Raw genomic sequence first — 109,023 nt, 5'->3', positions numbered from 1 at the left:
TACTTTCCTACCCTACCCCACCCCATCCCACCTAACCTAAAAGAAAGTAATTCAACTTGTCAAAATATATTGACTTTAAGAGGCTAGACATCTTTCAAGTCCATTCAATAATCAAGGCCATGTTTTGACAGTGACCCAACTCTTATTCAACCAAAATAAAATATAAAATATATAATTTATTTTATTAATTAAAAAATTATAAAAATAATCTTTATAAATCAATTAAAATTGATTATCTAAATTACAAAATTCTAATATATCTTTTTTCTTTTATTTTTTTAAACTTAGACACTTTGTTTATAGTAAGTTTAGCCTCCGAAGTGACAACAAATATCCTAATCCTACCATGCTCATGGTGAATTAGAAAACGCAAGCAAGACATTAGATTTTAAGGGTAAGATATGATTTAGAAATCAGCTAGACACATATTTGGATAGTATGTTATAAAGAAGTTGGCAATGGCAAACTAAATTCTTCACTGTAGAACTAATGGATCAAGAATTGCACAATAATCAAGACTTGCCACTAACTCAAAATTTAAACCAAAACATAAGACCACCCGAGTTGCCGAGCTGTTCCCCATAAGTGATGTGTACCTAAGTGTTGACTACGTTAAGGAGAAATTTAATAAGTATAAATTTTAAATAAATAAATATATAATTGACCCACTCAAAATATAAATATACAAGCAATAAATAATAATATAAAAAGATAAATAATTTTAAAAAAAAACTTAAAAGCATAAAAGACACACCACCTATCAATAGATTCCACCATTTAGTTCTAATTGAAAGAAAAATAATAATTAATTAAAAACACACACATGATTTAAAGGAGAATCACCGCCCAAAGAAAAATTAATCACCAATTTCTCATCAAGGAAGAAAAGATAAAGGAAACAAGTTACTCAATAAACAAACATCATGATTTTTATTAACCAATCTCTAGATATTATATAAAAAAGTTACATCCTTATATAAATCTCAAAATATTACTAAATTATTATATTTTCAAATTCAAAATTCACAACAAATAATAGTTTAAAAGATCTTCCAAAGAGATAAAGGACAAAAAACCACCCATGATATTATCCTTGTCTTTACCGTTTTGAGCAATTCTTAAGATGCCTATTTTTCTCATTGGGCACCACTATTTATTGTTTCATTTGACTTGATTTGAGTTTTTTTTTTTTTTATGTTGAACTAGTACAAAACTAACAATTTTACAAAACAAAGTATATGATTAATCTTTTACAAAATTAACTAAAACATAATTAAATAAACAAGTAACTTCATTAAGCTTCGATTGAGTTGGTAAAACTTGAATTGTTGGAGCTTAATTGTTGATCATGGGCCGAATCCACATTGTTCTCTCTAAGTTGAGAAGGATTTGTCCTCAAATCCGAGAGGTTCTCATCTTCTAAATACGATGACAAGAGTTCCACATTGAAGGTTGTCAAGACTCCTCCCAATTCATCCAACAACATACAAGTGAAACGAAGAAAATAACTCACCCTTGAGCAATCAAGGCTCTAATACCCATTGATGTGTAACCAAATACCAAGCGTTGATTAAGTTAAGGCTCAAATTTCAACAAAAAAATGTAATCAAGTTTGACCAACTCAAGATACAAACACACAAGTAATAAATGATAACATATGAAGATAAATGCCCAAAAAACAATCCAAAAGACACCACCAACCAAAGGATTCCACCACCAAACCAGCATCATCCATCTTGCGGTATAAGATGAAATGGGTTATCTTTGAAAACCTATCAACAACCACCACAATGGAGTCTCTCCCCCTTTTGAGTCCTCAGCAAAGCAACAATAAAACCAGTAAGGGATGCAAACCTATCAAAGCATAAGCCCATCGGAGTTGCCAAGCTGCTCCCAATAAGAGTGTAATTAATATTTGGGTCTCATGTAGCAAGGACTCTTGCAGAACTTCAGACAAGGTATTCTCAGGTTCTATCCATAATTAGAAGAGATATTACAGTCCTAAAAAATTAGCAAAGAACTCCTTTTTCTTTTTGTCAACCACAAAATGACAGCAAATTTGGAATACATGCAAAGATAAAAAATTTAAACGAGACCATGGTTACTCTAGAGATAAGTGAACCGCAGGCTAATCTGTCATGAAAAAGAATATGGTTTCATATTTAAACATCAAAAGATACAATTACCCAATAATAAATAGGAAATAAGTTCTAACAACAATGTTCAACTTAATAACTTGTACAGTGAGGGTATGTAAGTAACAGACATCAGCTAATCTAAGTACAGAATTAATTCATATATTTCTTACAACTGAGTGAAAATCAGCCAGACACAACATAGGTTTGATCCAGTCTCCTCAAGGACGTTAAACAATCGAAAAATATAAACGAATGGACCTGCATGATAGAAACAATGTTCTCAAAATATAGAGAAAATAAAAATTAAACCGATTAAAACCCAATGATAACTAGTAGCATATAAGGCGTCTGTAATAACTACAAATTACCATGAAGATTCCTGGAGCGGAGTGGAGTACATCAACTAGAGGGTAGAGGAGTAGATTTTACAACCTTTAGATGTATCATTGACTTTCAATGTATCCACTGCAAAACCACTAAACCTCAGATCATAGTATCTAACTTTGCATGCACACATGCAGTCAAACTTTCCTTACTGCTGTTTTAAGTGTCCTTTCTGACTTTCTTTTCTTTTGTGCCCACTCAGGTCCATATATTGCCAGATGTGTCCGACCAAACCTTCGATCTTTTATCTGGAATTTGTTTCACATAATCAATAATAACTCCATACAACATACTCATATCACTTCAGTCAAAAATTTATGAAATCACAATATTTGGCATGCTAAAACCATGTTTCCAATTAGGTAAATGAGAGCACATTGTCATCTCACCAAGAAAAATATTCAAGTAACATTCAGTTTTAAGATACATGAGCACTAGAAACTTCTCTAAGCTCCCAACTAAGCAGCTCACATGCCACCTTAATTAAACCTTCAGATAAGTATATAAGATCATATCATGCAATTTCAAAGTAACAAGGTGAGCAGATTTATATATATAATCTTTTTTTTCTTACTTTTGTGAGCCCACACACGTGGATAAACTAACTACTGACTGGGAAGTACCTTTACAAGACATCCACATGAATCCAGCATATCTGTTCTTAAAGGATACTCCACTACCTACACCATGAAAATTTAGAAAAAAAAGAAAGCTTGCCAAGAATATTAGATATAAAACATAAAAATAAATAATCAAGGTGCAAATAAGAAACAATTACTCACAATAAAGGTATCCTTTCCAACCAAGGCAGACTTTGAAATTTGATCCATAAGTACCCCATAATCCACTTCTGTATACGGAGGTGTAACACTAATGTAGTCAAATGCTCCGTCTTTACCTATGCTCATGCAAAATTTTATTTGTAACAAATATGAATATTAGAGGAAGTTAATTGTAATGAAAGAAGTAAGATATTATTATCAAATAAACTGTCATCCAATTTGTAATTTTTTACTTATATTTTTGAGAAATCATTACATTTATATGGCATTTTTTTAAGAAAGCAAAATGTGTGCTGTCATTCAATGGTTGCTTATATATTAGTTTGATAAGATAATAATCTAAGATCCAGTTGATTAGCTATAACATCTCTTATAATTTTGAAAGTTTGAGGTGGTTTTTGAGAATCTACAATGATTCATGTGTCTATTGAAGTTTTTGCCCTTCTCATAGTTTAGGGCCTTTTGAGCTACCATTCTTTAGGGATTACTAGCAAACTTTTACCTATTTCTCAGCTAGTGGTTATCAAATATGAAAATATACCAAGATAATAATATAAGAGACCAGAGATTCTCAATAAATATTTTCTAATCATATATTATTATGAAAAACTGCATATCGTGTAGATTCCCTGTATCATTTTGATCCTTCGAACATATTACAAGAGGTGAGAAAATTTCTAGCAATCAAAGTTCAAAGATGATTATGTTATGTTCGTCATAGTGTAAGGGTTTTCAGAAAATCAAGGCAGACCGGTGGGAACCAAACCCACTTACTAGTATTTGAACTAGACAATAAATTAAAAAGTAAATATACAGAACATGTAGCTTCAATGAGGAGATCTGATGCTTCCATATATCTCATTAGATTATTAAAGTGAAGAGAGAAAGAGAGAACCAAAAACCTATGAATTGCTTTGCTCGATCTAAGAAATCTTCAACACGAACAGTATGTATAGACGAAACATCAAGAAACCCAGTCCATTCCAAGTTTGGTTGCAGAACATTGGAAACAACCCAAGGGTCCATCTCGACAAAATGCACCTATGAATTTACAGATACAGAATACTAAAAAATAAGACAAAGAAAGTAATAATAGTAAAATATAAAGGACAGGAAATATACCAAAAATCTTGTTCTATAATACCCAAGCTCTGACTTCATATCATGTAAGAAAGCTGGCTCAACCTATTATGAGCTTATAAATTATTTTATTGGCTGGCCAAGCACCAAAGGGTGACACCAACAATAACTAAAGATTATATGTTAACAAATGAAGATACATTCATAAGTTCATAGAGGTACCTCAGAACATCCTCGGCTGATAGCTTCAATACCAACAGATCCAGTGCCACTATACAAGTCTAACCAGCGACCAGGCCTTAAGGATGCAGGAGAACCACTAGCTACCTAAACAAAGCAGGAAAAAATTATTCTTAATCCAATGTAATAGAACCCAAAACTTAAACTTCCAAAGCTAACTGGTAACTATTATCAGATAGTGTCACAGATGGGTACCTGCAGAATATCAAAGGCTGCACCTTTAACAACTTCCATCATTGGTCTCACATCCATGCCCTTTGGAGACAGCAATTTCTTTCTCCTAGCCTTTCCTCCAAGCACCTAGAATTGCCATAATAGGTATGTTCTAAATTTATAACAGAAAGGACTAGCAAAGATATCCTTTGTACCACAAAATAATACACAGCCAAAGATTTTCATTTCTAGATATATGGTTCAGTAACTTTAAAAAAAGTGTAAAAGAAAAACCACTAACATAATTATCAGTCAATGCAAACCATTGTAAAAGAAAAACTCAATCAAGTTGAGCCAGTGACCTACATTAACACAGTAAATTAGCTCAAATCCACAAAACTCTCAAACCCCATCTGAACAACACACTTTCATTACCATTCGTCGTACATGCTATGAGCTCAACCCAAAAATATTCCAAAGTGAATAATGATTCCAACTGAATTCATCTAGATACACCAACCCAAAGCCTCTAAAATACAGGGAAAGAAAAACTATGTACAGTAATCACATATCATAAATATAACTAATGTTTGATTGAAATAAACTAAAACCACCAAAAACCAAACCACATACTTGAAGGAGTTTATGAGTGGTTCTTGATTCCTGAGGTTCCTCCTCTGACACAAGCTTTGATCCTCTTCCTCTCTTTTGCTCTTCCTTTCTCCTTCTACTCTACAAAACCAATTCCCAAAAAAAAAAAAAAAACCTCTTTTAAACACCACAAGACAACAAATTCATCAAGTTTCAAACTTTAAAATCTTTTTCAAAAAACAACCTTCGAAGAGGGATCAGATAAAAACTCATCTGGGTCAAGCCCGTATTGTTTCAGCAACTCTTTCTTGTCGTCACTGGTCAACCCAGGCCCTGATTCTGACAAAACAATAACAAAGTCAAGTCATTGTATACGTGTAAAACAGAGAGGTGAAGTTGTTTGAGCTTACTGTAAGAGCAAACAAAAACGGGGAGTCGTTTTGGGGGAACGGGTTTGGAGAAAGTGGTGTTAAAAAGTGAAAGATTGTCTGTTGTCGAAGAGAAACTAAGGGGAGAGAGCATCGGAGAAGATGATGAGATTGCCATTCGTTGCTCCAAGTAGCTATCGGTGGGCAAGAGACTCACGATGCATATATGTTCAAGCCAAAGATTTCAAAAGTGTATTTCGAAACAATTTTGGAAAGCATATAAACTTTGCTTTGGGCTAAGCTGCATAAAGCCCAAAACCCATACAGAATATATATTCTTGAGCCCAAAATTCTCTGGCTAAGGCCCATATCGATGCTGATTGAAAGCCCGAATCAAAAGCCCATTTGATCTGCTGAATCTAATAAAAACTACATGATTAAATAATTTAATTATTTATTTATTTTTAATTTAAAATTATAGAATAAATATGTCAAATTATTGTACCGATTGCACATTAAAATAATAAATATATTTCAAATTATTTTAAATTTATATATGGCATTCTGTTTATTCTTTATTTCACATTATATATAATTTCAAATGATTTTAACATATCAATATGTGTAAATCAGTGCACGTTTTTTTTTTTTTTTTTAAATAATGTGATCTAAGTTCAGCCCTTCAATTTCCTCACGTGCGAAATCTGTTTGAACACGTGATGGGTTGCTAGGGCATTGCCAACTCTTAAGAAGACAACGGGTGGCATCCTAAATTCTGTGTCCAGGTGGCACATTTTGGGACCCACGATGGCCCACAATTTTCGTCAAAGTACGTTATTATCGTTAGTTCAGGGTTGAAAAGTCAAAGGCGGGCTCTCAAAAATAGACTGCTTTTAAAAACAAACGAGTGAGCCTGAACAGAGTTCAATCTCGACATTTTTTGGCGCTGGATCTTCCAGTTTTCGCGAATAAATAAATGAATAACACTAGAAGCTCTAAACTCAGCTCGGCTATTTGAGGTAATGGGAGGTTGTGGGTCAAAATATTTCGAGAAGAAGAACATGAAGCGAAAGAAAAACACAAAACACCATGCTTCTTCACGTAATTTTGAGGGAACGTTACCTCTTCCAGGTTCGTAAGGGCTAATCTCTGATGGGGTTTTTTTTTTTTTTGAAGCTTTTGGTTCTGGGTTTGATTTGCTTTGTTTCAATTTTTATTGGTAGACTCAGGTTTGCCTGATTCTCGTCCAGGTTTGGAGTCTGTGTTGGATGAAGAATTTTACAGTGTTCACGATGGTAGGTGGCTTGATATTCAAAATTTTAGGAGACTTTCTAAATCTTTTTGTTGAATGAAAATCATATTTTGATTTTGCAGATTTTGTGTCCGTTAATGGGGGAGTTTTGTCTCCAAAAGGAATGTCAAATTCAGGGACACCGAAATCAAAGAGGAAAGCACTTACAAAATTTTCCTCAATGTCAAAAGCTTCTCTTAAATCGAAGGAAGGACATGGCAATCCATCATTAGGTGAGATCACCCTTTTATTGATTTGTTCTATTTCGGGTTTTCTGTCTGATTATATTAAAATTTGCATGGCAATCTTATGTTTAGTTGGTCTCTTTTGTCACAGTTTCACCCAAGGGTCTTTCACAAAGACCACTTGCCGGTTCCTCGACTACATTTTGCCCCATAGATAAGAATATACCTGATTCTTGGTCACCTATTCCACCGGGTAGTTTTAAAGTCCGGGGACAGAACTATTTTAGGTGAGCATTTTCTGATTCTTTTGTTGTTTGTAATGTAGTTGTAATTACTATTAGCTGCCTGAGTTTTTAGTAATGAATTGTTGTTTAATTTGTTGATTACAGAGATAAGAAGAAAGATTTTGCTCCTAATTATGCTGCATTTAGTCCCTTTGGTGCTGATGTTTTCTTATCACCGCGAAAAATTAATCACATAGCTCGTTTTGTAGAACTTCCTCTTATGAGTTCACATGAAGAAATCCCTTCGATTCTTGTTGTCAATGTCCAGGTGCTTCTACCGCCAATTTTAATTTGCTCATAACCTCAATTTATCTATAGAAATTAAGTTCACTACTACTTAAAAGATGCTTTAAACTAAGTCGCTGATGAGTGCTTGTCATGACGTTCGTTATACTTGTTCTTTGTATCTGCAAATTAGGAAAGGAATATTGTTTTTCTTTCTTTTCAAACAGTTTTACAAAGTATTTTAGTAAATGACTCTCTCTTTAAACATGCAGCTGCCGTTATATCCTGCCGCAGTCTTTCAAAGTGAAAATGATGGAGAAGGAATGAGCTTGGTGTTGTACTTCAAGTTATCTGAAAGTTACTCAAAGGAGTTGCCACTTCACTTCCAAGAAAATTTCGTTGTAAGACGATTTCTCCTTCCCTGCTTTGAAGTTTTCCAGTAGGTTTAAATTTAGCTTGTATTTAGTTCTTTGTTTTAGAAAGTTACTGCATCATACAGTAGTTTATGACTTCTCTGATTTGTACATCTTTGTGGTTTAATTACTCATTAACCTTTTGTTGTCAATTTATTTTCTCATCACAGAGGATAATAAATGATGAAATGGAGAGGGTTAAAAGTTTCCCTCTAGATACAATTGCACCTTTTAGGGAAAGGCTGAAACTGTTGGGCCGCATTTCAAACACAGAAGATCTTCAATTAAGTGCAGCTGAAAGGAAGCTTCTGAATTCATATAATGAAAAACCTGTTTTATCACGTCCTGAGCATGAATTTTACTCGGTAATATTTCTTTGTAACTTTTTAGGCACCAATAGCTGTTATGGTTGTCAAGAAGATTGCATGGTGAATTGAAATCAGATTGATAGTTTAGGCTTTTACAGGATTGTGAAGGTCACGTTTGCTTATATTTGATTAATCAAAAGTTTCAGCAAAGTATAATACTGACAATTACCTGGATAAGGAAAACATGTTTGGTTCATGTGTGTTGCGACTTTGTGTGTCTCCTGTATAGCGAGAGTCACTTTCGATGTGTTTTTCATTTTTTATTCAATTAAGCTGAATAATAAAAAGCAGTCATTTGTCATTACCATGTCAAACTGAGATTACATTTTATGTATGTTCAATGACTAATATGATATCTCCTGTAGGGAGAAAACTACTTTGAGATTGATATCGACGTTCACAGATTCAGCTACATTGCTCGGAAAGGTTTTGACGCATTTCAAGACAGGTTTAAGCTGTGTATCTTCGATTTAGGCCTAACAATTCAGGTACCTTTTATTATCAAAACGGTTCATTCTACTCTCTCTCAAGATTCATACCAATGTATGTCTCACATAATCTTTTACGTTCGAACAGGAAAATAAGGCAGAAAACTTGCCAGAAAATATCTTATGTTGCATAAGATTGAATCAAATTGACCACACTAATTATCACCAACTTGGCCTATGAGCCGATGGGCTTTCAAATCCTGAGAATGACACAATGTACAGAATTCCCCCTGTATGAAGAACTGATTGTGTATGAAGGACTAATTTAGAGCTATGGCCATTATTTTCCCTTCCTATATTCTTCACCATGCCAATCTCTTGCAATTTTGTAACCTCTTAACTTGGTTTCCTTATCCTTTTTATGGAATTGTATGAGTGTACAGTCTGACGAAAAAGAAAAAAGAAAGAAACACGAATTGAAAGCACATCATATACAATGTAATTCTTTTATTTCTTTTGAAATGATGATTGGTCTATTGTATTCATATGTATTTGCTCTTGGCGCCCTCAATAAAACGTGTACTCCAGACATAACTTGGGATAAAAAAACCTGTGCTATTGTATAAATTTAGTAACTTTTTATATTAACAATTTCATTCTTTTTTTTTAATGCAATTTTGTATGTCTAGTATTATTTTATCTACAATAGAGATTACAAACTATATATAAATATATGCAGGATAAATAATGGCATATTTTCCACTCCTTTTTGAGTTTTTAACTTTATATTTGTATCTTCTAAGCAAAGTTTTTAGACTAGGATTACACATTGATCCAGTCAAAGGGTCGATCTAGATCGTGATTTGGGTTGGCGGACAATTGAATTGATGACAAATTAAATAAATATTAAAATAACATTCAACCAAACAAAATTATGACCTTATGGTATTTGTTACTTATTGCAAAATTTAGATGTTAATATCAATATGACAGTTTAAATGATTAATTTGATTTGGGTTTTATAACAATGTTTTTTATAAGATTTTAGAAAAATAGTATTACATATACTTACTGTTTGATTGCCACATTATTCAATGTAATTTATCTAATGCATATAAAGATCAATAAAAGAATTCTAATTGAGAACATTCTTTGAGGAAATTGAAGTCCCTGACATTAGCACAATGTAAGATTTGATAACACAAAATCATATTATAGTGGTGATAGTTTAGGAAAATGAAGTCCCTACAAATTAGCACTATTTAGCATTTGGTGCCTTTCAATCATAAGGCAAGTCCTAAACATTCTAACTTAATAATAATAAGCCCAAAAACAAATCAACAATTTTCATTTCTTTCTAGAATTACTTAAAACAAGCCATGAATTGTTGGTGAAATCAAATCCTGCCTTCTATAGAGGTCTATGAGAACTCCATTTTTATTTTTATCATTTTAAGGCCTGTGAGAAGCCATTGCAGCTGAAGGTACCCCATTCTCCTTCATTGTTTATACAAAATGCCGCTTTCTGTTATGTTGTTATTTACTTTTTTTCCGTTTTTCCAATCTAAACTCTCCAAGCTTTGCCTCTTTGATGCCAACCAAGAAGAAGAAAAGTGTTAAATCACTTTAAAGTTCAAGATTTCATTGGGAATGTATTGTTCATTATCACAAGTTTGTATATGTGGTAGATTTTTTTATTGTTATTATTATCTTTTTGTCACATTGTTTATACATTCTGGTGCATACATGTAGGTGATGAATCTAAATTTTTTTTATACTAAGATTGTTTGATTTGATAGATTAAAAGATAGGATGCGGAAAACTCACAGTGGAATTGATTGAGAAGGAGAAGGCTCATATGATAACCTATTAAAAAAGGTAGAAGGGTTCGAAAAAGAAGGCTCAAGAGTTTTCTACTCTATGTGGAGTCCCTTCTTGCCTGATAATCTATGGTCCAAAACTGCAGAATCACCCTGCAGAGTTAGATATTTGGCCCAAGGAGCGAAAAGATGTAATGGAAGTTATAAATTTATATAGGGAGAAGGCTTTTACAGCACATGGAATCTCACCTCAGAGATTGATTGATTTCTTTTCAAGTTGAAACTGAAAAGTTGATGACAAGATTATTGAACTGCACAAGGCAAATTTGGAAGCAAAATTCCCCAGATGGGATCATCGTTTAAACAGTTTTTCTGCTGATCATCTTAAGTGGCTTGTTGCTTTTGTGACACTAAGATTGAAGTTGCCAGAAGGTAATTTGAAGTGTTAGAAGTTGAACAAAATGTGATGGAAAGTTCTGAATCAGAGGTTCTGGCTGGATTCGGAAATTCTAATCAACACAGTCAAGTTCTGTTCCCATTGTCTTCTGTGAAGCCACTTGACATGACATTGGGTCCTTATCCATCCGAACTTCCCGTTTGATTGTAAGGTTTTCGATCATCCAATGGCAATAATGATGATGAACAGTGAAGATAATGCTGAATTTTGTGGCGCTTCTAGTGGCAGTGTGACAACATGCACTCAACTGCAGCACCCTATGCATTTTGATCCAATTCCAACATCTGCAATGCTAGACAATGTGATGTACAACAATCCCAGAGTTATGCGCATTTGTGGCCTAACTATGCAGCCATTGCCACTTTTTGATCAGTTTCCTGTTCTGCCAAGTCATTCTTCTCAATTGCTTGGTTCTCAATTCAGAATGAAATAAAAACTTTTTGTGCTGAAAGAACGTAAAAGAAAAGTACATCCAGAAGAATTTAAGTGCAGAAAAACCACAACCTTGAACCTTTTTATCAGAAACAGCCTCACTCTCTCAAGAAGATGGAGGGATTGTGCTTTAGGACTAATAGAAATCTTCTGGTGAGGATTCCCCCCTCTCTTTGTATCAAACTGTCAATGTTTGGGAGTTGCTTATAATCCCTTTCCCAGCAGTTGCTGTGGGAAGTGGAAGGCCTGTTTTATGATCAAGAAATAATTCCTCATTTTCCCAGAAGTTGCTTATAATCCCTCATTTTCTCAATTGTCATGTTGTCGTTGTCCTGTGATTTGGTGGCTGATCTTTAGAAATAATTTAGTGAAGAGCTTGGTCTTTTGGATATCTTTTAGGCTCACCAAATGGTGGATCTCATTCTAAAAAAGCTTTTTTTTAGCCCTTGGACTCAGGAAGACTTGAATCTGGATGCAGTTAAATACTATAATTAGGTCACAACTTATATGATTCGTTGTTATTGTAATTTCTGATAATACTGCTAGCTATTTTCTGAGATTTAATTAACTTGATAATGATTTAATTATCATTGGACTCAGTCTTGCTTCTTTGTAGAGGGAAATGATGTCATCAATGATAGATTTTGTCACCATTATTCAGATTTGACCCTCTCTTCCTATATTTGGTCTCTTTTTAAATACTTTAGTTTCTTTTACAATATGGTCTTTCAGAAATTGAGAACCATTTTGTCTATAAGACATTATCGATATAGATCCTATTTTACAATATTTTTTAGAAATAAAAATTTTAGTACAGTTTTGTTTAAAAATAACAATCATAATATAATTTGTTTTAAAGATAAAAATTCTGATATATAAATATATTATTCATTTATATGATTGATATAGTAATTCATTAGCAAATACATTCATTATAACGAGTGAGTTGATCGTTTTTTCTTTTTGTTATTCATATTGATTTGAGTGTGAATGATTGTTTTATTGGTTTTATACATTTCTTAGTTCAAGTCATATCACTTATTTGACTACCATGTATGAATTTGTTTTTTATATGTAAATTTATAATATTAAAATAATAACTTTTTTTCTCAACTAATGTGACAAAAGTTGATAATACTACATTGATTGGAGATAATACTATTGTTTATTAGATTGGAAAAAACAACTTAGTAAAACCATCAAAAGCTTTCTTAAATTCTAACTGCCCATTACATAACTAGAAGAATCACCCTTCATAAACCAAACACTTTGACTTGATCAATCAAAAGAGCCATCCAAAAGAGCAAAATATTGAGAATTCATCTCACTGTCTTTACTCAAAATAGCATCCACAAACGAACTTGTGGAGGATGAAGAAGCGTCAGCACATTTGTTGTATGCCCCAGAATTTTCTTGTTCATCTTGTGTCAAAGTTGAGTTGGTTGAAGACAACATCACCTGAGGCTCAAGCTCTAAATTTTGCTGAAGTTCCATAGACATATGAGGATCATAGATGAGAAATTCACTCCAACTAAAGGGAGAAGGAGGCTGCGCAGGGCATGCAGTTTGAGACAGAAAAGGGTGGCAAGAACTTGAATTTGAAGAGTTTAATTGCATGATAGTAGATGAAGAGGATGAAGAACAAGAAGAGGTGACTTCACTTGCGAAATAAGGCTGAATAGTCTCCTGGTTTGACACTTGAACCTGAGCCAAGAAATTCCATGATGGTTTGTTGTTAGCAAAACATAAATTATCTTGGACAAGTTCTGGCTTTGGCTTCAGGATCATCTTATTGAAATCCTGAAGCTCACTTATCACTAAAGATGATTCAGGTTTGGACATTAATGTGTTCATGTTTCTTCCGAAATTGTTTCCAACGTTTGTGAAACCGCTAATGTTTCCATAGTCAGAAAGCATCTGAGAAAAAGGCTTATGAGTAACAGGATCAATTCCCATCTTGGAAAGCTTCTTCTTGAGCTTAGTGTTCCAATAGTTTTTCACATCATTGTCTGTTCTTCCAGAAAGCTGTTTTGCAATTAGTGACCATCTACACCACAAAAGAAAAGAAGTTATTTTGGAAAGAGAGAGAGAAGTCATTCAACTTGCACCAGTAACAGAAAATAAAAATAATAATATAATAAAGCAAAGCTGTTAAGACAGTTGTACATTTTGATGGAAGTTAAGTTCTGTTATTATGAGACAGGATCTTCCAGAAGGTCAGTTACAATGAGTTAAAGTCTTAGACTTAACCTGCTACCAATAGCTTTGTGAAGATTGATTATGATCTCTTCTTCCTGAGGAGTGAAGGTGTCATGTTTAAGGTCAGGTCTCAAGTAATTTGTCCATCTGAGTCTGCAGCTCTTGCCACATCTGTTAAGTCCTGTGACATTAATACAAGACTCATAAAAACATAAAATGTGACTAAAAAGAGTAACTTTTCTTGCAAGAAAAGTAACAGTCTTCAGTTTAGACCTGCTTTCTTGGGAACTGAAGTCCAGTTACCAGTGCCATGGCTGGCTACGTAAGCAAGAATCTTTGCATCTTCTTCTTCAGTCCAGAGACCCCTCTTGACATTTGATTTATCACAACAAGGTGGCCGCCCCATGGAGAGAGGAGGTAAAGATGGTGAAATTTTGAGTGGGGGAATCTGTATAGGTAATGGTGATGCAATTAGAAACCCTTGTTTACAAGTACATTTTAATAGAGAAAAGGGAAAGAAATTAATTAGTGAAAAGGCAAGAAAAGCATGGAAATGGCTCCACATTAACAGTAATTGCATGATCATTTTCATCTTCTAAGAGAAACAGTTTAACATGACATCACAAAATAATGCTCCTCTTCTCTCTCTCTATTTCTTGTGCTTGCCTACATTAGCAGTTTATTCAGGTACATTTTGGGTGAGCTAATTCATAGTTTTTTTTTTTTTTTTCAATAACTTTATTTTGGAGGATTGTTCATGTTTCTTAAGCAATGCACCACTGTTCTGGGCACTTGGGAGTGACATCCCTTGCTTGCTTCAGCCTATAATTTGTCTGACAAGAATAAATTTTGGTACCATGAATCAACTTGAATTGATGATTGTTGTTTACTTACTAAAGATGGCAGATATTTGAATAGGTGCGTTAATTTCTGCCCAACCTCTTTGGAAAATTCTTGTATAATATGAGCCATTGGCCTCAAACATCATCTCCCACGACTGACTGGAGAAAATATGTTATTTAATTCGGTAAAAAGTTGATGAAATATTTTTTTCAATATTAATTTAGAGTCATCTAATGATCGAAACATAGTCAATTTTTGCCTTCAGCTATGGTTGAATTTGAATTCAGACCCATTTTTATAACATGAACCAAATTCGAACTAACTCAGATCAAATCCAAAATAAAATTATTTTTATACCAATCTTGAACTGACTCTTCTGAACTCGAGCTAGACACCCAAATCAAATCTAGCCCTATATAGCTTTTCATGATGTTCAACCATACTGAAAGGTTTGCAATTCTTACTGTGGCTTATCACAAGCCTAGGTTTTTCAGATGAAGCAATATTGGTTTTTCATAAGAAAGTGAATTTGCAATAATCATTTGTAATTGCAAACTTATGCTTGTTGTGACACTTTGTATCATAAGGTCGATGAGCTATAAAGTGTTTTATTATAGTATCTTAATTCTCACGATTCAATACTATATACCAACAACTATGATGAGATTAGCCTATCCCTGAAGTGTAAAGAGGACAGGAGCCAAAACTGGAGAGAGGGCTTCCTATGAGGATGCTGTTGATGATTTGCATGCATTGCAACTCTTCCGACAGTATCCAGGAGAGCTTTCTGTACCCACCATATAATCGGGGTTCTTTGTACACTCACCTGCCTTTGCCCACCTAGGGCAGTTCTTATCCTCGTCAGTGCAGCCAATTGGCACCTTCTCTGGTTTGTCAAAGGACCTGACATGGATCCACTTGGTTGCTGACCACTTCTCACCCTCTATGACTGGGCAACTTCCATGCAAGCTGCTTGTATCTGTAGTTGCATCCGGACGAAGACTGAAGAACAACAAGGCATCACCTTTCCTTGGTTTCACTGCAAATAGAGATGGGAAAATTTATCAGAAAATGGTATAAAGACAGTGTAAACCTGGATCACATATTATGACAACGATAGTAAGGATTCAATTGCTAAAGCCAATTCAATTAGAATATCCATGTTTTTTTCAGTCTTTTCACTGAGATAAACTTATTACAGAAAATTGAATGATCTGATTAAATTAGACTATATGGATATAGAAAATTTAAAAATATGAAGTCACAAAATTCCAGCAGAGTATATACTTCTGTGCGACTTTAACTAACCTGCATAGCCTTGTTTGGCACAATCAGACCAGCTATCATCCTTCGGCTGAGACAATTTTCCCTGGATAGCAGAAAAGTTGAGCAATGGATGTTAAAGAATTGAGACTGGAAAAATGGGGTATAGAAGTAGAAACCAAAGAGCATTAGAGAGCTATAGCAACTAGCAATCATGCACCTCTGCATCGGGAAAGACAGTTTCTCCACCCTTCTCAACATTAGACAAATACATCAACACCGTGGCAATTCGGTGGCCACCCAGCTCTTGATTAACCTTGTCATGAAAATAGTCAAAATGTGGTTCATACTTTTGGCCATTCTCATAGTGCAGTATTTGAATGGATTCCCCATTTTCTGAATACAAGACCAAGTTATATAAAGATTATACAAAACTCTTTTTAAAACTGTTTACAAAAGCAAGTGTCAGCGACAAGCATTTAAAAAATGTACCATGTGGAAGAAAAGTCCACAGGGCAATTCTGTCCTCAATATCAGCAACAACTTCATCCTTCAGAGATTAAACAAAGAACACCATATAAGTGTTAAAAGTTCAAAAGTAGAAAGTGCATTCATCATAAAACATTCCTGAAATAAGGAAAGATATATTCCAGTAATCTATTACTAGAATGGTCAGCATGGCACAATGACATTATCTTCACAAAATTATATGCATGATAGGAAAACTTAGCATTTTATGAAACCTATTTGAAAATGAGGAAGGTGGCTCTTAACTTGCAGTTCATCAACATTACCCCATATTCATAAAGCATGGATACATATTAAATCGTCTGCCAGAAAAAAAAATGCTTTGGCTGTGTAAAACTAGTAACTAGTTTGTGTTGTTATTCGTTCAAAAAGAAATTATGACACTAAGTGATGCAGAATCAGACAGGCTTGTATTAGGATAATAAAATAGTTTTAGGATTTATCTTTATTATTTATAATCTTATCTGATTAGATTATCTTAAGTAGAATTATCTATTTGAACACGGCTTATATAGGTTTATTTTAGGCTATAGATGAGCCTCAATGCATATAGGAGGTGAATATAAATAAAAATAATTGACTGATCTTTGTTACCTTCTTCTCTCTCAGTCCCTTGTTCTAACCTCTTCTGTCTTGTCTCCTTACTTCTATATTTCTTTTCTTCTCTCCTAGTCTTCTGGTTTTCTTAATTCTTTTCTGGCCCTCTTAATTCTTTTAAATTTCCTCCCTTTCATTTATCCCTAATGTAATATGTCTGTCTCTTATTCTCTGTATGTGGCAGGGCCAAATGAAATTAAAAAATTTCAAAGTAAATGGGGTCAGCTGAAGCCCCATGACCACCCCTCCCTTGGCCTTGTTCTCTCTATCTCTCTTTCTCTATTCTTCCTACATCAGTAAGAAAATCTCCTTCATCAAGCATCTCATAACATGCTAGAACTCCATAGTCTTTGTCAAGAAGATTCAATCTCAGACAAGGGTTGACTGTTCAATATATGTTGAAGTCAAAATTGTTAAGGATAAATCATAACCTTTCATAACTGGGCATAGGCAAGAAAAGGGATCCATAATAATACTACACATGAATATATTATGGTTTATGGAAGCAAGATGATAAACTGTCGCCATAGGATGAAAGTTTATCAATGTCAAGCAAGTGAATATTTAACAATGTCAGCAGAAATTGCAAAGAATAGCAATAAGAGGTACTTCACTATCAACCCTGAGATAATGTTTTAAACTCACTCCAGAAAAAGTAACCCAAAATGAAGCTCTTATATCAATATCCCAGCTGTTTGCTAAAGGTTCTGACAAATATTTATGTCATAATGATCTATTTGACACCATTAACAATCCACAATGCCAAAATCATATTAACAAAATCTAATAAACTCCACTGATTTTAACATGCACCAAGAACATTACTCAAGGCTTATAATATATCTTTCAATACATGCTAATAGAATCAAATCATCCAAATAACTCACCTGACGTTTGTTAAGAAACATGCCAGAACTTGTTCGAACTTCGCTCTCTATGCTCTTACCAGACTCATTATCTGCAACCATTGACTTCTCAAGCTTATCCTTTGCCTAATCCACCAAATTAACAAAAGCCCAGATAAGGAAAACGCATAGGCAAATCATTTCCAACCCACCAACCATTTTCACACCAAATTTACAAAATTTCCCACAAAATTCTATCATCCAACATAATTACACCATCAATTGAATATCAAAAACATAATTATCTCACCAGATCAATAAGATGATCACACTCTTCAGGCGTCAAAAACCCTTTGTATATAAAAGCCCTACAGAATCATAATCAACAAGCAACATTAAGAAATTTAAATAATCAGCAAACAACATGCAAATTCTATAAACATAAAAAGCCCAAAAAAAAAAAAATTGAGCGAGCACCTTGGAGACCATGAAAGCTGAGTAACATGTGCAGGATCAAATTGCGCCTTCCTCTGCAATCTAAGAATCGACCCTTCCCTGAAAAACAAAAAAAAACAAAATTTCACCACAAAATCAAATCTTTATCTAACAATACATATAAAAGAATGTATTTTCATACGATAAATAGGGAAAAAAATACCTTGCTTTGTCATTGAGCCAACTGGGAATCTTCACAGAAATGGAGGGATCAGGAAAGACAAGGAGGAAACAGAGAGAAAATGCAAGAAAATAAGACAGACCCATCTAGCTTTAAAAAAACTGCTTTTTTCTTCCAGAAAACACAAAAAAAGCCAAAGATGGAGAGATTTAGAATGAAAGTGTTTTGGGTGTTTTCGTTTCTGCTGTTTTCCAAATCAACGTGCGAGGCTTGGCTGGTTTTGCTTTGACAAATTTCCTTTCTTCGCACTCTGTGAGGACATTTTGATTTTGTTTCCATGTTTCCGCCTTTTTAAGGCCAAATCGCCGTTACCGCCGAAGTTTTGCCTCAATCTTAAACATACCTACAACGTATAAAAATTTTAAAAACTCACCCATAGGCTAATTACCTTTATAATTTTTAGTTATAAACAAGGGTAAAATTATTATTTCACTATTAAACCCTAGAGTTTTAAAATTTAATATCATTTTTCTTTCAGGTTTTAAAAACTATTATTTCCTCCTATTTTCAAAATTTGAAAAGTTCATATTTCACTTATGGAGTTTGTTTAACTTTTTTGACCACCATTATTCCAACCATTGATCAATGTTTTTTACCTATCTTTCAAACCCAATGATAAAGGGCAACCATCCAACCACCACGAAGGAGGAAGACCATCGTTATCTAGGCAAAGAAGCATCATCCTTCATCATCGAGTTTAGAAGATGCGAGAAAGCATTGTCCTTTGTTGCATCTTCTAGAAGCAACAACGACGGTTGTTGTCTTTCGTGATAGTTGGGTGACTATCATTCGTCGAAAGATGGGTGGAAAGCCCTAACCGATGGTCGAAATGGTAATGGTTGGAGAAACTAAACAAACTTTAAGGATAAAATCTAAACTTTTTAAATTTTAAAAATCGATTGAAATGTTTCCTTTTAAAACATAGGGAGAATGATTTAACTTTTAAAAATATAAGATTTAGTAGTGAAATAATGATTTTATCCTTACTTATCATTGAAAATTGTAATGGTAATTAGTTTAAGAGTGAGTGTTTGAATTTTTTATTTATCATAAGAATGATTTCGAGATTAAATTAAAATTTGGGTGGGTAATATTTTTGCCCTTTTTTTAATGCTCACATATAGGACAAGAGTAATTGTAGTTTGTAGCTTTGTATAAAAGGTCAATTGTCAAATGTTTATTTTGTTTGGCAACTGGTGGTCTTAATTTCTTAGAAGGTTCTTATAATTATAAATAAAAAATATTTTTATTCATAATAATAATATTTATAAAAAATAATAATTTATTTCGCAATATTACTATTATATAATAGTAATTTAGTAGTAATATGTATTAATGGTACGAGAAATTAATGCTTTCAATTCTAAATTAGACAAAGTTGATTTAGATTATGACCAGTACAATTGATAATTGGATTAGTACAAATTAAATAAATATTAAAACAAAATAAAATTGTGATTTAACGGTATATAATTCATATTTCTTTCAAGACGAATTCAGTTTAAATCCCATTATACATACATACATACATACATACATACATACATACATACATATATATATATACATATATATTATAAAATCATAATTGAAAATAGTAGAGATTGAGTAATTGTGTTAGCTATTACATAATAACAAATAAGTAATAATAAAGTAATTAATGTGTGAAACATAAGTCAATGATTTTGTTGATCGCTATATTTTCTTGTCAATATTGTATCAATACTTATTTTATTATTAAACTAAGAACCCTTGTGGTAAAACATCGGGAGCTTGCAGACATCTAGACCCACAACTACAAACTATTTAGACCCATAACTATAAACCAAATAAATCAGAGATAAACTTTAATATGATACATCACACTGAAATCATTTAAACTCTGGATGTTTGTAATTAACCATTAACCTTTCACCAATTAAGTCAATCCTTAAGATTGTATTAATACTTATTATTAGTACACTTAATCCTGTTATTAAATATCAATGTTTGAAACTAAGATTATCTCAAATACAAATTGGTCCAATAATCAGGTTTGATAATTGTGCTTCAACTAAAGATGTATAAAATTGAGTGATATATAGGTTAAAAAGGATCTTCAATCTATAAATCACAAGTCATATTGATTCGAGTGAGAATCTGCCTGCAATTCATTTGTCTTTTTCGTCTTGTTCATGAAATGTTGTGTCACCTTTAATTTCCTCTTATTTCCCTTTTTTTTTTTTTTTTTTGAGATTTATATAATTATGTTCTCTAATTGCAGATAATCAGCCTAATTAATTGCAACTTAATTAACTCTAGTAAGTTGAAATGCAAAACTTAATTTGATTATCTACATAATCATACACATAATCTCGATTATAATTTCTGCTAGCAGCCCATGACTTTGTTAGCATTAAGCTTAGGTTTTTCAACAACAGTGCCATCGTTTCCGGCGAGAGCTCTATACTTATCCTTTCTGCTGAAGCTGGTGCATTCATACGACAAGCTTGAAGCAATCATCCTCTGAATGTAATTTGCAACGTCGTGGCTTGATTTCCCTGCACCACAGGTTAGCTTATGCGGTAACTTGTTCAAAAAGGTTACTTCATATGCCGGGCTAGGGTTCATGAAGAAGTAAAAAGGGTCCATCCCTTTCCACCCTCTCGCTGTAGTTCCATGAAACATACTCATTCTATTCGCCATAGCCACTGGAACAAGCTCATCGGTTAGCTCTGCAAATAGCGCCGAGAATCGTAGCAAAAATGGCTCTCTACATGTTGTTCCTGTCAGATGTTCGTCGACATTTTTGTGTGAGAACTTTGTAAGTGTGTTAATATTCTGAACGCTTATGTAAATATTATTTATTATTGCAATATACCTTCAGGACAAATCACTAGGTCACCTTCCTGTAGAAGTTTTTTGATCATGTTTGCATCGGTGACACGGTCACGGCTGAGGCGAACAGTCTTGATAGGGGAAATGAACTCGGAGAGGCGCGAAAGGGAGTATGTGACGGCGGGAATAGGGCGGCCTAAGGCGGTGGATAAAAAGATAGGGTCAAGAAGGGTTCTGTGAGAACAAATAAAGAGAACACCTGTTTGGCCTGTGGATTTTTTGGCAGGTGGAGGTGGGGTGCCTTTGATGTAGACTCGTACACCGAGTGCCCAAAAGGCGTAATAGACTAGCTGCATAGGGAGGAGGGCACCGGCGGAGATGCGGAGACAGGCGAGGAGAAAGCCCACAGGAATCCAGAGAATAGTTAAAAGTGCCATCAACGGTGTTGGTTTTTGGACTAGGCGGCCGTCGTGGAAGACTATTGGTTTTGGAAGCTTGTCGTGGCTTACAGGCTCCACCTCTGGCTTGGGTGGCACTATGAAGCTCTCCTGCATCAACATAAAAGTTGGTAAGAGAATAAAATCGATAACCAAGTCTTCACACTTTAAAATAAATAATAGATTATACAAATATTTTTTTATTATATGAGTTAATGTTATTTTATTTTTAATTTATAATTATTTAATTATATTATAATATATTATTTATGTATCTATTAAAAATTTAACGGGTACCTTGCATAATTTCATAAACATATGATCAGTTTTCCTGTCACCGAGTCCAATGTGGGGCATTTGATCATCTCTAAAGGCCTTCTTCAATGCATCAGCTTTATTCTTTCCTGCAAGAACGCCCGGGCTCTTTAGTAAACCGGTAGCTCTACCTTTATAAACATCAATCTCAGTTCCAATCACCATGTCAGCACCCAAATAATCCTTCAAAAACGCCTCCACCATAATCCTAGGGTTCGCAGTCAACACGCATCGCTTCCCACACGACGAGAACACCCGCCAAGTCTCAGGGTGCAAGTCCCCAGAGTAAAACTTGGGCAACACGGCACGGGCGACCGACTCTATACTAGAGACTTTCATCCCCGCAAACGTGGCGAAGATGAGAACGCGAATGCCAGCGGATTCAGAGACGTGGTAGTAAAGAATCCACGCGAGAGGAGAAGCTAAAAGCAAGAAGAGAAGCCGCAAAATTCCCCCTACCTCAAAGGCAACTAGAGCAAAGTAAGGAAAAGAACTTCGTCCTCGAATTAAGGTCCCATCCATGTCTGCAACTACTGTATCCTTTTCACGCCCAATGGACTTACATCGGTCGATTGTGGGGAAGAAACTAGAGCTAGAAGAATTCATTTCTTCTGGTTTTTTAGCCAATTTTTTTGGTGGGTTAGAAATTTGTTTGGTTTCTTTAGATATATGTAGACAAGCATGAGTGTGGACAAATAACGTAGAGGTTTATGAGATCAATGCATGAGATTTCCAAAAGATTAATTTCAGCTATATTTTAATACATTTAGAGCTTTGTAATGCATGTAAATGTAATGCTGAGGACTCTGAAGACTTTGGAAATACCGAGGATTGTATTTGTTTTCAAATGCATGAAGATTCTAACTTTCTAAGGTTCCAAGAAGTGGAAAAAGAATTAGAAACTTTTACATTGTTTTTTCATGTAAATTATAATTAATTAACTTTGATAAACTCGTCATTCTTTGCCTTGTTTTCCCTTTTTCATTCTTTAATTCCATCTTTCTTCCCTTTCCCATTCAAAAACACCATAAAAAACTCGGCTTAATGTTGTTTTCGATGACCTAAATGCCAAAATTTTGGCCTTTTTAAATCATAACATATAGTTTATTTTTTAGCCCTTTTGTATGTGCAAGGAGAAAGCTTGACTGTATTATAATAAGATGTGCGATTCTTACAATTAATCAATAATTAGACATTGAATTAGCTTGGAAGTCTCTGTTATTTGGGCGATATGCACCATGGAGAAAATGATCCCAGTAGTTTCTTCTAATTATGATGTGTAATTTTTTTACACATTTGATAGATCTATTTGGAGAAATTTTCAATGCTCTTCACATAAATTTTGTTGATATCAATGGTACCAAAAGAAGAGAATATGCTTTCTTTCAAGTGAAATTGTGATAGGACATTTGCTTTATTCCGATAGGAAATTTGTTTTATTCTGATTAGGGATAAATTTAAACCAAACTAAATCTAAACAAGTATTGTATCAATATCAACTCACTTAAATCACTAAAAAAAATGATTTATCAGAAAAAAAAAACGATAAAGAAAAAATTCATCATTTAAATAATTAGAGTAAAAATATGACCCAACCTCTAATTCTAACAAAAATCTTTTACTACTCATAGGAATATAACATATCTACTTGTCCAATCATTTGTTGAAATTTGAAACAATGCAATACAATAATATTAATTATTTATCATTCACAAAAGCCTATAGTATAAACATAACTGTGGTTAATACTTAATTCAGGAAAGGATTCTTATGTAAAATTGAAAACTCTCTGCAATGGATGCCTAGTATTAACTAACTAGAGGATTCTTTGCCACCTAAAATACATCTTTACAATAAAAAAGTTTATGAATTATTTAATTAATTTTTTTATTCTTATGTGATGTAAGATATTAAATAAAAGGGATATTATATTAAATGTTCAAAATTAAACAGTGTTAAGCGAAATGACCCAAAATTCTAAGGTTTAAGCAAAATTGCTCTCAATTTGAGAAATGATCAAACTGCCCTTATATATAAACTCTATATTTCCCACGGTTTTACTGTTCAAAATCAAAGAAAATTTTGAATCTCCCACGGGTCAACGGATTTCACCTTTTTCGTCGACTTTTTGTGTTTTCCAACAACTTAAAATGACAAATAAAGGTAGTATATCATCTCACTTCTTGTTTGAATCAATTTATTGTTAGGATTATTGAGATTTAAGAGAGATTTTGAGGTTTGAATGTTTAGGATTTCGATTTTGAACAATGCATAAAATGTTTTGATTCTTGGTTGTTTTGCTTGAATTTCTTAAAGGTTTTGTGTTATTGGATGTGTAGATTTGATTTGTGTTGAAATTAGAGGCTGAAATAACGATTTTTTGCTGGAAAATGGGCTAAATATGTCGATGTTGCGTAATCTCCCACAGGCGCCCATGGGATTGGGGGGAAATGTAATGTTTTCAAAATTTTAGGGGGAGGGCGAACAATGGGAGATCCACGGGGGTCCGTAAAAAATTTAACACTGAACCGTGGGATAGTATGTGAAAACCGTGGGTTGGGTGGAAATTAAATTTTTTAAAACTATAGGATTTATATGAGACAAACTTTGAACGATCATAACTTTTGATCCAGAAGGAGTTACGGGACCTATAATATATCAACGTGAAGCTCGTTTCGAGCTTTGTAACATATCAACGTGAAGCTCATTTTGAACTCTATAACGACAACCAGCTTTGCCGGTTGTGCAGAATTTAGAGACCAAAATAAAACTGTTTTAATGTGTATTATATAGTTTTTTTGTTTTATCAAATTTAGGATTTTCGGTTTTTATGATTTTAAGTTTGTTTGTGATCGGGTTAGACTTTTTTTATATGTAATTTTTAAATTTGATATTTGTAATTACGATATAATTACGAAATTTTTAATCGATTTTTCGGTTTTCTCATTTATAAGCTATTTGAATGTGTAGTTTTCAAAATTCAGATATGGTTTTTTAGATTTTCACGTAATTTTTTTATTATTAACATTTTAGGGTATTTCAATATATCTATTTATTCATAACATGCTATTTTCAATATAGTTTTCACGAATTGATTTTTTTCAATTCGAATTCAGAAATACGAATTTTTTCTTTCTGAATGAACTCGTAGTAATTGATATTAAGTAAAAATGAGAATGAAAGTGAGTATTTAAGTGATATAACAAATGTATATAGTGAGAGTGAGAGAGAGAGAGTTTATATAATTGTGATGAAGGGTAATTTTACTATTTAAAAAAAATTAGGGCGTTTTTGCTTAGAAAAATGAAATTTGAGTATTTTTGTTTAAAAATAGTGAAATTGAGCATTTTTACTTAATAGAGGGATGATTTGGCCATTTATTATAATTTTCCTAAATAAAATTTTATTTAAATTGAATCGTTATATTAAATTAAAATTAATTATATTAAATAAAATAAATTTTAAATCTCATAATCAATCTCATAATTATCAAATCAAATAAATCAAAAATTTTAATTTTAATATTTGAACTTATGAATACCCTCTTATATATTCAGTTTTTTCTTTTATCGGTGCTAAAAATATTTCTACTTAATCTGTTAAAATATGTTTTTTAAAGCATCCTATAAGTGAAACCTCGTGCATCTTGGGATTGAGAAAAGACTTGTCCTGGTATGGGCTCCTTGTTCCATTAATTACGGTTTTACGCAGAATCACCACCTGTTCATGGAGGACTGATATTCATGAACATGTACCACTGCACAACGCATTAAATAAACCGACAGCAAGGTTTAAGAGCTTCAATGGCAGATCAATAATTAGGATCTTTGAGCATTGATTGATTTAAGCTTTTAAAACTCTGTAGCCATATTTATAATGAAGTTCAGGCTTCAGTCTGTAATGTTTCAGATTTATGCCAACTCCCTGTTCCTGATACAGCTAGCTTGAAGTTCCAAAAAAATTTGCAAAATTTTGAAAGGTGTCAGCGTTTCAATTTTAATAGGATGCCTGATATGGGAGAACATTCAAAAAATACAGTAAAAATGTTAAAAAGAGAAAGTTACAGGGATAAATATGGTGGTTTCTAGCCAATCCTGAAACTTTAAAAAAAGGGAAAACAATGGCCTTTGACCTTATAGGTGCTTAGGACTAAGGGGGTTCAAACCCAAGAGTACAGTTTTTTTTTTTTTTTTTTTTTTTTTTTTGTGGGTGAAAACATGGGCATACTTCTTCCACGCTTCAATCAAATTTAAAAAAATGCATACATCAAGAATTAACACTTATTCATTCAAATGGTTGGGTGACCTTATTGTTCAATTTTTTTTTTTCGTTCAATTCAAAACCATTGAACCATAGGATTGAACTCGAGTCAAACTAGTTTTAGTTTGAGCTTGATTGTTAGTTTGACTTAATTGAGTTTGAAATGAGCAACTCCTAAATGAGTTTAGACTCTGAGTTTGAAGTACAATACATCAAAATTAAGTTTAGAAGTGTTTAATTTGTCAAACTTATAAGCTTGAGCGAATTCGATTTAAAACGGTTAAAACAAAACCATTTTGATTAATATGCATAAAAGGTAATACTATTTTGATGTGAGTCGAGATAAGCTTCAGCTTGATTTGGTATCATAGACAAACTCCCCTCCTGCTAAGCCGAATTCAAACTTTATTTAAAAGGAGTTCGTTAATTCAAGCTTAGACTTGAGCTAAATTCCTTTAAATTGAGGCAAACTCAATTAAGCCCAAACTTAAGTTTAATTTGAATTTAATCCAATCTAATTTGATAATATCACTTTAATTTATATAAATAAGTTAATAAAATATACTTTTAGGTGTAGTTTAACTCAAGTAATGCAGAATTATTTTGTGATCCGTTTGTGGGCATCAGCCAAGAAAGAAACACTACAAAAAAAAGTGAAAGTACTTAGTAAATAAAGACTGTTGACTGGCAACTGCAAAAGAATAAAGCAACTCTGTATCTTCGTTTCCTGGTTAAAAGCAATGTAAGGGAGAGTTGGAGCTAGCAGAATCCTACAACATGAAAACCAGAATAAAGAAAAGAAAAGATCAACAGAAAGTAACAATTCAATCTCGATGGCCAGAGGTATCACACAGTTTTACACCATTCCAAAAACTTTAGTATGACTTGTCTTGTGTCAAATTTCTTTTTCAAAAGCTAATTTGGGGATAAAGTGTGAGAGAATAATAACTGGGTCAATCAGATTTTGGACAAAGAGCGATTATACAAAAAGAAACATATGAAAAGGGCTCAAGTGTCCCACCATTTAAGGACCACTGTGGAGAAAGACAAAATCACAACAAAAGTGGCTTCAATTTTTGCTCTTCTTTTATAAGAATGTATCTTTCATGTGAAAATAAGAATCTCAATAATCACAACTTAATGTCGATTCCAAAAAGGGTATAATCTTGTAAAGGAGAAAAGATTTCATTCAGCAAATAAATAAACAGCAACAATGTCAATATAACACCTCAAGAATAACCATTACATCATTGCTGCAAAACTCATTAGAAAAATTCGAAATCTAGATAAGGACCTGAAGAACTATCTGAGTCTGTGGTTCCCTTGTCATTTTGAGGCAAGGATGACCTTGATGTTTGATTTAAGAATGAGAGATCAACAGGTTTTGGGATTTCTGGAGGATGAGTGCTGCGAATCAATGCCCAATTGACACTTTCAAAGAAGGGATGCTGTTTAATCTCTGTGGCACCTCTTTTGAATCCTAATCTCTTTTGTGGATCCTTAACAAGTAGACCCCGGATCAAATCCTTAGCAGCAAAACTGATGGAAGATCCATCTGGAAATTTGAGGGGCTGACCTACAACATTGAATAATGTCTCCCGGTTTCCACTACCCTTAAATGGTGTCCTACCAAGCAGTAATTCATACAAGAAAATACCAAACGTCCACCAATCAACAGCACTACCATGTCCATCTCCTCTTATTATCTCAGGAGCTAGATATTCATGGGTCCCAACAAATGACATCGATCGTGCACCAGTTGGTTCAGCAATCAGTACAGGAAGTGAATCCGAATTTATCAAATTTGGTTTTACACTTTTTGCCTTTGCTGTCTTGGAGTTGAGAAAACGAGGCTTAAAGCATGATGGTTGTAAGCAAGAAGGCTCCACACAAACAGGTAATTTGCAGGCTGGATCAATGCACGATGGCTGAATACAGTAAGCGGATATTCTGCATGAGGGTTCATCACTGGACTGTACAAGAGTGGGACTAACAAAACACCTCAATGACAAATCAAAATCAGAGAGCATGATATGACCATCCTCTCTTACCAATACATTTTCTGGCTTTAAGTCCCTATAAACCACACCCATCATGTGCAGATATTCAAGCGCAAGAAGCACTTCAGAAGCATAAAACCTGCAAGAAAATATAATCTTATCAGAAATTATATCTTAAATTCTAAAAGTATTACAGAATAAAATCAGATTAACCAGCATTCCTACATGATTAGCAACCTTTTCACTTTCCCACAACCATAAATTACTACAATAAGTTGTCAAATAAGAAATTAACGACTGTGAGTAAATTTCAAAGAGCTCAACTTAAAGAGATCCACTAATTGGGCTAAATATGGTTGTTAAACTGTCTCCCAATCCTTACTGAGATACCCTAACCAAGGTGGAAAGTAGATATGGTTTTATCTTGTAACAACAAAATATGAAAGGTCATATCATCAAGGTCGAGTGACATAACTTCTTAATAAAATGAAACTTCATACTCTCTATGTTAACAGCCAAAACTAAACTGATAATAGAAGATGACAAGGTAAAATAAAAATGGAAAATTCAAACTTGGCTATAACTAACCTTGTAGCTTGTTCCGAAAAATGCTTGCCGGGCTGGCGTTGACGGAGCATATGAAGGTCTCCACCATTACAAAACTCCATCAATAAACAAGAAAACTTGTCAGTCTCAAAATGTGAATAAAGTGTTGGCAAAAATGGATGATCCAACAAGCCTAGAATTTCCCTCTCAGTTTGGGCTCTCATCAACTTCTTCCTCCCTGCTAACATACCTTTATCCATCACTTTCATTGCAAACAAACACCGCATCTCTCTCAACTCAGCCAAATAAACACTCCCTATATCCCCACAACCAAGCTTCTTCAACAGCCTAAAATGCCCCAACCCCAAGTCACCATCCTTAACCTTTACACATTGCACAGCATCCCACTTCATGTCATTGCCTTTGTGAGGCTTTGAAAGGGAAGAACCTCTAAAACTACCCTCATTTCCATCAACACTACTCAGAAAACTAATCTTTTCACTTTCATTCTTACTTGCTTCAACAGTGGCATTGCTTAAGTTGCTACTAAAACTATTCTCAGACATAGAAATTGTGCTACTACTACAAAAACTAACGCTATGAAGACTGGTACTAGTGGCTGATTCACTGTCACAATTTGCAGGGCTATGGTGAGGCTTATTCATGCTTGTGAGAGTGTTGTTGTGAAAGAGTTTGATGAAATGTGTCAAAGGAAGGATTTTTAGTTAGAGATTCAGATGGTCAAGGGTGTGATGACCGAGGTGGTCAAAGAGAGCGAGAGAGACGCGGGCTCACTAGCTATTAACAAGATCAAAAGGAGGGTTAAAACGGTATTCAAATTTGAAATGTGAGTTGGGTTCTGAATTTTTTTCTATTTCTCTCTCAGGTTTTACAGTGTCCAAGTATGTGTTACAGCTTGGAGACAAAACAAAGCACAGGACAGAGAAAGAGAGATTAAACAAAACATAAAAAATTTCACGAGGACAAAAGCCATTCAGATTTTCTAACTAAACAAACAAACACATATTAAAAATACCCAATTCACGAGGAGGACAAAAGCCATTCAGATTTTCTAAGCAAACAAACATATTTTTAAAACATCACTAACCAATACCGTTACTCTGGATTCCATAGAAAAAGATGATGTGGTTGCAATAGAATATCCAGAATAATCAATGTTTTAGACTTGACCCGATTAAAGGGCCGATCAATAATTACTTCAATCTTGCATAATTAAAATTTTGATACGGATTCTAAGTATATTTAACAAAAAATGTTTCTAATCATGGTGCATATGCCCGGTCATAATCCTTACACCAAAGTTTGATCATTGTCTTCTACAATTAAAAAAAAGCACTAATACTCTGGTAAGCACCTCACCAACATGACTGCAATAATCAAGAAACAAGGTTTGGTTTCCTTCATCTTCAAAAAAGAATTTTATTAAGTAAATAAATGATGTTGATATCAGTATGACACCCATAATTAAAATTCTGATCCAAATTTTAAAACAATCTTTTACATGTCTAAGAAGAGAATATACGATATAAATAGTATTTTCTACATGTATACTTGTGTATTTGTTTAATCATAATGTGATATAAGAAGTCTTAGTTGGTAAGTTTTTTATTCCGTTGAGTGTTTTAGTGATGCTTTAGTGATAAAATCAATCATCTTTCAAAATCTAGATCAAAACCATTGATAATCACGCATTATCTAATGGTATACATCTAGCTTTGAGTGGCTTTGAGTGTTGATTTCCCTCTACAAAAGGCAATTCCCATTATACCATCCTTAAACATTTGTTGGGTTGAGTCTTTTATATACACAAGCAGGATTGAGTCCAAACCAAGTTAGCTAGACTTACCTCTGTGTTTGGTTTGATTTGTGTTGATTTTTAGTTAGAGCTTTAGCTCGGTATCTAGGTTTAAATTTCCCTCTGACAACATTGTTCAACTTATCTATAATACTATTTATTCCCTTGTTGACACTATTAATCTTGTTAATGATACTATTTATTTTATTGGTAATTTTTTGATAATACCTCTAGCTAGTTTAAATGAGCTCCAGTTAGTCATTATAAATTTAAGTCGAGCTTGAGTTAACTCATATTCGAGTTCAACTCAACTTTTATTCAACTCTACATATAAGTATAGATGTTCAAAATCAGTTAATTAAACTAGTTTAACTTTTTTTAATCAAATTAAATTTTCAATTTGAAAAAAAATTCTAAACCCAAATTGAACTGACTTTGTGATTAATGAACAATATAATATAAAACAATGAATACTAATTATATAAATAAACTAATGTGACATCATAGATTAGATAATCTAATTAATTTATTTTTTTATTAATTCAAAATTACTTTATCACATGATAACAATAAATTAGTTTGTTTAAACCGTTACTACTATTACTTAATAGCTTGTACATGAAGTTTGTATATATAATATTCAGTTTCTTTTCTCCAAAGACTTGCTCGCATCAAATCTTGAAGTGTAATCAAAGAAGAAGCAACCACATGCTATATATTTCAACCATATAAATCCTTTCTATGCCTTCACTCTTTCACCCAGTTGCACTCATAATATACAATGAAGCTGTCTACTGCTTTTTACTTCTTCCAGCTTTGGCTTTTTATGTTTTCTGGTAAAAGTTATCTCATGAGGTTTTCTTAATGCTTATTACTTTTTCTAAATGCCTTTTTTTTTTTTTTTTTTAAATTTCATATTTAACATAAACTTCTTAAGTTATGATATATTTTTCAGGGCAAGCACTAGCTCACACTGTCACATTTTATGTGCATAACAAATGCCCCTTTCCAGTATGGCCTGCAACTGCCCCTAACAATGGCCAGCCGGTTATTGAAGATGGTGGTTTCTACCTCCCCTCTGGTGAAACTCGAATTATTGAAGCCCCATGGTCATGGAGCGGTCGAATTTGGGGCAGAACGGGCTGCAATTTTGCATCTAATTGGAAGTCTGCCTGTGAAACTGGTGACTGTGATGGAAGACTTCAATGCAATGGCCTAATAGGCAGACCACCAGCCACATTAGTTGAGATTTCACTACAAGCCTATAAAGGCCAGCCAAATTACTATGACGTGAGTTTAGTTGACGGCTATAACCTCCCTGTAACGGTGGCACCAAGGCAAGTATCACGAAATTGTACAATTTCTGGCTGCAAGAAGAATCTCAACACTGGCTGCCCACAAGAGCTCCAAGTTGTGAACAAAAATGGGCAAGTGGTGGCTTGCAAAAGTGCTTGTTTGGCTTTCAATCTTGACTCATTTTGTTGCAGGAATGAATATGGAACCCCAGAAAAGTGCAAGCCTAACTTATACTCGAAGATTTTCAAGGATGCTTGTCCTGCTTATTATAGTTATGCATTTGACATGCCACCACCATTGATAAATTGTGCTTCCAAAGAATATGTGGTAACATTTTGCCCTTCTAGTTGGGGCAAAATTGATGCCAATATATCTTCGATATAGATCACTTTTTATGTATCATTTGTTCAATTATGGTCGTTTTCTGAATTGAGTTCCAATTGTTTGGTGATGTTTGATGCTTAAAACTTACATGAAAAAATGTATTAGTTGGTTCATTTAGATTCAAGATTGTATTTCACATCAATGTTAACGTTGGCCGGTGGTTTTTCTTGTATTAAATTTTTCATGTAAACATTTGTGTTCCTGTATTGAGTGTTTGTGTATTTTTGTCTTTTTACTTTGGGTTTCCTGACATCAACGTATTAGAAACCCCGGATTTCGCAAAATTTAGTCCATTCAAAGCTGTCTATTATTTGTGGAAATAATGGAGTCAAAAGAGAAAGCTGCACATGTTTTTAATTTCTTTCACGTTGTTAGAAAATAATACTATTGGAAACTTGGCTTTGAAATTTCCAATATATAGACTCCAGTTAACTTGTTGCAGGATGAATGAGACAAGTCTCACATAAGACACAAATACATATAAAGGACGATGAACCTGGAACTGACTCAGACGTCCGAAGATTAGGTATTTCCACAATGCAGGCCCCTCAGAAGCTCATGAGGGCCAATGGTGGGTGGCTTAATGACTTGATCAGCAATTCACAGGACTCTATATAAGCCTTTCCATCTTGAGAGTCTAAAGAAGAGAAAAAATTATATTAGAAAGAAAAAGAAACAGAGCAAAATGTTGACTATGGGAGAGTTATGGGCCACTCTAGGCTCTGTTATAGCAAGTGTTATGTTTGCATCAGCTATTTTCAGGCAACACTTCCCTCATCAACTTTGGGGCTATGTTGAAAAATATAGTTTCAAGTTGGTTCGATTCTTTTATCCTTATATTGAGATTCGGTTTGATGAATTCTCCGGTGACCGCATGAAGCGTAGTGAAGCCTTCTCTGCCATTCAGAATTATCTCAGTACCAAAGCCTCGTTGCTTGCTACTCGGTTCAAGGCTGATTTTGTGAAAGACAGCCAATCTCTAATTCTTAGCATGGAGGATAAAGAGGAGGTGACAGATGAGTTTGAAGGGGTCAAGGTTTGGTGGGTCTTGGTTAAGACCGCCCCCAGAACACAACAATTTTCTTTCTATCCAGCTGCGGATGAGAAGAGGTTTTACAAGCTCACATTCCATGAGAGTCACAGAGAAATCATCACAGCTTATGTTAAGCATGTGCTTGATGAAGGAAAGGCCATTGCTGTGAAGGACCGGCAGCGCAAGCTATTCAGCAACAATTCTAGCGAGAGTTGGCATGGCTGGAGACAAAGAAAGTGGAGCCATGTACAATTTGAGCATCCTGCCACACTTGATACGTTAGCAATGGAGACAACAAAGAAGGAAGAAATCAAGAAAGACCTTTTGAAGTTCAGAGAGGGGAAAGAGTACTATAAGAAGATTGGGAAAGCTTGGAAGCGAGGGTATCTTCTTTATGGCCCTCCAGGAACTGGTAAATCAACCATGATTGCTGCAATGGCAAATTTTTTGAACTATGATCTGTATGATCTTGAACTTACCACAGTTCAGAGAGGGGAAAGAGTACTATAAGAAGATTGGGAAAGCTTGGAAGCGAGGGTATCTTCTTTATGGCCCTCCAGGAACTGGTAAATCAACCATGATTGCTGCAATGGCAAATTTTTTGAACTATGATGTGTATGATCTTGAACTTACCACAGTCAAGGACAACTCACAGTTGAGGAGTCTTTTGATTGAGACAACAAATAAGTCGATCATTGTTATAGAGGACATTGATTGCTTGCTTGATCTAACTGGTCAGTGGGAGAAGAAAAAGGAGAAAGATGAGGATAAAGAAGAGAAAAATCCCGTTGAAAAGAAGATGAAAGAAGAAGGTGAAAACAAAGCAAGCAAGGTCACTTTATCTGGGCTTCTGAATTTCATTGATGGCCTTTGGTCAGCTTGTGGGGGAGAAAGACTTATTGTGTTCACTACAAATTATTTAGACAAGCTTGATCCAGCACTTATCAGGAGAGGCAGAATGGACAAGCACATAGAAATGTCTTATTGTGGCTTTGAGGCATTTAAAGTGTTAGCCAAGAATTATTTAGATATTGTCTCACATGAGTTATTTGCAGAAGTTGGCAGTCAGTTGGCAGAAACCAATATGACTCCAGCTGATGTTGCCGAGAACTTGATGCCAAAGTCTGATGACGATGACACAGAGACATGTTTGAAGAATTTGATTGAAGCCCTCAAGGTGGCCAAGGAGGAAGCTATAAAGAAGGCTGAGGAAGAAGCTCGACTAAAGGCAGAGAAAGAAGAGGAGGAGGAGGGCAAGAAGAAGTGTGCTGATTTTACTGAAGAGAACAAGAAAGGCAATGAAAGTTCAGCTAATTCAGTGAAAAAGAATGGTTCCCCAGATAAGGAAGTTAAACAATGAAGAGCTGATCTTGAATGCTACCGAGAATTCAAGCAACAGGAATGTCAGGGATGATGAAGATAATGCTATGATCATGAAAATTTGAAGCTGAGTAGCTCTTTTTGTATTTTTTTTGTTGTAGAATAAGAAACTGTTGCATTGCAGTTATTATTAGAAGTGCAGGCTGGAGCAGATTGGCAGTTAGCCATTTCATTTAACTTGAAATCTATTCAGGAATATAGTGCACAAAGTTCTGTTGTAGGAATGTTGGCATTCAAAGTTTGATTTGTTAGCAACCGCCCCAAGGATATTGGGACAATAGCTCTTCGAGCTGAGCTACAAACTGGAACTTCAATTTAAAATCAACTCATTTAAGCCGAACCATGAAATCATTTTGGGCTCAAAAGGATCCACCCTTAGTCATGAAACTTCAAGGATTCAGCTAAAAAGTAAATTTGCAAGGAACTTTTAACTCTCCTGTAAGTAAAAACGTATTCATATTTATATCTTAAACTGAATCTACATTTTGATTCACTAGTAAATGTCCAGCAAACCCATTCAACATAGGCAAGTGCCTTCGGCCTTTGGCTTAAACCAAAATGCCATTGTCCTTCAAGATTGTATTTCACATTAATGTTATTGTTTGCCAGTGGGTTTTCTCGTATTAAATTTTTTACATAAATACTTGTATTCCTAGATTGAGTATCAGTATATTTTATTGATTGTTTTACTTCGGGTTTCCAAGCATCAACATATTAGAAACCGCCAAAGTAGGCACAATTTGGTGTCCGGTCAAGCCTGTGTATTCTTTGTGGAAATACTAGAGTCAAAAGAGAAAGCTTGGCATGTTTTTAATTTGTCTACGTTGTGAGGAAATGATGCTATTGGAAATTTCTCTTCGAAGTTTCCATGCGCTCTTTCTCTAGTATTGTCCACATAATGATAGACTGAACCTGTTGACTCTAGTTAACTTGTTGGAAAGATAAATGAGGCAAGTTACAAATAAGACATAAATGCAAATAAAAAACCAGGACCTTGGAAGTGTAGGATTGTGAACTTAGTTGGCAACTCAATTAATATTACTAAAGAAATATCATACCATATATATTGTTATAATAAAATCTAAAATAGACTCTAATTCTTAAAAATGGTAAAATTAATATATAACAAATCAAATTTATATCGAATTAGAATCAAATTAAATCAGAATCATACTGAATTAGAATTGTATTGAATCAAATCGAATCATAGTCAAATCGAATGAGATATAAAATATATATTTTATTTAACAAGAAGTGACCCAATCATTTAAGGTGTTTCCACAATGGAAGCTTAGAAGGGCCAATGGTGGGTGGCTTATGACTTGATCCGCAAGTCACAGGACTCCATATAATCCTTTCCATCTTGGGAGTCTGAAGGAGAAAATAATTATACTAGAAATAAAAAGAGAGTTGAGCAAAATGGTGAGTATGGGAGAGTTATGGGCCACTCTAGGCCCAGTTATGTTTGCACTAGCAATTTTCAAGCAATTCTTCCCTTATCAACTTTGGCGCTATGTTGAAAACTATGGTTACAAGTTGGTTCGGTTCTTTCATCCTTACATAGAAATTCGGTTTGATGAATTCTCCAGTAATCGTATGAAGCGTAGTGAAGCCTTCTCTGCCATTCCGAATTATCTCAGTACCAAAACCTCGTTGCACGCTATTCGGTTCAAGGCTGATGTTGGGAAAGACGGCCAATCTTTAGTTCTTAGCATGGGGGATAAAGAGGAGGTGATAGATGAGTTTGATGGGGTCAAGGTTTGGTGGGTATTGGTTGATGAGATGAGGTTTTACAAGCTCACATTCCACAGAAGTCACAGAGAAATCATCACAGGATCTTATGTTAAGCATGTGCTTGATGGAGGTAAAGCCATTGCTGTGAAGGACCGGCAGCGCAAGCTATTCAGTATAGATCCTAGCAAGCGTTGGTATGGCTGGAAACAAAGAAAGTGGAGCCATGTACATTTTGAGCATCCTGCCACATTTGATACTTTAGCAACGGAGACAAAAAACAGGGAAGATATCAAGAAAGACCTCATGAAGTTCACAGAGGAAAAGAGTACTACAAGAAGATTGGGAAGGCTTGGAAGAGAGGGTATCTCCTTTATGGCCCTCCAGGAACTGGTAAATTGACCATGATTGCTGCAATGGCGAATTTTTTGAACTATGATGTGTATGATCTTGAACTTACCACAGTCAAGGACAACCTACAGTTGAGGAGTCTTTTGATTGAGACAACAAACAACTCGATCATGTTATAAAGGACATTGATTGCTCGCTTGATCTAACCAGTCAGCGGGAGAAGGAAAAGAAGAAAGATGAGGAAGAAGAGAAAAATCCCATTGAAGAGAAGATGAAAGAAGAAGGTGAAAACAAAGCAAGCAAGGTCACTCTATCTGGGCTTCTGAATTCATTGATGGCCTTTGGTCAGCTTGTGGGGGAGAAAGAATCATTGTGTTCACAACAAATTATGTGGACAAGCTTGATCCAGCACTTATCAGGAGAGGAAGAATGGACAAGCACATAGAAATGTACTATTGTGGCTTTGGGGCTTTCATGGTGCTAGCCAAGAATTATTTAGATATTGATTCACGTGAGTTATTTGCAGAAGGTGGCAATCAATTGGCAGAAACCAATATGACTCCAGCTGATGTTGCCGAGAATTTGATGCCAAAGTCTGATGAGGATGACGCAGAGACATGTTTGAAGAATTTGATAGAAGCTCTTAAGGTGGCAAAGGAGGAAGCTATAAAGAAGGCTGAGGAAGAAGCTCGGCAAAAGGCAGAAAAAGAAGAGAACGAGAAGGAGGAGGAAAAGCAGAATTGTGATGATTTTACTGAAGAGAACAAGAAAGGCCATGAAAATTCAGCTAATTCAGTGAAAGAGAATGGTTAGCCAGATAAGGAAATCAAAGAATGAAGAACTGATATTGAATGCTACTGAGAATTCAAGCAAAAGGAATGTCAGGGCTATGATCATGAAAATTTGAATCTGAGTTGTTCTCAATGTATGGTTTTTTTCTTTTCTTTTGTTTAGAATAAGCAACATGTTGCATTTAGTTGTTATTAAAGTGAAGGCTGGAGTTGATTAGCAGCTAGCTATTTCATTTAACTTGCATTCTATCCAGGAAAATATTTAGAACATATTGACTGTGTGCACAAGTTCTGCTGTAGAAATGTTGGCATTCAAAGTTTGATTTGTATGCAACCTCCCAAGGATTGTCCCATTGAAATGTTGCCGATTGCTACTGAGATAAATAATATTATCAAATGAATAAACAAATTAATCTAGAGCCCAATTACCAAATTAAAATCCTAACATGAAATTCACTCATTGGAACTTAGCTATAGATTCAATCTAAGCTCTAGTTGTGAAGCTTCAAGGATCCTAGAAGTCAAAAAGTATCCAAATTCATATCTTTTGACTGAATCTACATGTTGATTAACTAGGAAATGTCCAGCAAACACATTTAACATAGGCAAGTGCCTCGGCTTAAACCAAAATGCCATTGTTGCTCAACTAGTGATGAATACAAAGAAAACCCTCTTGAATCTGCTCAAGTTTTGAAAGATTGGATATTGACTAAGAAAATTGAGAAATTTCGTCCCTTTTTGGCACCAACATGCTCGAATTTCAATTTACAAACCAGTGAAACACATAAAACCAAAATAAACCAAAATAAGCCAGGGAGAGTAGATATGTAAGGCTCAGATTCAGCTTTGAAAGTGAAACCTTGAGAAGTTTAATGGCTGCAACATGGAGCTGTATCCGGTTTGCCTCGCCAAGAAACGGGTCTCAACGAGTCATACTCAAAGCCCGAAACCTTCATCACAGCCTCATTACATTGAAGTTCCGAAGAAGAGAGAGAAAGAGAAAGACTTTGAGTCAATCTCAGAAACGTCAGTCCAGAGGGGAATTATTTGATTTAGACGCCAGAAAAAAAAAATATAATTAAACCACAAAGGAGGCTCAGATTCGCCTTTTATCAGACAAAGGTTGAAACTTTACCACCATGGCAGCAACAAAAAACCACATTTCAAGCATACCCAGAAGCCGCCATGCCATGATGAGCAAATATTTTCAACCGTTTGATCATTTGAGTTAGTTTCACAATCAACCATCACAGCCCCCTCGGAATGATCGAGATTGAGAGAGCCGAAAATGGAGTAATCACTGGCTTCAATAAGCATCAGAGAGAAAGAGACAAAGCTTTTTTGGCTTAACCCCCATTGTTTGGAAAACTTTGAAGGGATTTCTCTAAAACCCCCAATATGTTTCCTGATTATCCATAAACCCCGCACATATGGGGAAGCAACCTTAACGGACAAATGGAAAACATTTGACTGACTGTCTCCTGTATTCACCATCAATTTATCCTATATCTGTCTATGAAATTGATGGATTCAAGTTCCATAATAGTGGCAACAAAACTTGAGCCAAAATCATTTCTTATAACACTGCTATTGGAACTTATCGGCCTATTCCCTCCATTATTGCCACAGGTCTCCTTAAAAATTCATATTTTGAATCCGCGTTTCTTGAATTCGTATAACATATAAGAGGATTTGGGTTACCACTGTACAAGATAGTGGTCAAAGCTGGCAGGCTAATGAGATAATTGGCCACCTGAGTAGCGACAAGATAAGTGGACCAAAAGAAATGATAGTTAAAACAGAGGAAAAAGAATATGAACCTACTGTTTGTGTTAGCTTCCGTTGTCCTTTTCATTCCACCTAATACTTGTTTAATTTCACGTTGGAAGCCGACTTAGAAAGAACCAGGAGATGGCGACGTCTTTTTTTGACTTCGCCAGCAACCAACAAGACTATATAATAGTAAGCATGCAAATTCTGAAAGAGCAACAAACTAGAGCAAAACGGTGTCAATGGGAGAGTTCTGGGTTACTTTAACCTCAATTGTAGCTAGTGCAACTGTTGCGTCAGCCATGTTTAGAACTTTCTTTCCTTCTCACTTTTGGCTCTATTTTGAAAGAATTATTCGCAATTTTTTTCGCTTTTTGAGTCCTTACATTGAAATTACGTTTGATGAATACACTGGTAAATATCTAAAGCCAAATGAAGTCTTCTCTGCCATCCAAAACTATCTCAGTGCTAACGCCTCTTTGCAGGCTAAAAGATTTAAGGCTAATGTTTTGGAGGATAGCAAATCTGCAATCCTTAGCATGCACGAAGGAGAGGAGGTATCAGATGAGTTTAACGGGGTCAAAGTTCGGTGGGTATTGATTCATAAGAGTCCCCCCACAACACAGTCAATTTCTATTTTTGGAGGTCCGGATGATAAGAGGTATTACAAGCTCAAATTCCATAAAAGTCATCGAGAACTCATCACAGGGTCTTATGTTAAGCATGTGTTTGAGGGAGGAAAGGCTGTTGCACTGAAGAACCGCCAGCGAAAGCTATATAGTAATTGCAAGAGTTCGAGTGGTGGGAGAGAAATAAAGTGGAGCCATGTACCTTTTGAGAATCCAGCAACATTTGATTCATTGGCAATGGAGACAAAGAAGAAGGAAGAGATCAAGAAGGACCTCAAGAGGTTCAGTGAAGCCAAAGAGTACTACGCGAAAATTGGGAAAGCCTGGAAGCGAGGGTATCTCCTTTATGGACCTCCAGGAACTGGAAAATCAACCATGATTGCTGCCATGGCCAATTTTTTGGACTGTGATGTCTATGATCTTGAACTTACCACAGTCAAAGATAACTCAGAGCTGAGAAGTCTTTTGATTGAGACAACAAATAAATCTATCTTAGTTATAGAGGACATTGATTGTTCGCTTGATCTTACTGGTCAGCGTGAGAAGAAAAAGAAGAAAGTAGCAGATGAAGAGGAGAGTCTTACCATTGAAAAGAAGTTGAAAGCAAAGAAAGTAAGGTTACTTTATCAGGGCTTTTAAATTTCATTGATGGCCTCTGGTCAGCTTGCGGGGAGAAAGAATCATTGTGTTCACTACTAATTTTGTGGAAAAGCTTGATCCAGCACTTATCCGGAGAGGAAGGATGGACAAACATATTGAGATGTCCTATTGTGGATATGAAGCCTTCAAGGTGCTTGCCAAGAATTATTTAGATATTGACTCACATGAGCTGTTTGCAGAAGTTGGCAATCAGTTGGCAGAAACAAATATGATTCCTGCAGATGTTGCAGAGCATTTGATGCTAAAGTCTGATGAGGATGATGCTGAGACTTGTTTAAAGAATCTGATTAAAGCTCTTAAGGAGGCAAAGGAGGAAGCCGTAAAGAACGCTGAGGAAGAAGTGCACTTGAAGGCAGAGAAAGAGGAGGAAAAGTGTACTGATTCTACTGATGAGAATGTGAACGGGGCTGAGATTTCAGCTAAGTCTGCGACAGAGAATGGTTTTATCAAGGAGGAAGATAAATCAGGGGACAATAGATATTGAATACTACTCAGAATTCAATCAGCATTGGTTTCACAACTTCTTGCAGAATAAGCAGAAGTCTTGTATATAATCTTGTAAATTTGGTGCATGGTGTGGCTATCTTTATTTGTGTAAATGTATTTTATGTCTTGCAGAATAAGCAACTGTGCATAGTGATTGTTTGTAGTGAATGATAGCTGCAGCTGATTAGCAGCATACTGATGCAATCACTATGTATTGGATTCATAATCTATGGTTTAGGAATAAATTTTGACGCCTTGGATTCGAGTCACCAACAGAACAGGAAAATCAATACAACCGATAACAAGGATTTTACTCATAATTTAACTGCAAAAGGACCCTTACATCAGTGCTATGATAGTATAGTGCATGCCACCAATCAGATCCAATTTCCAGGACATCTGATGAATATTATAATCAAACTCAACAAGAAGCAAAATAGCTTGGGACAGTCAGTCAACAATTAGGAGTAACTTGAGCCAAAATCGCCATTATAAGGATGCTATTGGAAACTTTTCTGGAGTTTTCATACTCCCTTTCTTTAATCATTCTTGGAAAATCATCCGTTCTGGCTTTTTTTTATTGTATAAAAAAATTCATCCCCTTCTGTAGTCTTTGCATTTATGTGCAGGACTTCCTGTAAATATTTTGACACAATGAAGGGCTTAGATAATCCATAGAAAAAGAATGGTTTTTGTAACACATATAAGAAATTCCTATATTGACACGAGAAAGATTCTGGGTATGTATGCACATCCACATTGCTTGATGATGATAAGAGATGATTGGTTAATTAGCCACTCTGTGTGTCCTCTGTCCTCTTGAATGATGGACACCCCAAGGCCTGTGAGCTTCCAAACTGGGTTACCAAACCACAACAGACTATAACAAGGCCACAGGGGGAATATTGATCTTAAATGCTTTCGTGAATTCAAGTGATGAAGGATTTCAGAAGTAGTGTAAGCATTAGCTATGCTCGTTTAAGCAAGCTTCTTCAGTTGTGGATTTTCTGCTGGTTAAACAGACCTTCAGGCTACCATTTCTGTTAAGATTGACGCAACAAAACTAATGAGGTAGTCCAAATAAATCAAACCAAAGGGATTCTATCAGTGTCTTTGAATCTATGACATTAATTCAGAAGAAAGTAACTAATTGATACAAGCCTTTAAGCAGCAGATTCCTATAGTATAGTTGTTTTCTTGCTCATGGTCCTTTTTGTTGTTCGTGGCAAAGAAGAATTTGCCAAGAAGTGGATACTGCTTAGTATGAAACACTTAATATAAGATTTTAGCTCCAATTCTCTTCTAGGGAACCCAACAGAACTCAAATAAATAATGAGGGGCAAAGATGCATGATTCTGATATTGTGTCAGCTAGCTATCCAACAATGTCAGGTTAAATGCTCTAGGCAAATTTCTGTATTTAATAGCTGATTTTTAAGGGTTGAAATGCAAACACCTGTCACAAACCTATTCGATTTCAAGATGAAAATTGAAGAAGAAATTTTATGTGTGATTTACCTTTGATTCCCTATTTCATACATGATCAAACATTATTTTTTCTTGGTCCTTGGATTATAAAAAGTGCAACTTGCATTAGAATAAGATATTATTCCAAGATGGCAGGCTGAAAACATATTTACATACTTGAGCTAGTGACAGGATGAATGCACAACAAAAGTAAAGACAGAAAAACAAAGGAAAAAGAATGCCCATGAATCTGGTCTTTCTGGTTTTTTCTGTTCTATGTAGTGAATGCTAGCTGGAGCTGAACTATAAGATTTGATTGGTATCCTATTAGAGAAGTGACCATTTCAAATCATATAGATTCTCTTCTTATGGGAAGATCAATGAAGTTGTTGACACAATATAAATTATCATCTCTTAATTAATAAACTAAGGACCGTTAATGCAGTGCTATGATATCATGGTACATGCGCCAATATGAAAAATCCCAATTATATACCACTATTGCTTATCTCTGAAAGCAAGTAACTAAACTGATGATAGCTTTGAGCAATAGATTCCTGTTATTTAGTTGTTGGACAGAGGATAAGAGAGGAGATAATTGATCAAATAGCTTGGAGCTTTTAATATGTCAAGAGACATTTTGAGTTAAAAAATCAAAAATCAAAACCGTTAATATTTGTATATCCAAAATTAATAATATCTTAATAATGGATCAGACTATTGAATAAAAAATGTTAAATTTTCTTGTTCAGGTCCTTTTTCTTGGTTTAGTGGACAAGAATTTCCCAAGAAATATGGATAGTGCTTAGCATGAAACAGTTGCATAAGAATTTTAGTTTCAATTCTCTTCTATGAAACCCAACAAAACAAATAAACAAATACAATGGTGCTGATTCCCTTTCTGCCAGATATCCAACAGCGACAGGATCTTTGCTCTCAGAAACTTTGAATATTCAATAGGTTTTATTGAAAAGCAAGCACCTTTTAAAAAAGTGCTTGTGGTTTCGAGATGAACTCAAGAAGAAATTTTATGAGTAATTAACTTCTGGATTGTCCTCTTCACGCAAGATCAACTTAGTTTTACTTGGTCTGTTGAATATAAATAGTGCCACTTGCATAAGAATGGGATATTATTCAAACACGGCAGGCTGAAATATATTTGTAGACTTGAGTTAGTGACAGGTTGAATGGACAACAAAAGAAAAGACTAGTCTTTGTAGTATCTTGTACAGTGTTTATTTGAATTTTGTAGGGGCTTATCCGAATTTATGAAGTGTGAATTCAAAAGGTTAACTTTCAAATATATCTGTAGGCCAGAGCAACCTATTAATGGAAATGAGACAAAAATGTATACTCTGTCAATTATCAGTCAGTTATAGTTTGTAAATGAAAGTTGTATTAGAGCGTGTGTAAAGAATAGAGTGTACCCACAAAATACAAGTTTCTTCACCTTGTAATCTTTTTCATTCATAATGAAATTTTACTCATATTGGATTTTTCATGTAAATACTTGTTTTCCTGTGTTTAGTATTTGTCTATTACCGTTTGTTTTTCTTCGGGGTTTTACATAAGTTGTTTGCAGAGGATGATAGCTGCACTTGATTTGAGCTATTGCTTTTCATTCTTATTTTATTAGAGATGTGATGAATCGTAATTTACAGATTCTCTTCTTGATGGACAACTAAAGTCTTACATTTATTTAATGTACAGGACTTTTTGTTATTATGCTTGAAAGATAACACCCGCAGCGTTCTACAGTGAAGTTTCCATATAATTAGCAGATAAAAAAATGGTTTCATCTATAAGCAGGGCTACAGGGGGGCTTATTGATCTTGAATGCCATCAACAATCAAGCAACAATGATTTCTGAGGTACTGTAAACATTAGCTATAAGCATTAAAAGCAATTTTCGGTTGTGGTTTTTCTGCAGATTATGCGTACCAGGCTAGAATTTACGTTAAGACCGATCCAATCAAACTGATGAGATAGGCCAAAAGTATATATTTATTGTTAGATGTGAAAAATCCCACATTGAATAAGAGTCGAACCCTTGGGTCAAACTGCTGATTATGCACGAGACGTGTTTTATGTTCAATTTAAAGCAGACTGAAAACATACCTTACTGAATTTTGAATATGCAAGATTTCAGCAAATTTCCAGAAAACTGGGCAGCAAGGTTACAGCAAGATTCAAAAAACAGGGGAGCAAGTTTTTAACTTAAAGATGAAAGAAAGAGAGCTGAAGAAAGATAAAATTTTCGGAAGTGTTTTTTCTTCATTAATTAAGGATACTTATACAAGAAGACAAGTACAAAAAAGCCATACCAATGACCATACTTTATATGCAAAAGTTCCTTAGTTTAAGGTAAGCCACACATATTTACTTACTCCAACTAAAGTGACTTAATCAAATACAAAATGCTTAACCAAAAACAGTAAATGAACTACAACTTCAATATTATAGTTTGCTAACACTCCTCTTTAGAAATTGAAGTTGTTACACCAAGCAAGTGTCTCAATTTTTCAAATTGAGATTTAGCAAGAGGCTTGGTTAGAATATCAGCAACTTGATCAGTGGAGTTGCAGTGCTTTAAAGTCATTTCTCCTGACTTTTCAGCCTCCTGGATTGCATGAAACTTTACACTTATATGCTTGGTTCTTCCATGTTGAATGGGATTCTTAGCTATTGAGATGGCTAATTTATTGTCAACATAAATAGTAACACTCTTGGAGAAATGGCAGTCCAAATCTGTGAGCAGTTTCTTCAACCAAACAGCTTGGTTTGCAGCATTAGCAGCAGCTATATACTCTGATTCAGCTGTGGATTGAGCAACAACCTCCTGTTTTCTTGAATTCCAGTAAAACATAGCTCCTCCAAAGCAGAAGCAATATCTAGAGGTACTTTTATAGTCATCTTGACATCCTGCCCAGTCACTATCTGAGAACCCTATCAGCTCATCCTTTTGTTGACAAGAGAACCACAAGCCATAGTCATAGGTGCCTTTGACATACCTTAAAATTCTTTTGGCAATTGACCAGTGGAAGATGCTTGGTTCTTGCATAAATCTGGAAAGTAAAGAGGTGACAAACATTAAATCAGGTCTGCTAGAGCACAAGTAAAGCAAACATCCCACTAATCTTTTATATTGAGTGACATCTACTTTTTTAGCTTCATCATTTTTCATAAGCTTTATATTGACAGCAAGTGGAGTGGAAGCTGACTTGCAATTTGTCATATGGAACTTGCTTAATAAGTCTTTGGCATATCTTTCTTGCGAAATGAAAATTCCATCAGGAAGTTGGAGAATTTCCAGGCCAAGAAAGTACTTCATCAGGCCAAGATCAGACATCTCAAATTCCTTTTCTATGCTGAGTTTAAATTCCAACAATTGAGCAACATCTCCTCCTGTCACCAATAAGTCATCAACATACAAGGATACGATGAGTTTAACTTCATCATTTTGTCTCTTGATGTACAAAGTAGGTTCACTTTGATTGCATACAAATCCTAGGCTTTGTAAGTGACTATGTATTCTACTATACCAAGCCTTAGGAGCTTGCTTAAGCCTATAAAGAGCCTTGTGTAACCTATAAACACATTCTTCTTTTCCTGGAATTACAAAGCCTTCAGGTTGATGAACATAAATTTTCTCATCCAGAATTCCATTCAAGAAGGCTGATTTGAAATCAAAATGATGTATCTTCCAGCCAGCTTTAGCAGATAAGGCTATTAAAAGCCTAATTGTGTCATACCTTGCTACAGGAGCAAAGGTTTCAGAGAAATCAGTCCCAGGTTGCTGCATATACCCTTTAACCACCAATCTGGCCTTGAGTTTGTTGACTGAACCATCAGGTTTCAGGTTTGTTCTGAAAATCCATTTAACTCCTATTGGTTTGTGGCCTACAGGTTTTTCCATTAAGCTCCAGGTTCCATTTTTTGTGATCATATTCAATTCCTCTTTCATGGCATTTAACCATTCATTATTTGAGGATGCTTCTTCAAAGTTCTCTGGTTCTTTCAGAGCTAAATTACACCTTCTATAAATGTCATCAAGTGACCTCATTCTTGAAGCAGGAACTATCTCATCATTGTTGCTTTCATGCAATAAACTTTCAGCCTTGGAAATTGATTCTGAAGAAGTTATGGGCTGAGAATGGTCATCTAAATTATTTTCCCAGTTCCAAGACTTTGCCTCATCAAATTTAACATTTCTACTAACCACAACACTTGAAGTTTGAGGAAGGAATATTCTGTACCCTTTTGAGACTGAACTATAGCCAATAAAAATACCAATGTCAGCCTTGGAATCCATCTTTGATCTTTTCTCTTGTGGAACAAGGACATAGCAGATACAACCAAAGGTTTTTAGATGATCCACTGATGCTTTTCTTCCATGCCATTTTTCAAAAGGAGTAGCATTATCTAATGCTTTGGAAGGCAGCATATTCAGTAGGTATATGGCAGTATTGGCAGCTTCTGCCCAAAACCTTTTTGGCAACCTTTTTTCAAATAACAAGCATCTTGCCATTTCCATTATTGATCTATTCTTCCTTTCACTAACCCTATTTTGTTGAGGGGTATAAGGAGTGGTAAGTTGATGGATAATTCCTTCATTTTTACAATAATCAGCAAATGCATGAGAGGTGTACTCACCTCCATTGTCAGTTCTCAAAATTTTAATTTTTGTTGCTGATTGTTTTTCCATTTCTAATTTGAATCTTTTGAAAGTGTCTAGGACTTCACTTTTTAGCTTGAGAAAGTAACCCCAACAATATCTAGTTAGGTCATCAATGAAGATTAGCATGTATTTGCTTTCATTCAATGATAAGTGTAACACCCCAGGTCCAATAACCCGACCCACTGTTAAGATATTGTCCACTTTGGACACACAGTCCATCATGGGTTTGCTTCTGGGCTTTGCAACCCAAAACGCGTCTTAACAGTTAAGGAGCTCACAGGCTATTTAACCAATTCAATTCTCCCACCACTAACCAATGTGGGATCCATAGACAGAGCACACACAGACCCAGCATCTCTCCCGTGCTTTGTCGATGTGAGATTCGCCTAAGGGTATCACATACACCCCCCCTTACGGGACTCAGCGTCCTCACTGAGGTTTGCCCCACCATCGTTCAAGAAGACACGCGGAGCTGCTCTGATACCATTTGTAACATCCCTGGTCCAATAACCTGACCCACTGTCAAGATATTGTCCACTTTAGACACACAGTCCATATGGGTTTGCTTCTGGGCTTTGCAACCCAAAACGCGTCTTAACAGTTAAGGAGCTCACAGGCTATTTAACCAACCAAATTCTCCCACCACTAACCAATGTGAGATACAGACCCAGCATCTCTCCCGTGCTTTGTCGATGTGGGATTCGCCTAAGGGTATCACATACACCCCCCTTTATGGGACTCAGCGTCCTCGCTGAGGTTTGCCCCACCATCGTTCAAGAAGACACGCAGAGCTACTCTGATACCATTTGTAACATCCCTAGTCCAATAACCCAACCCACTGTCAAGATATTGTCCACTTTGGACACACAGTCTATCATGGGTTTGCTTCTGGGCTTTGTAACCCAAAACGCGTCTTAACAGTTAAGGAGCTCACAGGCTATTTAACCAACCAAATTCTCCTACCACTAACCAATGTGGGATACAGACCCAACATCTCTTCCGTGTTTTGTCGATGTAGGATTCGCCTAGGGGTATCACATACACCCCCCCCTTACGGGACTCAGCGTCCTCGCTGAGGTTTGCCCCACCATTATTCAAGAGGACACGCGGAGTTGCTTTGATACCAATTGTAACATCCCTGGTCCAATAACTCTGCCCACTGTCAAGATATTGTCCACTTTGGACACACAGTCCATCATGGGTTTGCTTTTGGGCTTTGCAACCCAAAACGCGTCTTAACAGTTAAAGAGCTCACAGGCTATTTAACCAACCAAATTCTCCCACCACTAACCAATGTGGGATACAGACCTAGCATCTCTCCCGTGTTTTGTCAATGTGGGATTTGCCTAAGGGTATCACATACACCCCCCCTTACGGGACTTAGCGTCCTCGCTGAGGTTTGCCCCACCATCATTTAAGAGGACACGCAGAGTTGCTCTGATACCAATTGTAACATCCCTGGTCCAATAACCCGGCTCACTGTCAAGATATTGTCCACTTTGGACACACAGTCCATCATGGGTTTGCTTCTGGGTTTTGCAACCCAAAATGCGTCTTAACAGTTAAGGAGCTCACAGGCTATTTAACCAACCAAATTCTCCCATCACTAACCAATGTGGGATACAGACTCAGCATCTCTCCCGTGCTTTGTCGATGTGGGATTCACCTAGGGGTATCACATACACCCCCCTTTACGGAACTCAGCGTCCTCACTAAGGTTTGCCCCACCATCATTCAAGAGGACACGTGGAGTTGCTCTGATACCATTTATAACACCCCAGGTCCAATAACCCGGCCCACTGTTAAGATATTGTCCACTTTGGACACACAGTCCATCATGGGTTTGCTTCTGGGCTTTGCAACCCAAAACGCGTCTTAACAGTTTAAGGAGCTCACAAACTATTTAACCAATTCAATTCTCCCACCACTAACCAATGTGGGATCCATAGACAGAGCACACACAGACTCAACATCTCTCCCGTGCTTTGTCAATGTGGGATTCGCCTAAGGGTATCACATACACCCCCCCTTACGGGACTCAGCGTCCTCGCTGAGGTTTGCCCCACCATCGTTCAAGAGGACACGCGGAGCTGCTCTGATACCATTTGTAACATCCCTGGTCCAATAACCTGGCCCACTGTCAAGATATTGTCCACTTTGGACACACAGTCCATCATGAGTTTGCTTTTGGGCTTTGCAACCCAAAACGCGTCTTAACAGTTTAAGAAGCTCACAGACTATTTAACCAATTCAATTCTCCCACCACTAACCAATGTGGGATCCATAGACAGAGCACACACAGACTCAGCATCTCTCCCGTGCTTTGTCAATGTGGGATTCGCCTAAGGGTATCACATACACCCCTCCTACGGGACTCAGCGTCCTCGCTGAGGTTTGCCCCACCATCGTTCAAGAGGACACGCGGAGCTGCTCTGATACCATTTGTAACATCCCTAGTCCAATAACCCGACCCACTGTCAAGATATTGTCCACTTTGGACACACAGTCCATCATGAGTTTGCTTTTGGGCTTTGCAACCCAAAATTCATCTTAACAGTTAAGGAGCTCACAGGCTATTTAACCAACCCAATTCTCCCACCACTAACCAATGTGGGATCCATAGACAGAGCACACACAGACCCAACATCTCTCCCGTGCTTTGTCGATGTGGGATTCGCCTAAGGGTATCACAATAAGGTATCCATAGGACCACACAAATCAAAATGTAGCAGCTGAAGTTTTTCATTTGCTCTCCAATTACTTTTTGTAAAAGGCAGCCTAGCTTGCTTCTTAAATTGACATACTTCACACAACTTTTGGGGTCAATTATGGTAGGTAAATTCAGAACTAGTTCATCATCATGCATACTTTTCAAAGCAGAAAAATTGAAGTGTCCTAGTCTACTATGCCACAATTTTGATTCATCAACAACTGTGTTTGCTGAATTAGCTTCTGAAAATTGCCATTTGATAGCAAAATTATTGTCTTTCATACCCACTGACATGACCTCAAGACCATTCTTATAAAAAATAAAGCATGTATGATTCTCAAAGTTGAGAGAATATCCATTTTGCATCATTTGACCAACACTCAGCAAATTGTAACTTATGTTTGGAACATAAAGTACATCATGTATGAGTTTGGTACCTTTTGGTGTCTTGACTAGGACTGATCCTTTGCCTTTGACCTCCAGCAAATCTCCATTTCCTATTCTGACTTTGGAGCAGAAAGCAAAGTCAAGATTGGTGAAAAGTGAATCATCATGTGTCATATGGCTTGAACAGCCACTGTCAATCAACCAGGCTGTAGGTACTTGATTTTTCTGTAAAACATGACATGAAGCCACAAACAAACTTTCATTTGAGACTTCTTGATTTTCAGCAATTTGAGCTTGCTGAGTATTCTAACCTTGGCTTGATGGCTTGTTTCTACACACTTTATCAATGTGTCCTTGCTGATTACACAGCCTGCATCTTACATTTGGCCTAAACCAGCAATTGTTAGGAGAATGACCTTTTCTTTTATAGTAAGGACACAAAGTAAGTTTTGCTTTCTTGTCAATTTGTGACTTGTTCTTATCTTTTTTTTCATCTCTTCTGCCAAAAGATTGTTTCTTGCTACCATAATCACTCCAGCTTTTATCTTGAACTCTCATACTCAAGGCTTGCTCAGTTGAATCTTCCTGCCTTAATGCCCTTCTTTGGTCTTGAGCTTTCAAGGCATTCAACACCTCAGATAAGGTGAGTTCAGAGAAGTCTTTGGAGTCTTTCAGTGAAGAGATCTTAGCTTCATATCTCTCTGGAGCAGTGATAAGTATTTTTTCCACAACCCTTTGATCAGAAAGGGTCTCTCCCATTAGCCTAATTTGATTCACCACTTTGAGCACTCGGTCTGCATATTCTTTAACTGTTTCAGCTTCTTCATCTTCAGCACTTCAAACTCTCTCCTTAGGTTCAAGACATTCATTTGTCTTGACCTCTCATTTCCTAAAGAGTCTTCCTTCAACTTGTCCCAAGCTTCTTTGGCTGTTTCACATGAGACAATTTTTGTGAAAACAGCATCAGTTACTGCTTGATGGATCATAGACAAGGTTCTAGGACTCTTGGTCATCTCTTCTTCATGCATTCTAATTTGGTTCAAAGTTGGATTTGGCCCCAAAGAAGAAGGTTGTTTCTCCTCCTCGACATACTGCCACAATCCTAAACCCCTCAAGAATGCCTTCATTTTTACTGCCCATATGTGATAGTTCTCACCATTGTATATTGGTGGTGACATAGAAGAAGACAAGAATGCCATGGAGTAATAACTGAGTAAATGGTTTTTTAAGACTGATTTATTATTTTTTTGGTCAAGTTTATACACCCTTTCAGATCTCAAAGCTCTGATACCATGTTCAATTTAAAGCAGACTGAAAACATAACTTACTGAATTTTGAATATGCAAGATTTCAGCAAATTTCCAGAAAACTAGGCAGCAAGGTTACAGCAAGATTCAGGAAACAGGGGAGCAAGTTTTTAGCTTAAAGGTGAAAGAAAGAGAGTTGAAGAAAGATAAAATTTTCGGAAGTGTTTTTTCTTCATTAATTAAGGATACTTATACAAGAAGACAAGTACAAAGAAGCCATACCAATGACCATACTTTATATGCAAAAGTTCCTTAGTTTAAGGTAAGCCACACATATTTACTTACTCCAACTAAAGTGACTTAATCAAATACAAAATGCTTAACCAAAAACAGTAAATGAACTACAACTTCAATATTCTAGTTTGCCAACATTTTAAGGGTAAAACCGTGAGATGAACCAAGACTAGCTCAGAGGAGTGACAGGGTGAATGAACAGCAAAAGGAAAATCCAGAATCTAGGAAAATGAATCACCATAAATTTAGTCTTTTGGTTTCTATTTTGTTCTTTCCACCTATTCCTCATTTGATTTCACATTGAAAGATCACCTAAAAAAAAAGGGTAATGGTGGCAACCTTTCCTAACTTAACCAACATTTACACTCTTCAATGAGGGACAGGATGAATGGACAGCAAAAAAGAGCCAGCAAATAGGAAAAAGAATCTCCATAAATCTAGTCTTTGTGGTTTCTTTGTTGTTCTTTCCACCTAATACTTATTTAATTTCACTTTGAAAGGTCACTTACACTAAAAGAAATGGCTATAGCGGCGACTTTTCCCTACTTATACAGATCAACAAGGCTCCATATAACAGGAGACGTGCAGGTTCTGAAAGAGCATTAGGCCATAGCAAAATTTTGTCAATGGGTGAGTTGTGGGTTGCTCTAAGCTCAGTTATAGCTGGTGCAAATATTGCACCAGCTTCTTTTGGGAACTACTTCCCTTCACCCCTTTTGCCTTATGTTGAAAGATATCGTTACAAATTGTTTGGCTTTCTGAATCCTTACATTGAAATTAAGTTTTATGAATACTCTGGTATAAATCTGAAGCCTAGTGAAGCCTTCTCTGTCATACAAAACTATCTCAGTGCAACTGCCTCATTGCATGCTACAAGATTTGACGCTGATGTTATGGAAGATAGCCAGTCTTTAATTCTTCGCATGGAGGTAAAACAAGAGGTACAAGATGAGTTTAAAGGGGTCAAAGTTCGGTGGGTACTGAATCATAATGGCCCTCTCGCAATGCAATCAGTTTCTCATTATGCATGGTTGGATTGGATGTAAAGAGGTATTACATGCTTAAATTCCATAAAAGACATTGAGAACTCATCACAGGGTCTTATGTTAAGCATGTGTTTGATGAAGGAAAGGCTGTTTCACTGAAGAAACGCCTGCGAAAAGCTATATAATTGCAAGAGTACAAGTGGAGCCATGTACCTTTTGATCATCCTGCAACTTTCGATTCATTGGCAATGGAAAGAAAGAAGAAGGAAGAGATCAAGAAAGACCTCAAGAAGTACAGTGAGGGGAAAGAGTACTATGCAAAAATCGGAAAGCCTTGGAAGAGAGGGTATCTTCTTTATGACCAACTCAGAGTTGAAAAATCTTTTGATTGAGACAACAAATAAATTCGTCATAGTTATAGAGGACATTGATCGCTCTATTAGTCTTACTGGTCAGTGCGAGAAGAGAAAGAAGAAAGCGGCTGATGAAGAGGAATTGATTCCTTTTGAAGAAGTGTTGAAAGAAGAGAAAGAAAGCACAGAAAGTAAGGTTACTTTATCAGGGCTTTTGAATTTCATTGATGGCCTCTGGTCAGATTGTGGGGCGGAAAGAATCATTGTGTTCAAAACTAGTTATGTGGACAAGCTTCATCCAGCACTTATCAGGAGAGGAAGGATGGACAACTATATTGAAATGTCCTATTGTGGTTTTGAAGCATTTAAGGTATTGGCTAAAAATAACTTAGATATTGACTCACATGAGGTGTTTGCAGAAGTTAGTAGTCTGTTGTCTGAAATCAATATGACTCCAGCTGATGTTGCTGGGAATTTGATGTCAAAGTCTGATGACGATGATGCAGAGACTTGTTTGAAGAATCTGATTGAAGCTCTTAAGGCAGTGAAGGAGGAAGCCATAAAGAAGTCTGAGGAAGAAACACGCTCAAAGACAGAGAAAGAGAAGCAGGACAAGTTTGCTGACTCTGCTAAGGAGATTGGGGAGCTTGATGAAACTCCAGCTAAGTCTGTGAAATGGAATGGTATCATCATCAAGGAAAATAAAGTAGGGGAGATATAATCTTTACTGCTACCCATATTTCAAGCAACAATGGTTTTGAAACTTGTGAAGACTGGGATATGATCTTGTAAATTCTGTGCATAGTGTGGCAATGAAAAATGATGTAAATGTATTGTATATCTCGCAGAATAAGCACCTGAGTTGCATAGTGATTGTTGCTACTGAATGCTAGCTCCAGCTGATTAGCAGCTAGGTAGCTATTAGATTTTATTTGTATATAATTTGGGTGAAATTATGATGATTAGCAGTGATTGTTCGTTGTCAATATGCCAGAGCTGATTAGCAGCAAGGCAATATTGGTTTGAGTTTGTATTGTGAGTAAATCATGATGTTGTTTGTCTATAAGTCAATAAAATGTTGAGGTTTTGATTATACTGTATTCATTCTGACTTTATCTTAAATCTATCTATGCATGTGATAGTTTCTAGTTGCAAATTACTGACAGGATGGAAAAGGGGAAGTTAACAGATTCACAATGAGATTAAGTGATGAAGTATACTACAATGATTTCTTTCTTAGTGTTCAGCTTTTAGGTTATTTTTATGTTGTGGACTTTCTGCTGATTGTATATGCATACTGGGCTGCAATTTATGTTAAGATTGATCCAACCAACCTGATAAGGTGTTAGGGCCAACGTGTGTGTAAGGAAGAACAATAGAAGACGAAGAGCAGGGAAATTAGCAGGGGAGACAAGTGTTAGCATCCTGGAAGCGACAAGTGTACAACAGCAAACAATTGAGGAGAATGCAGCCATTAATGAACAGCCGGGGGAGCATGCAGCCTGCCGGAGACAAATCATGGGAACTACAGAGGCCCCCAGTGCTGAAGACTGGAAGATTTGGTGCAGGGGAAAAGGAAGCATAAGAAGCAAGGGAAAGGAGGAAAAAGGCGAAAACATATTGGAAGTATCGGATTCTGGGGAGAGTAACAGCCTCTCAAATGCTGGCAGGGAAACTGGAGTTTAGTTATTTTTCAATTGTAGCTCTCTTTTGTTTTATTACCATTTTAGTGTAAATATAGCAAGCTACAGTGCTTTTGCATGAACAATGTTATCCTTATTTCTAGAAATTAGTGAATACAACTTCAGTTCATTACATTTACAGTGTAAAATATTATCAGTTTACAATTTCTATAATCTTGAAACTGTCTTCTGTCTTCTCGGTGGGTTGACTGTTGTGGCTGGAATCTGGAGATTGTGAGAACTGGGCACAAGCATCAGGCAACAGCTTCGCTTCCAGGTGACCATATTTCCAGGAACCTATCATAAGGAAGTCCAAGCGAATCAAACCAAAAGGATTTTTGTAACATCCTGATCCAATAGTTTTACTTATTGTTAAGATATTGTTTATTTTAAACAAAATTTGTTTTGCTTTTGGTGTTTACATTCCAAAATGGGTTTTGACAACTTAAGTACTCATAGGTTATTTAAACAATATTGTCTTAGCTTTCCTACCAAATGTGAAATACTCATACATGTCCAATACCTCTCGTGTTCTGTCAATGTGGATTTATATAGGGGTGTTACAATTTTATCCATATCTTTGATCGGTGACATACGTAAACAAGTAACAAATCGATAATTACCTTTAAGTTTAAGCAGTAGATTCCTATGATGAGTTGTTTTCTTGTGCATATTAGAATATCCATTATTTAATTGTTATTATTATTATGATTATCATTATTGTCATTAGTATTATTTAAATAAGATAGATGTTATTATAAGAAAAGATTTAAATTTTTAGGGGATAACGTAAGTTCAAATTTGGAAAACATTTTATTAGTTAAAAGCAAGGATAAGCGTCAAGTTTGCCACGAAGAAAGAAGATATTTTATTTGTCATTAAATTGAAGATAAATGTGATTTTATTTTAAAGTTTACGTTGAAAAGAAAAAGGAGAGAGAAAATATTTTCTTTTAAAACAAAAAGACAAATTTTGAGTATTAATTTTAGAAAGAGAAGAATTGTTGAGAAAGAGATTAAAATAGTGAAGCAGTGTTGTTCATATAATTTCTTTCATTAAGGAATCTGAGTAGATTTTGCATGGTAGCTTGAAACATATAAGAGTTGTGTAAATTTTTTCTCTTAATCAGAGAGATATCTGATTTTGAAATTCTAGTTGGGTCACCAAGATTACACGTGATATTTGATTTTGAAATTTTGACTAGGTCACCAGGAGTACAAGTAACATTACGTGACATGAGTCTGAAAAATATTTTTGACTTGAGATTTTTATATGTTGTTTCTTTACTTAAGATTGATATATAATTTTTTTTATTCAAGATTTATATATGATATTTTTTACTTGAGATTGATACATGAAAAATTTAGATATATTTTGGTATTTATATATTGTTTTATATATTTAAATATCTTATTTCATTTGACCTTTTTTGTCAGTATTTGCGTGCATATTTTCATTTAGTTTTTACTTATCGAGTTGACAACTTATTTTCTCATTATCCAACTTTTTGTAGAGTAAATTTTGACATGGAGTGTAAGTGACTATTTAACAATTGAGAAATGAGTAAAAAGTGGGCAGTTAAGGAGATTGAAAAAAAAGTTGTATCTATTTGAGTGTATGTTTTTTATTGAGGATAATTATTTTTGTTATAATGTTTTGAGGTTTAAGAAAAAAAACTATGTATTTAAGACTATTTGGTTAAGAAATTTATAAATTATGTTGTGTTATAAATATGACGAAATAAATAACAAAATGAGTGAATTGCAAAAGGATAATTATTATCTCATTAAGCCAAAGCTACGAAAGAAGAAGAAAGAGGCAAGAGTGAAGAGACAAGAAGCAAATCGCAGATGCAGAAGTGTGTATATTCATGAGGAGAGGAGGGGGGTATTGATAGGGAATTTGTCACCCCTCCAGTCAACAAAAGTGGCTTTCTTCCAAGCCAAGTTTCTGAGGCATTTAATGCCTTTACATTACTATTTGGCTAAATTCAAAAACATGTGGTGGAAAAATCCACCATGCATAACATGTATGTTTATGTAGTTTTCGGGTGTTACACATGTGCCCTTGATCTGATCCTATTTTCTGCTAGATATTTAACAGCAACAGGTTCCTAGTCAACTTTCTGTCACGCGTGGCCAACCGTAGATTTTCATGCTCGGTGGAATAAAAGTAACAGGGCTCTATATAACAGTAGACATGCAAGTTCTGAAAGAGAGAAAATAGAGCAAAATGGTAACCATGGGGGAGTTCTGGGTTACTCTAACCTCAGTTGTAGCTGCAACAGCTATGTTTAGAACCTACTTCCCTTATGAAATTTGGCTCTATGGTGAAAGATTTATCCACAAATTGATTCGCTTTTTTAATCCTTACATTGAAATTACATTTCATGAATACTCTGGTAAATTTCTCAAGCGTAATGAAGCCTTCACTGACATAAGAAACTATCTCAGTACCAGAGCCACTTTGTGTGCAAAAAGATTTAAGGCTGATGTTGTGCAAGATAGCAAGTCTTTAATTCTCAGCATGGAGGAAAGAGAAGAGGTAACAGATATGTTTAAAGGGGTCAAAGTCTGGTGGGAATTGCGTCATAAGGCCCCTTCCAAAACACAATCAATTTCTTGGTATGGAAGCGACGACGATAAGAGGTATTTCAAGCTCAGATTCCATAAACGTCATCAAGAACTCATCACAGGGACTTATGTTCAGCATGTGCTTGCCGGTGGAAAGGATGTTGCAGTGAGGAACCGCATTCGAAAGCTATTCAGTAATAATCCTAGCAAGAATTGGTATGGCTGGAGACAATCAAAGTGGAGTCATGTACCTTTTGAGCATCCTGCAACATTTGATTCATTGGCAATGGAGAGAAAGAAGAAGGAAGAGATCAAGAATGACCTCAAGAAGTACAGTGATGGGAAAGAGTACTACACAAAAATCGGGAAGCCTTGGAAGAGAGGGTATCTTCTTTATGGTCCTCCAGGAACTGGCAAATCCACCATGATTTCTGCGATCGCTAATTTTTTAAACTATGATGTCTATGATCTTGAGCTTACCACAGTCATGGACAACTCAGAGTTGAAAAATCTTTTGATCGAGACAACAAATAAATCTGTCATAGTTATAGAGGACATTGATTGCTCGCTTGATCTTACTGGTCAGCGCGAGAAGAAAAAGGGGAAAGATGAGGATAAAGAAGAGCAAAGTCCCATTGAAAAGAAGATGAAAGAGGAAGGTGAGAACAAAGTAAGCAAGGTCACTTTATCTGGGCTTCTGAATTGCATTGATGGCCTTTGGTCAGCTTGTGGGGGAGAAAGAATCATTGTGTTCACTACTAATTATGTGGACAAGCTTGATCCAGCACTTATCAGGAGAGGAAGGATGGACAGGCATATTGAAATGTCCTACTGTTGCTTCGATGCATTCAAGGTTCTAGCTAAGAATTATTTAGATATTGACTCACATGAATTGTTTGCAGAAGTTAGCAGTCGGTTGGCAGAAACCAATATGATACCTGCAGATGTAGCAGAGCATTTGATGCCGAAGTCTGATGAAGATGATGCTGAGACTTGTCTGAAGAATCTGATTAAAGCTCTCAAGTTGGCGAAGAAGGAAGCGATAAAAAAGGCTGAGGAAGAGGTGCGCTCAAAGGCCGAGAAAGAGAAGGAGGGGGACAAGTGTACTTGCTCTGCTAAGAAGGATATGAGGGGTGACGAAACATCAACTAAGTCTGTGAAAGAGAATGGTTTCATCAACCAGGAAGATAAAGGCGTGGAGAACTGATCTTGAATTCTACCCAGAATTCAAGCAACGATGGTTTCACAACTTGTGAAGAATTGAATATAATCTTGCATATTTGGTATACAGTGTGTGTATCTTGCAGAATAAGCAGCTGAATTGCATAGTGATTGTTTATTGCAAATATGCTGGAGCTAACTAGCAGCAAGGCAATATTGGTTTTAGTTTGTTTTGTGTGTAGATCATGATACTGTTTGTATACAAGTCAATAAAATGTTGTTTCATCTCAATTTATCTTATATCTTTATATCTATCCATCCAAGTTATGGTGTCAAGCTGCAAATAACTGTGGAATGAGAACTGGGAGGACTGGTGCCTTGAACTGCCGGCGTCTACTTGTATCAATCCAAATTCATGTAATAAGAATATTGTATTCATTCATTGAGTGTGATTACATTACTACTACATTCATATACATTGTTCTTTGCAACTGAACCACACTATATACAAATCTGCAACCCTTGCCTAGTTTCTTTCCTGAATTCTTGATTTGATCGAATCTGTCTTGGCTGGAACCTATCAATTACTTGCTAGCAATAAAGGGAAAGTCACAAACTTACACGTTATTTACTCTCCTGGTGTGACTTCTCTGCTGATAATGCAGACAAGGCTACAACTCATATTAAGATTGATCCAACCAAATTGGTGAATAGTCTTTAAAGTTCTGAAATTTGTCATCCATAAAGATTTGATGTTTCAAGACGTTAGAGGTACTGTTAAGTATGTTTCTAAACATTGCATCCTTCAAGTAACCGACTGATACATTCCCATTATGTTGTATTCCTTCAATTCTATATATTTTATTTAATCACAAAGATTGATTTCTCAATCAAATCACATGTTCAGAAATCATCAAACCCAGGGCAAGGAGGTGATAAATCTATTCCAAAGGGCCAAAGATAAATTGAGAAATTTAGTTTAAAAGGGGTTAAGATGTCAAAGTGGCTCCAATTCGATCTCAAATATGCTTATGATGTGGGTTTATATGACACTTTGGGATTTGATACCAAATGGTGCATCCCTTGGGGAACAATATCCTAAAGCTAGTAATTGATATCGAGAAAGACAAGCCATCTAAATTCTATCAAAAACCTATATTTTACAATGTAAGATATAAGTCTCATATTTCACATTAAAATCGTAGTAGAAGTTTTTCAACTCGTTAAATTTTAATAATGTTGAGGTATTAAATAAGTATGAGGAGTCACAAATAATTCTTTATTTGAAAATTTGAAGTTTTAGATATAAATTATTGAAACTTCTTTTGACTCAACCATCCCTAGAGCGACGTGAAGAATCCATGGTGTTACAAGTTTTCTTCCTAATTCATAGGAAGATTTACAGAGTAGTTACGAGAAAATTTTTTTTACTGTACCAAGAGTGATATCACGGCAGACAAAACTACAAGTCAATTTCAGTATCTCTTTCTACAATGTGTTCACACACAGGGTAACCCAACTAAGCTTCTTTAAGCCACTCAAATTTACCCTTCCAGCCCATTAAGCTAAGAATGGATGATTATGAAGAGGTTTTCTGACAACTTCTTCGGCAAACTCATTGTTAATCGATCGTACCAAGCTCACTCTCTAGCTGGTTGTTCAAAATTCAAGCTGAGTTAGAACAGATTCTTGTTCTGAGTCGGTTCAACTCGCATCCACCCCTATTGCTCAATGTCACTTTCTTTTTCAAAGATGGAAGTTATGAATTCCTAGAAGGAAATACACTCTCAACTTCACTGGTTAAGCTGGATAAGGACTAAATTCATAATTTTTTAATTTATTTACAGATTTTAACGTGAATGAAAGCCATTTTTCACCGTATACCTCTTTGAATGAAAGTCAATATCTCTCACAAAGATGAACAAATTTAATTTCTTTCGTTATGGAATATATTAAATACAGCGATTGCATAAAATTGAAGCAGAGTCAAAGATGGCAGGCTCAGGCTGAATATGTTTTCTTCAGTAAAAGACAAGGTGACTGAGGCAACAAAACACAGAAAGAACCGAGGAAATTTAATGGCAATGAATCTAGTCATTATGGTTCCTTCTCTTCTTCTTTCCAACCAAAACTTGTTTATCTTGCAATACATTCATCCTCATCTTATCTTAACATGCCTATGATAATGGGAAAACTCTATTCATATGTAGTGCATGAATATATTTATTTCTAGCCTGAAAACAAACTCAATCCTTACTTGTTTGATTTGACCTTGAATTCTAACTCAAACTACTTAGAATCGAATCCTACCCACTTGAGATATGAGAACAGATTCCAAGTATATATCTATTCTAATCTAGGAAGGATGGAAACTCACAATGGGGCATGTTTCCACGTTTCGGAAATGTTTCCATTTTCGAAACTTTCCAAAACTTGTACGAAACGTTTATTTTATATTTTAAAAAAATTGTGAAATCGATTAAATACACATCTATTATATTTTCAAACTTGAAATATTTCTAAATCTTATATTGAATTTATCACCTCTCCACCCTCCGATGTATTACTCATCTCCTCTCCGTCATGTTATATAAATTGGTGTGTATTATTGCTTTCTTCTTAAATATCTATATATGTGTACACAAAAATAATTTACAATAGGTTTTATGATTCAATTTTATAGTAGTCTTTTTCTTTATTTTTTAATTATTTATTTTTATATTATACAAGTTTATATATTTTTGTTATAAAAAATTTGGTATTTATTAAAAAAAAAACTTTATATTTTTCATATTTATAAGTTTTCTTATGTTTCCATTTCCCATATTTTCAAGAAAATGCATTTTCATGTTTCCTTTTTTGCGTTTCTGTTTATGTGTTACGTAGATTCTAATATCTCAAGTGGTAGGATTAGATTCAAGTAGTTTTAGAAATTTTAAAGTTTTAGGAATAAACTATTGAAACTTCTTTGACTGGAGTCATCGAAACAGAGTCGTGAAGAATCTGTAGTGTGACATGTTTTCTTCCTAATTGATAGAAAGAAAGAAATATTTTACTCTTAAATTACCGACTAATGAACCCTTACATCATAGCCACTATATCATATTAGATGTCACCCATGTATCAGAATCCGATTTCATTGAAAGCTCTGCTGAATATTTTACTCACTTTTCAACTAAAGGTCTAGGGATGTTAACAACTTTGCTTCGCCTGAAAGATATGTAGAGTTGCAGACAAAACTACAATCCAATTTCAGTCTGTCTTCCTGCAATGTGTTCACACACAAGATAACCAGACTAAGCTTATTTAATCCACTCAAAATTACCCTTCCACAAACCCCATTAAGCTCAAGAATGGAAGCCACTAAAGACTTGTTTCCTCATGTGGGTTCTGTTCTTGCCAGTATAATGTTTGTTTGAGCTATGTTTCGGCAGTATTCTTCTTATGAATTTAGGATGTTCTTTGAGAAATATTCCAAAAGATTGGTCATTTTCGTCTATGTAACACTCATCTCTAAAAACATAGCTCTAAGTGAAATATAGACCCAAAGAGACATACTAAAAATTCTACTTCACCACAGCGAATAATTAATCATGATATTTAAACTTATATTGTAAGTGTGCAAAAAGATGTAAAACATTCAACTGAATAACTTCACAACCCATATCATAAAGAAAATCTTAATAATATTATTCAACATATCCAAAGTGTTTGATATCAACTCCCAAACGAAAATAGTGCATAAATAAAAACATAGTCTCCAAAAACAAATACATAAAACTCAAATAACATAATGATATAAGTGCCCTCTTCATGCAACATTCTAAACTAGACAGTTGACTCTCCCATAAGTTTTACTACTCACCTCGTCTACTTACAAAACCACAACAAAGACACACAATATCTCAACTATAGTGTTCCATTATAACTTATAACGTGATTACTCTCAAATGTTTTCCAATATCCCAAATGCCCATGCAACTTACTATGACATACTCAAGCCCTAAACCATAAGCGGCGTTATCTCGGATAACTAATGTCTAAGTTGATCTAGACATCCCCGATACTTAAGCTAATGAATTTGGATGAATAAAGAAAATCTTTCATTCCCATTCAAGGTCACTTATATACATCAAAGTACAAATTCACATGTCAAGAGTTAAGCTGGTTGTACTTATATCAGCAAAAGCACAAAAAATAGAGCTCATCATCCATTTTAAATAAAATATCAACTAACAAAATAGTTGTGCTAACTTGGATTATATTAAAGGATACAAATAACCTCAAGTTACTAATAGTTTTCATCTACATGTACCTTTTTCTTGTTTATACAAAAAAAAAAAAAATCTGAAGAAATAGATACTGCTTAGTGTTAACACTTTCATAAGACTTTGAATATGTTAAATTATCTTCGGAACTATTATTGAAAAGAATTTAAAAACTGTCATGATGTAGAATTACTCTTATTTAGAATGAAAATTAGTAGCATTCCAATTCAAATGAGTTTTGAATTTAGGGTATCACAGTTTGACTTCTAACTCAGCTTCCAGCTCACATCAATTGAGAATAATAATAATCAGTCACTTGTTCTAAGCATGGACGATCATGAAGTAGTTTTCCAACAACTTTTCTGATGACTTCTCCAGCAAAGTCATTGTCAATCGAGCGAACCAAGCTCAATCTCTAACTGGTTATTCAAAATTTAGGCTGAGTTTGAATAGATTCTTGTTTAGGGTCGGTTCAACTCGAATCTACCCCTATTGCTCACTGTCAATCTTGCATCCAATGGTGAAGTTATGAATTCCATAAAGCTAAATACACTCTCAACTTCGCTATATAAGCAGAATAAGGAATAAATTCATATTTTTTAAAATTTCTTTACAGATTTTTGCTTGAATTAAAGCCATTTTTCACCATATACCTCAATGAATGAAAGTCATTATCTCTTACAAAGATGAACAACTTTAATTTCTTTGGTTATGGAATATAAAGATTGCAGCAAGTGCATAAAATTGAAGCAGATTCAAAGATGGTAGGCTCAGGCCGAATATATTTTCTTCGGTAAATGACAGAATGAATGAGGCAACAACACACAGAAGAAACTAAGGAAATTGAATGGCAATGAATCTAGTCTTTGCGGTTCCTTCTAACCAATATTTATTTATTTTATTATTATTATTATTTTTTTAAGGAGGAACCCTTATATAAGTTGGAGAATCTAACCACAGCAAAGAGGTAAAAACTTATATTGAATGACCAGTTTCACAATCATTGTATCAAATAAATCACTGCTAATATGTTTCAAACTGATATCCTCTTTGTTGCTTGGAGCCCTACTTTTATCACACAAATTAACCCTTGCAATCCTTTACTTAAACTTTACTTGTTTGATCTGACCTCGAATTTGAGTTTGAATAATATAGATAGATTACAACCCTAATTGACATTCCTGGTAAGTATGAGGATTGAGGAGTGTCAAACATATATATATATATTCTGGTGTGGCTTCTCTGCTGATAAGACAGACCAGGCTATAACTCATGTTAAGATTGATCCAACCAAACTGTTGAACAGTCTTCAATGTTCTGAAATTTGTCATCTATACAGATTTAATCTTTCAAGACGAGAGATGTACTATTAAGTATGTTTTATGTTGTGTAGACATGGATTCCTTCAATTTTATATATTTTATTTAATCACATAGATTGATTCCTTAATCGAAACACATGTTTAGAATTCCTCAAACCCAGGGCGAGGAGTGATAAATTTATTCCAGAGGGCCAAAAATAAATTGAGAAAGTTTGTTTAAAAGGGGTTAAAACGTCAAAGTGGTTCCCATACGATCTCAAATGTCTTTTGACTTGGGTTTATATGAAACTTTGGATTTGATACCAAATGACACATCCTTTGGAGAGCAATATCCTAAACTAGCTATTGAGATGGTAAAATCCAAAGTTATATAAATTTCATATCAAAAACTCATACTTTGTAATACGAGATGCAAGTCTCATACTGCACATTGAAAGCGGAAAAGAAGCTTTTCAACCTTTCAAAATTTTCATTATGTTGAGACACTAGATGAGCATAAGGAGCCACAAATAATTCTTTATTTGAATATTTTAAGTTTTAGACAAAAAATAGGCTAATGGACCATTGCCCACCCAAGTTTTAGCTCAATCTCAAAAGCATACCCACTTCTCTTCAAAAACTCAAACACTCACCCATAAACCAACTTCTATTAGAATTTTCCGTTAAGGTTAAGAGTAAAATCATCATTTTACTAATAATAATGAAAAATATATAATTTATTTCATTTCCCCCCTAGATATTAAAAACTCGCATTTCACTTCCCAACCTCAACTTTGAAAAGTTAACTCCCCCCCCCCCCCCCAAATCTTTAGGGTTTTCTCCCCTCTCTAGTCTCTGTCAACGGTGGTCATCATTGTCTCCACTTTTAGCCCTGCAATCCCCCTCCTCGGTAGAGAACATCAATGGAGATTAAGAACTTTGGCTCCATCGACAAAGACAAGTCTTATCGTCTCTTCCTTGACAGAGACAAAAGACAACGAATCTTTTGCCTTCATCATCTTTTGGCTCCATCGACGAAGAGACAAAGATGAATCCTCAATAAAGAGATGAGACGACTTTGTCTATAGAAACGAAGTTCCTCATCTCTGTCAACATCCTCTTTCGAGGAGGGGGACGACCAGGCTAAAGGTGGAGACGATGGCAGCACCATTGACGGAGACCAAAGAAGGGAGAAAACCCTAGGGATTTTTTTGATGAAGGGGGAAGTTACTTTCCAAAGTTAGGGGTGGGGGTTGAAATGCAAGTTTTTAAAATCTATGGGAAAAATTAAATAAAATTATATATTTTTTACTATTATTGATAAAATAAAAATTTTACTTTTATACCTAATAAAAAATTCTAATGGCAATTGGCCCATGAGTGGGTGTTTGGGTTTTGAAAAGATGTGAGCATGTTTTTGAGATTGAATTAAAACTTGGGTGGGGAAAAGTCCTCTGGCCCTAAAAATTATATAAACTTTTTTGACTCAGTCATCCCTAGAGAGATGTGAAGAATCTATGGCATTGAAAATTTTCTTCCTAATTCAGAGGAAGATCAATTCACTAACAGAAAATTAGTAGTTGACGATTGGAAGATTGGAATTAATCTTTGTGACAATAAACCGATCACAGGAGAGAAAGTAACGGAGAATATCCATCGTCTGATGAGTGGAAAATCAAGTGAAGAATGGAGGAAGAATGTAAGTGGGATGGGAAATATATTAGAGAAAGCATTGTCCAAAGATGGATCATCAGAAAAAAATTTCAACCATTCATCAACGATATGAAGGTCAAAATTCTAAAGAAACGCATAGCTTAAGTTAACATTATTGTGCTTCATCTTATAATTTATGCATCATGGGGAGTTTATTAGTGTTCTTACTATTTTCTTTTTTTTTTTAATTTATAATAAGAGTAATATTACGTGTGTTTATAGTATTTAGATAATATTTTACTATTATTCAAATATTGTTACCTATATTTCATTACTAGTGAATCATGTAGGGTCTCAATTATTTGAATTCTCAATTATTGTTATTGGCATGAAGACAAAGTAGATAACAGTCCCAAGAACCCGATATTAAATAATAATACTTTTTAATCTAAAATTAATGCATCTTCCAGCTTTGGCTTTTTATGTTTTCTGGTAAAAGTCATCTCATGAGGTTTTCTTAATGCTTATTACTTTTTCTAAATGCCTTTTTTTTTAATTTCATATTTAACATAAACTTCTTAAGTTATGATATATTTTTCAGGGCAAGCACAAGCTCACACTGTCACATTTTATGTGCATAACAAATGCCCCTTTCCAGTATGGCCTGCAACTGCCCCTAACAATGGCCAGCTGGTTATTGAAGATGGTGGTTTCTGCCTGTGAAACTGGTGACTGTGATGGAAGACTTCAATGCAATGGCCTAATAGGCAGACCACCAGCCACATTAGTTAAGATTTCACTACAAGCCTATAAAGGCAAGCCAAATTACTATGATGTGAGCTGAGTTGACGGCTATAACCTCCCTGTAACGGTGGCACCAAGGCAAGTATCACCAAATTGTACAATTTCTGGCTGCAAGAAGAATCTCAACACTGGCTGCCCACAATAATGAAGCTAAGTAAAATATGCAGTGCTGCTGAAATTTATTTTTGATATATTGAATATGTTGACAAACTTTCTTATCCATTTTGAATTGTTTTAGTTTGAATTTAGTTGGAATGTAACCAATGCAGCTTGGAGTTGTTAGAGCAGGTAAGTTTTTGGTTTGCTTTGTAAGAAATTGGATGGTTTAGCTTAATTTGAGCTGCTGTGTACTTGTATTTAGTAAGATAGGATGTATATCAATGTATTATTAAAGTAATGAAAAAAGCAGTGACTTTTGACAGCCAAAAAGACTTCCTCCGTTCCAACTCTGATTTTTCTTCTTTTCTCCTCTGTTTTTTGCGTTTTTTCATGCTTTCTTTGCATACAAATCTCCATTAAAAACCAACAATTGGTATCAGAGCCTTCTGTCTTTGTAAAGGCCTGTGTCAAGGAAGATTTGTAGAAGTGTTAGAAAGAAGGAACTCAGCAGTAACCATGGCTTCCAGCAACTTTACAGGAGTGACTGCACCAGTTTTTTCTGGTGAAAACTATGCAGCCTGGGCAGTAAAAATGAAAGCCTATTTGAGAGCTTTCGATTTGTGGGATGTAGTTGAAGTGGATAAGCAGCCAAATCCACTGCCTGAGAATCCAACACTGAACCAGATTAAACATCACTCTGAGGAGACAGCAAAGAGGTACAAAGCTTTGTCTTGTATCCATTCTGCTGTTTCAGAAATTATGTTTGCAAAAATCATGGCTTGTGAAACAGCAAAGGAGGCATGGGATAAGTTAAAACTAGTTTCCATGGCAGTGAAAAATCAAAGCAAATGCAGATTTTCAACTTAAAGAGAGAGTTTGCTTTACTTAGAATGAAAGATGGAGAATCAGTCAAAAGTTTCATTGATAGATTGATGAAGATAGTGAACCAGCTCACTCTTCTTGGAGAAATCACTTCTGAAAGTAAGGTTGTGGAGCAAGTGTTAGTAAGTTTACCAGAAAAATTTGAAGCAAAGATTTCCTCCTTGGAAGATTCAAAGGATATGAGCACTATGACCATTTCAGAATTGTCCAATTCATTGCAAGCTGTGGAATTGAGACAAGCCTTTAGAGATAATGTTACAATCTCTGAAGGAGCATTTACAGCAGCCCAATCATCAAAAACACAACCTGGTTTCAGTTCAAACAAGCAGTATGTTAACAAGAAAGGAAAGGAGAAGAAGGATGGATATGATAAAAGGCAAAGAGGAAAGAAAGGCAGGTTCCCACCTTGTCTGCATTGCAAAAAAAACTAGCCATACAGAAAAATATTGCTGGTATAGGCCTGAGATTAAGTGTAGAGGATGTAAGGAGTTTGGTCATATGGAAAAGGTGTGCAAGAACAAAGGAAAAACAACTCAGCAGCAAGCTCAAGTTGCTGAAAATTTGCAAGAGAAGGAGGAGCATTCTGAAGAGCAGTTGTTTACTGTGGACTGCCATAATGCTCAATTTCATTCTCGAAATTGGCTACTAGACAGCGGATGCACTAATCATATGACCTTTGATAAAAGCCTTTTTATCAACCTTAGAAAGAGCAAAATTTCCAATGTCAAAATTGGAAATGGAGAGCTATTGCAAGTGCAAGGAGTGGGCACAGTGGCTGTCAAAACAATTTTAGGTACAAGATTGATCAATGATGTGTTACTTGTTCCTGGTATTGCTCTTTATCTTCTGAGTATTGGTCAAATGTTAGAAAATAATTATTCTCTAAAATTTGACAATAAAAAATGCCATGTGTATGACTCAAAAGGAGTAGAAGTAATGATGGTAGATATGATGCATAGAAGTTTTTGTTTAGAGCTAAATGATGTGAATGCTCAAGCACTTGTTAGTAGTGGTGATGAATCAATTAAATGGCATAAAAGATTAGGCCATTTTCATGAACATGGACTCAAATTGATGACTGAGAAAGAACTTGCTGTTGGAATGCCAAAGGTGGCAATGATGAGGAAAATTTGTGAAGCTTGTCAATTGGGAAAGCAAACAAGGCTTGCTTTTCCAAAGAGTGAAGCATGGAGGGCCAAGGAGAAGTTGCAGTTAGTGCACACTGATGTGTGTGGCCCTATGTCAGAAAATTCCTTAAATGGCAGCAAGTATTTTGTATTGTTCATAGATGATTTTAGTAGGATGTGTTGGGTGTATTTCATCAAACAAAAATCTGAAGTTATTGATGTGTTTGTGAACTTCAAGAAGTTTGTAGAGAATGAATGTGGATGCAAACTAAGAATGATAAGAAGTGACAATGGAGGAGAGTATACTAATGAAAAATTTGAGAAATTTTGCAAGGAAAATGGCATCAAACACCAGCTCACTGTCCCATATACTCCTCAACAAAATGGGGTGAGTGAGAGGAAAAATAGGACTGTTATGGAGATGGAAAGATGTCTTTTGTTTGAAAGCAATCTACCAAAGAAATTTTGGGCAGAAGCAGTAAATACTGCAGTCCATTTGCTCAATAGGCTGCCAACAAGAGCATTAAAAGATAAAACACCTTATGAAGCTTGGTTTGGTTCAAAGCCAAATGTAAGTTATGTGAGAATATTTGGTTGTGTTTGTTGGACTTTTATTCCAGAAATGAAGAGAGAAAAATTGAGCAAGAAGGCTGAGTTAGGTGTATTAGTGGGCTATAGTGACAAGTCCAAGGCATATAGAGTATATCATCCTTCAAATGGTAAAATTGGCATTCACAGAGACTTAAAGTTTGATGAAGAATCAGTGTGGAATTGGGAAATAAATGCAGCCCAAAGGAAGATAAAGGAGGAGCCAATTGTGCACAATGAAAGAAAAACAGAAAGTGAGCAGCAAAATAATAGTGATGATGAAGATAAAACAGTCAAGATGAAATCACTTGCTGATATTTATAGCAGGTGTAATTTGGCAATGATTGAACCTACCAATTATGAAGAAGCTTCAAAGTTTTCTGGTTGGAGGGCAGCCATGCAGGAGGAGATAAAAATGATACAGAAAAATGAAACCTGGAAATTGGTTGATAGGCCACTTGATAAACATGTTTTAGGTGTCAAGTGGATTTACAGGACAAAACTAAATGCTGATGGTTCTGTAAACAAGTTAAAGGCAAGGCTTGTAGTGAAAGGCTATGCACAAAAGAAGGGTGAAGATTATTCTGAAACCTTTGCACCAGTTGCAAGGTTTGATACTATTAAACTTCTAATTGCATTGGTTGCTCAAAAGGGCTGGTTTCTTCATCAATTAGATGTCAAGTCAGCTTTTCTGAATGGTGACTTGAATGAAGAAGTGTACATAGAGCAGGCTCCTGGGTTTGTGAGAAAAGGAGATGAAAGAAAAGTGTGTTTGCTGAAGAAAGCCTTATATGGCTTGAAACAGGCTCCAAGAGCCTGGTATAGTAGAGTAAACACTTATTTGGTGAAGCTTGGTTTTGTGAAAAGCTTGAATGAAGCTACATTATATGTGAAGTCAAAAAATGATGATGTGTTAATAGTATCCATTTATGTGGATGATCTTCTGATTACAGGGAGCAATGCAAATTTGATCACTTGGCTGAAACTAGAAATGCAAAATACATTTGAAATGACTGACTTAGGAAGACTCAATTTCTTCCTTGGCATTGAAGTTTTGCAATCAGAATCTAGTATTTTCATTAGCCAACAGAAATATGCTAAAGAATTAGTGAAAAGGTTTGGTATGGAGAATGCAAAAGGGGTTGACAATCCTCTTGTAGTAAGTCAGAAACTAAAAAAGAATGATGGATTTCCAGAAATTGAATCTGCTGTCTTCAGAAGTTTGATAGGATGTTTGCTTTATCTAACAGCTACTAGACCTTATATAATGTATGCAACAAGTTTGCTTTCAAGGTTTATGCAAAGACCAAGCCAAGAGCACTTTAAAGCAGCAAAAAGGGTCCTCAGGTATGTTAAGAACTCTGCTGATCTTGGAATATTATACAACAGAAATTTGGAGGTCAATCTACATGGTTTTGTTGATAGTGACTGGGGTGGCTCAATGGATGATTTAAAGAGCACCTCTGGTTACATTTTCTCTCTTGGATCAGGATCAATTTGCTGGAATTCAAGAAAACAAAGTGTTGTTGCTCAGTCTACTGCAGAAGCAGAATATATAGCTGCTGCTTCTGCAGTAAATCAAACCATTTGGTTGAGAAAGATATTAGGTGATTTACATGAAAAACAAATGAATGCAACACCTATTTATTGTGACAACAAGTTTGCTGTGGCTATAACTAAAAATCCAGTTTTTCATGGCAAAACAAAGCATATAAAGATCAAGTATCATGCAATAAGGCAAGCAGAAGAAGAATCTGAAATCCAGCTAATTCACTGCAGTTCAGAAGAGCAACTGGCTGACCTGTTGACAAAGGCTGTTAGCACAAATAAATTTGTTCAACTAAGGAACAAATTGGGAATGGTAAGTAAGTTTGTCAAGGAGGAGTAATGAAGCTAAGTAAAGTATGCAGTGCTGCTGAAATTTATTTTTGATATATTGAATATGTTGACAAACTTTTTTATCCATTTTGAATTGTTTTAGTTTGAATTTAGTTGGAATGTAACCAATGCAGCTTGGAGTTGTTAGAGCAGGTAAGTTTTTGGTTTGCTTTGTAAGAAATTGGATGGTTTAGCTTAATTTGAGCTGCTGTGTACTTGTATTTAGTAAGATAGGATGTATATCAATGTATTATTAAAGTAATGAAAAAAGCAGTGACTTTTGACAGCCAAAAAGACTTCCTCCGTTCCAGCTCTGATTTTTCTTCTTTTCTCCTCTGTTTTTTGCGTTTTTTCATGCTTTCTTTGCATACAAATCTCCATTAAAAACCAACACACAAGAGCTCCAAGTTGTGAACAAAAATGGGCAAGTAGTGGCTTGCAAAAGTGCTTGTTTGGCATTCAATCTTGACTCATTTTGTTGCAGGAATGAATATGGAACCCCAGAGAAGTGCAAGCCTAACTTATACTCGAAGATTTTCAAGGATGCTTGTCCTGCTTATTATAGTTATGCATTTGACATGCCACCACCATTGATAAATTGTGCTTCCAAAGAATATGTGGTAACATTTTGCCATTCTAGTTGGGGCAAAATTGATGCCAATATATCTTCTATATAGAGCACTTTTTATGTATCATTTGTTCAATTATGGTCGTTTTCTGAATTGAGTTCCAATTGTTTGGTGATGTTTGATGCTTAAAGCTTACATGAATAAATGTATTAGTTGGTTCATTTAGATTCAAGATTGTATTTCACATCAATGTTAACGTTGGCCGGTGGTTTTTCTTGTATTAAATTTTTCATATAAACATTTGTGTTCCTGTATTGAGTGTTTGCGTATTTTTGTCTTCTTACTTTGGGTTTCCTGACATCAACTTATTAGAAACCCCGGATTACGCAAAATTTAGTCCATTCAAAGCTGTGTATTATTTGCGGAAATAATGGAGTCAAAAGAGAAAGCTGCACATGTTTTTAATTTCTTTCACGTTGTGAGAAAATAACACTATTGGAAACTTGGCTTTGAAATTTCCAATATATAGACTCCAGTTAACTTGTTGGCAGGATGAATGAGACAAGTCTCACATAAGACACAAATACATATAAAGGACGATGAACCTGAAACTGACTCAGACGTCCGAAGTTTAAGTATTTCCACAATGGGGGCCCCTCAGAAGCTCATGAGGGCCAATGGTGAGTAGCTTAATGACTTGATCAGCAATTCACAGGACTCTATATAATCCTTTCCATCTTGAGAGTCTAAAGAAGAGAAAAAATTATATCAGAAAGAAAAAGAAACAGAGCAAAATGTTGACTATGGGAGAGTTATGGGCCACTAACAAGGATAAGCTTCAAATTTGCCACGAAGAAAGAGGATATTTTATTTGTTATTAAATTGAAGATAAATGTGATTTTATTTAAAAGTTTACGTTGAAAAGAAAAAAGAGAGAGAAGATATTTTCCTTTAAAGCCAAAAGGCAGATTTTGAGTATTGATTTTAGAAAGAGAAGAGTTATTGAGAATACGACTATAATAGTAAAGTAGTGTTGTTCATATAATTTCTTTTATTAAAGAATTTGAGTAGGTTTTGTATGAGAGCTTAAAACATATAAGAGTTGTGTAGATCTTTACTCTTAACCAGAGGGACATCTGATTCTGAAATTTTGATATAAAGTGTGAGTGATTTTTCACATATTAAATTTTGATATAAAGTGCGAGAGACTGTTTAACAATTGAAGAATGAATAAAAAGTGATCAATTAAGGAAATTGAAAAAAAAAATTTGTATCTATTTAAGTGTATGTTTTCTATTGAGGACAATTATTTTTGTTATAATATTTTGAAATTTGAGAAAAAAAAAACTATGTATTTAAGAGTTTATTCGGTTAAGAAATTTATAAATTATGTTGTACGTTTTTGTAGTTTTGGGGTGTTACACATATGCCCTTGATGTGGTCCTATTTTCTGCTAGATATTTGACAGCAACAGGTTCCTTGGCAACTTTCTGTCACTCGTGGCCTACCGTAGATTTTCATGGTCGGTGGAATAAAAGTAATGCCACGTGCATAAGAATAACATATTATTCAAAGATGGCGGGCTGGAAATAAGTATATATACTTGAGTTAGTTACGGGATGAAAAGACAACAAAAACAGTGACAGAAAAACAAATGAAAAAGAATGGCCATCCTTTTTCATTTGTAACTCTTGTTTAATACTAAAGGACCCTTACATTAGTGCAATGATATCATGCTAAACGTCATCAATGTATCATAATACAATTTCCAGACATCTGCTAAGTGTTCTAATCAGAATTCAGCTAAAGTCCAAAGTTTTAAGTTAAATAGCCTTATAACAACGGTATTAGGAACTTTTGTGAAGTTTCCATGTTCCCTTTGTTACAGTTGTAACTTCAAATGATCCTACTTTTATTAATTGTATACTGTTTTATCCCATTTTGTAGTTTGTATATTAATGTGCAGGACTTTTTGTGAATGTTGACAGAAAACAACTGAAGTATTTTACAGGAAAAAGCTTACAAAATTATTTGAAGATAATGGTTTCATCCCTAAGGAAGGCCACAGAAGGATTTCAGGAAAGTTTCTTTCAGTTGTGGTTTTCTGCTGGTTATACATACCAGGCTACAATTTGTGTTAGAAGCTAGGGTTTTTAGTGAACTTTGTCCCAATTTAGAGGGTAAGGCCGTGCATATAAAGGGTAGAAAGAGTTGTAAAAGAGGGGAAAATTAGAGTAATGGGCAGCTTAGATGTAGTAAGCGTTTTAGGCCAATTTGAGAGGTTTTCAATACCTTAAATTGTTGGAACTGAAGGCCCCGCATCCTCGAATTGCTGATTTGTTGTGTTATTAGCTGTTTTTGGTTAAATTGATTAGGGATCCTATCATTATGTTATGATTGATCCAACCAAATTGATGAGGTAATTAAGATGAAACAAACAAAGGGATTCTATCTGTATCAAAGATTGAAAACTGCTATGGAATCTGACTCCCTGCCACAGATTCAGATCCAAAAGCAATTGCTAATGGAAGATCAAATTTATTATCTTTGAATCAGAGATTTCAGAAGCAAGTAACTATAGATTATAGCCTTCGAGAAGTAAATTCCCATTAAGTTGTTTTCATCTGCATGTCTATTTTTCTTGTTTATACAAATAAGAATTTCTCAAGAAATGGGTACTGCTTAGTGTTAAACACTCGCAGAAGAATTTTAGTTTCAAATATCTTCTAGGGAACCCAAGAAAACAAATAAACAAGTAACTAGGGTGAACGTGCATGATTCTGATTATTTCTATTCCTGGTAGAAATAGAACAATGACAATTTCTATGCTCTTGCTCTAGACAACTTGTTTGCATTAAATATATATATATAATTTTAAAGAATTCTTCCAAGTACCTGAGAAAGTACCTGATATGTGTGTTTCTGCAAACCTACTCGGTCATGAGATGAAAATTAAGAAGAAACATCGTATGTAATTAACTTCTGATTGTGTCTCTTTCACGCATGATCAACTTCAGTTTTCATTTGTATTAGAGCGGTATAATAGTCAAAGCTGGCAGGCTGATACATCGTATTTATATGGTCAAATTTTGTTGTTTCTTCTGTTGTTATATCCACCTAATACTAATTTTTAATTTCAAGCTGGAAACAACCTAGGAAAAACAGGCTTTTTCTTGCTTGAACAGCAAGCAACAGGGATCTATATAACAGTAGACACGCAAGTTCTGAAAGAGCAAGAAAATAGAGCAAAATGGTAACCATGGGGGAGTTCTGGGTTACTCTAACCTCAGTTGTAGCTGCAACAGCTATGTTTAGAACTTACTTCCCTTATGAAATTTGGCTCTATGTTGAAAGATTTATCCACAAATTGATTCGCTTTTTTAATCCTTACATTGAAATTACATTTCATGAATACTCTGGTAAATATCTCAAGCGTAATGAAGCCTTCACCGACATAAGAAACTATCTCAGTACTAGAGCCACTTTGTGTGCAAAAAGATTTAAGGCTGATGTTGTGAAAGATAGCAAGTCTTTAATTCTCAGCATGGAGGAAAGAGAAGAGGTAACAGATATGTTTAAAGGGGTCAAAGTCTGGTGGGAATTGCGTCATAAGGCCCCTCCCAAAACACAATCATTTTCTTGGTATGGAAGCGACGACGATAAGAGGTATTTCAAGCTCATATTCCATAAACGTCATCAAGAACTCATCACAGGGACTTATGTTCAGCATGTGCTTGCTGGTGGAAAGGATGTTGCAGTGAGGAACCGCATTCGAAAGCTATTCAATAATAATCCTAGCAAGAATTGGTATGGCTGGAGACAATCAAAGTGGAGTCATGTACATTTTGAGCATCCTGCAACATTTGATTCATTGGCAATGGAGAGAAAGAAGAAGGAAGAGATCAAGAATGACCTCAAGAAGTACAGTGAGGGGAAAGAGTACTACACAAAAATCGGGAAGCCTTGGAAGAGAGGGTATCTTCTTTATGGTCCTCCAGGAACTGGCAAATCCACCATGATTGCTGCGATCGCTAATTTTTTAAACTATGATATCTATGATCTTGAACTTACCACAGTCATGGACAACTCAGAGTTGAAAAATCTTTTGATCGAGACAACAAATAAATCTGTCATAGTTATAGAGGACATTGATTGCTCGCTTGATCTTACTGGTCAGCGCGAGAAGAGAAAGGGGAAAGATGAGGATAAAGAAGAGCAAAGTCCCATTGAAAAGAAGATGAAAGAGGAAGGTGAGAACAAAGTAAGCAAGGTCACTTTATCTGGGCTTCTGAATTGCATTGATGGCCTTTGGTCAGCTTGTGGGGGAGAAAGAATCATTGTGTTCACTACTAATTATGTGGACAAGCTTGATCCAGCACTTATCAGGAGAGGAAGGATGGACAGGCATATTGAAATGTCCTACTGTTGCTTTGATGCATTCAAGGTTCTAGCTAAGAATTATTTACATATTGACTCACATGAATTGTTTGCAGAAGTTAGCAGTCGGTTGGCAGAAACCAATATGATACCTGCAGATGTAGCAGAGCATTTGATGCCGAAGTCTGATGAAGATGATGCTGAGACTTGTCTGAAGAATCTGATTAAAGCTCTCAAGGTGGCGAAGAAGGAAGCGATAAAAAAAGCTGAGGAAGAGGCGCGCTCAAAGGCCGAGAAAGAGAAGGAGGGGGACAAGTGTACTTGCTCTGCTAAGAAGGATATGAAGGGTGATGAAACATCAACTAAATCTGTGAAAGAGAATGGTTTCATCAACCAGGAAGATAAAGGCATGGAGAACTGATCTTGAATTCTACCCAGAATTCAAGCAACGATGGTTTCACAACTTGTGAAGAATTGGATATAATCTTGCATATTTGGTGTACAGTGTGTGTATCTTGCAGAATAAGCAGCTGAATTGCATAGTGATTGCTTATTGTAAATATGCTGGAGCTAACTAGCAGCAAGGCAATATTGGTTTTAGTTTGTATTGTGTGTAGATCATGATACTGTTTGTATATAAGTCAACAAAATGTTGTTTCACTCAATTTATCTTATATGTTTATATCTATCTATCCAAGTTGTGGTGTCAAGCTGCAAATAACTGTGGAACGAGAATTGGGAGGACTGGTGCCTTGAACTGCCGGTGTCTACTTGTATCAATCCAAATTCATGTAATGAGAATATTGTATTCATTCATTGAGTGTGATTACATTACTACTACATTCATATACATTGTTCTTTGTTATAGATTTATATTACCGAACCCAAAGATAATCCGATCCGAACAATATAAACGCTGAAAACAGGAAAAAATATAGCAACACGATTTACTTGGTTCGGATCTCGTAAACGAAATCCTACATCCAAGGTAGAGGTGTTCCTCTAGTCAAATCCATTAATATTAAGTTCGATTACAATATACACACACGGATCTCTCACTGTACATCAAAACAATATACAAGCAAATACACGACAATACAAAGTCAAAGAGAACCTGACTTCACCATAGAGACACCGCCGATCGAACTCAGAGAGCAAACTCAGCCACATAGCAGCCACAAGACGCACAAAACAGAGAAGGAAATATACAACAGCCTCACGCCTCCCTTTCTCTCTATATCTCCAGTAGTCGGCCAAATATAATGCTTATATACTTAGGTCAACACAAGTGAACACCCAGCAGAATTACCACACTACCCTCACTTACTAAATGAAATGACCCATGCATCCTTAAGCTCTAATTACGTTACTGCCCTTATAGTTTTTAAACAAATATTACAAACTCCACCTTGTTTGAAAACTACAAGACTCAAACATGAATTTAAACTAGCCAAAACACCTCTGTAAGACAGACTCACAACTTTCCAATTTGCAATAAGTCTAAGGCATCCTTAAACTTATTTATTGGAACTACCTTTGTCAAAATATCAACAGGATTTACCTCTGAAGCAATTTTCTCCAAAATTACCTGACCTCTAGACAAAATTTCCCTTATAAAATGCAACCTAACATCTATATGCTTTGTTCTCTCATGAAAAGCACTATTTTTAGACAGATGTATTGCACTTTGTGAGTCACAATAGATCACAGGAATACCACAATGCAGCCCCAACTCTTTTGTTATACCTTTCAGCCACAAAGCTTCTTTTGTAGCCTCTGTCAATGTAACATATTCAGCTTCTGTTGTAGACAAAGCAACAATATGTTGAAGACAACTCTTCCAGCTTATCACATTATCTCCAAATGTGAAAATTTAGCCATTCAGAGACCTCCTCTTGTCTAAATCTGCAGCATAATCTGAATCACAGTATCCTTTAACATATAAACTGTTAGTATCAGATGCAATATATACAATACCAAAATCACAAGAACCTTTCAAGTATCTCAACACCCATTTCACAGTATTCCAGTATGCTTTACAAGGTTTTCCCATAAACCTACTCACCAAACTAATTGCATAAGCAATATCAGGCCTGGATCCTATCATAACATACATTAAACTACCTACCACATTTGCATAAGGAACCTTTTTCATATATTTAGATTCATCAGTAGGTAAATCATGCAAAACAGACATCAATTTGAAATGAGCACCTATAGGAGTATTAACAGATTTAACATCATGCAAACCATACAATTCAAAAACCTTTTTAACATATTCAGATTGAGACAGAGTTAAAATACCTTTAATTCTATCTCTATTAATATCTATTCCTAAGATTCTTTTTGCATGTCCTAAATCTTTCGTTTCAAATTCATCTTTTAACAATTTTTTCAACCTATTCAAATCACTTATTTTCTTTGAAACAATAAGCATATCATCCACATATATCAACAAGTAAACATAGTTGCATGTTTCAATTTTACAAAAATAAACACAATTATCAAAGTTACTTCTAGAAAAGCCAATGGAGAGCATATAGTCATCAAACATTTTATACCATTGTCTTGGTGACTGTTTTAGGCCATATAATGACCTTTTTAGTAAGCAAACCATATCTTCAGATCCAGATTTTTCAAAACCTTCTGGTTGCTCCATATAAATCTACTCTTTTAGATTACCATGAAGGAAGGCAGTAGTAACATCTAGCTGTTCAAGTTTTAAATCAAATAACACCACAATAGATAAAATAAGCCTTATTGATATATGTTTAACAACAGGTGAAAAAATCTCATGATAGTCAATTCCTTCTACTTGGGAAAAACCTTTTACAACAACTCTAGCCTTAAACCTTCCATTTTCAAAGCCTGGAGTAGCAGGTTTTCTTTTAAAAACCCATTTACAACCTATAATCCTTTTATTTTTAGGTCTTTTAACAAGAATCCATGTGTTATTTTTATGCAGAGAATCAATTTCAGCTTGCATGGCATTTAACCATTCCTTTTTGTGTTTACTCATATAGGCTTGTTTGAAATTTAAAGGGTCATTCAATTCAATGCAATCACCTATATTAAATGCATATGATATAAGATCTACATGAGCATATTTAGATGACAGTTTAATAGCTCTTCTAGTCCTATCTCTAGCCAATTGATAATCAGAAAAATCACTGTCTAAACTACTTTGACTCTGACTCTGTGATGGTTGCTGGTTCAAACCCCTATCTTCATACTTTGAAGTATGAATTGGATCTGAGCCTAAACCAGGTCCATCACTTGACTCAATACTAGCTGAATTTCTCAAGTCAGAATTCTCCACCTCAATATAAACCTGTTTAGACTAAAATTGGTTAGAGATAAACAGATCTTTATAAAAAGAAAATTCATTAAACACAACATCCCTGCTAACCACACATTTTAATTCATCAATTAACCAAACTTTATAACCCTTAGTCCCTGTAGGGTATCCTAAGAAGGCAGCCTTTAAGGCTCTAGGGTTCAGTTTACCTTGTTTCACATGGATATAGGCAAGGCATCCAAAAGATCTCTAGTGATTTAAATTTGGTGGTTTACCAAACCACAATTCAATAGGAGTCTTAAAATTAATAGCAGAAGAGGGTGATTTATTAATCAAATAACAAGTAGTAGCAACTGCTTCAGCCCAAAATTTCTTACTCAATCTTGAGTCAGCTAACTTGCATCTTACTTTGTTCAGAATGGTCTTATTCATTCTCTCTACAAGACCAATTTGCTAAGGAGTGTCTGCACAGGTTCTATGTCTCAAGATTCCAAATTGTTTACAAAAATCAGTAAACTGTTTATTTCAAAATTCGAGACCATTGTCTGTTCTTAAAACCTTTAGTTTCTTATTTGTTTGATTTTCAACAAGAGTTTTCCATTCTTTAAAAAATTCAAAAGCTTGATCTTTAGTTTTTAAGAAATAAACCCAAACTCTTCTTGAAAAATCATCCACAAAGGTTAGAAAATAATGAGCATTAGATAGAGAACTAGGTACCTGAGGAGAACCCCACAGATCTGAATGCACATAATCAAGAATGTTCTTTGATCTATGAGTAGCAGCTGCAAACCTCAACCTTTGTGACTTCCTTAAAACACAATTCTCACAAAACTCTAATGTAGAAATTCTGTTAGAATTAATCAAGTTTTGTTTACCAAGTTCTTGTAAACCTAAGAAACTAATGTGTCCTAGCCTTTTATGCCACAAAACAGTTTCATCCATCTTATCAGGTTTAGAAGACATTGAATCACTAACAGTTGTTCCTTCTAAAATGTATAACCCATTTATCAATTTTGCTCTCATTATTTTAAGCACACCTTTTTCAGATTTATAAGAATAACCATTGGAATCTAACCAACCTAAGGATATTAGGTTTCTTCTCAATTTAGGAACTAATCTAACATCATTGAGAATTTTAATAGAACCATTAGCAAGTTTCAGTTTAATAGCACCTATACCAGTTACCTCACATACATTATCATTACCCATTAAGACTTTTTCTCCATTTATCTGTTTTAAATCTAAAAACCAGTCTTTTCTAGGTGTCATGTAAAAGGTGCATCCTGAATCTAAAACCCATTCTTCCCTAGATAACCCCTCAGTTAAAACCAAAACTTCAGCACTGTCATAGCCATCAAGTAGATTTACAGACTCATGTTTCTCATTATTTGTAGGAAAATTCATTTTCTTTCTTTCAGGGCAGTTTCTTTTCATATGACCTTCTTTATGACAATTCCAACAAACTCTTTTTAGCCTAGATTTAGATCTATTATTTCTTTTATCTTTTTGTTGAAATTTCTTTTTTGTTCTGCCTCTTACTTGCAAGCCTTCACCTATGGTTTTCTTTTCTATCTTCATTTCTAAATCTTTTGACTTAAAAGCCCCTAAGACATCTTCTAAAGAAAGAGACTCTCTCCCATATTTGATAGCAGCTTTGACATCTTTAAAAGTTTCAGGCAGTGAGTTCAAAATAATAATGGCTTGATTTTCATCAGAAATTTTCTCTTCTATATTAGCCAAATTAATAGTAATTTTATTGAACTCATCTAAATTTTCTTCTAAAGACTTTCCTGGATCCATTTTAAAACCAAACAGTTGCTCTTTCAAATATATTTTATTAGTCAAAAATTTAGTCATATAAAGAGATTCAAGCTTCAACCATAATTTTGCAGCAGTATTAATATCATCAACTTATCTTAAAACATTATCAGATAGATGTAAAATAAGCAAGCTATAAGCAATTTCAAGTACCTCAGCCTTCTGAGATTCAGTCATATCAGAAGGTAAAACATTTATACCCTCCAAGGCTTTTGCACACCTTTGATGCACCAAAACAACCCTCATCTTTTTCCTCTAAATATTAAAATCATTTTTTTCCATTAAACAGTTCTATTTCCAGTCTTGTTGACCCCATTATGTTCTTTTTCTTTTTCTTTTAGTTTCTTTAATCCTACAAGTACTAAAAGAAAATACAGCAGTACCAAGAAAGTAGAGTACTCACAACAAGAACACAATCTTTCCGAAATATATTCAAATATATCACAAGACACAGCACATATATTTCATCAGAATATATTGCAAAACATGAAGACCAAACACGCTTCAAGATATACACAAGCAGCCAAATATAAACGAAAAAGAAACGAAAATAGATCACAAGATCACAGATCGAAAAAAATCTTTTGTGGCTCTGATACCACTTGTTATAGATTTATATTACCGAACCCAAAGATAATCCGATCCGAACAATATAAACGCGGAAAACAGGAAAAAATATAGCAACACGATATACTTGATTCGGATCTCGTAAACGAAATCCTACATCCAAGGCAGAGGTGTTCCGCTAGTCAAATCCACTAATATCAAGTTCGATTACAATATACACACACACGGATCTCTCACTGTACATCAAAACAATATACAAGTAAATACACGGCAATACAAAGTCAAACAGAACCTGACTTCATCGTAGAGACACCGCCGATCAAACTCAGAGAGCAAACTCAGCCACATAGCAGCCACAAGATGCACAAAACAGAGAAAGAAATATACAGCAGCCTCACGTCTCCCTTTCTCTCTATATCTCCAGTAGTCGGCCAAATATAATGCTTATATACTTAGGTCAACACAAGTGAACACCCAATAGAATTACCACACTGCCCTCCCTTACTAAATGAAATGACTCATGCATCCTTAAGCTCTAATTACGCTACTGCCCTTATAGTTTTTAAACAAATATTACATTCTTTGCAATTGAACCACACTATATACAATTCTGCAACCCTTGCTTGGTTTATTGAACCACACTATATACAATTCTGCAACCCTTGCTTGGTTTCTTTCCTGCTGTTACAGAATCTGTAAATATGTGCATTAGTAGATATAGAGATTAATTATAGGAATTAATTATGGTAGACGCAGATTTTAGGATCTCAATTATAGGAATCAAATATTTTGTTTCCTACTCTAGAATACCTAATATGTATATACAAACATATCTCTGTAATAGTATGTATATGAATAAAATATACTCTGAATTTCAGTTTCTTCATGGTATCAGAGCCTGGTTTGCCCAAGTGTACAAATTCAGAAATTTCCTAGCCCTAGAGAGCAATTTCGTAGTTCACCGGTGTAGAGTGGCCATTAGTTCTCACCGCCACACTAGAAAGAAGTGTCTTCGCCGATCGTCAGGTTCCCAGAATCCGGCCATCGGAAGCTCAGCGCGTGATCCACACGCGCCGCCTGTTCCTTCTGAAAACGAACACTCAGATCTCCTTTTCTGTGGCGCGTTGATTCTCACCGCCGACATAGTCAGACTCAGAAGACGCCGATCGTTCAGATCCCCAATCTTCCGTCGCATTTTGACATCGCACGCACCGTTGCCGTCGCCGGAACAGTCGCTGTCGATGAATCCCTCTTTCTGACCAGGGTATTTTCGCTATTTATTTTATTCAGCTATTTTGAGTACTATTATGACTGATATTAAACCGATAACCATGGCTGAGATGGTTCCTGTAATGTCAAAAATCACTGAACACAAGCTTAATGGTTCTAATTATCTGGATTGGAGTAAAACAGTTCGATTGTACTTGTTGAGTCTGGAGAAAGATGATCACCTTACACAAGCTCCTCCTACAGATGGTACTAGACAAGCATGGCTACGAGATGATGCTCGATTATTTTTGCAGATCCGAAATTCTATTGAAAGTGAGGTAGTCAGTTTAATTAATCACTGTGAATTTGTTAAGGAGCTAATGGAATATTTAGATTTTTTGTATTCTGGAAGAGGTAATCTTTCTCGCATATATGAGGTGTGCAAAGCTTTTTATCGTGCAGAAAAACAGGACAGAACCATCACATCTTATTTTATGGATTTCAAAAGAACTTATGAAGAACTTAATATGTTGTTACCTTTTAGTCCTGATGTGAAGGTTCAGCAAACTCAACGAGAACAAATGGCCATCATGAGCTTTCTAGCTGGTCTTCCATCTGAGTTTGAAACTGCCAAATCTCAGATACTTGCTAGTCCTGAAATTTCATCTCTGCATGACACATTTACTAGGGTACTTCGTACAGAAAACACCCCATCATTTCAGAGTAACAGTGCTCTTATTAGTCGAAGTGGTGCATTTGAAACTGGACGCTCATATAATAAAAATAGAGGAGGGAGCAGCAGCAACCGTGACAAAGTTATTGATCGTAATCATGAGTCAGGAGGGATTGTGTGCTATTACTGTCACGAGCCAGGCCATACAAAGCGTACTTGTAGGAAGTTGCAGAATCGGGCTTCAAAATCCCAATCAGCACATGTTGTAGCAACCAATATTGCTACCAATTCATTATCTGAAGAGACTATTATGATTTCTGCAGATGAGTATGCCAAGTTCTCCCAGTACCAAGAATCACTAAAGTCTTCATCAACTCCTATCACTGCCAGTGTTGAGTCAGGTAATCCAAATACATGTCTTGTTTCCTCCTCATCCAAGTGGGTCATTGATTCTGGTGCTACAGATCATATGACAGGTAATCCTAACCTTTTTTCAACCTTTCAGTCATTTGCATCCCCTTCTAATGTTACGTTAGCAGATGGATCAACATCATCTGTTCTTGGTTCTGGAACTGTTAATCTAACCCCATCAATTTCATTGTCATCTGTTTTGAGTTTACCACAGTTTTCCTTTAATTTAATTTCAGTAAGCAAACTCACTCGTGCGCTTAACTGTTATGTCTCATTCTTTCCTGATCATTGTTTATTTCAGGATCTTATGACGAAGCAGATTATTGGTAAAGGACATGAATCTGGGGGTCTCTATGTACTAGATATGCAAATGCCAAGGTCCATTGCTTGTTCCAGTGCCTTAACTCTATTTGAAGCTCACTGTCAGTTGGGGCATCCTTCTCTACCTATGTTGAAGACCCTATGTCCACAATTTCGTCATGTATCTTCGTTAGATTGTGAGTCATGTCAATTTGCCAAACATCATCGTCTGTCTTCAGGTTCTAGAGTCAATAAACGAGCTAACTCTCCTTTTGAGTTAGTTCATTCAGATGTTTGGGGTCCTTGTCCTAGTGTGTCCAAAACTGGGTTTAAATATTTTGTTACTTTCGTTGATGATTATTCTCGTATGACTTGGCTTTATTTAATGAAAAATCGTTCTGAAGTATTTTCTCATTTCTGTGCCTTTCATGCTGAAATAAAAACACAATTCCATGTTTCTATTCGTACCTTACGTAGTGATAATGCCAAAGAATATTTCTCTGAATCTTTTCAGTCATATTTGATTCAAAATGGCATTCTTCATCAGTCCTCTTGTGCTGCCACACCATCTCAAAATGGAGTAGCTGAGCGGAAAAATAGACACTTGCTTGAAACAGCTCGAGCACTCTTATTTCAAACGCAAGTTCCCAAACATTTTTGGGCTGATGCAGTGTCCACATCCTGTTTTTTAATTAACCGCATGCCATCATCAATTCTCCAAGGTCAGATCCCTTACACTGTTCTTTTTCCAGATAAACCTTTATTTTCTATTAAACCCAAAATATTTGGTAGTACATGTTTTGTTCGTGATATTCGTCCTAGTGTCACAAAGTTAGACCCTAAGTCTTTGAAATGTGTGTTTCTTGGCTACTCTCGTCTTCAAAAAGGATATAGGTGTTTTTGTGTCACCCTAAACAAATATCTGGTGTCATCTGATGTTACATTTTTGGAAAACATTCCTTTCTTTTCTGCTTCTCCCACTTACAACATTCAGGGGGAGGATGATGATTTGTTGGTGTACACTGTTACCTCATCTCACCCTTTAGAGGATGCTGCTACATCTGTTAGTTCTTCAAAAATTTCTCTACCTGAAGAGTCTACTCCTACCAGACCACCTATTACGCAAGTGTATTCTAGACGACAACAACCTCCGGATACATGTCCTGAACCATTCTCTTCGTCGTCTGATCCAGTTCCTAATGATATTGATCTACCAATTGCTCTTCAAAAAGGTAAAAGGCAGTGTACTTATCCTATCTCTTCTTTTGTTTCTTATGGTCACTTATCCCCTATTTCTTGTTCCTTTATTGCATCACTTGATTCTATTTCTATTCCTAACACCACTCATGAAACTCTATCTCATCCTGGTTGGCGTGAGGCTATGATAGAGGAAATGAATGCCTTAGCTGATAATGGTACTTGGGACTTGGTCAATCTACCTGCAGGAAAGAAAGCCATTGGATGTAAATGGGTGTTCACAGTTAAAGTTAATCCGGATGGATCAGTGGCTCGCCTTAAAGCTCGGTTGGTTGCTAAAGGATATGCACAGACTTATGGGGTGGATTATTCTGACACTTTCTCTCCTGTTGCTAAGTTGACCTCTGTTCATTTATTTATTTCTATGGCAGCTACCTATAATTGGCCTTTACACCAGCTGGATATCAAGAATGCATTTTTACATGGTGACCTTCAAGAGGAAGTTTACATGGAGCAACCACCTGGTTTTGTTGCTCAGGGGGAGTATGGAAAGGTGTGTTGGCTTCGCAAATCTTTGTATGGTTTGAAACAAAGTCCTCGTGCTTGGTTTGGAAAATTTAGTCAGGCAATTCAAAAGTTCGGCATGATAAAGAGCAAATGTGATCATTCAGTTTTCTATAAACAGTCTGAAGCTGGTAGTATTCTTTTGGTTGTATATGTTGATGATATTATTATTACTGGAAGCGATAATGTGGGAATTTCCTCTCTTAAATCATTTCTTCACACGCAGTTTCAAACAAAAGATTTAGGGGGGTTGAAGTATTTCTTGGGCATTGAAGTAACAAGAAGCAAGAAAGGTATCTTCCTATCTCAGAGGAAATATGTGCTTGACTTATTGACTGAGACAGAAAAATTGGGAGCCAGACCATGTAGCACTCCGATGGTTCCTAATCTACAGCTTACAAAAGATGGTGACTTGTTTGAAGAACCCGAGAAGTATAGAAGATTAGTGGGAAAGTTGAATTATCTTACAGTGACTCGTCCTGACATTGCATATTCTGTCAGTGTTGTAAGTCAATTCATGTCATCTCCAACAGTCGATCATTGGGCAGCGTTGGAGCAAATTTTGTGTTACTTGAAAGGTGCTCCTGGACGTGGTATATTGTATGAAAATCATGGTCACACTGGTATTGAATGTTTTTCAGATGCAGATTGGGCAGGTTCCAAGGTAGATAGAAGATCCACCACTGGTTATTGTGTTTTTGTTGGAGGAAATTTGGTATCATGGAAGAGCAAGAAGCAGAGTGTTGTGTCCCGATCTAGTGCAGAATCAGAATATAGGGCTATGGCTCAGTCCGTGTGTGAGATAATATGGGTATATCAACTCTTGACTGAAGTAGGTTTCCAGATGTCCTTACCAGCGCAATTATGGTGTGATAATCAAGCTGCTCTTCATATTGCCTCTAATCCTGTGTTTCATGAACGAACTAAACATATTGAGATTGATTGTCATTTCGTTCGAGAGAAGATTCAGCAGAACTTTATTTCTACAAGATATGTGAAGACTGGAGAACAGTTAGGGGATATTTTCACTAAGGCTGTAAATGGGGTTCGGATTGATTATATTTGTAACAAGTTGGGCATGATTAACATTTATGCTCCAACTTGAGGGGGAGTGTTACAGAATCTGTAAATATGTGCATTAGTAGATATAGAGATTAATTATAGGAATTAATTATGGTAGACGCAGATTTTAGGATCTCAATTATAGGAATCAAATATTTTGTTTCCTACTCTAGAATACCTAATATGTATATATAAACATATCTCTGTAATAGTATGTATATGAATAAAATATACTCTGAATTTCAGTTTCTTCACCTGCAATTCTTGATTTGATCGAATCTGTCTCGGCTGGAACCAATCAATTACTTGCTAGCAATAAAGGGAAAGTCACAAACTTACATGTTATTTACTCTTCTGGTGTGACTTCTCTACTGATAATGCAGACCAGGCTACAACTCATGATAAGACTGATCCAACCAAATTGGTGAATAGTCTTTAAAGTTCTGAAATTTGTCATCTATAAAGATTTGATGTTTCAAGACGTTAGATGTACTGTTAAGTATGTTTCCAAACATTGCATTCTTCAAGTAACTGATTGATACATTCCCATTATGTTGTATTCCTTCAATTCTATATATTTTATTTAATCACAAAGATTGATTTCTCAATCAAATCACATGTTAAGAAATCATGAAACCCAGTGCAAGGAGGTGATAAATTTATTTCAAAGGGCCAAAGATAAATTGAGAAATTTAGGTTAAAAGGGGTTAAGATGTCAAAGTGGCTCCAATTCGATCTCAAATATGCTTATGATGCGGGTTTATATGACACTTTGGGATTTGATACCAAATGGTGCATCCCTTGGAGAACAATATCCTAAAGCTAGTAATTGATATTGAGAAACACAAACCATATAAATTTTATCAAAAACCTATATTTTAAAATGTAAGATATAAGTCTCATACTTCACACTAAAATCGTAATAGAAGTTTTTCAACTAGTTAAATTTTCATAATGTTGAGGTATTAGATAAGTATGAGGAGTCACAAATAATTCTTTATTTGAAAATTTGAAGTTTTAGATATAAATTATTGAAACTTCTTTTGACTCAACCATCCCTAGAGCGACGTGAAGAATCCATGGTGTTACAAGTTTTCTTCCTAATTCATAGGAAGATTTACAAAGTAGTTAAGAGAAAAAATTTTTTTTACTCTTAAGTACCAAGAAAGATATCACGGCGGACAAAACTACAAGTCAATTTCAGTATCTCTTTCTACAATGTGCTCACACACAGGGTAACCCAACTAAGCTTCTTTAAGCCACTCAAATTTACCCTTCCAGAAACCCCATTAAGCTAAGAATGGATGATTATGAAAAGGTTTTCTGACAACTTCTTTAGCAAACTCATTGTTAATCGATCGTACCAAGCTCACTCTCTAGCTGGTTGTTCAAAATTCAAGCTGAGTTAGAACAGATTCTTGTTCTGAGTTGGTTCAGCTCGCATCCACCCCTATTGCTCAATGTCACTTTCTTTTTCAAAGATGAAGTTATGAATTCCTAGAAGGAAATACACTCTCAACTTCACCGGTTAAGCTGGATAAGGAATAAATTCATAATTTTTTAATTTATTTACAGATTTTAACGTGAATGAAAGCCATTTTTCACCGTATACCTCTTTGAATGAAAGTCATTATCTCTCACAAAGATGAACAAATTTAATTTCTTTAGTTATGGAATATATAAAATACAGCGATTGCATAAAATTGAAGCAGAGTCAAAGATGGCAGGCTCAGGCTGAATATGTTTTCTTCAGTAAAAGACAAGGTGACTGAGGCAACAAAACACAGAAAGAACCGAGGAAATTTAATGGCAATGAATCTAGTCATTATGGTTCCTTCTCTTGTTCTTTCCAACCAAAACTTGTTTATCTTGCAATACATTCATCCTCATCTTATCTTAACATGCCTATGAAAATGGGAAAACTCTATTCATATGTAGTGCATGAATATATATTTATTTCTAGCCTAAAAACAAACTCAATCCTTACTTGTTTGATTTGACCTTGAATTCTAACTCAAACTACTTGAATCGAATCCTACGCACTTGAGATATGAGAATAGATTCCAAGTACATATCTATTCTAATCTAGGAAGGATGAAAACTCACAATGGGGCATGTTTCCACATTTCGGAAATGTTTCCATGTTTCGGAAACGTTTCCACTTTCGAAACTCCCCAAAACTTGTACGAAACGTTTCGAGGTGTTTCAAAATTTTTGAAAAATTTTGAAATGCATTTCTTTTAAAAAAATCATGAAATTGATTAAAAACACATCTATTATATTTTCAAACTTGAAATATCTCTAAATCTTATATTGAATTTATCACCTCTCCACTCTTTGATGTATTACTCATCTCCTCTCCATCATGTTATATAAATTTGTGTGTATTATTGTTTTCTTCTTAAATATCTATATATGCTTACACAAAAATAATTTATAATAGGTTTTATGATTCAATTTTATAGTATTCTTTTTTTAATTATTTATTTTTATATTATACAAATTTATATATTTCTATTATAAAAAATTTGATATTTATAAAAATATATATATATATTTTTCATATTTATAAGTTTTCCTAAATTTCCATTTCCTATATTTTTTAGAAAATATATTCCCACGTTTCCGTTTCTGTGCTATGTAGATTCTAATATCTCAAGTGGTAGGATTAGATTCAAGTAGTTTTAGAAATTTTAAAGGTTTAGGAATAAACTATTGAAACTTCTTTGACTGGAGTCATCGCAACAGAGCCGTGAAGAATCTGTAGTGTGACATGTTTTCTTCCTAATTGATAGAAAGAAAGAAATATTTTACTCTTAATTACCGACTAATGAACCCTTACCTCATAGCCACTATATCATATTATCAGAATCCGATTTCATTGAAAGCTCTGCCGAATATTTTACTCACTTTTCAACTAAACGTCCAAGGACGTTAACAACTTTGCTTCGCCTGAAAGATATGTAGAGAGTTGCAGACAAAACTACAATTCAATTTCAGTCTGTCTTCCTGCAATGTGTTCACACACAAGATAACCCGACTAAGCTTATTTAATCCACTCAAAATTACCCTTCCACAAACCCCATTAAGCTCAAGAATGGAAGCCACTAAAGACTTGTTTCCTCATGTGGGTTCTGTTCTTGCCAGTATAATGTTTGTTTGGGCTATGTTTCGGCAGTATTCTTCTTATGAATTTAGGATGTTCTTTGAGAAATATTCCAAAAGATTGGTCATTTTCGTCTATGTAACACTCATCTCTAAAAACATAGCTCTAAGTGAAATATAGACCCAAAGAGACATACTAAAAATTCTACTTAACCACAGCAAATAATTAAGCATGATATCTAAACTTATATTGTAAGTGTGCAAAAAGATGTAAAACATTCAACTGAATAACTTCACATCCCATATCATGAAGAAAATCTTAATAATATTATTCAACAAACCCAAAGTGTTTGATATCAACTCCCAAATGAAAATAGTGCATAAATAAAAACATAGTCTCCAAAAACAAATACATAAAACTCAAATAACATAATGACATAAGTGCCCTCCTCATGCAACATTCTAAACTGGACCGTTGACTCTCCCGTATGTTGTACTACTCACCTCGTCTACCTACAAAACCACAACAAGGACACACAATATCTCAACTATAGTGTTCCATTATAACTTATAACGTGGTTACTCTCAAATGTTTTCCAATATCCCAAATGCCCATACAACTTACTATGACATGCTCATGCCCTAAACCATAAGTGGTGTTATCTCGGATGACTAATGTTTAAGCTGATCTAGACATTAGACATCCCTAATACTTAAGCTAATGAATTTGGATGAATAAAGAAAATCTTTCATTCCCATTCAAGGTCATTTATATATATCAAAGTACAAATTCACATGTCAAGAGTTAGGCTGGTTGTACTTATATCAACAAAAGCACAATAAAATATAGATCATCATCCATTTTAAATAAAATATCAACTAACAAAATAGTTGTGCTAACTTGGATTATATTAAAGGATACAAATAACCTCAAGTCACTAATAGTTTTCATCTACATATACCTTTTTCTTGTTTATACCAAAAAAAAAAAAAAATCTATAGAAATAGATACTGCTTAGTGTTAACACTTGCATAAGACTTTGAATATGTTCAATTATCCTTGGAACTATTATTGAAAAGAATTTAAAAACTGTCATGATGTAGAATTACTCTTATTTAGAATAAAGTCATGAAAATTAGTAGCATTCCAATTCGAATGAGTTTTGAATTTAGGGTATCACAGTTTGACTTCTAACTCAGCTTCCAGCTCATTGTTGATTCACTTCAGCACATCAATTGAGAATAATAATAATCAGTCACTTGTTCTAAGCATGGACGATCATGAAGTAGTTTTCCAACAACTTTTCTGATGACTTCTCCAGCAAAGTCATTGTCAATCGAGCGAACCAAGCTCAATCTCTAACTGGTCATTCAAAATTTAGGCTGACTTTGAATAGATTCTTGTTTAGGGTCGGTTAAACTCGAATCTACCCCTATTGCTCACTGTCAATCTTGCATCCAATGGTGAAGTTATGAATTTCATAAAGCTAAATACACTCTCAACTTCGCTATATAAGCAGAATAAGGAATAAATTCATATTTTTTAAAATTTCTTTACAGATTTTTGCTTGAATTAAAGCCATTTTTCACCATATACCTCAATGAATGAAAGTCATTATCTCTTACAAAGATGAACAACTTTAATTTCTTTGGTTATGGAATATAAAGATTACAGCAAGTGCATAAAATTGAAGCAGATTCAAAGATGGCAGGCTCAGGCCGAATATATTTTCTTCGGTAAATGACAGGATGAATGAGGCAACAACACAGAAGAAACTAGGGAAATTGAATGGCAATGAATCTAGTCTTTGCGGTTCCTTCTAACCAATATTTATTTATTTTATTATTTTTATTTTTATTTTTAAGGAGGAACCCTTATATAAGTTGGAGAATCTAACCACACCAAAGAGGTAAAAACTTATATTGAATGACCAGTTTCACAATCATTGTATCAAATAAATCACTGCTAATATGTTTCAAACTGATATCCTCTTTGTTGCTTGGAGCCCTACTTTTATCACACAAATTAACCCTTGCAATCCTTTAAACTTTACTTGTTTGATCTGACCTCGGATTTGAGTTTGAATAATATAGATAGATTACAACCCTAATTGACATTCCTGGTAAGTATGAGGATTGAGGAGTGTCAAACATATATATATATTCTGGTGTGGCTTCTCTGCTGATAAGACAGACCAGGCTACAACTCATGTTAAGATTGATCCAACCAAACTGTTGAACAGTCTTCAATGTTCTGAAATTTGTCATCTATATAGATTTAATCTTTCAAGACGAGAGATGTACTATTAAGTATGTTTTATGTTGTGTAGACATGGATTCCTTCAATTTTATATATTTTATTTAATCACATAGATTGATTCCTTAATCGAAACACATGTTAAGAATTCCTCAAACCCAGGGCGAGGAGCTGATAAATTTATTCCAGAGGGCCAAAAATAAATTGAGAAAGTTCGTTTAAAAGGGGTTAAAACGTCAAAGTGGCTCCCATACGATCTCAAATGTCTTTTGACTTGGGTTTATATGAAACTTTGGATTTGATACCAAATGACGCATCCTTTGGAGCACAATATCCTAAAGCTAGCTATTGAGATGGTATACTCTAAAATCAAATAAATCTCATATCAAAAACTCATATTTTGTAATACGAGATGCAAGTCTCATACTTCACATTGAAATCGTAAAAGAAGCTTTTGAACCTTTCAAAATTTTCATTATGTTGAGACAGTAGAAGAGCATAAGGAGTCACAAATAATTCTTTATTTGAATATTTTAAGTTTTAGAAAAAAAATTAGGCTAATGAACCATTGCCCATCCAAGTTTTAGCTCAATCTCAAAAGCATACCCACGTCTCTTCAAAAACTCAAACACTTACTCATAAACCAACTTCTATTAGAATTTTCTGTTAAGGTTAAAAGTAAAATCATCATTTTACTAATAATAATAAAAAATATATAATTTATTTCATTTCCCCCCTAGATATTAAAAACTCACATTTCACTTCCTAACCTCAAATTTAAAAAGTTAAATCCCCCCCCCCCCCCCCCCAAATCCTTAGGGTTTTCTCCCCTCTCTAGTCTCTGTCAACGGTGGTCTCCACTTTTAGCCCTGCAATCCCCTTCCTCGGTAGAGAACATCAATGGAGATGAAGAACTTTGTCTCCATCGACAAAGACATCAATGGAGAAAAATATTTTGACTAGGTCACCAGGAGTACAAGTAACACTACGTGACATGAGTCTGAAAAATATTTTTGACTTGAGATTTTTATATGTTGTTTCTTTACTTAAGATTGATATATAATTTTTTTTATTCAAGATTTATATATGATATTTTTGACTTGAGATTGATACATGAAAAGTTTAGATATATTTTGGAATTTATATATTGTTTTGGCCAAACGACTATTTCCCACCCAAGGTTTGATGTTTTCTCAAAAGTCTCCCTTTTAACTATGGAAACACCAAATACCCACCCATGGCCGGTTAGATTTAACAAAACTCTAATGCCTGCAAATTTTATCTCTTTTTGCCCCCCTAAACTTTAAAAACTAAAATTTTCCCTCAGCTTAAATTTTAAAAAATGGCAGTTTCACCCTAGGGTTTGGTTTTGAAATCTCCGACGATCGTTCCAGCTCCATTGCCGACGACCTCTCCCTCCCAAAGTAGCCTCTCCTTCTGACGAATGCTTTCCTCCCATTTAGAGGCTCGATCAGCGTCGAAGACGCCTTGGGAGACGAAGAACTTCGTCGGGGAAGATGAAGTTCTTCGTCTCCCCAGACTAAGACGAAGTCGTCGTCTTCGTTTGGGAAGATGATTGTCTTCCCAAAAGAAGACCTCTGGGAAGACGACGACTTCGTCTTCGTCTGGGGAGACGAAGAACTTCGTCTTCCCCGACGAAGTTCTTCATCTCCCAAGGCGAAGACGAAGCCGATCGAGCCTCCAAATGAGTGGAAAACATTTGCTGGAAGGAGAGGCTGCTTCGGGAGGGAGTGGTCGTCGGCAATGGAGCCGGAACGGTCGTCGGAGATTTCAAAATCAAACTCTAGGGTGAAACTGCCATTTTTTAAAACTTAGGCTGGGGGAAAATTTTAGTTTTTAAAGTTTTGGGGGGCAAAATTAGATTCTATTTTAGTTTATTTTTAATATTATAGCAAAAATGATGATTTTACCCTTACCACCGTTAGAGTTTTGTTAAATCTAACCAGTCATGGGTAAGTGTTTGGTATTTCCATAGTTAAAAGGTGGAAACTTGAGAAAACATCAAACCTTGGGTGGGAAATAGTCGTTTGGCCTATTGTTTTATATGTTTAAATATCTTATTTCATTTGACCTTTTTTGTCAGTATTTGCATGCATATTTTCATTTAGTTTTTGCTTATCGAGTTGACAACTTATGTTCTCGTTATCCAACTTTTTGTAAAGTAAATTTTGACATGGAGTGTAAGTGACTGTTTAACAATTGAGAAATGAGTAAAAAGTGGTTAATTAAGGAGATTGAAAAAAAAAATTGTATCTATTTGAGTGTATGTTTTCTATTGAGAATAATTATTTTGTTATAATGTTTTGAGGTTTAAAAAAAAAAACTATGTATTAAGACTTTATTTGGTTAAGAAATTTATAAATTATGTTGTGTTATAAATATGATGAAATAAATGGCAAAATGAGTGAATTGCAAAAGGAGAATTATAATCTTATTAAGCCAAAGCTACGAAAGAAGAAGAAAGAGGCAAGAGTGAAGAGACAAGAAGCAAATCGTGGATGCAAAAGTGTGTATATTCATGAGGAGAGGAGGGGGGTATTGATAGGGAATTTGTCACCCCTCCGGTCAACAAAAATGACTTTCTTCCAAGCCAAGTTTCCAAGGTATTTAATGTCTTTACATTACCATTTGCCTAAATTCAAAAACATGTGGTGGAAAAATCCACCATGCATAACATGTTGTATGTTTATGTAGTTTTGGGGTGTTACACATGTGCCCTTGATCTGATCCTATTTTCTGCTAGATATTTAACAGCAACAGGTTCCTAGTCAACTTTCTGTCACGCGTGGCCAACCGTAGATTTTCATGGTCGGTGGAAAAAAAAGTAACAGGTCTCTATATAACAGTAGACATGCAAGTTCTGAAACAGAGAAAATAGAGCAAAATGGTAACCATGGGGGAGTTCTGGGTTACTCTAACCTCAGTTGTAGCTGCAACAGCTATGTTTAGAACCTACTTCCCTTATGAAATTTGGCTCTATGTTGAAAGATTTATCCACAAATTGATTCGCTTTTTTAATCCTTACATTGAAATTACATTTCATGAATACTCTGGTAAATTTCTCAAGCGTAATGAAGCCTTCACTGACATAAGAAACTATCTCAGTACCAGAGCCACTTTGTGTGCAAAAAGATTTAAGGCTGATGTTGTGCAAGATAGCAAGTCTTTAATTCTCAGCATGGAGGAAAGAGAAGAGGTAACAGATATGTTTAAAGGGGTCAAAGTCTGGTGGGAATTGCGTCATAAGGCCCCTTCCAAAACACAATCAATTTCTTGGTATGGAAGCGACGACGATAAGAGATATTTCAAGCTCATATTCCATAAACGTCATCAAGAACTCATCACAGGTACTTATGTTAAGCATGTACTTGCTGGTGGAAAGGATGTTGCAGTGAGGAACCGCATTCGAAAGCTATTCAGTAATAATCCTAGCAAGAATTGGTATGGCTGGAGACAATCAAAGTGGAGTCATGTACCTTTTGAGCATCCTGCAACATTTGATTCATTGGCAATGGAGAGAAAGAAGAAGGAAGAGATCAAGAATGACCTCAAGAAGTACAGTGAGGGGAAAGAGTACTACACAAAAATCGGGAAGCCTTGGAAGAGAGGGTATCTTCTTTATGGTCCTCCAGGAACTGGCAAATCCACCATGATTTCTGCGATCGCTAATTTTTTAAACTATGATGTCTATGATCTTGAACTTACCACAGTCATGGACAACTCAGAGTTGAAAAATCTTTTGATCGAGACAACAAATAAATCTGTCATAGTTATAGAGGACATTGATTGCTCGCTTGATCTTACTGGTCAGCGAGAGAAGAAAAAGGGGAAAGATGAGGATAAAGAAGAGCAAAGCCCCATTGAAAAGAAGATGAAAGAGGAAGGTGAGAACAAAGTAAGCAAGGTCACTTTATCTGGGCTTCTGAATTGCATTGATGGCCTTTGGTCAGCTTGTGGGGGAGAAAGAATCATTGTGTTCACTACTAATTATGTGGACAAGCTTGATCCAGCACTTATCAGGAGAGGAAGGATGGACAGGCATATTGAAATGTCCTACTGTTGCTTTGATGCATTCAAGGTTCTAGCTAAGAATTATTTACATATTGACTCACATGAATTGTTTGCAGAAGTTAGCAGTCGGTTGGCAGAAACCAATATGATACCTGCAGATGTAGCAGAGCATTTGATGCCGAAGTCTGATGAAGATGATGCTGAGACTTGTCTGAAGAATCTGATTAAAGCTCTCAAGGTGGCGAAGAAGGAAGCAATAAAAAAAGCTGAGGAAGAGGCGCGCTCAAAGGCCGAGAAAGAGAAGGAGGGGGACAAGTGTACTTGCTCTGCTAAGAAGGATATGAAGGGTGATGAAACATCAACTAAGTCTGTGAAAGAGAATGGTTTCATCAACCAGGAAGATAAAGGCGTGGAGAACTGATCTTGAATTCTACCCAGAATTCAAGCAACGATGGTTTCACAACTTGTGAAGAATTGAATATAATCTTGCATATTTGGTATACAGTGTGTGTATCTTGCAGAATAAGCAGCTGAATCGCATAGTGATTGTTTATTGCAAATATGCTGGAGCTAACTAGCAGCAAGGCAATATTGGTTTTAGTTTGTTTTGTGTGTAGATCATGATACTGTTTGTATACAAGTCAATAAAATGTTGTTTCATCTCAATTTATCTTATATCTTTATATCTATCCATCCAAGTTATGGTGTCAAGCTGCAAATAACTGTGGAATGAGAACTGGGAGGACTGGTGCCTTGAACTGCCGGCGTCTACTTGTATCAATACAAATTCATGTAATAAGAATATTGTATTCATTCATTGAGTGTGATTACATTACTACTACATTCATATACATTGTTCTTTGCAATTGAACCACACTATATACAAATCTGCAACCCTTGCCTAGTTTCTTTCCTGAATTCTTGATTTGATCGAATCTGTCTTGGCTGGAACCTATCAATTACTTGCTAGCAATAAAGGGAAAGTCACAAACTTACACGTTATTTACTCTCCTGGTGTGACTTCTCTGCTGATAATGCAGACCAGGCTACAACTCATGTTAAGATTGATCCAACCAAATTGGTGAATAGTCTTTAAAGTTCTGAAATTTGTCATCCATAAAGATTTGATGTTTCAAGACGTTAGAGGTACCGTTAAGTATGTTTCTAAACATTGCATCCTTCAAGTAACCGACTGATACATTCCCATTATGTTGTATTCCTTCAATTCTATATATTTTATTTAATCACAAAGATTGATTTCTCAATCAAATCACATGTTCAGAAATCATCAAACCCAGGGCAAGGAGGTGATAAATCTATTCCAAAGGGCCAAAGATAAATTGAGAAATTTAGGTTAAAAGGGGTTAAGATGTCAAAGTGGCTCCGATTCGATCTCAAATATGCTTATGATGTGGGTTTATATGACACTTTGGGATTTGATACCAAATGGTGCATCCATTGGAGAACAATATCCTAAAGCTAGTAATTGATATTGAGAAACACAAACCATATAAATTCCATCAAAAACCCATATTTTACAATGTAAGATATAAATCTCATACTTCACACTAAAATCGTAACAGAAGTTTTTCAACTAGTTAAATTTTTATAATGTTGAGGTATTAGATAAGTATGAGGAGTCACAAATAATTCTTCATTTGAAAATTTGAAGTTTTAGATATAAATTATTGAGACTTCTTTTGACTCAACCATCCCTAGAGCGACGTGAAGAATCCATGGTGTTACAAGTTTTCTTCCAAATTCATAGGAAGATTTACAGAGTAGTACCAAGAATGATATCACGGCAGATAAGAAAGGATGATTATGAAGAGGTTTTCTGACAGCTTCCTCAGCAAACTCATTGTTAATCGATCATACCAAGCTCACTCTCTAGCTGGTTGTTCAAAATTCAAGCTGAGTTAGAACAGATTCTTGTTCTGAGTTGGTTCAGCTCGCATCCACCCCTATTGCTCAATGTCACTTTCTTTTTCAAAGATGAAGTTATGAATTCCTAGAAGGAAATACACTCTCAACTTCACTGGTTAAGCTGGATAAGGAATAAATTCATAATTTTTTAATTTATTTACAGATTTTAACGTGAATGAAAGCCATTTTTCACCGTATACCTCTTTGAATGAAAGTCATTATCTCTCACAAAGATGAACAAATTTAATTTCTTTAGTTATGGAATATATAAAATACAGCGATTGCATAAAATTGAAGCAGAGTCAAAGATGGCAGGCTCAGGCTGAATATGTTTTCTTCAGTAAAAGACAAGGTGACTGAGGCAACAAAACACAGAAAGAACCGAGGAAATTTAATGGCAATGAATCTAGTCATTATGGTTCCTTCTCTTGTTCTTTCCAACCAAAACTTGTTTATCTTGCAATACATTCATCCTCATCTTATCTTAACATGCCTATGAAAATGGGAAAACTCTATTCATATGTAGTGCGTGAATATATATTTATTTCTAGCCTGAAAACAAACTCAATCCTTACTTGTTTGATTTGGCCTTGAATTCTAACTCAAACTACTTGAATCGAATCCTACGCACTTGAGATATGAGAATAGATTCCAAGTACATATCTATTCTAATCTAGGAAGGATGGAAACTCACAATGGGGCACGTTTCCACGTTTCGGAAATGTTTCCATATTTCGAAACTCCCCAAAACTTGTACGAAACTTTTCAAGGCGTTTCAAAATTTTACGCATTTCTTTTAAAAAAATTGTGAAATTGATTAAATAGACATCTATTATATTTTCAAACCTGAAATATCTCTAAATCTTATATTGAATTTATCACCTATCCATTCTCCGATGTGTTACTCATCTTCTCTGCATCATGTTATATAAATTTGTATGTATTATTGTTTTCTTCTTAAATATCTACATATGCTTACACAAAGATAATTTATAATAGGTTATATGATTCATTTTTATAGTATTCTTTTTCTTCATTTTTTTAATTATTTATTTTTATACTATACAAGTTTATGTATTTCTGTTATAAAAAATTTGGTATTTATAAAAAAAACTTATATTTTTCATATTTATAAGTTTTTCTATATTTTCATTTCTTATATTTTTTAGAAAATACATTTTCACGTTTTTTTTTTTGTATTTCCGTTTTTGTGCTACGTAGATTCTAATATCTCAAGTGGTAGGATTAGATCCAAGTAGTTTTAGAAATTTTAAAGTTTTAGGAATAAACCATTGAAACTTCTTTGACTGGAGTCATCGCAACAGAGTCGTGAAGAATCTGCAGTGTGACATGTTTTCTTCCTAATTGATAGAAAGAAAGAAATATTTTACTCTTAATTACCGACTAATGAACCCTTACCTCATAGCCAATATATCATATTATCAGAATCCGATTTCATTGAAAGCTCTGCTGAATATTTTACTCACTTTTCAACTAAAGGTCTAAGGATGTTAACAACTTTGCTTCGCCTGAAAGATATGTAGAGAGTTGCAGACAAAACTACAATTCAATTTCAGTCTGTCTTCCTGCAATGTGTTCACACACAAGATAAACCGACTAAGCTTATTTAATCCACTCAAAATTACCCTTCCAGAAACCCCATTAAGCTCAAGAAGGGAAGCCACTGAAGACTTGTTTCCTCATGTGGGTTCTGTTCTTGCCAGTATAATGTTTGTTTGAGCTATGTTTCGGCAGTATTCTTGTTAGTGTGTGAAATTCCATATTTTTAAGCATTTAATTTCCTTGATTTGTGATATTTAATTTGTTAATTATTTGATTAATTGCTTGTTTTAGGAAATTGGGCATTAATTGTATTATTCTGAGAAAAGATGCAAAATAAAAGGAATTTAGAGTTGTCACGTATCAAGACAAAATGACGGCAAAATACATAGGAGATGGCTGATTGTGGAAATGAGAGAATCGCGCTATTTATTGAGAAATTCACAAATGAAGACTTAATTAACAATTGGAGGAAGTTCAGGTCCTTTGGATGATATTTGGCACAAAAATATTACTCAATGACTTAAGCAGACTTGGCAGTATAAAAAAGACAATTGTTCTCCGTTTTAGGGTTTTTTCTGGTTTTTTAGCATTCTTTTCTTTCAGAAAGAAACACAACCGCAACCTTTCGCTGGTTCTTCTTCAATTAGGACAGGATTTTTATTTTAATTTTCTGTGAAGCCATGAACATAAACATGAGTGGCTAACTCTTTTCTTTAGTTGAGTAATCAGGATCATGGTTCTACGACGATTGTGAGATCTTCTTTACCCGTTCTTTTCTTTTAAATATTTAATTTATTCCTGATTTTATTTATTGTTGTCTTGTTCAATTAAATAGGACACATCTTATTTATTTTGGATTAAAACAACTTTGCTAGATTAAATTATTGAATCCGTAATTGTTTGATGATTTAATCATAAGTGGCCGGCTAGCATGCTTGGTGAAGTAGAATGATTATTGTATGTTAGTGGAATAGGTTAATCTAATTTAAACAAAAACAGCGTCTGTGTTTTGTTGATTAGAATCGGTGGTTTTTCTAATTCTTAATTCTGTTTTCAATTTAAATTCTAAGATCGTATCTAGAACTGATTGAAAAACAAGAGAAGTAATTCAAGAACGTTTCTTAATTACCAACACCTAAGGAAAAGCAGAACAACGAGCGTCTCGATGTTTCATAACCGGTTTATTTAAAAGAAAAAATTAATCTTTTTATCGATGATCAATTGAATTGAACCATACCTGAATTACTTGGCTAGAACTCGTCTTTTTATTGTTTCAATCTAGTTTTCTGATCACTTTGATTATTTAATTCTAAATTAATTTATTTTTGTTTATCCGTACGATTCGAAACAACAAAATCCCTCTTGCTTTATTTTGTTATATTTCAGATAAATAACCCAATCTCTGTGGATACGACTCTACTTGTCCTATCTACAAGTTTTCATTAAGAGAGTAGAAAATTTTATTTTTGGTGGATTCGACACCCACCAAATTTTGGCGCCGTTGCCGGGGATTGGTGTTGATAATTTGTCTGAAATTTTTTTTTTTAATTTTTGTTTAATTTTTTTTTATGACCCGTTTGAACCCTGCAGGAGAACTTTAGTTTGATTCTGAAATCGAGAAGACTGCGAGACAACTCCGCAAGGAAACTAAATTAAGTAAAGCTTCTTCTTCTTCATCTTTTGGAATTAATTTAGGAGAGGATTTAACAAATACGAGAGTAGCAGCAATGGTCGAATGAGAGCTTACTTTGAGGGAGATGGCTATACCTGTCATCAATCAACAACCTTTGTGCATTACCTATCCAAACATCGATGCCAATTTTGAACTCAAATCAGGTTTGATCCATTTATTGCCTACTTTTCGAGGATTATCAGGTGAGGACCCTCATAAACACTTGAAAGAATTTCATGTGGTTTGTTCCACTATGAAACCACAAGGGGTAAGTGAAGAGCAAATTAAACTGCGTGCTTTCCCTTTCTCTTTAACTGATAAGGCTAAGGATTGGCTATATTATTTACCATCAGGTTCTATCAATAGTTGGGATGAGCTTAAAATACAATTTTTAGAAAATTTCTTTCCTACTTCTAGGGTCACCTCAATTAGAAAAGAAATATGTGGGATTAGGCAATATAGTGGGGAGACACTTTATGAGTATTGGGAGAGGTTTAATCAGCTCTGTGCCAGTTGTCCCCATCATCAAATTTCTGATCAGCTATTAATTCAATATTTTTATGAAGGTTTATTGTTGTCTGACAGGAATTTGATCGATACAGCAAGTGGTGGAGCTTTGGTTAATAAAACTTTAACAGAAGCAAAGAGATTGATCTCAACAATTGTCGCCAATACTCAACAATTTGGCATTAGACAGGATGCAATGGTGAGAAGGGTTAATGAGGTAAGCAATAATAATCCTCTTAAGCAAAGACTTGATAAACTCACCTCCTTGTTAGAAAAATTTGTAGTGAATCACCAACAAGTGAAGGCTTGCGGGATCTGTTCGAACACAGAGCACTCTACAGATGCATGCCCTACACTTCAGAAGAACACACATGAGGATGTTAATGTCGTAGGGGGTTATCAGAACCAAAAGAGGTATGATCCATACTCGAATACCTATAATCCAGGATGGAGAGATCACCCGAATTTCAATTATGGCCAAAAGAACAATAACTTCCAACAGCCTGGATACCAAAATAGGTCGCCCCCTCCTCAAGCGTTTAATCCAACACCCCTACCTCAGTCGAAAGGTATGTCTCTTGAACAAATTGTTACTGCGCTTGTTAATAATACACAACAATTTCAACAGGAGACAAGGGCTAGCATTCAGAATCTAGAAAATCAAGTCAGCCAATTAGCTACTGTTGTGGGAAGATTGGAAACTCAGAATTTTGGTAGATTGCCATCTCAGATTGTGGTGAATCCAAAGCAAGATGCAAATTTTACTGAGAATATCAATGCAATCACCCTGCGGAGTGGTAAAGAATTGAAGGATCCTAAAAAGAAGATTCCAAAATATGCAAGAGAAAAGGAGATCGAATGCGAAATTGAGCCAAAAGAAGCCCAAAAATTGTCACCTCCTGCAGAGAAGTACATGCCACCTTTTGTGGTCACTCCACCTCCTTTCCCGAGCCAACTTGCAAAGAACAAAAAAGAACAACAAGAACAAGAGATCCTTGAAGTGTTTCGCAAGGTTGAGGTAAATATTCCCCTTTTAGATGCTATTAAACAAGTTCCTAGATATGCTAAATTCCTTAAGGAATTATGCACGTCAAAAAGAAAACTAAAAGGAGATGAAAAAGTGCATGTCAGTGAGAATGTTTCAGCTGTTCTCCAAAGAAAATTGCCTCAAAAGTGTAAGGATCCAGGTATGTTCACAATCCCTTGCAAGATTGGTAATGTTAAAGTTCAGAAAGCTATGATAGATCTAGGAGCATCTATTAATGTCATGCCTAGCTCAATTTATCATTCTTTAAATGTCGGACCTTTAAAACCCATCGGTGTAATAATCCAATTAGCTGATAGGTCCAATGCATATCCCGAAGGGGTGTTAGAAGATGTTCTTGTTCAAGTTAATGAATTGATTTTTCCTGCTGACTTTTATGTTCTTGACATGGAAGATGATAACTCATCTAAATCAGTCCCAATTTTGCTAGGAAGACCTTTTCTTAAGACATCTAGAACAAAAATTGATGTTTCGGAAGGTACTTTAACTATGGAATTTGATGGTGAAGTAATTAGATTCAATATTTATGAAGCCATGAGATTCCCTAGTGATGTCAATTCAGTTTTTGTTGTTGATGTAATCGATTCCCTAGCTCAACAAATTTTTGAGTTGTAGGATTCTGATAATTTGAAGGTTGTCCTTAATAAAGGACTTAACATAAGAACATTGCAAAGAATTCAACAGAAGCTTGTGGTAGATGACGGATTGAGTGATACGATTTATGAGCTAGAACCATTCGAAACAACCAGGTATGATGTTTCTTATATTTCATTACCCGTATCTAACTCAAAATTACTTCCATCAATTATGCAGGCACCTGAATTGGAACTTAAGCCTTTGCCAAGCCATCTCAAATATGTATATTTGGGAGATAATGCGACCATTCTTGTGATAATTTCTAACAAACTCACTCTTCTTGAGGAAGAAAAACTCATTAGAGTCCTTAGAAATTACAAGGAAGTCATCGGATGGACCATCGCAGACATCAAGGGTTTGAGCCCATCACTTTGTATGCATAGAATCTTGCTAGAGGAGAACACTAAGCCTTCGAGGGAAGCTCAAAAAAGGTTAAATCCTCCAATGATGGAAGTTGTGAAGAGAGAAATAATAAAGCTCTTGAATGCCGGTATGATCTATCCTATTTCAGATAGTGATTGGGTAAATCCAGTATAGGTAGTACCTAAGAAAACTGGTTTCACTGTTCAAAAGAACGATAATGGTGAGTATGTTCCTGTTAGAGTTCAAAATGGATGGAGGGTTTGTATTGACTATAGAAAATTGAATGCTTCTACTAGAAAAGATCATTTCCCTATACCTTTTATTGATCAAATGTTAGAAAGATTAACTGGTCAATCTCACTATTGTTGTCTTGATGGATATTCAGGTTTTAACCAAATTCCAGTTGCTCCCGAGGATCAAGAGAAGACGACATTCACATGTCCCTTTGGTACTTTTGCATATAGACGTATGCCTTTTGGACTTTGCAATACCCCAGCCACTTTTCAGAGATGTATGGTTAGTATATTTCAGATTATGTGGAGAATATCATAGAGGTATTTATGGATGATTTTACTGTTTACGGTAATTCATTCGAATCTTGTCTAAATAATCTTATTAAAATTTTGAAAAGGTGTATTGAAACAAACCTTGTGCTAAATTATGAAAAATGTCACTTTATGGTTGATCAAGGTTTGATATTAGGGCATATAGTGTCTTCTAAAGGGATAGAGGTAGATAAGTCAAAAATTGATTTGATTAAATCCTTACCTCACCCAACTTGTGTTCGGGAAGTACGTTCTTTTCTTGGACATGCAGGTTTTTACATGAGATTTATCAAGGATTTTTCAAAAATTGCCCAACCACTTTCAAGACTACTACAAAAGGATGTCCAATTCGAGTTTGATGGAGAGTGCAAGAAAGCTTTTGATCAGTTGAAGGAACACCTAATTTCTGCGCCGATTGTTCAACCACCCAATTGGGAATTACCTTTTGAGATTATGTGTGATGCTAGCAATTATGCTATAGGGGCTGTTTTAGGCCAGAAAAGTGGAAAAAGTTCTTGTGTGATTTATTATGCTTCAAGAACTTTTGATAATGCTCAAAGAAATTATTCCACAACTGAAAAAGAATTGTTGGCAGTAATTTTTGCTTTAGAAAAGTTTTGCTCTTATTTATTGGGCACTAAAGTAATTGTTTATTCTGATCATGTAGCTCTAAAGTATTTGTTTTCTAAGAGGGAATCAAAGCCGAGGCTAATTAGATGGATACTATTGCTGCAAGAATTTGATTTGGAGATTCGAGATAGAAAGGGAGCCGAAAATTCTGTGGCTGATCATCTAAGTCGATTAATGACAGATGAAGATCCTATGCCTCTCCAAGATGTTTTTCCAGATGAGAATCTCTTTCACTTAAATAGTATTACACTTTGGTATGCTGATATTGTTAATTATGTGGTCACTAAGTCATTGCCAAATGATCTCACTAGAGCCCAAAAGGAAAAAATTAAAAGTGACCACACATTATTGAACATTTATATCTTATATCTATCTACACAAGTTATGATCAAGCTGTAAAATAATTACAAGCAATAAAGAGACAAACTCACACATTATTGAACATTTATTTTCAATCAATTTGCTCTTCTGGTGTGGCTTCTCTGCTGATAATGCAGACCAGCCTATAACTCATGTTAAGATTGATCCAACCAAACTGATGAATAGTCTTTAAAGTCTGAAAATTGTCATCCATACAGATTTGATGTTTCAATATACTGTTAAGTATGTTTCTAAACATTCCATCCTTCATGTAACTGACTGATAGATTCCTGTTATGTTGCGTAGACATGGATTTCTTCAATTCTATATATTTTATTTAATCACATGGATTGATTCTTTAATCAAAACACATGCTAACAAATCATCAAACACAGGGCGAGGAGCTGATTAATTTATTCCAGAAGGCCAAAAATAAATTGAGAAAGTTGGTTTAAAAGGGGTTAAAATATCAAAGTGGCTCCCATACGATCTCAAAGGTGCTTTTGACCTGGGTTTATATGACACTTTGGATTTAATACCAAATGATGCCTCCTTTGGAGAACAATATCCTAAGGTTAACTATTGAGATTGCGAAATTCAAAGTTATATAAACCGCGTATCAAAAACTCATATTTTATAATATGAGATTTAAGTCTCATGTTTCGCACTAAAATAGTAAAAGAAACTTTTTAACCCTACAAAAGTTTCATTATGTTGAGGCACTAGATAAGCATGGAAAGTCACAAATAATTCTTTATTTGAATATTTTAAGTTTTAAATAAAAATTATTTAAACTTCTTTTTCCTCGGTCATCCTTAGAGAGACACAAGGAATCTATCGTGTGACAAATTTTCTCCTTAATACAGGGGAAGATTTATAAAGTGTCTTCAAAAAATAATTTGAGTGACAAAAAAAAAATTTATGTATAAAAAGTATTATTTAAATTTTTTATAATAACATATTAAAATTAAATTTTTTACTTATCTAATTCAACAATTATAGAATTGAGTATTATACTTAAGATTTATTCTATTTAATATAATTGATTTCATCCCATAAAAATAGCGATCAACTCCATTCGGATCCTCATTTAAAAAAAAAACATTTACAGAGTGATTAAGAGAAAACAAACATATTTTACTCTAAAATACAAGCTATGGTAAAATGTGTCGGAGTCTACTTTCCTGGAAAGCTCTGCTAAATATATTATTCATATTTCAACAAGAAGTCCAAATCTGCAAACCACTTGGCTCAAAAGATTTGTTGGGTCACGCATGGTTACTGGCAACTGCAACACGCCATAACCTGCTTCGGACTTGCAGTCAAAACTACTAGTCAATGCCAGTGTCTCTTATCTGCAATGTGTTCACACACAAGGTAACCCAACTAAGCTTCTTTGAAGCCACTCAAAATTACGCTTTGAGAAATCCCATTAAGTTTAATACGGTGCGTTTAAATAAATTTCATATTAATAAAATTTTTGACATATATAGGTATCCTATATCATTAGAGATGTTAAAATATTACTAATTAAATAGTTTATGAACTCTTTCGATTGTTAATATATATTCCCTTATGTTTTTGCTAGTATAATGTGTATTTGGGTCTATTTTTGGGCAATATTTTCCTTGTGAACTTATGAGATCGACAAGTCACTTTTCATGAGTTTACTCGTGGTCTTTTCGTGCACAGTGAGGCTTACTGGGAGATCAACAAGTATCTGAGCTTCCAGTCTTATACCCAAGCTAAGAGACTAAAAGCAGATATTGTCATCAACAATAACCGGTCACTTGTGCTGAGCATGATGATTATGAATAGGTTTGGCAGCAGCTTCTACAAATAAATTGTCAATCGAACGAACCAAGCTCAATTTTGAACCAGTTATTTTAGATTTAAAGTAAGTTCAAATAGATTCATGTTTGGGGCCAATTCAACTCAAATTCACTCCTATTGCTCACCGTCAATTTCGTTTTCAAATGATGTAGTTATGAATTCCAAAGCACTAAATACACTCTCAACTTCACTATGTAGGCAGGATAAGGAAAAAAATTCATACTTCTTAAATTTCATTAAAGATTTTAACATGAATGAAAGTCATTTTTCACCCTACGCCTCAATGAATGAAAGTCATTTATCTCTCACAAAGATAAAGAACTTTAATTTCTTCGGTTTTGGAAAATAAAAATTAAAGCAAGTGCATATAATTGAAGCAGAGTCAAAGATGGCAGGCTCAGGCTGAAAATATCTTCTTCAGGAAAAGACAGGATGAATGAGGCATCAATACACAGTAAAAACTAAGGAAATTGAATGGAAATGAACCTAGTCTTTATGGTTCTTAACGTGAATGAAAGTCATATTCCACCGTACACCTCTATGAATGAAAATCATTATCTCTTACAAAGATGAAAAACTTTAATTTCTTTGAATATGAAATACCAAAATTAAAACAAGTGCATATAATTGAAACAGAGTCAAAGATGGCAGGCTCAGGCTGAATATATTTACTTCAGTAAAAGACAGGATGAACGAGGCATCAATACACAGTAAAAAACTAAGGAAATTGAATGGCAATGAACCTAGTCTTTATGGTTCTTTCTCTTGTTCTTCCCAACCAATACTTCTTTATTTTGCAATTCATTCATCCTCAACTTATCTTTACAGGCCTATGAAAATGGGAAGACTGTATTCATATGTAGTGCATGAATATATTAATTTCACCCATGAAAACAAATACAATCCTTACTCGTTTGATTTGACATTGAAATTGAGTTCAAATAATTCGAATGGAATCCAACCTACTTGAGATACTAGAATAGATAACTACCAGGTGGCACAAATGATTTTCTTTGTTTTAATACCAAATTTTAAAGTTCTAGGAATAAATTATTGAAACTTCTTTAGTGGACTTAT

The 109,023-nt window shown here is 35.1% G+C and overlaps 12 protein-coding genes and 4 pseudogenes across 18 annotated transcripts; 11 read left to right on the top strand and 5 right to left on the bottom strand.

Annotated features, from left to right (window-relative positions):
* Positions 1-1,208: 1,208 nt before the first annotated feature.
* On the bottom strand, positions 1,209-5,984 carry LOC123197191 (putative rRNA methyltransferase YlbH). Of its 3 annotated transcripts, none has more exons than XM_044611362.1 (11): positions 5,779-5,984; positions 5,613-5,707; positions 5,411-5,509; positions 4,820-4,924; positions 4,607-4,711; positions 4,207-4,345; positions 3,305-3,420; positions 3,146-3,202; positions 2,675-2,770; positions 2,507-2,603; positions 1,209-1,837 (listed from the first exon to the last, which is right to left on the bottom strand). In XM_044611362.1, the coding sequence occupies exons 1-10, from the start codon at positions 5,912-5,914 to the stop codon at positions 2,592-2,594; spliced, it is 960 nt and encodes a 319-aa protein (XP_044467297.1). In that variant the 5' UTR covers positions 5,915-5,984; the 3' UTR covers positions 1,209-1,837; positions 2,507-2,591. The 3 variants fall into 3 exon arrangements, with proteins under 3 accessions (XP_044467297.1, XP_044467296.1, XP_044467295.1); XM_044611361.1 differs by lacking the exon at positions 1,209-1,837 and adding an exon at positions 2,135-2,396; XM_044611360.1 differs by lacking the exon at positions 1,209-1,837 and adding an exon at positions 2,135-2,396 and having other exon boundaries at positions 2,507-2,770.
* Positions 5,985-6,654: 670 nt separating this feature from the next.
* LOC123198200 lies at positions 6,655-9,286 on the top strand. Of its 3 annotated transcripts, none has more exons than XM_044612857.1 (9): positions 6,655-6,867; positions 6,966-7,031; positions 7,111-7,260; positions 7,364-7,499; positions 7,602-7,764; positions 7,994-8,122; positions 8,305-8,499; positions 8,868-8,990; positions 9,079-9,286. In XM_044612857.1, exons 1-9 carry the CDS (start codon positions 6,759-6,761, stop codon positions 9,169-9,171), a joined length of 1,164 nt encoding a protein of 387 aa, XP_044468792.1. In that variant the 5' UTR covers positions 6,655-6,758; the 3' UTR covers positions 9,172-9,286. The 3 variants fall into 3 exon arrangements, with proteins under 3 accessions (XP_044468792.1, XP_044468793.1, XP_044468791.1); XM_044612858.1 differs by having other exon boundaries at positions 6,656-6,867; positions 6,987-7,031; XM_044612856.1 differs by having other exon boundaries at positions 6,656-6,867; positions 6,960-7,031.
* Positions 9,287-12,862: 3,576 nt separating this feature from the next.
* On the bottom strand, positions 12,863-14,599 carry LOC123197278 (transcription factor MYB35-like). The gene is made up of 3 exons (XM_044611499.1): positions 14,111-14,599; positions 13,889-14,018; positions 12,863-13,685 (listed from the first exon to the last, which is right to left on the bottom strand). The coding sequence occupies exons 1-3, from the start codon at positions 14,427-14,429 to the stop codon at positions 12,917-12,919; spliced, it is 1,218 nt and encodes a 405-aa protein (XP_044467434.1). The 5' UTR covers positions 14,430-14,599; the 3' UTR covers positions 12,863-12,916.
* A 576-nt stretch (positions 14,600-15,175) lies between these two features.
* LOC123197279 (probable prolyl 4-hydroxylase 7) lies at positions 15,176-18,847 on the bottom strand. Its single transcript, XM_044611500.1, has 8 exons — positions 18,572-18,847; positions 18,391-18,468; positions 18,224-18,281; positions 17,956-18,060; positions 16,436-16,493; positions 16,164-16,339; positions 15,989-16,049; positions 15,176-15,719 (listed from the first exon to the last, which is right to left on the bottom strand). The coding sequence occupies exons 1-8, from the start codon at positions 18,673-18,675 to the stop codon at positions 15,403-15,405; spliced, it is 957 nt and encodes a 318-aa protein (XP_044467435.1). The 5' UTR covers positions 18,676-18,847; the 3' UTR covers positions 15,176-15,402.
* Positions 18,848-20,959: 2,112 nt separating this feature from the next.
* Positions 20,960-22,764, bottom strand: LOC123197548 (glycerol-3-phosphate acyltransferase RAM2-like). The gene is made up of 3 exons (XM_044611865.1): positions 22,141-22,764; positions 21,450-21,954; positions 20,960-21,354 (listed from the first exon to the last, which is right to left on the bottom strand). Exons 1-3 carry the CDS (start codon positions 22,762-22,764, stop codon positions 20,960-20,962), a joined length of 1,524 nt encoding a protein of 507 aa, XP_044467800.1.
* Positions 22,765-27,589: 4,825 nt separating this feature from the next.
* LOC123197207 (serine/threonine-protein kinase D6PKL2-like) lies at positions 27,590-29,865 on the bottom strand. Its single transcript, XM_044611391.1, has 2 exons — positions 29,007-29,865; positions 27,590-28,557 (listed from the first exon to the last, which is right to left on the bottom strand). Exons 1-2 carry the CDS (start codon positions 29,627-29,629, stop codon positions 27,684-27,686), a joined length of 1,497 nt encoding a protein of 498 aa, XP_044467326.1. The 5' UTR covers positions 29,630-29,865; the 3' UTR covers positions 27,590-27,683.
* A 1,658-nt stretch (positions 29,866-31,523) lies between these two features.
* On the top strand, positions 31,524-32,666 carry LOC123197209 (thaumatin-like protein). 2 transcript variants are annotated; one of them, XM_044611393.1, is made up of 2 exons: positions 31,524-31,616; positions 31,736-32,666. In XM_044611393.1, the coding sequence occupies exons 1-2, from the start codon at positions 31,562-31,564 to the stop codon at positions 32,458-32,460; spliced, it is 780 nt and encodes a 259-aa protein (XP_044467328.1). In that variant the 5' UTR covers positions 31,524-31,561; the 3' UTR covers positions 32,461-32,666. The 2 variants fall into 2 exon arrangements, with proteins under 2 accessions (XP_044467328.1, XP_044467327.1); XM_044611392.1 differs by having other exon boundaries at positions 31,539-31,616; positions 31,718-32,666.
* A 415-nt stretch (positions 32,667-33,081) lies between these two features.
* LOC123197206 (AAA-ATPase At3g28580-like) lies at positions 33,082-35,097 on the top strand. 2 transcript variants are annotated; one of them, XM_044611390.1, is made up of 2 exons: positions 33,082-33,905; positions 34,054-35,097. In XM_044611390.1, the coding sequence occupies exons 1-2, from the start codon at positions 33,146-33,148 to the stop codon at positions 34,851-34,853; spliced, it is 1,560 nt and encodes a 519-aa protein (XP_044467325.1). In that variant the 5' UTR covers positions 33,082-33,145; the 3' UTR covers positions 34,854-35,097. The 2 variants fall into 2 exon arrangements, with proteins under 2 accessions (XP_044467325.1, XP_044467324.1); XM_044611389.1 differs by having other exon boundaries at positions 33,087-33,853; positions 34,008-35,097.
* Positions 35,098-36,292: 1,195 nt separating this feature from the next.
* LOC123197208 lies at positions 36,293-38,016 on the top strand (annotated as a pseudogene).
* A 1,733-nt stretch (positions 38,017-39,749) lies between these two features.
* On the top strand, positions 39,750-41,560 carry LOC123197608 (annotated as a pseudogene).
* Positions 41,561-52,699: 11,139 nt separating this feature from the next.
* On the top strand, positions 52,700-54,477 carry LOC123197547 (annotated as a pseudogene).
* Positions 54,478-57,121: 2,644 nt separating this feature from the next.
* LOC123197132 (AAA-ATPase ASD, mitochondrial-like) lies at positions 57,122-59,119 on the top strand. Its single transcript, XM_044611281.1, has one exon. It carries the CDS (start codon positions 57,327-57,329, stop codon positions 58,872-58,874), a length of 1,548 nt encoding a protein of 515 aa, XP_044467216.1. The 5' UTR covers positions 57,122-57,326; the 3' UTR covers positions 58,875-59,119.
* A 7,515-nt stretch (positions 59,120-66,634) lies between these two features.
* LOC123197689 lies at positions 66,635-72,279 on the top strand (annotated as a pseudogene).
* Positions 72,280-75,147: 2,868 nt separating this feature from the next.
* On the top strand, positions 75,148-77,189 carry LOC123197589 (AAA-ATPase At3g28580-like). Its single transcript, XM_044611906.1, has one exon. It carries the CDS (start codon positions 75,247-75,249, stop codon positions 76,792-76,794), a length of 1,548 nt encoding a protein of 515 aa, XP_044467841.1. The 5' UTR covers positions 75,148-75,246; the 3' UTR covers positions 76,795-77,189.
* Positions 77,190-95,703: 18,514 nt separating this feature from the next.
* On the top strand, positions 95,704-97,532 carry LOC123197436 (AAA-ATPase ASD, mitochondrial-like). The gene has a single exon (XM_044611744.1). The coding sequence runs from the start codon at positions 95,740-95,742 to the stop codon at positions 97,285-97,287; it is 1,548 nt and encodes a 515-aa protein (XP_044467679.1). The 5' UTR covers positions 95,704-95,739; the 3' UTR covers positions 97,288-97,532.
* A 4,580-nt stretch (positions 97,533-102,112) lies between these two features.
* On the top strand, positions 102,113-104,194 carry LOC123197546. The gene has a single exon (XM_044611863.1). It carries the CDS (start codon positions 102,113-102,115, stop codon positions 104,192-104,194), a length of 2,082 nt encoding a protein of 693 aa, XP_044467798.1.
* The last annotated feature ends 4,829 nt before the right edge of the window (positions 104,195-109,023 follow it).

This window comes from Mangifera indica, chromosome 15 (assembly GCF_011075055.1).
Source record: "Mangifera indica cultivar Alphonso chromosome 15, CATAS_Mindica_2.1, whole genome shotgun sequence".
NCBI lineage: Eukaryota > Viridiplantae > Streptophyta > Magnoliopsida > Sapindales > Anacardiaceae > Mangifera > Mangifera indica.
Note: the sequence above shows the minus strand (reverse complement) of the source record. Positions and strands in the feature narration are given on the sequence as shown.

Coding starts and splice junctions, on each gene's coding strand:
- LOC123197191 (XM_044611360.1), bottom strand. CDS start 5,914: ATGGCAATCTCATCATCTTCTCCGATGCTCTCTCCCCTTAGTTTCTCT. Junction 4,925..5,410: donor CCACTCATAAACTCCTTCAA/GTATGTGGTTTG, acceptor TGGCAATTCTAG/GTGCTTGGAGGAAAGGCTAG. Junction 4,346..4,606: donor TCAGCCGAGGATGTTCTGAG/GTACCTCTATGA, acceptor GTAAATTCATAG/GTGCATTTTGTCGAGATGGA.
- LOC123198200 (XM_044612856.1), top strand. CDS start 6,759: ATGGGAGGTTGTGGGTCAAAATATTTCGAGAAGAAGAACATGAAGCGA. Junction 7,032..7,110: donor ATTTTACAGTGTTCACGATG/GTAGGTGGCTTG, acceptor TTGATTTTGCAG/ATTTTGTGTCCGTTAATGGG. Junction 8,123..8,304: donor ACTTCCAAGAAAATTTCGTT/GTAAGACGATTT, acceptor TTCTCATCACAG/AGGATAATAAATGATGAAAT.
- LOC123197278 (XM_044611499.1), bottom strand. CDS start 14,429: ATGAAAATGATCATGCAATTACTGTTAATGTGGAGCCATTTCCATGCT. Junction 14,019..14,110: donor TTCAGTTCCCAAGAAAGCAG/GTCTAAACTGAA, acceptor TTAATGTCACAG/GACTTAACAGATGTGGCAAG. Junction 13,686..13,888: donor CACAAAGCTATTGGTAGCAG/GTTAAGTCTAAG, acceptor TTTGTGGTGTAG/ATGGTCACTAATTGCAAAAC.
- LOC123197279 (XM_044611500.1), bottom strand. CDS start 18,675: ATGGGTCTGTCTTATTTTCTTGCATTTTCTCTCTGTTTCCTCCTTGTC. Junction 18,061..18,223: donor GTGATCATCTTATTGATCTG/GTGAGATAATTA, acceptor TTGGTGGATTAG/GCAAAGGATAAGCTTGAGAA. Junction 16,340..16,435: donor GTGGACTTTTCTTCCACATG/GTACATTTTTTA, acceptor TCTTGTATTCAG/AAAATGGGGAATCCATTCAA.
- LOC123197548 (XM_044611865.1), bottom strand. CDS start 22,764: ATGAATTCTTCTAGCTCTAGTTTCTTCCCCACAATCGACCGATGTAAG. Junction 21,955..22,140: donor TGTTTATGAAATTATGCAAG/GTACCCGTTAAA, acceptor ATGTTGATGCAG/GAGAGCTTCATAGTGCCACC. Junction 21,355..21,449: donor CCTAGTGATTTGTCCTGAAG/GTATATTGCAAT, acceptor AACATCTGACAG/GAACAACATGTAGAGAGCCA.
- LOC123197207 (XM_044611391.1), bottom strand. CDS start 29,629: ATGAATAAGCCTCACCATAGCCCTGCAAATTGTGACAGTGAATCAGCC. Junction 28,558..29,006: donor TTTTCGGAACAAGCTACAAG/GTTAGTTATAGC, acceptor ATTTTCTTGCAG/GTTTTATGCTTCTGAAGTGC.
- LOC123197209 (XM_044611392.1), top strand. CDS start 31,562: ATGAAGCTGTCTACTGCTTTTTACTTCTTCCAGCTTTGGCTTTTTATG. Junction 31,617..31,717: donor TTGGCTTTTTATGTTTTCTG/GTAAAAGTTATC, acceptor AAACTTCTTAAG/TTATGATATATTTTTCAGGG.
- LOC123197206 (XM_044611390.1), top strand. CDS start 33,146: ATGTTGACTATGGGAGAGTTATGGGCCACTCTAGGCTCTGTTATAGCA. Junction 33,906..34,053: donor TTATGGCCCTCCAGGAACTG/GTAAATCAACCA, acceptor ATGGCCCTCCAG/GAACTGGTAAATCAACCATG.
- LOC123197132 (XM_044611281.1), top strand. CDS start 57,327: ATGGTAACCATGGGGGAGTTCTGGGTTACTCTAACCTCAGTTGTAGCT.
- LOC123197589 (XM_044611906.1), top strand. CDS start 75,247: ATGGTAACCATGGGGGAGTTCTGGGTTACTCTAACCTCAGTTGTAGCT.
- LOC123197436 (XM_044611744.1), top strand. CDS start 95,740: ATGGTAACCATGGGGGAGTTCTGGGTTACTCTAACCTCAGTTGTAGCT.
- LOC123197546 (XM_044611863.1), top strand. CDS start 102,113: ATGGCTATACCTGTCATCAATCAACAACCTTTGTGCATTACCTATCCA.